This window comes from Saccostrea echinata, unplaced genomic scaffold (assembly GCF_033153115.1).
Source record: "Saccostrea echinata isolate AGI-Se365-2 ecotype Australia unplaced genomic scaffold, CSIRO_AGI_Sech_v1 ptg000060l, whole genome shotgun sequence".
Lineage (NCBI taxonomy): Eukaryota > Metazoa > Mollusca > Bivalvia > Ostreida > Ostreidae > Saccostrea > Saccostrea echinata.
Window position 1 is genome coordinate 1,071,529 of NW_026889809.1, and position 137,256 is coordinate 1,208,784.

Consider the following 137,256-nt stretch of genomic DNA (forward strand, 5'->3'; position numbering starts at 1 on the left):
TGTTGTCTTCAGTAAGGGATCGTGATGTTTCTATGAACCTATAAGGTCTGATAATTGTTGTCTTTAGTAAGGGATCGTTATGTTTCTATCTAAGGTCTGATAATTGTTGTCATCAGTAAGGGATCGTTATGTTTCTATGAACCTAAGGTCTGATTATTGTTGTCATCAGTAATGGATCGTTATGTTTCTAAGAACCTAAGGTCTGATAATTGTTGTCTTCAGTAAGGGATCGTGATGTTTCTATGAACCTATAAGGTCTAATAATTGTTGTCTTCAGTAAGGGATCGCTATGTTTCTATCTAAGGTCTGATAATTGTTGTCATCAGTAAGGGATCGTTATGTTTTTATGAACCTAAAGTCTGATAATTGTTGTCATCAGTAAGGGATCGTTATGTTTTTATGAACCTAAAGTCTGATAATTCTTGTCTTCAGTAAGGGATCGTTAAGTTTCTATGAACCTAAGGTCTGATAATTGTTGTCTTCAGTAAGGGATCGTTGTGTTTCTATGAACCTAAAGTCTGATAATTCTTGTCTTCAGTAAGGGATCGGTTCCACTGTACGTAAGGTCGTTATGTAAAAATTTTGGCTCATGTTTTGGGTATTTTTTTGTTATTTACTAGATTTTCATTTAGTTTGAAACAAGGATATCAACAATCAAGTTTGAAGTCAACATTTCGCAAGTTGTATGGTCGATACAATGACCATATCAACATTTGGCAAGTTGTATGGTCGATATAATGACCTTATCAGCAAATACAATCTATCATTAAAGCGAATACTGACCACCTTTTTTCATACTTTAAGCCATTATTTACACACTGAATATTGTCTACGGATTTGGATCTTAGTTGCATGATTTAGTTTTAGGTATGGACAATACAACCTGAAGGTTTTGTAAAAGCTCGGGTTAATTGTCTTTGAACCATTTTTAATTTACAAGATTCGATTCAAGTTTATAAATGTCCATGTAGTCTTTGCAAAATCGACTTTAACTTGGAATTATTCTCTTCATACTAATTCTGCACACAATTTCTCTCGGGATCGTAATGCTGATCGTCAAGGTTTTCACTCACTTTGAAATACTCAGTAATCAGTTCTTTCCAATTTGGTTGCAGTTTGGATTTTGATTTCTGTGATCGGCTTAGGCCGGCAAATATAACCTTCTGCGCACACATTACGCAACGGACTACTTTGTTATCTCTTTGCAAAGAAGTTGGAGGGGTATAGTAACGCACTTGTGTGTGGGGGGGGGGGGTGAGTGAAAGAATGAATGAAATTGTAACGGAAGTTACGCACGTATTATTTATATCGGGGTCGAAGTACTATTTTGCGAGTGGATGCTATTCGTTGCGGTGCCCTTTTTTCTATGCACTGACAGCTTCATGTATATCAAAACAAGTTAAGTACTAAGTGCTGATGCAAACATTTTTTTGCAGTTACTTGGCGAATAAACCTTGATTTCTCTATGTGCACAAGAATTTCATTCACTTTCGAAACGGAAGTACACCCTCCCTTTAGAGTAAAGTTGTATGTTTCAAATAGGTCTAACTCGTGCATAAGAATATTCGTTTATTAAATCAATGACTGTTTTGTACAATATTCGCAGTAATGTAGGTCACAAGTTTGACATCTGAATTTCACATTTCCCGATCACTTTCTTTGTAAGGAATACTTGTCATCTTTGTATTTGAAGATCCTGTTGAGCTTCTCTTTATCCCTGATTTTTTTAACGTAAGGTCTGAACTTAAAATGTTTGTTTATTTTATGGAACAATTGTAACGGATTTTAATTCATTTATTATTGTGCATTATCTTTGATTTTAAATATTAACATAAATATATATCAATAAAAAAAAATATTAGAGATTTATGGTGCAATAACCTTGTTTGAATTAATTTTTAATAAAAACAGATATTCGTGAACGAAAGAAGATGACGTATTAGTTTTATTAGTCAAAATAGACAAATACAGTATACAGATCCGACAGATTACGATCAGATAATTGGAATAGTACACAATTTATTACATTGTGGAAAATGAGTCATTATCGGGCTCATAACTCTAAGGTTATAAGAGCAGTTACTGAATATCTCTCACAATATATTTGTTTTAAAATGTTTCAAGATCTTAATGAAGATCAGTTCAGATGTACGCTTGTTGTCGATTCTACATCTTTGAGGAGAAAAGGACATTAATAAACGTCACAGAAGAGTTATTTTGAGTGGCCACTATAAATGTTCTTAGCAATGTTTCATAACTGTTCTAAAATTGACTGATTTATTTTCGGATTAAACCAACTTGGAATCAATATCATAAATAAATCATAGTGCGTAAGCGGAAGTATTTTTCGTCATTCAAAAGACGAAAACCCATTGTATTTTAGTATCTTCTATTGTTTTAGAAAATATCTACGCGAGATATTGATTGTTAATGCAGATATCAATTAGCGTCAGCACAATTAATTGTTCTATGAATTAACGATACTTTGATTTCTGCTCAAAAAAATCTATGACTGAGTAAAATATGATGATTTTGTGGTCATTTGAAAGTAATGCCGACATTTTGTTATTTCACTTACATTGTTACGAAATATTATAATAAATCAACGCTATGTAGTTGCGTAGATTCTCAAGCCTGACTTGTTCAGAAGGCTGAAGAATTTATACATGTATATATAATAAACAAAATCCTAAATTCTGAAGGAAAATCCAATGTATTTAAAATATTGGCTCTGCTTAATTTGAATTTTATCACGGACTGACTTCTTATTTTCTGCTTTTCACGAAATGGTTCAGAAAGATTCCAGGAATATCCTATTCTTTTTAATTTTTTTAAATTAAATTATCTATTTAGTGCATCTTACGTTCTATTCCACCTGTGTAGGTATTTTAAATTTAATTCTTCCTAATATAGGCTGACCCACGCACAGAACACCCAGAAATAGACAAATATAAAATATATAGGTTTTTTTACTGACGTCATCAAGTTAATAATGTATATACCTACTACAAACCAGTAACTACACAGGTATATGCCTGTTTGTATAATTAACTCTGACGAATTACAAATCGATTTTTACAAAAAAAAAATATCATTGTCACCGATGAACGTCGCTGTATTTGATATCTGTCTACCGGCTGATGTAGGGGGATCTTTTGTTAGGGATGCTGATATGGTAAGATCAAATTTCGCGTGAGTTGTTTAGGAGTAGTACTATCAATGAAAACAATTCACAGGTGATGCAAAGCACACGTAGACTGTACAATTAAAAGGTAATTGATTTTTACCAAAAGTATACTAAATTGATTTTTGAGTGATATTGTTGAGACTGGTATTATGTGTTAGTTACCGCAATGTTTGGAGCGCTCATGACTAGGTCTTATATCGGATTTCAGTGCGTTCGATTGTTATTGATAAATATCGTATACTTGTTTGCTAATCAGAAGGCTCGTTCAGCCCTATGCTTTAATTATGATATGTCACTACAGCAAAAGGTAACAACAGCGACAGGTGCTTTGTGATTTATATCAGGGATACCTATCATCCGGGGATTTTACCAAGGTGAGTAAGGTTTTGACGAGAAATGATCAGATTTACTTGGGATTCCAGGTTAGTATTTCTGGTGACTCCCCATTCATCGGATTTATGCATTTAACAGAAAATAATCAGATTAAATAGATATAATAAACAAAGGAGGTAGCAAATAGAATATTCAGACAGGCTTTATGATTAAGATACCAGTGTACTATATATTGTTTTTATTTTTACTTTTTTCATTATTAGCAAACTTTTTACAAGAAGCTGTGATCGTCTGGTATACATTGGTGGTCTATAATATCTACCGCTGATTTAATTTTTCTGTAGCATCCAGTCTCGGAAGTAAAGCCGATCCGCTTACATAAGTTAGGATAAGTTCCCCCAGTTTGTGGTGTCTCAATTATCGCCTTCGGATATAAAATCCCAAAAATTACACTTTTATGATGATTGTCTGTAAGTGGTCTGCTTTGGTCTTTCTAGCGAGAATGTACGCCAGAACCATTAAAAAAAATCTCCAAAATCGTACTCATCGAAAATCCCTAACTCTGTCAAAGTATTATTAAGATACTACACCTGAACTTCAGTATCTCGACGCGAATATCTCGAATACCTTGGATATGTCGAAATGATTTGAAAGTCCCAAACACTTTTTCTTTAAGTATTTTATTCTCAATATCTCGAAATCTTGGATATCTCGAAGTTTTTTCTCTGTCCTATAGAGTTCAAGATAAGAAGGTTTGACTGTATGTTCTTACGCTGAAATAGAAATTTATAAATAAGAAAACCTTAAACCAGTTCATTCATTTAAACATACTTCACTGTACATTTATTCAATCTTTAATTAACCAATTGTGATAGACATATATAAGAAAGACAAAATGAAAGAAGAAAATTTCTCTTGAATGTGAAAAATTATAAATACGTGTAAGAGGAAAAAATCGGTAGAAAAAAGAAAACTACTTTATCAAAGTAATGTAAAATATTGGTAGTATTTTTATCAAATTCCGTCTTTCTTAAGAATTATTTTTGAAGTTGTATGAAATATCACTATACAAATGATAATCCTTACTTCGATACGCTATGCAGGTTTCAACGCTAAATAAGAAAAATTGTATACAGTAAAAAAAAAAAGATCCCTGTCTTTGAAGAATGCTCGAACTTGGTTTGACTTTGTATAAACTATAACCGTAAACACAAATTCCATTGCAGTTTTGTGAATTTAAAGTATTAGGCCCCCACAAAACAAGTATAGCTTTTTAGCTTATCTGAGCTAAAGCTCAAGTGAACTTTTCTGATCACATGTCCGGCGTCCGTCTGTAGACTTTTTCATATTTTCGACTTCTTATCAAGAACAACGGGCCAATTTCAACCAAATTTACCACAAAGTATCTTTGGGTAAAGAGATTCAAGATTATTCAAATGAAGGGTCACTTCCTCTTTCAAGGGGAGATAATCAAAGAAAACTGAAATTTTACCGGCATCTTTTAAATATCTTCTTCTCAAAAACCACTGCGCCAGAAAAAGATTTAAGTTTTTCCAAATTATGACCCCCGGGGTAGGGTGATGCGACAATAGGCGACAAAGTATATAACATCTTTAAAAATCTTTAGAGTATATAGGAAGAAATCTGTTGTAGAATGACAAGACCACACTACATCATTTTAATAAGGAAAACATTTTAATTTTATCCATAAATTGTGTGCAATGAATTTTTATGCATATATGTAAAATTATGAGCCATGGGATTAGGGTTGGGCCGAAATAAGAGATGGAAATTTTACATCATGTATATGTACAGGAAAAAAGAGTTTTGTAGAGCAGCAGAGCCATGATGATTGTATTGATACTGAAGTATCCCAATGTTGTGTGGATTCAACTACATGTATATGATTAAATCATTACGGCTAAATTTTGGTCCACAGTATAGAGTTCAATTTTTATGAAATTAAAGAGTGAAATTTAAAAAAAAAAATCAGTTGGTGAAGAACAGGAAAGCTTAAGTGACTCGGCTGTGAGTTGTGGACTATGAGCCTCTTATTTAAAAAAACCTTTGCTGTCTTTGGGAACAACCTTAAACAGTGAACTGACATACATGTTTCGGGCCGTATTATTTTTGAGTAATTCTTTTTTCTATTTTTATTTCCCCCGGCATATTTACATTGTATACATGCAGTCTAAGTTTGTGTGCCAGGCTTGGGGAACCCTGGATTTTCCAAACGAATTTCACAAGATTTTCTAATCAAATCCTCTAATTCTTGAATAGTTCTTGGCTTTGTATTTCTGTAACAACTTTTTACACTTATAAGCCCTACCATATAAAAGACATATAAAACAGAGTAAAACACTGATTGTAATGTTTACAAAAAGAACATTTTATTAACAATAGAAATTTTAAAAAAAACATTTTAATGGTTGCTATAACAAATTAAAGTGTCAGTTTCATTTATCGTGCTTTTCTTCCTTTTTTAATTTTTTTTAAGATTTAAAATCTTTTAAAACTGTTAGTCGTAGAAACTAAGATCACCAGCTTTTGATCTCGCCTGCATTGAACAACATTTCAACCAAATAAATAAATGAAAAATTTCACATTATGCATTTTCTACCTATCAAAAGAAAGAGAAGAAGTACACAGTACAAGACTGTAAAATACTTCAATTTGTAAACCGTCATCCAAGGAAGGCGGTAATATTACCATGCCAGTTAAGTCAAGTTTTTCATTGTATATAAGAAATGTTGTCTTCAATAGACATGTTTAATACTTAACTGGGCCTATATCGATTTGAAAGAGAGTCTAAAATGGGGTGGGGAGCATTTGGATAATTTTTTTTTAATTATCACGTGCCTTCTTGTTGGTTATCCCTTTATAAACACCAAATAATGAACAGCAAATAATAAACAATTGTCCCTTTATTTTTACATGACCTGTAGTCTGGGTAATATTATACAATGATTGCTGGTTTGAAGTCAGTACGATAATTTAGCCACCTGAGGAGTACAATATTCACCGAGTCCGAAAGGCGAGGTGAATATTGTACTTCAAGTTCAAGTTCTAGTACAAACTCGTTAAGCAATCCGTGCCATCTTACTTGTTCAAATTCCAGTGCTGAAGTCTTACATGTACCAACACGTAATGAGAGAAGTGGGATAAAATAAACATAAATAAATATACATAAATTAATTTGGATTTTTTAAAAATCTATTCTAAGTGCGATAAAGAGAAAAAAAAATAAATGTCAGACTCGTAGGATTGATTTTGCCTGAATTTTATGTTAAACTGAGTGGAAGTTGGGTGCAAGTGAAATAACTTTCCAGAACTATTTGTATCAATTTGGAATTTCCCGATCTTTTTTTAGTCCAATGTAGAAAAAAATTAATCCTTATGTTCACTTGGAAGGTCACGTACAGGTGAACATAACGTGATATTTTTCTACAATGTTGGATTTCAGCCAATTAGAGAGATAGGAATTATTCAATCATATAATAAAGAGTATTTTTAAAAATCGTATAACGAAACATATCCAGTATGTTTGTAGAGGGGGGGATACGACAAGGATTCCTGGTCTCCTAGGGGTTTCATTTTCCTTTTTAAGAATTATACAAATATAGGAAAATGAGAATGGGCTACCAAGAAACAGCCCCCACACACAAACACATGCATACTATTACTTGTTATCATTAATTCTTGAAAAGAGAATACCTTCAGATTTCGAAATTTGAGTATAATAAAACTAATCAGAATGCACTGTTTTATTATATATATTGCTGAGTTTGCTTTATAGAACCCCTTTAGGTAATAGATTTTATGTATTTGGTGTACAGACCTCGGAGGAAGGTATCGTTTGGTCTCTCAGAACTCCCTAATCCCATGGAATCAATAAGCCCAGATTCTCTATCTTACAAGTTTATTCAATTTATCCCTCGTCCACTGCTTTGAATGGGATTCCTGGTTAATGCTCCGCGATTCCGTGTTTCATTTATAATTCATGATAATGTAAACTAATTATTTTGGAAACTCAAACTTCTACGTGGACCTGAAGCAGCATGTGGAGATCTGTAGACATGTAATAGTCCAGACTAGCTAGAGACATGGAAGACTAATAGGTCCTGGCTGTCTATTAACCTGTCTCCAAATGTTTTCAGATACACTGGTATTGAATGTAAAGGGACCACAGAATAACAACAAGCACTTTATTTGTGAAATTATCAATGCTAAAAGAAATATGTTTCAGATTTTAGAATATTGATTAAGTAGCCCCGGTCAATTTATCGTAATAAATGATAACTCATTCAGCCAATATTTGTTAAGCAATGAAATATATCATTAGTTCATATTCTTCATTGCTGCCGTATATACCATTCCAATATTATCCAACTGTAGCGAGAGAAAAAAAATCAGACAGTAGTTAAGAAATCAAATTGGAGAATAAAATCAAAGTTTGATATTTTCAGAAATTAAACAGAATGGAAAAAATAACAAATTCAATGTAAGTTCCTAGAAAGCATCTTTAAACATACAGTGTATTATTCTTATCTTAAGTATATGGATCTCTTTACTGTTAGAGGTAGATATGCTAAATGCTAGAAGTAGCTATGTTAACTTCTAGAGGTAGCTATGCTAACTGCTAGAGATAGCTGTACTAACTACTAGAGGTAGCTATGTTAACTTCTAGAGGTAGCTATGCTAATTGCTAGAGATATCTGCGCGTACTGTTAGAGATAGCTGTACTAACTGCTAGAGTAGCTATGCTAACTGCTACTTGTACTAACTGCTAGAGATAGTTGTACTAACCGCTAGAGGTAGTTATGTTAACTTCTAGAGGTAGCTATGCTAACTGCTAGAGATAGCTGAACTAACTGCTAGAGTAGCTATGTTAACTGCTAGAAGTACACATGTAGCTATGGAGAAATATGACGTAGTAGTATGCTGTAGTAATTCTTCAAATCACCTTGAGGATTACGTCATCGTTTACCCAGCCTTCCGAATAAATGACCCTATACTTAAACCAAATGCTAGTTCTTGAATCTTTAGCATGGAATTTCCTCAATATTAAACTTAAAAAGTTTTCCACAAAATTATCCTGAAAGTAATAGTTTCTGGAGTTAGAAAGTCTTGTACACGCAATTTGTTTGTTTGTTTTTGTTTTTGTTTTGGTAGAAATTGAATTATGTTAACTGTACAGTTGGTTTTTTTTTCACAAATCTTATGTCTGTTTACTCACGGAAAACATTTCCTATTGGAAATTTTCAGGCAATGGGATTTGAAATAATTTTTAATTCTTAAGTTGGGGCTACGGCCAATCGTTCTTACCAACCTTTTTCTTTTTTTAGTGATTGTACACTTCTCAGCTTCAGTTCTGCATGTGTGCATTTAAAGCCCAGGAAATAGATTCCAAATTAAAACTGTCTACTTAAAACACAGGATAAAGTTTACATACCAGAAATGTTTGGATGTAAGGTTTGCAACAGCATGTGGATTAATGACTCAAGACATGTTCTGGCTAGTCTTTACATTTTTTTTATTTTTAAATATTTTGGGGGATATTGTTTTTGGGAGATAATGGCTTCCAGATTATGAGATAATCAAAATACTGAAACGGTGTTCTGAAAGACGGGGTCAAATTAATAAAGTTCATGATTTTAAAAACTTCGTAACCGTTGAGGATTTTTATACAGTTTTGAATCTTACTTTTAAAAAAGTAGAAATTCAAAATTAAAATGAAATTTAAAACATTGTAACAAATAATTAAATTCATTCTTTATTAGAACCTTATAGCGATGACCGAATTTAACGAGGTTAGAATTAATCTGACATTTCCGGAAGTAAACAAGCGGTTGCGCAGTCTGATATTACGCATCGTGTAGTTTGTTTACATGAATTGAGTTTTAAAACAATGAAATTTTCAAAATGCTTCTCCAATTATCTTTAATTTGTGTAAAAGAAATCTTATTTTAAAATTACTTTCTTTTGTTTGGTTTAGCGTGAATGTCTTATGACCAAAAAAAAAAAAAATGACTGCACTTTTTCCTTTAACGTAGATTTAATTGAGGTGCTGAACGCACGGCTTCCGCTTTTGATTTTGACTAACAGTAACTGAAACTAACAGATGGGGTCACGTGACCAGCCTAAAAATGACATGATCGACTGTTTCCCCTGAAATAGGAATATATTTTATCTATTTTAAATTGAGACTGTTTTTTCTCATTTGTTGAATATTATCTTTGGTTGTCTTTTCCATTCTGACATATAAGATAAAAACAGCTTCTAACTACGATTAATTTAGACATGCTGTGGAATCATTATCGTTTTTGTGGGGACCCTTACCCACGAATAAGCACTACTAAATCTGTCAACGCATCAGGTGATAGAATATTCCTATGAACGAGTTACCCAGAAAATTAAATACCCACGAACCACTCGGCACACCTCGGCCGATTCGTACCTCATCTAACTGTTTGATGAAGGTGACGGAATCAGCCGAGGTTTGCCGAATGACCCACGAACCAGGAAAATTTTGGTTTCTAACGAACATTGACTCCCACGAATTAGAATGATTTCATAGTAACCGTCGTCCATCATACAAATATTCTCTGTAGCTGTTTTTACTGTTGCAAATTATCAAATGAAGTTCCCTTTTCTGATAAATTACTCATTGAAATACTAATTGCCGTCGATTTTTTTCAGTGAAAACATTCCCTGGAGGATTTCTGAGCATTTGTATGACATTCTAGCTCAGGAAACGGTTTACAACGATTAATTGTTTAACATTCCATCTGGGAATTTTTACTCATGTAATGATCCACAAATTGTGACATTACTATTTACCATTGCTGTGATATTTTAACTCGGAGGCGTCTATTTATCCTTTGCCCGATAAATCAGTGACTCCATCGCAGACTGTCGTCTTTTCCAGACTTTCAGTAAACTAGATGGAGTGAAACTTTTTTATTTATTTTGGTACAACATTTCTGTCTAATTCGCCATTATATATGCGTATAGCTCGTCTTAATCCTTTTTATTCGCACTGTAGACGCATGGATTGTAAATCAGTATTGGCCATTTGAACCATGGATACTGTACATATCCCGGTTCCATTGGACACAGTGAGATGGCATATGATATACTGACTTTTAAGAATCTTGTGGCTTTTAGTTATTTGAATATATTATGGCTCATTGCATGGTAATAGAGTATGTTGCACGTCTTTGTCATTTGGGTCTTTATATAACTAATAAGCCAATTGCTTAAGTATATTAAGGTCTTTAATGACCATTGGTTTAGAACTTATTTTGACAAATCCTGAAATTTGTTTGTGTTTTGTGCCTGCGGATTAAGGTAAATTATTTCCCATTGACCCCTAAGATAAAGGTATGTTGTTTTGAATGTCAGTGGGTGTACTTGGTTCAGTTGTATGGACAAATACTGAAAATTTTGTGTATGAAAAGGTGAAACTAACGAACAGTGATCGATCTAAAAAAAAATCTTCAAACAAAACAAATCTATGAACAGGGCATAACACAGACTTCCGGAAATTCCAGAGGTGGGATCAGGTGCCTAGTAGGAGTAAGCATCCCCTGTCAAATGATCAGCATTTTTCTTTGAAGCACCATATTCTTACCACTGCGTTCGTTCATTTGTCGAATTACGTTCAGTTTTCCATTTTCTAATGTAAACAAAAACGATCAAAGAATAAGTATCAGACTAGGAGAGAGATATTCTCGACCCTTCATTAAAATGTTCAGTTATTGAAGGAACTATCAGAAGAGACTGTTGAACAAAAAAATATTAGGAATCGCAGCTTTCGAGGGTTTTTCTTATTGTTTAGGCTTACTACTGTAAACGTACTCATTATAGATGTAATCATATGTTAGCGCCTTTCGAGTTGCTTTTTATCCGATAATTTATGGTAATACATGAGTCAATCTAATGCATATTTGAAAGACATAATTGCAAATTTTAAAATCAGTTGAAGAGGAAAATTGTGCTCAATTATAAATGTTATATTTTATGCACTTCCACATTTTAAACTTCAGAATACTGTCATGCACATCGAAGATTTAATATTGTTCTTAGGTTTTTTTCAATATCCCAAAATAAATAATTGTGGACTTAGGCGATTGGGGTCTTCAGGATTCTATATACTGGTACTGTGTTTGAAAGCGTCAGCGGTCTTCGTCCCGGTTTAATGCCTGGGTTACAATAGAAATTATATCACATCCTTCGTAACGATTTTCTCCCGATGTTTGGAAAGGCAGTGTTATCTAATTCGATAAGAATCTGTTTCACCTTTACTGTGTTTCTAACAGGAGCCATTTTGTCATTAGTCATTTAACAGACAAACATCGAAAATTTTCACGACGGCGTTTCATAACAGTGGTATTAATAATTCACAAGTCTTGATTGTTCATGTGGAAGGTGGCGAATTGTAACAACATAAAAACTGCCTCTTGTTTGAATTCTCGGTGTAAATCTATTGATTATCGAGTGACGAGCTATAATCAGGATAATTTAATATGTTAAAAGAAACGGCTAAACAAGTCTAAAACATATTTATTGTGTTACGGAATCTCAGTCGGCTTAACGCATAACGGTCCGCGCTACGTAACCTAGTCAACTCGATAAATGGTAACTCAGATTCCAAAAAATAATAATAACTAAATATCTTTCAAACTTTTTATTCATGAACTGATAAACACTTTGTGTACTTTTTTTCACTTAGGCATGTTATAAATGGGGTGAAAGAAAGGAATACTATTTGAACACTTTACAAAATTTGAGTAAGCATATTGAGTAAATCTCAGAAATTAAAGCCTGATTTTTATTATATCTTTTTTTCTTGTAGGTTTCGACACTGGATTAAGAGCATCTTTCGACTTTGTTAATCTCAAGGCCTATCCCAGCTCAAGTAATGTCTTCTACAAGAAAAATTCGAAATGGTGTAAAAAAGCGCCCTCATGACGCCGACGCTTAACGCGCAATGTTTGTGCCTCGTGCGCATGTGCACCTCAGTAATCCCGATTCCAAGAGATTATGGTTTTCCCGAAGACCATCCAGACGAAACGTAATACAACGAAAATTGAAATGGTACGAATGTGTGCGCATGCCCTGTTTGATGCCTACTCTGGTAGGAACAGCAATAGGAGTTTTGATTTTAATCAGTGGGGCTCTTATGAGTTTTATCGGATATAATCCCAGTGCGTTTCTAGGGATACCCGAGGAAGACAGATCCAGGCGCTTCAGGAGTAACGTGACCGAAACTACCGCAGTTTCTGTTGAGGGGTTAAAGGTTTTAGCGTACGTGGGGCCAGTGTTTATGGGTGTAGGGTTCTTTGTCATGATCATCGCCGTTGTATTGTACTGTGAAATTAAAGAAAAGTACGTGTGTAACATTCTACCTCAGCACAATGTCAATGTCAAACAAGTCCAAAAGGATGTTTTGTACGACATGATCATCGACGAATTCAGAAAAAATTACTTCAGAGGAATTCAAGTTCCCATCCAGAAACGGACAAAAAGACAGAAGTCGGTGGAGGAAAGATACCCGACTTTGTTTAAAGCTCTTAGCATCAGTACGCCTGCACTTATCATCACACCTGAAATCCAACGGAAGTGGAAGAACAGCTGTGAAGCTTCACCGAACCCGAGTCGATCGCGAAGGAGGAAATATATCTATGACACATGGTTAAAGACTTCGTCACTCCCGAATATTCGCGCACGCACCGGACAACGACAAGCGCTGCGCAACGAAAGACGTGTTCACAGACGGGCGGTTTTTCAGGATCGTCTTTCCAAGAGTTGTGATCACCATGACATGCAAAGTAAATCTGTGGATACGGAGAAAGATGATCGGGGATCGTGTTTTGATAACCCTGCTTATAGGACTTCTCCCCCGCAGGAGAAATTACCCCCACAAATTCAGGTAAGTCCTCCTTCGACTCCTGATGCTCTGGGAGCTGATCTCGCCAACATCTCGGTACACGTTGATTATCACGAGATTCCTAACGGGAAAATTGTTCATTCTGTGTCGTGTGATACAACAGACGACAGTTGTCGAACGTTCTCAAATGATCACATTTCATCCTCGAAAAGTTTTACAAGCGACCTCTCGCGGTCAGATACGCGAGGGTTTACCATGAAGAGGAAATTGTATCCTCAAAGTTGCATTGATCTCTGTGATGAGGACAGCAGTGATAAGCACGTGCTGGTGACACTTGACAATGTGTCCGCTCAGAAAAACCTCCAATGCCAAACTCAGATCAAAACGGGAAGGAAGGGCGTGTTTATCCGCAACAATAAGCCCGGACCGTATAAAACTCTGATAGGGGTCTTTAGGAGCGAGTCATGTTTAGACCGCATTAAAAAATTCACGAAGCCAAACAGCGACAAAGACAACGATTCATTAGATTCCTTCACGCTGACCGAGGATGTCCTTAGAAACTTTGAAATGGCCGAGCTCTCCTAGCTAGAATTTCCTCGGACCTTTTATACGAGTGCGGGACGGTTCGCCCCGAAAGACCATTCGCGCTGAGACGTTTCGCCTCAAGACGGTTCGCGCCGAAGATCAATTAATCAATTATGTGGTAATTATCACTTGTTAACAGCAATTATTAACCTCTTAATAACTTTTGTACTGTGTTATATTAATCCAATCCATTGGTTCAATCAATAAAGCAATTTATATGGGATATACTAAAGACCTGACACTCTGAAGACCTGATTGAGATAATTTTGCCTGTATGGGGAAATATTAATAGATGATGCATACAAAAATACACTTGTAGAGAATAAAAACTGAGAATTTATATCTATATCATACTATATCCCCCCCCCCCCCCCCCCCCATAACCACACTAAAATTAAAAAAAAAATTGTCAGACCTGATTTTTTTTTTTATGAATTCCTGTTACTTAAAAAAAAGAAAAGATATTTCTAAATGACCTGATATTTTTTTTTATGATGTGAGAAAACAGCAACTCGTGATTATTTTAATGACATGATGATTTTTAAAAAAAAAAAAATAATCTACTTTGATGTAACAGGCATTGGAGTCGGTGTGCATCCTAGCTATTGAGCAACGGTAAAATGAACTTGACAACCGTCTCATAATTTAATTCTCCTCTTTATCTTGACATGATGAAGAATCTCCAAATTATAGTTATAACACCTTAATTACAAAACTGAATCAGACAATTATGATTGCTGAATAAATATAATTATATCTGCACATGAATAATTATACATTTAATTATGGTATAAGCCTATTTTCAACAATTTTTAAAACATAAAAGTATTTTAGTAACCTTAGAACATTTTTTTTAACATATTCAATATTAACCTTATATATAAATATTTATCTTAAAACATCGTAATATATTGTTGTAGACAATGTAGATTAAATTCTGCGCGAAACGTCTCGGCGCGAAACGTCTTTTGGGGCGAATGGTCCCGGTGCGAAACGTCACTAGGGGCGAAACGTCCCGTTACCTTTTATACCGAGTAACACATACCAATTCCAGCTCTTACATAGAACCCTTTTATTGGTATAGTGTTATCATTACGGATGCTTCATCGCACAAGAGAAAATTGAATCTCAGTTCATAAAATATGAATTGTTACTCGCTTTACATTGTATGCAATAAAGCAGAAATCAACGATTACCAGCGCAGTTTCCATGATAACCAATTCAATAAATAACGAGTACAGTCGTGCTCTAGTATTATATTCAGAGAGTTGGTAAAATATATATCTTCACACATTATAATAAAGGAATGGTGTCGATGAAGTTTCCCATAATGTCTATATATTACTGTGTTCTGCGTAACTAGTTTCAACAACAAAAAATCCTACACCCAGTTGCAAAACCAAGGAATTCAAAGAAAATTAACGTGTCATATTTATGTATGGACTTTTTGATTATTGATTGTCATTGAAATATTTTTATTGATTAATTATTGATCGTTTCGTATATTTTTGTTTCTCATTTTGAAATGTTCCCCAAGGCCAGAGTTATTGTATTATTCGATTGTTGTGTGTAAAGATAAGATTTTTATATTTGTCCAGTGGTAAAGTATTCAACCTGAAACTAAAACTTTCACCATATTTTAATATAGATATAAGCAATACCAGCTAGAAATAAGAAAAATGCTATGACCTAGTATGGTCCAAAACATGCTTAATGTATTAGCTCACCTGAGCCTTCAGCTCAGGTGAGCTTTTCTGATGGAAATTTGTCCGTTGTCTGTTTACACAATTTCAACTGTTTCTCCAGAACCATTAGGCGAATTTTAACCAGAACTGGCCTTACCTCCTTCTAAAAGGTAATATCAAGAAAAGGCAAATATAGGGTAAGGGTCATTTAAAAGGTGATATTAAGAAAAGGCAAATAGGGTAAGGGTCATTTAAAAATCTTTTCAAGAACCTTCCTTACATAGTGTAGATTCATTTTTGTTCCAAAACATGGCCCCCAGTTATAAGTTTGGGTCACAATAGGGTAAGCTTTACATGGAAATATAAAGGAACTTAAAAAGTTTGTTTTTAGAGTAGCGAATTAATATACAAACATCTCTATTTTTGATGATTCATTTTTTACCTTCAGATTATGGCCCCTGAGATTAAGGTGAGGCTAAGACGTGGAATAAATTTTACCTAACGCATGTATACGGAAACAAATAAAATCTCCAGAATAAAAGACCATGTTAGTTAAACTAGTAATTTTGAAGCTCCTCCATGTTTGGATGTACATGAGTGTTAGAAAATGATCAATCGGAGATAGGGTGGGACCACAATGTGGGGTCAAAAATTTTTCATGTGATAACTATTAAGAAAGAGAATTTTTTTTATAATCTTCAGAAGGACAGCAGGGCCAATGTGACACAGGTGAGCATTTTGGCCGATTGGCCTATTATCTTAAACTCTTTTCCCCTTTAGCAACAACATACGGTCTTATATAAGAAATAGTCTAATTGACTACGATGTATTTACATGTGTCACAGAAGAAAATGCACTAGATGAGAAATACTGTATGCGTACATGTGTGATGCACAAGTTCCCTGTGAAGTAATCAACTATTGCTTAATGAGATTGCATAAGAATTCAATCCCGTCCATTCTATTCTGTTAATCAAATAGCTATATAATTATTCTTGTACATTCGATCCACATATAAAGTTCCAATTCTGAAATGTAGTCATCAAATTAGAATTACCCATTCTTTGCCAGATCTAGACGGAAGCTTTCATATTACTTAATATTTTTAAAAGTGAAATGTTTTCTGCAGCGTACAAGGCAAAGAGTAGTTTTCTATTCACAAAATATAATATTTTTATGAAGCAATTAATTTTCATTAAAAAAGACTTACTGACACATTATCTTATTTTCATACTAATTGTATGTTATTTAATTGTATAAGTGTATTATTTTTCATGTATATGTGCATTGTTCCTCCTAATGTGTGGTTTACAATAATTATAACATGTTTCTGTATTTTATCATACATTTGTAACGAATTTAAAAAAATACCAAATCTGTATAAGATAAGTAAGAAGTATGTCACAATTTCTTTTTTAAACTTTAGCTCGTGTAATATAATGAGGTAAAATTGAATTCATTATATGCTCATTAATCAACAGATTGACAAAAATGAATCGAATGTCATTTTAATTTCAAACTTTCTGCTGTTTATTGTAAAAGACTGGATGATTGTCTTCTCTTTTTATAAAACTTCTTTTGAATTATTACATCCCAGCATCACTTAAGGATAAATAACACAAACAAACTTTTCTTTAGAAATCGGTAATATTTCTCATAAATTTTCATCCAGATAAGTAGCTTGAATAATGTTTACCACATAAACTGGGAGAAATTGTAAGATTTGGTCACAATGTTGAAAATGTGTGCAGAATTTTATACAGAATTACATAGAAAACATCTCTAAGCACCAAACTTACGATTTCTTTACATTTAGGGGTTTATTATTTATGTCATATGTATTCAAAATCAGTCAAAAAATATATATCAATTCATGCATCATTGTTTGTGTTATGTATCCTCAAGGAACCGTTGTATATATAACAAGAATATGTAATTATGTCTGGTAGAAGGTTTTTCAGTAATATATTGCCATCCTCTTTGATCTTACTCTTTCTGTTTTTATCTGTCCAGTTTTATTAAATACATGTATTTGGTTTATAATCTGGCTGTTGTCAATGATTTCTTTTCGATGTTATTTGATGGGATTTTTTTTCTTGATCTTAACTCGCTTTAGATATTGTAATATGCATTTTGTACTTTAAAATGTTAATTGGCATCAGTTGTAAACTTCCAGTCACCGAATTTTGGTAGATGTTCTATTGTATTGCTTTATAGCTCAGTGAACTCCTGTTGTGTCACGTGACGTAAGTTATAAGTTTGAAGCACGATTCCATACAATCACGATTTTATACAACTTTTTTTCATATGTTCCTATTGTTATGTTTCTTTCTTTAAAGAAATAAAAAAATGTCAAGTTTTCTGTCTATCGTATTCACTTTTCTAAAATTAACACAAAAGACTCTGAACCCAATCAAAACTAATTTCCACAGCATGGTTCTACTTTGGGAAATCGACCTTTTTTGTAATCCTTTTCCTATATGTGTACACAATCGATATAGAATGTGCACTTTGGCGGCGCTTTTTAATCTACTTGTTTGCCTTTACTCAAAACCCTAATGAGGATAAACAAATCTTCTCTGTAGTTGTAATTCTGTTAACTAATTTTACTAATTGCCGATAAATCAATTAACGTTTTCAGACGTTCGTTCTGGCCTTTGTCTGAATAAGAATTCGAATTCAACAGAAAAAAAAAAATTGAACCTGCCCCATACAACTAAAATAACTTTTTGTTTATATATCATTTGAATAGATGCTTACTTTATCCTGACAAACATTATTAAATATATTCGATATTGGTGAACATAGTTTTCATTTCTGTCCTTTCATGCCAACTTGTTTATATAATTAACTTAAAAGGGATATTTGTGTTAACAGTACAAAGGCTATACTAGTAGTTGTATTGTTTAATATCGAGCAGTGCTAAAATCATTTTTAAAATATTTCATCAATTTGTGTCACGTAAGAGAATGTCCACAAAGTAAAAAAAAAAAAAAGAAAGAAAGGGAAAAAAAGGTAGTTTGTGCATGGTGTCAAGAATATATAGGGAAATTTATACAAAGACCTAAAATGGCCAACGACATGAACAATAGAAATTGACAATTTTTTGGGACACCAGGACAAAGAAAAGATTAGAAAGTCATAAAAACAAAGGAAATGGAAGAAAAAAAAAACTAGCACTACAACTAAAAAACTTAACCCTGTAGATATTTACAGTTTTACTTAATTTGGAAGAAAAAGCAGTATGATCTGATATAATATCGGACCTCTATGAAATACGCCGTGTCTGTCCGGTTAATCTGGTCAGAGTCGAACGTATCCGCGAAAAAGGGGCAGTGCATTTGGAAAAAGTATTGTTCTCCCGCCTACCTCCAAGTCAATTTTTAAAAGTTAACAAATTTGAATGATTTTTCATAATTATAGAGATATTTATATGAAGTTTCAGAAAACACTAGTTCTTTGGGAAAAGAGATAGAGATAACTCTATAATTTTGGTAAAACTTGCGTTTTTCACTATAGAAATCAACGGAAAACGGAAAATATTTTTAAAACATCCCCCCCCCCCCCCGTGAAACAAAAATTCCTTTTTACAGGTAATATAGACTGTCAATTTACCAATTTATACCAAAGCTTTTTGTGTTTCACGGGGGGAACATATGTCTACAGACAAAAAACTACAAAAATGCTTATTTTTTTCACCAATTTCAAAGGAGTTTACAACTAAAACATTGTATTTTATTAATGATATATGCTTAATTTTATATGCGTAAAACATAAGAAAAGATTTAAGGAACATTTATTCATATCCAAGAATATTTTAAAATTTGTTGATGCTTTAAAGCCCGATTTCAATGGAAAATATCGTCTACCCCCCTTATTTTAAATTGCTAGAATTAGGGGTAATTAACTATTTAACACTGGTATTATAATTATCAGTCAATTACCATTGAACTAGTCTTTACATTCAACAAAGATTTTACGGCCAAATTGCCATAAGTATTGAATTAAATGAGTTTAAAATGTAGGCGGGAATCGAGAGTTAGCGTTCGTAGTTCTTTAACATTTTTTTTTGTTCATATCGTTGGTCATTTTTAATGCTTTGTCTATCATAGAAATAAAGCCCTTTCATTAGGTCGATGCACACGACTTCACAGAAAATCATTTCGACCGAGCACTTCGTATACTCAGTCGTTATGCTTTTCTGTGAAGGTAATATATGAATGGATTGACGGGATGAAAGGGTGTTCTACCAAGGCTCTTTCTTTATTCCTCACTAAAATATTAACAAAAAGTGAAGGAGAAACTTCAAGAGTACTGTACAACGGTATATGGTATGGTATAAATCAGATGTGATTACTTAAAAACTCCTGGGAGGTTTTGGAAAATTTGAAATCTCAAAATTTTACCAAAATCAATAACATCAAAACGTACGACTTTTCAACACTTTATACAACCATTTCCAAAGATAAATTAAAGTCCAGGCTTTTTGAAATCATAGTAAGCTGCCTTTTCAATAAAAATGGAACTCGTAAACTTACTTACCTTGTCAATGGTCATTTGCAAAACTATTTTGTTAAAAAAATATTCTGATTGTACACACAACTACTCTGAAGTTGATATTAAAAGGATGCTTGAATTTCTGATAGACAATACCTATGTAGTTTTTTTGAGACCAGGTCTTCCAACAATCAGGCGGAATCTCCATGGGTACTTTTTGCACCCCATTATTACCAGAACTATTTTTGTATTCATATGAAGCAGAATTTATTCAAAAACTTATACATGAGAAGAAAAAAAATACTTGCTGAGGCCTTCAACTCGACATTTAGATATATCGACGACGTATTATCAATTAACAATAGTTACTTCCTTTCATATGTCGACTCAATATAATGTATATCCCAGTGAGCTTGTAATAAACATAATAAAACACACCCTTTTCCTTATCACACCCTGTATCAGTCCTCAACAAAAATAAGCCCTCGGGCCTTCGGTCCTAAGGCTGATATCGGTGGCTGATACAGGATGTGATATGGAAAAGGGTATATATATATTATTCTCTATATAATATCGGACTATCTAGGGTAGACCAACAAATTTTTATAGGACGTTTTTTTAAACTACTATGTGTGACCATTAAAAAGTATCTGCCAATTTTCTGCCAATGTAGCTCAAATGAAATATGGAGATAACGAACAGTAATCAAGCTCAAAAGTCTATTGAAGCAATACAAATTGGGAGCAGAGTAATACATAAAATATTGTCTCTTGAAACATCAGAGGTGGGATCAGGTGCCATGGAGGAGTTAGCATCCCCTGTCGATCGGTCACACCCACCGTGTGCTCCTTGTCATGATCGGGCAAACGGAAAAATCTGTAGATAATTCAGTGTGTAAATAATGACCTAACAATTAGTATGTCAAACTCTGACCTTTTTTCATACAGAACTGGCATATTATATACCCAATACATATCTCCCTTTCGGCACAATCCTAATAAAAAATTAATGAATACAGAAAATATAAGCCGAATCCTGAGAGGTATATATATACCATACGGAACACCTCGGACCTTTCACAGAAAAGCGCTATTATCTCTTTAATTTATACAAATCAAAGCTATAATTACATGTTTTATTATATGCATGATAAAAAAATCATATAAAAAGGACTTTAGGACTTACTTCAAATGTAGCTATTTTTTCAGCAAACTACTATTATTGGCTTCTGCCTCACCACATCTCCGACCGAATAACCCGCATTTTAAAGCATATTAATGCTTCGTTTCCGAGGTGTTTTTCTGTGCAATGCCCGAGGTGTTCCAGATGGTGAAGTCGAACTACTTTCGATCACATGGGTGCATTCATTTCCGAGGTGTTTCTGTGAAAGGCCCGAGGTGTTATTTTTTTTCTGTGAAAGTCTCGAGTTGTTAGGGATGACATAATTATATACTAGTCACAAAAACGACATTCTCTAAAGAAAAATTAAACTTTCTTTATGGGCAAGGTTCTCCAAAAGCAACAAGGATACTTTTTATTTTTTATTTTTGGTGCATTTATCTCAAGTAAAACCCATCGTTGTATACAAGCAGTGGTAAGAAAATTACTCCGTGGCGTAGTCACAAAAAGTGTGAAGTGGGGGGGGGGGGCTCACATGGTCTCCGAGACCGGCAAGATAAGGTTATTCGATGTTATTTACTATTCATGTATTTACTACATTACTCTTTCATCCTGAAAAAAAAGGAGGGGGCTGTGGTTAGGGCTTTAACAAGTAAATAGAAGACCATTGCATACAGATTTCTGACATTTGTGTGATGGAATCTCATTTAGACAAAAAATGGAGGGGAACAAAAAGATACTCCTGTCCTTTTTCAAACGGGTGGGGTGGGGGGGGGGTAAGGGGTTATGCTTCCTTTTCTCTGAGCTTATGATACTGGTCAATGCGGTTTTACTTTTGAGAATACCCTACTGGCAGTACCTTTATGAAGTAATGGATTTTTAAGTTCTTTTGTACCCTTGTACAAATCCTTTTCATATGACATTAGCAGGCTGATGTATAAAGAGAAGTAACTCTCCGTTTTATTAAGAAATTATTCCTCTTTGGTCGATAATGAATAAGTTATCGAAACTAACCCATGAACTGCCAAGAAGGGGTTGGATAAATTAACAGAGAATAATTCTCATTTAATTCATTTCAATTAAAAGATAGGGGAACAGCAGTACAGGGACTAACCAAACACAGCAGAAAGGTCATCTTGCTGGTTATGGTGGAGAAGAGCTGGAAGCCACCTACAGACGGTCAGTTATTTGACCAATCACTGCTGACTTTTAGGACGTTTTAATTAGCTAGGAGTCGTAACGATCGACGGCGGGTGAAGCTGGCCGATGACGTGTACGGATCCAGCAATTACAGCATCCTGACTATATAAGGTATCGCTCAAAGAATCACAAAACAAAAAAATGCCTTAATGTTACAATCCCAAATCTTTCGCTATCTTCTCAGAGAAGTCACGTCATTCAGAGATTTTACTACGTGTGCCTAAGAAAATGACGGCCCTGGTCAGGATACAATCAGAATTATATGTTAAATTTATAATATTGAATTTAAAAGAAATTTTTAAAGAAATAAAATAATTTTTAAAAGATTAAAAAGATCCGATTAGGAAAACTATAATTAAAAATAAATCTTGTGATTTATATTTGAAAAACTTGTTATTCATATTCCAGAATTGTTATTCATATTCCAGAACTTTTTAATTTATATGCAAAAACTTGTGATTCATATTCGATATAGACTTGCGTTTGCATGCAAATAGCATGCAAGACTTCGCATATAAACCAAAAGATTATCCCAAAGAAATCACAAGATTATCGAATATGAATAACAAGTTTTTGCAATTAAATAAAATTTGAATATGAATCACTTTTCTAATATGAATATCAACTTTTCGCACGTATATCACAAGATTGTAGCATATTAATCTCAAGATTATTAAATATGAATCAGAAGTTTTTGTATATAAATAACGAGTTTTTTAAATATGAAAAATCAACTTTTCGCGTGTATATCATATCTTATTATCGCTAAGAAATCAAACTATCGAATATGAATCACAAGTGTTTAAACATAAAATTTTACAGCACACTTTCGAAAATTAATATCAATTTTTGAATAACAGGTTTTCGAATATGAATATCAACTTTTCGAATATTAATTTCACGAATTAAATTTACGAATATGAATAACACTGATGCCCCGTATGGCTGCTCAAGGCCAAGGTAAAAAGTTTATCAAATGCCCAAACAAAGGTCTTGTCATAAGGATTACACAAGCGAAATATAATAGCCCTAATACCAACCATTTAAAATTCATGGGAAAGGTTAATTTTTTGCGGAAAAAGTTTAACAGACAAACAGACAGACGAACGGACAGACCAAAAACTATATGCCCCCGAATCTTCGATTACGGTGCATAAAAAGTGTTCCTGCACACTGAACAAAGTTTCTTACTGAAATTGTTTTCCTTAATTAAATTGTGACTTCTAGAAATATTTTTAAAAGTTTATACACTGAATAGATATATACACCAAGTTATTTCCTTGTCCATTTGCTGTGATAAACAAATATATATTCTGTGATTTGTGGACTTTGCACATTATCATTAATACTGAAAAGCATCACCAGGTTCCGGGATACCTGCTATGGAATTTGTAACAGCTGATTTAAAAAGTAGACCACTATGTAGATATCACCGTTCTTTAGCTGGCAGACCAAAGCGATTCCATACTTTGCCACCTAATTGAGAAAGGCATCAAGATTGGAATATTGACCAATCCAAGTGTTTACATAGCAACAGAAGGACTCATTCATCACAAAGTCGGGCAAAGGCTATCTTTGGCTATCTCAAGTAAAACAAACAAATGAAAACCCCTAAAACTACACACAGTCCACCCCAGGACACAAAAACAACAGAAATCAAAGAGAACTCACTATTTAACAAATTCTACAATTTCTAACTACATATCCAATCTCTGAAATCTTAATGTGGCATTTTATGTTTCTTATCAGTAAAAATAAGCTGTGGTTGTGAATTAGACAAACAACGACCATTTAAATATGTCAAACCAGTCCTTTCAAGTATACATTTATTAGTTTGTGAGTTTTAAATAAGAAAATTAAACGACTAAACACATATATCGGCAATAAGAATGGGTTAGGAACACCCGAGTACTGGGATCTACTCAATGATTTTATATAGTCCTGTACAATAGTACACTTATAACCTTAATATAAAATTGTTCTTACTTATACAATATGAATTTATTGCACTAGTTGTGTTAAGGGGGTGACAATTGAAGCCTCCACTAGACTAAACACTACTCCTTCTACACCTGGCAAACTCTCAAAATCTGTTATTTTATGGGATCATTGAGAATTCCTCTAAAGCTAAAAACTTCTAGTCGTTAGATCGAAGGCAAAGAAATCATTCCATATCAAGAAGAAATTGAATGACAATCATATCTGATACTCGCCAACAATGAAAGACTTGGGTGATATTTTTATTTAATTTAAATTCTATAAGCACAGTCGAAAGCCAGAAAAATTGGCATGTAATTGCGTATACTTGTCACTGCGGACAAATACGTGTCGCTTTCTTTGCAGCTGAATGCTGTCCAGTTATTCACATAAATATAGTTCCGTCCCTTTTCTTCATGACTTGAGGAAATTGCTGGGTAAATATTGGATTAGTTTTGTGTATTTGTCCGTTATTGAAGTCTGACTATCCTTTGTGTGTTCATTATGATGGAAACAAACATAAATGCAGTACTAGTAGTTGATTTCTATTCCTTAATCCATAGTCTGAACTATAAATACTTAAGTTTGGTTTCTTTAAATGAAAAAGAAAAAGAAAAAACATGGCAACGCCATCAATGAAAGCTCCGGGTTACACGATACATAAAACGTATGTATATGATAAATGCAGCTAACGAACAATTGTTTTCAAGGCTTAAGTCTGTTTTGGTCGATAGGTGGCGTCTTGGATGTCCGTCCGTCACCGGAACTACCGTCACCGTCATGAACTGCCACGTGCGGGACGTTCTTTCCGTAATGCATTGTCCGACTCATTCGGCCGTGACTCTCAGTCGAGGATTTTTCCCGAGTCGGTTTATTGCTTTGCGTATCACCGGTATTACCCTGCTGTTTTTTGGACGACGCGCCACTGCTTCCAATCGACTCACTACTTGACCCCAGTGACCCATCTAGTGACGTAGAAGACTGTTTTCCCTTGTCCTGGGGAACCTGTATGTTCGACTGTTTGCGCTGTTTTTGTTGTTGCTGTGATTGTTTTCGTGATTTTTCCGCCGTTTCCTTTTTCCCACTCCCACATCGCTTCCCCTTCTTCCCGCGCTCTCCATCCTCGACGTCTTCGTGAGGAACCGGGGATATATTTCCGTCAAGCGATGGGAGTTCCCCGGGAACATACTTAGCAGCATCCCTATACGATGGGGTACACTGGTATTCGTAATGTACAAACAATTTTTTAAACTCTACCCGCCAACTGAAGCCAGGGCCCTCACTTGACACCGAATTAGGGCGCCTAACATAACACGACTTAGGTCTATCTGTTTGTCTGTGTCCTGTCTGACAACCGTTTGGTGGAATCGCACCGGGCACAGTCAAATTGTACAAATACTCTGGATTATTTCTGAAGTCTGATAAACTAGCACAACGAATAATTTGATTAAAATCTTTCTCATTGGGTAACTTTTCTCGTCTAGCTCCTGCGAATTCACGCACAAATATGGGTTTCTGCGCCAGATATATACTAGATGTTGAACTACTACTGGACAGGGAGCCCCGCCGAGTAACAAAGGCAGTCTTTGGGCGCATTACGGAACGCTCCGAAGCACTGTGTGTATTTAGTGTGTCTTTGGAAAATCTGAGGTCCAATGTGGGAGGCGGCAATAGCAATTCCACATCTTCCTCCGCGATCCTCTCCGCCGCAGAGATAATCGCCGCACAGCGCCCATGGGAAAACTTGTGCGCCTCCTCCAACGCTGAGAGTCCGTCACGGTTTTTTCTGTCCATCTGTATTTTGTACTTTTTATGAGCATGCACTACAAGCCGGACTAACGGCACACTTCCTGCTCTCAAGGCGTAATGAAGAACGGTATTGCCCCATTTATCCCCCTCTGTTAAATCAAAGTCCAGGGCATTTAGAAGAATTCGGGCCAGTTCTACACGACCGTAGATGCAGGCTAAATGCATGGCATTCATTCCATATCTGTCCACACAGTCAAGGAGGGCCCCCTTCTCTATCAGGAGGCGTGCGATTCCCGTTCCCCATTCCTCGGGCTCCATCACAGAACACAGCATTAAGGGGGTCCGCTGGTTCCCATTAGGGGAGTCTATGTCTATTCCCAGATCGATGAAGAACCGAACCTGCTGAAAATATCCCCTCTCAATCACGTCCGTTAGTTGTACAATAGGGGCAGATTTACCCCTTCCTCGGAATTTCATGGTAAAATTCTTCTTTCCTAACGTTCTCAACAGACACTTATGTTTACTGTCCAGTAATTCTTTTCCGTGTTGGACTAACTCCTAAATGAGAACGATTCATGTATCTCTGGCTAAATAGTTCTCAAACTTTTGAGCAATCAACACTAAAGGACTGGCGACCATGAATAGAAAACGTAGTGGGTTTATGTCAATATCTTATTTAAAAACTTTCAACAATTTTAAAATCAACACAGCCAAGCGAAGAATTACCTTTAAAATGAGAAAGGTAAAATTCTAGATCTGAAATCCAAAGATGGTCTCGCACCATTCTATCTACGTCAGTGAATGACAGTTGATTGCACAGAGAATAAAAACGATTATATAGATTGCGTCCAAAAGTTATTTTCTTTTTGAGAGTCTATTTTGTTTACCCCCGGAGCTAAATCTTCCATTCAATCAATCCTGCGTGCCCAAACAAGCCGATTTGGAAAGTGTCAAGTATTGCATTATCTTTCTCGTCTTACGGGATCTTTTTCTGGTGATCAATACATTGATATAGAAGTCTTTGAACTTAAGTGACGGACCCAGAAGCTCCACGCCTGATAACTGGATAAGGGGCACCTGCTTCTAACACAGGTTTCCGTGGATACATTCACTTCTTTCTCTGATTGGTACTTGGAAATTTGTAAGATACGAGAGTATGAGAATCGGCAAAATATGAACTTTTGGTCACATAAAAAAAACCTTCTAGGTAAAATGAATTGAAATTCCTTGTGTAAATATTGTCAGGAATTATTGGGGAACCCGAAAACTTTTAAAACACCTACGTTTCGTATATATCAGTATAGCTAACTCATCGGAAATTTTCAATAATTTGTCAGTCACCACGGGAGATCAGAATTCGGTTTGATTGTGTTAAAGTTTTTGGCGATTAAAATCACTTTTAAAGTTCCGTTTTCATTGTGCAGCAGAGTGAATATTGCGTGTTAAAACACAATTTTAAAATCTCGACAAAAAAAAAAGTCAATAATTCCACTGATAATTATTTGTTTGTCTTTAATTACTGACGCCGCAGTTCATTAATAGTTCTTTGTACAAAAGAATTACTTATAACAGAAATTCCAGAGCATGAACAAATAAAAAACGTAAAACGTCAGAGCAAAAATTATAAAAAGCCTTCGAAAATGTCAAGATACGGGCCTTCGATTTTATGAATTCAATAAGTCTAAAATCTCTTGTACTTTTTCAGTAAAGCGTTAAGGTATATACCTCTTTTGATTTTGTTAAATGACCTGTTATTTCTTCTTTTTTTAAATAAACCTTTTTTCATTACCATTTCCTTATTTCAGATTCTGTATTAAAACAAACCAATAAAAAAGTTATTTGCAAATTCGATTAAAACCAGGACAAAAACATTTTTTAAGTAAAACAGAATGAGAAAGTGTTCCATGTATAATCCTAGCAACTCGGTATCGAATGATAAATTGGGCGCTTATTGAGCCGAATGAAGAGGGGAGACGGACGTAACTAAGGCCCTGCGCGCGCGCGGTCATCCAAGTGTCGTCTGCGCAGTGCTTTGGCTAAATACCGGTATTTACCTAATAAAGGGGGATCAATTCGCGGATTCATGTCAATTTTATTAACTGTTGAGCTACACAAAGCCAGGGGTGTACGGTTTTACGGATATTAAAACACGCACTTTGGAAAACATTAATGAAGATATACCACATTTAGGACGCCCGTGTTTAACCCTAAAAGGTTTCATATTAATTCTTTGTTATTCTTCATAATCAAACCTTTTAGAAAATCATCGCTAATTTGACAAGAACAAATTATTCAATCACATTGGTGTATGGTATTCCAGGATACTCGTTGCAGGCCAAGTGATTCTTGAAACTTTTAAAAGACTGCGCCAAAATTTTACAAATTCTTTTCTCTCCAATGAAAGCAAATGCACCCCTTCTTTAATTTGAAGAAACTTGAATCCACTTCATCCTTTATGGCTAGTTTGGTTGGAAACGGTTTCCGGAGAAGTATAAAATGTGAAAAGTTTACAACAATGACAACTGTACAACAACAGAGAATGAACAAATTTTAATTGGAAAAGCTCTCCTGAGCCTTTGTCTTTGCGAGATATAAATGAAAATAAAGTTTCATATCAAATGATCAGTCATTTATTATGAACTTTAAAAAAAATGACACAGACAAATTAAATAACATGATCAATGTTACCATAAATAAAAACGACCATGTAATGATACACATTTTCATGACTCAAAGAAATAAAATTGTAGTTGGTCATCAAAATATTATAAGTTAAAGAAATTGACATTTCAAACAATCTGTTTGCCAATAGATTTCAAGAAATGTTTGATTTTCTGTTATTCTCTGCAATAAAACAGCACAGTGATCTTAATATACACTAGACAATGCAGCCTTCTGTCTATAAATGTCACATGACCAGGAGTTGACTTCGTTTGCCGTATGTGTCCTTGCTAAGTATTGGCTGATTCACAGGCATCTATCCAATCACTGTAGACGTCAATAGGCTCTGATAAATCTGGGACTGCTCAGGAAAATCAATGATCAAGAAATTCTACTCAGATCGGTACTAAAAAATGATCTTCTCTGAGTTCCAGTCCACACCGATGACCAGAGGAATTATAGTAAAAATTGAAATATAATTTAGTACCATCATTCTTAAAGGACTTAAATGCATACTTATCTTTTCATAGAAAAATAAAGGTCACAGTGCACTATCCCATAAAGTTAAGTAAATGCTGGCTAAAAAAAAATTCAATAATTTTAGGTCTTTAAACTGGACAAACTGAACATACATCTGTTAGATATCAGGTAATATCATATCCTAGATATCATGCAGAAAATTTCAGATGCTAGATATCTGGAATTATGAATTTCAGAAGCTAGATATAATATCATTGGGTAGTTGTCAGGTAGTATCAGGTGTTGATATCAGAAAATTTATAGGATACAGTTAATGCTGGTTTGATAGTCCTCCAGACATACAGTGCAAGTAATAAACCCTGTGTTCCTCTCTCTGTCCCTGAAAAACCAGAAAATTCAAAATATAAACTACATGTCTATAATCTAACACAATTAATCTTTTAGAAAGTTCTGATAGCAAAATGTGAAAACTTTTCTTCCTGCTACAAATGAACTTTTTAGGTAACAAACATAAATACTTGTGCTCAAGACCCAGATAATAAGCATAAATATTATACTTTCATATGTAAATTAGTTGAATCTGATTTGTTGAGAAACATTTGTTAAAGAACATTATTACCCGCTGAATAATGAAGCCATGCCCTCCAACATAGCAACAGTCGCTTGATGACAGGTGATTTTCAAAAAAAATTTTATTGCGCAGAATTTCTGCGCTCAAGACACAGATACTTGTGGACAGGAACCCCCCCCCCCCCGCCCCAGCCGATATTTAACCCCGGGCTTGTTGGACATTTTTTCACAAATTATATTTATTGCACTTATTCATCATGTGTTCCATAGGAAAAAATCATGAAAACCCCAAAATAATCGTTCCACACAAAAAATGTCTCTCTTACAATGTATATAGTTAGGCATTTTTTGTGAGGAACGATTATTTTGGGGTTTTCACGATTTTCCCAATGGTACACATGATGAATAAGTGTAATAAATATAATTTGTGAAAAAATGTCCAACAAGCCCCGGGGTTGAATATCGGGGGGGGGGGGGTCTTTTCCACAAGTACCTGTGATTCTAATATATGCTCTGCAAGCTGAAATTTACAATAAAATAATTTCCAAACAATCAACTGTACAACATGCTTAAAAATTATACAAAGTCTCTTAACACTTACATTTTGATTTCACATTCACTTGTGTATGACTTCTCATGGTTACAGAATGGACAGTCATACATTGTATAAAGTGTTTTAACACTCACATTTTTGACTTCACGTGACTTCTCATTATTACAGAACGGACAGTTACACATTGTATAAAGTGTTTTAACACTCACATTTTGACTTCACATGACTTCTCGTGGTTACAGAACGGACAGTTAAACATTGTGTCTAGGGGCTGCAGTATCTTCCTCTTTGGGGGAGGTTTATTTGCCTTTTTTCTTCTTCCCATGTCAGATACTGTAAATCACAAAATCAAAACTACTGAGGTAATGCAAGTAAAAAAGACAACAAAAAAATCTGCACCTGCATGTATAGTAAAAATAGAATTTAATTTCATATAAAGAAGATAATGAATTAAGAATAATCAAGTGAATTAAGAATGGAGAGCTACCAGAATTTGAGAAGATATTGTAACAACCAAAGTAAAATATTTTTTATGCTAATACATGCAGAGAAAGAAAGAAAATGCCTGCAATATATTTGGTTATAGCCGTATAAAAATGCAGTTAATGCAGACAACCAGTACAAATTTAAAAGACAGTGGGATATAGTAGTAAATCACGGTAATAAGGAAAATCAAAAGCCTGAAAGGCTTCAATGACGTCGAAGAAGAAAAACAATTTCAAAAGATCATTTTGAATTTGAAGGTAGCAATAAGTCAAGTGAGTGACTCAGGAGACATAATAAAAAAATAGTTTAAACAAAATATCACAATTACAGTCTGGGGCCTTATGTCATGGTCCGAATGGAGCAGGGTTCGAATTGACCAGACACCGTCGAACATGTTCATGCTAAATTCTTTTCAGTCAGTTGAAGAACTATGAAGGATTTCGTGAATTTATATAATATTTTTTTCTAATTGCCAATGTCAAAGCATTGTATTAGTGATTGCATCTAAACTACAACCAAGCCTCTAGTCTGTTAAAATTACGATCGAGTTACGATCGGGCGTGGTATACGGTATACTGGGAAATGGAGGAAATGGAGAAATACAGCAATACTGGTCAATATCATCGGTTTTTAGGATAGAGTTGGTTAGCAGATTGTATAAGTAAAGCTAAAATTTAGAAATTCAATCTTTTTAGTCTTAAAGTATTCGTGTTTATGTAATTTTGTGATTATTTTACCTCCTGTTGTGTTGTTTTACGGTTATCGTTCCGAAATGTTATTCATGTCATTCAACGCACCCTTTCTATAGAAATTCATCCGCAACAACCATCACGTTTTTCTTGTGTGAGAATAAAATATAATATTGTTGTTTTGCAATAGAATTAATTGCGGATATAATTGATGCAATTTTATTTTCAAGCTATTATTCATTTTGAGCGTTTTCAAATAAATTGGTTTATACCTATTGCTATTTTCTATTGCGGATGCATCGACTGACACATTCGGTCGCGTACATATCCGGTCGCGATTTCAACTGGGCGCTTGCTAGATGACGTTCGAGCTCCAAGAGCTCGACGTCATAAAAAATTATGGCTAGAAAGACAATGAATCTGAGACAGCTGACCACTCATAGACTTGCAGGTCAAAGTCCTTCCATGGGCTAAAATAACTGAGGGCAAAAGCAACTTAAGAAGGGAAGAATTTAGTGGTTTTGGTTCAATAGAATGTGGATAACTGACTTTATAGCGGAAGTTCAGTGGTTAGAGCACCTGACTACAGGGTTTTGGCTAAATGGAATGTGGATAACTGCCTTTATAGCTGTAGTTCAGTGGTTAGAGCACCTGACTAAAGGGCCCTCACTAGGATTTAAACTGCCAACTTGGTCCCAAGACTCAAGGTTTTATGAGAAGGTTGATTCCCAGGACTCAAGGTTTTGTGAGAGGGTTGAGTCCCAGCGAAATTTGAAAAACTAGAAAAATCATGTTTAATTCCAATTAAATGACTGCAGTATCCTTCAATCCAGACAAAAATGAAAATCTTATATTCTAACCAACATGTTTATTTTGTGATTCAAACCATAAATAATTGCCATAAAAATTAATGTCAGTTGACATGTTCCTCAATAATATATAACTTTCCCAAAGAATTTGTCATTGAAGTATTGCTACTTTAACAAGTTTCCTCACAAAAAATAAAGGTACCATACAAGCCATTTGTTCAAGATACCAGAGGATGCTATATTTCTCTAGCATTGCCAGTACATGCACCACAATTTCTTGGTGTCTTTTTCTATTTAGATATTTTGAAAATAGTTTATAAATCACAGGACAATGATAGTTGTACATTATGAAGAGATACAAAACAGAAACATGTATTCCAGCAACCTGTCAGACCTTAACTTGGTGTTTATAAAACTAAAATAAAAAAGTGGCATAATAAAGTACTCTAAAATTGACCAAAGATGTGTCTTGTATACAATCACAGGTATCTAGTGCAATGAGGCGCAATTAATCATAATCCAGTTGTCTTTTTTTTTGTCTACAACACGTGTCCCACCTTATTACAACCACTCGGAGCTCCTAGGGTAGCTCATGCTTCGCACACATTGCTAATAAACTAGTAAAATGTCGGTTTGATACTGCCTACCCATTTTACCAACATAGAAATCAACAATCTAAAATATTGAGCATTTCAGAGCATTACATATGAACCTATAACAAACATAATTTGAAAATTTCAGTTCAATTGATAAAGTATTAAGGAAGAAAATTGAAAAATCTTGAATAACTCTGATTTTCAATTTGCCCGACCCGGGTTTGCCTACTCATTTTACCAGGTAAAATGGGTAAGCAAACAAGGGCAGGGGCAAAATTATTTGGGACACAGTGTTGTTAAAAACGAGTGTTGGTCAGGTCCAGTTCAAAAGTATTTCTACCCACATAGCTATTAATAGCTACCTTGGTATTAAACCTACTTGAAGTAGCTACTTCTACCTACCTTTACCTGTCTTTGAAAATAATAATAAATAATAATTACGGTGCATCTTTAAAACAGGTCAAACTTGTTGTTTATCATCTTGTGCACTTGCCAGTGATGGGGTAATCGTAATCGAGTAATCGTAATCGATTGTAATGATTACTTTTTTCAAGTAATCGACAGTAATCTGTAATCGAAGAGATTTTCAATTACTTGTAATCGTACTTTAATCGATTACAGCTAAAATTGTCAATGTAATTATAATTACTTTTTCGATTACTTTCGATTATTTTATACATAAATGGATGTTATTTTGGAGAATTATTTCCAGTCAGACACACATAAATATCAAATATAAACCACCTAGTGTAATGTTTGGATTTCCTAATTTTTATTATCATAAGTTTAATAATGTTCTCAATAAAATTTGCATTATAGACCTACTGGTCTAGTATTAAATAATTCAGAAGTGTACTTCAATCAATTATTAATAAAATATACAGATTTTTCGTGTCCATTTTACATTTGACACACTTCCTCTTGCTGCATGTCTTTTTTCATATTTCAGATGTTGAAAAACTTTGTCTTGTATAATAGAAAATTATAAATAGCTATAACAGATTTAAGTGCTGTATTAGATATAATTAATTTGGTAAATAAACTACATTGTCCTCAAAAAAAAATGAAGATGGAAATACTTATTCATATCTAAAAATGTTTGAACAACTTCAAACTTGTGTTTTAGTAACTTTAAAATTTGCAAAATCATTCTCAAGTTTTCATTCAAAATTGTAAGGTTGCTTTTTTGTCAGTGAGAGGTTATAAATCTATATTTTTAAGAGAGGGAGTTAGTGTCACTGCGTTTGCTTGTCTTGGCTAATTAATTGACTTCAAGACATCCCTGACATGCAGATAATGAGGTGTAAACTGTGAACTACCTAGTGTTTAACTTTTATAATTCATTGAGTTCCATTGAATACAAACAATATTTTATAATTGATAGTTCCATTGAAGACAAACAATATTATTAAAACAATTAATAGCTCTCAAAACACTTATTTCAATACAGAATGAAATTGTGCTAGTAGTTTAATTACTTAAAGACACATTTAATTTACATGTTTATTACTAAGAGTTCTAATTTACTTTTTTTTTTTTTTGTGAAAAAGACACGTAGAGGAATGTTTAATGTATACTGTTAGCATATGGACAGCCCAAATACTTCTAATGAAGTAATTCACAATAAAATATTGAATAATTTTTGCAACAAGTCGATAAATATGGAGGTTCAGATCCAAGGTTGAAAGGAATACTTAATTCCTTGGCACATTTTATTGTAGGAATCATGTCTCCACTTTCCATGGTAGAGAATCCCTCATTTGGGCATTTAGTGAGAATGTTAGCCATAATAATAAAACCTTAAAAGAATCTGCACTAAAACTGCAGGAACACATTCACAAACTTCAGTGGATAACATCAACATTTACCATTTAAATATTGCTTTGATATTTGAAAGGATAAAAACTTGGAAGTAATTGATTATTAATCGATACATCTTCCATAGTAATCGATTACAGGACAAAAATGAGTGTTACAGTAATCGATTATACAAAATTCCTCTAAGTAATCGATTACATTTTTCAGTAATCGTGCCCATCCCTGGCACTTGCAAGAAAAAAAATTCAGAGTGTTAATTTGAAAACTTTTTAGAGGGTGGAGATTGGAGAAGAAATGCATTAAAAATCATCCAAAACATTTTATCTAAGAATGCTTGAAGATTAGATTTAAAATTGATACAGATTTGTAAATCTTTTTAGACTTAGTTTTGATCCTTAGCTACAAGGAAATGAAACTGGATGTAGTTTTTTTTATGCAAAATTGACAAGTTAGAAAGGAATCATTTTTTGCCAAAATTTTTGTTGTATTCATCGTGACTGTATTGCATGTATTAAATTTGGTGCTCACCATTTTGCGCAGTTCAAGCATTTGGCCACAAAATGTAAGTAAAGCAAATAGTAGGTAAAAATAGCTACCTGGAGTAGGTTTAAATACCTAGGTAGCTATAAGTAGCTACGTAGGTAGAAATAGTCTTTCCACTGGACCTGTTGGTAAAATTTACCAACACTCTTTTTAAAAACACTGTGTCCAAAATAATTTTGCTGCAACCACTGTAACAAGTCAATAAATGAAATAATAATGCTGCATAGTCAAAAACTTATGTAACCTGTGTCACTGGTATTTGTAACAAAATATACTAGGTAAATTTCAGCACTAATTTTGGGGAAAAAATATTGTGACAAATGCCGTGATGCCAAACACGTGGCTTCCATTGTAAACAAACGTGTCTGTAAATAGTGCTTTACCAAATCATAAAACATACAATAAAAACGTATTTTCTATATAGAATACTAACCGCCTGCGTTTAAAACCTCGTTACTTACGTTTCGCATGCGATGCAGATCAGATGGTGAAAACAAACAACCGGAAGCCAATATTAATCGCGATTTGGTAACTCGTTTCTTAATTATTTCTGATCATGTCAGAAATAATAATATCAAGATTTCAGTATTAGTGGTGTTATAATTTGAACAACTGGCATATTTTATTTATTCCCATAACAAAAATTTTAAATTTTAAAAATTGCTACACAGCATTTTTGCAGATTTTATCAATCACACACGTTCAAAATTCAAACATCGACATTTCCTAGATTGAGTTAACCCGTGCCTGCCTTGACTTCCATCGCGTCCCTGACACCAAGCAGAAGGGACAAAAGAAAATTGATGTAGTAGTATTTTTTATTGCTTTCAAAGAATTTATTTACATTTATTGGATTTAATAAGTTAGTGAAACACAGAGGCGATGCCACGCAGGGCGCTTCGGTGTGTTGTGGACCTTAAACTGAGAGCGGTAAGTATCCTTGTCATGTCCTGTCTTGTTTTTTCAAACCCGCACAAGACCTTATTGTACTACAAGTTTTGCCGACTTTTTTTGACTATTTTAAAAACTTTGAAAACTCACAAAGAGTAAAATCATTTAAGCAGTTTGACAATTTTAGTATAAAATTAAGATACTATTGAAAATCGGATGCAAAAATAGGCCTATACTAATCAATACAGTATCCAGACTTGTACATTATCATGTAGGCATATAACAATAAATATGTATTATAGCGTCTAAATTTTTGGGATGGATGATTGGATGTAAACAATAATTAGACTATTATGCAGTAAATAAATAAAGACCCCAGGATGTTCAGTGCAAACCCTGGATATAGCAATCAGAAATAGTGAAGAGATGTAGAATTATAGTGTTATTGTTCCATGTTGCCATGGAGATTTATTTTCTTAGATGGATGGGCAGTTAGAAAAAGTTTGAAACTAGTACTAAGTATGCATGATCTTCTACCCACTCTCATAACCACTGCAGATTAAAGTAATACTGTGTGTACGTGATATTCTCTAATTTGGACTGTCAAAGAACAAACTTTGAATAATGCATTTTGTTGCACCAGTTAAATTAGAATTCTGTTTTCCCATTGCCCACTCTCTCCTGTTTTTGTGGAGAAACCTCTGATCCTTACCATATATATACTTTACAGAGTTTTCAATTTCTGTTTATGTCTGATTATAAGTTTGTCTATATGTAATTTCAAGAACCTGTATTGGATTTAGATATTTATCACAGGAACACATATTTTGTATTTGTTTATTGACATATCTCTGTTTAAGAGGTAATTTTTTTTACCCCATAGGTGACTGCTCCAGGGGTGTGGCTGCCCAGCAGGGAGGATGTTTATGTCAGCATCAGTCTGTTTGGTCAGTACAAGAATACATGTCTCCTGGAGTCTGTGTTCCCATTAATCATCAGAGAAGACTTCACATTTGAGAAGGTATTACAGCAATAGGATCATGTCATAGATAAATGACAACATTGTAAAATATGTACTAGCTAAATAGGGACTACAATGTATGTAAGGACTAATCAAATAATATTTATCTCATTTACTTGTATTTCACTGCTGAATGGTTATTCAACTTTTAGATTTATAACCAGTAGCCCTAATTCACTCATTAAGATTTGTTTCTTGTAGACCTACTACACTGCCTTAGACCCATCAGAAGTTGTGGACTATTTAGAGGGTAATTATTGAAATGTTATTGCATTCCTATTTTCAATGTTTCAATTTATCACACTTGTCCTAGTAAGCATTTAAAATGATTAGAGATGCAAGAAGAACGGCAATAATTAGTCCTGTATTTGTTCTGCCCAGTAGGAGTGGTATACATTTGATCATGTGTTTTCTTTGGCATAGGACGGTGTGTTTGTTATTTTCAGACTGAAAATCAGAGAATGGTTACTCATTAGGATGAAAAGAGTATTGTTAAAAAAATATTTATTATTTAATTTATGGAAATTTTTCAAACTTTATAGATGAGTTGATTGTGTTTGAGCTTTTACAACTGTCTGAGTTTGGAGGAGCAAACAGACTCGCCTCCTACTCATCAAGTGCTCGTGACTTCCTATATCCCGCCCCATCTCTTTCTCCATGTTATGCCTCAGGAGCCCGAGAAATTCTCTTCCACAGGTCTATTGACTTCCCGGTAAGTGTCTGATTATTGATAAATATCTTACTATCTATTGACTTCCTGGCAAGTGTCTAATGATCATTCAGTAAATATCTATTGACTTCCTGGCAAGTGTCTAATGATCATTCAGTAAATATCTATTGACTTCCTGGCAAGTGTCTAATGACCATTCAGTAAATATCTATTGACTACACTGTACGTGTCTGATGATTTAGTAAATATCTGTTGATTTTCAAGTTGACAGTCCTGGTAAAAAATGTTTTGAAAGGTAAATCATTTTGATTAGTTGATGTTCTCCCAAAATGCTTTGTATAATTCTAATCTAGAATTGTGTTCAAAATGTCAATGTAATATTCAAGGGCATAAGTCCAAAGCTAGAATTTGTCTCCATCACAAACATCAAGGAATCGTTGTCTCCAGAATTAGATGCTTTAGAGGATTCTTTGAGAGAGGAGAGAGTAAGTAGTCTGCAGTGAGTTAACTGACACACAATGTGCATTAAGTTAATATTGTTATTAAGTACATGTACTTTTTTCCTAAACATTTAGAGATCAAGGAGACGTTCCCGATCCCGTAGTCGATCCCGCCCCACGAGTCGCCCTTCATCCCGAGCCTCCATGAGGTGAGATCAATCACTCACAGACCACCCTGGCCTGGAGTGCATCAGAGTTCTGTGTCAGCATAGCACGTTTGTCCACATAATAACATTATAAACAGAGGTCACATACTAATTTTTATTTTATTTTTAATGAGATATTAAAGACTTCTGCATTAAACAAATATTCTTTGAATTTGATTGCCATAATTGTGGGAATTGAAAATAAATGTTGATTTAAAAGCATTCTGTTTTCCATACTCTGTTTTCCATGTACTTAGAGTGGGTTTGTATCTGGATTATAGTAACTATGTGTATAATGTGTATAACTCTCTTCTACTCTTATTTCACAAATACTTATTCTACACTGCTCTCTCTCCCTCTCTCTTTTGGTGATGGAATTTAACTTTTGATTACAAATTGATAAACATATTATATCTATTCTTTCATTTAAAAACAGTCTTATCTCCTGATGTAAGCAATAATACAATGTTAATGTAGACTGTTCTAACAGATGAGATATTGATAGCTTTTGTGTCCACTCCTGCCTATCTCTCACATCACTCTGTCTTTTCTGTAGGACTTTTGTAGACGTGGATCCCGCAGAGGACCTCAAATCCTACCACAAGCCAACCATTTCTTCTATTTGTCATTCTAGGTCACCGTCCCCGGCTGCGCGCTGGAAAAGTGACGACGTGTATGTACCCAAGCTCAACAGCACTGAGGGGCGACCTCCATTTGTTGTTCGTCATGTAAGCGTTACTTATGATGCAAACTGAAATCTCGTCCTCTGTGCAACAGTTACTATTTTAAGTAAGATTTTAATATTATAAATTAACTTTGTTTTTGTGTGTTACTGACTTTTGTTAATGTTTCTTCAGTTAGAAAAATCCCTCATTGGGAGAATCCCAGGCAGCGGTGATGGCCTCAAGGCCAAGACAAAGAAGAAGGTCAAACGTGGGAGGTCAAGGTCGCGTAGTCGATCTGTTAGTGCTATGTCCGACTCTGGTAGGTACCAAATTCATCTTCTAAGACATGTATTGCATTGGTGAATTCTCATGAAGTATATTAAGTACTTCTGAAATTTTTCTGATATGTTTTGCAAGAAAATTCTATTTGCTTCTTGTGTGACAATTCCATACAATTTTCCTAGCGCTGCATGCCTCCGTAAGTTCTCTACCAGAAAACAGATGCTGTGTCTGTAGTACGTACAAAAAACACATGGGGAGGAGATACTGGGGTCACACCCTTAATTATCACCCTACAGGGCTGACCCCAAAGACTTACAATGTCAGAAGACACAGCCCCAAGGTGCCTCTGAACCCCAGAAAACACAGCCCTAGGGTGCCTCTGAGCCCCAGGAAACACAGCCCCAGGGGTTCTGAAAGCCCTCTAGGGTCCAGTCCTGGGAAACCCCTCAGTCCACACAGACATAGTCCCAGGAAGTGCCTCTTTCAGGTAGAATGTTCCCGTTGTTCTTGTCTGGTTTGTTGTTCTGCATGGATGGCACCTCATGAAGGGCGCTGTTTCTTGGGAGGCGTTTTTTTTTCACTTTTTCTTTTGACTCAAGCAGAAGTTTTGTCCCTGTTCAAAAATTGTAGTGAACAGTGAATTTGAATGTTATTATTCTAGTTTATTTGTTTATTTCATCATTTGTTGTGTTTGTTCATTTTTAAATACATGTTTCCATTTCAAGTTTGGGGAAATATCTACAACAGATACCAGTGACTGTACACAATTAAGAATGAGCCCCATGTCATTTTGTCAAAACATATTTTTAAAAAAGGCAAAATGATTTAGCTCCATTTTCAATATATGTTGGAACTCTTCTGCTTATCCAGTGTACTCTGCTAAATAAGTCCTGACTTTATATAAATTCTAGTATATTTCCTCAAACATTGAAGCATGCTGAGAGTTTTGATGTTTTGCATGAATGTTTTACAGGAGGTTACTATAGCGATTACACCAGCTATCCAAGTGTAACTCACAAATACCGCTTAAAAAAGGTAATACAAGTACATGTATTCAAATTTTCTAATATTTGTCAGGCTCATTGTAATTAAAAAGTATTCTTTAAATATTAGTGCTATATATAATTCTATTACTATAGTTTTCTTACATTTTTGGAAAGAACAAACATTATTCAAGGTTTTGAGATCTTGAGGCTTTGTGTGAATATCTAACTAAGGTTTTATGAGGCTTTTTGTGAATATCTAACTAAGGTTTTACAATAATACTTTAGACTTCCTCACTGGACGGTGATGACCCCCTCCCCCGAGCCTCACCCCGGCAGTTCCTCAGTGACGACGAAGGTCTGTATTTATTTTCTTCTCTGTTTATTTATACATGTATACACTTAATATCGTATCTCATTTTGTTGTAGCATTTTTTCCTTCACTGTTTGTCTTATGAACTTATAAAGTATACAGCACTGCAAGAGATTGATGGCTCTGTGCAGTGGCTCTGTACTATTTAGATATTGTGGTCAGATCATGAGATTTTAAAATCGCATATTTTCATAAAGTCAATTTTTTTTTTGGCTTCAGGAAAAACTATGGGTTCATGGGGATTTGATTTTGTGAAGAATTGTTGAGTAGTTATGTATATGACATTTTACATTTTGTGGTGGACATGAATTCATGGGTCTCTTCATTTCTCAAAAACAATGAAAATTACCCCCCCCCCCCCCCCCCCCCCCGAAAATTAGTGATTTCACAGTATTTTAAAATCCATGTATTGTTTAAGATACTAGTAAATATTTAGTAATCATTTTGATGTAATTGGTACAAATTTTACATTTATATCTCTGTCCTGTTGTAGATGCTGAGGTGGCAGCCCTGACTGGATCCGTTGATGACCTTCGCCTGAGTCGTAGATCAAGGTCCCCAAGCCCTTTGCTGTACCGTCCTTCCTTGAGGGAGAGGTATGGCTTACGTCCCTTGACACCAACTGAAAAATTGGATCTTGACCTAAGAGTGGAACAAGCTCTGCGGCGTAGTCGCTCCAGAGAGAGACTGGCAAGGTTGGAGTTAGAACGATCGCGAAGCAGATCTAGGGAGAGATTAGCCAGACTGGAGATTGAACTGGCAGAGAAGAGAAGAGAAAGACTGGCACGAGAGGAGCTTGAGGAGGTGGGGGTTTAATATACATCAAGTTACTCACTTGGTCAAACCCTAATAAATGAAATACCTTGTAAAAATCTAAATATCAACTGTCTTTGATTTTTCTTTTCAACATTTAAATGCAGAAATTTTGCCTCCCTTAAATTGCATTTTAAGGTTTACAAGTATGAATGGGGATAATGCTGCTATATAAAAGTCAGATCTGTAATAATGCAGTGATTAATATGTGCTGGTATATTTTTAATCAAAGGATATATTTTTTTTTTCAGTCTCTCCGACGAGCCCGAGCCAGGTACTTGTATTATAAAGACTTGGAAGATCTTGACTTGGACACTAGGCTTGCCCTGTCTAGGAACTTGTACCTATAGAGGTCAAAGGTTACTATCACACATTAACCTCCCATAAAGTAGATAGGAATCTCCAAGTCTTTCTGTCTGTCTGTCCATGAACTTGTACCTATAGAGGTCAAAGGTTACTATCACACATTAACCTCCCACAAAGTAGATAGGGATCTCCAAGTCTGTCTGTCTGTCTGTCCATAAACTTGTACCTATAGAGGTCAAAGGTTACTATCTCACATTAACCTCCCACAAAGTAGATAGGGATCTCCAAGTCTGTCTGTCTGTCTGTCCATGAACTTGTACCTATAGAGGTCAAAGGTTACTATCACACATTAACCTCCCACAAAGTAGATAGGGATCTCCAAGTCTGTCTGTCTGTCTGTCCATGAACTTGTACCTATAGAGGTCAAAGGTTACTATCACACATTAACCTCCCACAAAGTAGATTGGAATCTCCAAGTCTGTCAGTCAGTCTGTCTGTCCATGAACTTGTACCTATAGAGGTCAAAGGTTACTATCACACATTAACCTCCCATAAAGTAGATAGGAATCACCAAGTCTTTCTGTCTGTCCAACTCTGTGTTGGGTCAAAATAGGAGAAAAGAGCTCAGATTTGATTCAGAGGTTGCTTTAATGAGATTTTGTATTAGAAGCTTGAAAGAAGGTCATTTTGAGATTGTCATATGGGATGGGTCATTGGGATTAAAAGTTAAAGCCACACTGTGAGATTCATAGATGTGTATTGACATAAAATTTATGACAAGAGTCATGACCCTGAACTAAGTCATGTTAATTGGTTAAGTATACAGTCATTAAATTCTTGTAAAATACTTTGGGAATTATTTGGATGTGCCATATTAGTCCCTTATGACAGCTTTAGATTTAACTTGGTTTGTGGTTTAAATGATTTCATTGACCATATATCACATGGCTATTTTAAAAGCATATGAAACAAATCATTAAATTGCATAAACTAAAGTTTCCAAACTAACAACTGAAACAACACAGACAGACTCTAAATAATCTTCCAACTTTCTCTTCCAGCCCAACTCGAGTGCATTTGGACGATGGAACCTATTGGTCTGAAAGAGCAGCAAAATTTCAAGGAAAATCTCATCGCCAGGTGTTTAACGACAGTCTGAGTAAACTGTACTCCAAAATGTACCGCGGGGCTCTGAGGGCGGGGCCGGTCTGATAGTTACCTCATCACTAGATGTTAACTGTGATATTAGATAGTGTCTGTGTATTTATATCTAGGATAAAAGCTATGTGACTACAACCAGTTTCTGTTACCAGAATATTCATGAGAATGTTACTGTTAATTTGTATCTACTAATTGTTGTGTAAAATTTTAATTTCTTGTACCTTTGATTTTTGGACCCGGGTTCCATAACTTTTATCCCTGCTTGGTTTGTTTGACAATACTCCGTAGGGGCCAGTGATTTACAGGGTGTGTTATTTGCTTGGGGGAGGCAAAATTGATACTAAACCAAAATTATTACTTTTCTATTCCATTCAATACAATAGGATGGCTTATAAGCTGATTATAAAGTGAGAGTTTTTAAGTGTCTGATGAAAAAAATTATTCTGATACTACAGGGTTTTAGTTTTTTATTAAATTTATTTATCCATACTGCTTATTTTCAACTAACTTAAAAGAATTCCGTAGTCAATTTCTTTTTTTTTATATACAGCACAAGTCTACACATTATATTAATTAATATTTGATCAATATGCTTTTATTGTATCACCCTAATTATTTTACATTTATTTGTCAGTTAGAAATTAATTCAAAGCAGCATTTAATGAGAATAAATATTTTGTTTATTACATTTTGTTTTTTGTTCATTGAATATAAAGCAGTACTGGTCTAAACTTTATTGAAGTGTCTTGTTGTGGGCCTTTATGTGATTGAAATATAATTCTATTTATTTTGTCTTGTAGCAGTTGTACAACTGTTGTATATCAACTAAACATCACAGATCTGCCGTTATATTTCTTACAACAAATAAAGCGGGTATAGATCTACATGTATCATAGGAACAATTGACGATTTGACTTCGCCAGTCCGGACACAGTTGTAGTTCGCAATACACAGGCCCATAGAACAAGGGGCGTGGGGGGGGGGGGGGGGCATGAAATAGGATTTTGGAGTTTAGAGAGTTTACGTTTTTTTTTTTTTGTTTGTTTGTTTTTGGTTTTGTTTTTTGTTTTTTTTGTTTTATTATTTAAACCATTGAGCTACAGGCCAGCTACAATCATATCTCATTAATCCGAAAGTTAATAATCCAGACGCTTTATCTTCCGGACGAAATTAGGAAACGGAACTATGTCTACCAATAATTAAAAAAAAGTATGTTTCATTAATGAAATATGGAGATAACGAACAGTATTCAAGATCAAAGTCCATTAAAACAATACAAATTGGGAGCAGAGCAAACACGGACCTCCAAAACCAGGGGTGGGATCAGATGCCATGGAGGAGTGAGCATCCCCTGCCGACCGGTCACACCCGCCGTGTGCTCCTTGTCATGATCGGGAAATAACGGAAAAATCCGTCGACAGTTCAGTGTGTAAATAATGGCCTAACAATCAGTATGAAAACGTCAGTCAGCATTTGACTTAATAAATTGTATGTGCTGACAAGGTCATTGTATCGACCGAAAAACTTGCGAGACTGTTGAAATCTTTGTTTCGTCAACTTGTTTGTCAATAACTTACCTTTATTCAGACGATTCAAAAACCTGGACGAATTGCGTGACAACATAACACAATCGGATCAACCAGAATCGACTGTACTTAATGTGAATCTCAAACCTGCAGAAGCCCCCATTGATTGCAGTCGATTAAATAAAAAACACTTTATATGTATGTTTTAAAAAGTGATTTTTCAGAGAAATATATGTACAGCACTTTGACATGATACTCAACTTTGGTAATTTTCTACTTATCTTGCAGCTTCAGACAGAAATAGAAATTATATATTGGTATATTTGTGTTATTTTGAGCCCCTTTAGAATTATCTGAGCAGCAGGCTCTTTCTTTATTTGCAGTAGTATCACAAGCTTTATACTGTTACATGCATCTTGCACTGCACTTCCCCTTTAAATTCTAAAATAGAATTCATAGCTTCAGACTCGATCCAAGAAGTATACACGTATTATCTTTATTTACACGTGGTTTCTGCTTTTAAAATAAAAAAAGTAGATTTCTAACGCCCTCCCGTGGTTCTTAGCCTTGATACAACACATAAGTAATGGATATATATGCCGAATACTGTTCTAAATGTAAAATTTTCAGACTGTTTGAGGACCGTTAGGGCCGAAAACAGTCTAATAATTTTACACATAGAATTGTATGAGGCATATATCTTACTTAAGAGAGCTGGGTTGTAGTGGCCATTTTTAGACTATATTGATCTCCTTTAAAAGAAGAGCTCCATATAAAGATATACAAAAATGATCAAATTTTAAAACTAAAATGTATGAATTTTTTCTTTGCCAAATGATAGTTGACAGCTTAAGATATCATATCTAAAAAAAAAAAGTTATATCTGATGGTTAATTTGTTGACCCCCAGCCTCCTTAAAACATTGCTATTTAAATGTCCAGAAGTTACCTGGAGGAGTCCGATAATTACACAATAGGAGTTCAGGCATCAATAGTTTTCTACCTGAAACCATCTAATAATTAGACAAAAGAAAAGAGAAAAAATTTTTTCTTAAGACAGTAAAATCAGTGAGTGAACTCTTTTGTTTCATTCATTCAGTGGCAGTCGTTTGGCTCAACAGGAACTATGGACAGTGGTCAGGTGATGAAGGATTTTTTTTATGACTCTTTATTGATACGGATACAGTGTTGGATCATATCTTCAAAATGCATTTAAAGTAAAAATGCGGATTTTTATCTAAAGTTTTGATTGGATGATATAATGAAAATCTTGGGTTTTAAAAGTGCGGTCATTGACGAACAAACCTCGTTAAATGAAGAGATTCGCAGACTGGTTCTTTATCAGAAATGAATTTAAATTGGCTTATTCACAGTGCTGTATCGAAAATGCTTTACAAAAATCCGAATGGAAAGTGTTACTTTTGAGGAAGGTTAAAACTCCAGTTTCTTCTTGGATTTGCTATTTTTAACAACTTAATTTCCCCGCGTTCGCTTTCCCTGATTTTTTTCTCCCTAACCTTTTTTTGGTTTCTGGACAAATTAAACCTTGATTTCACTCTAGTTGTTGTTTTTTAGTTTGAACATATTTTATTGTTTATTGGCATGACGTCATAGCAATGTTTTAACCATTAATAAGTCAACTTTACTAAGTGTTCAAAACTTTGTATCGCCTCTTTCTACTTGAAAAACTGTAGTTTCGATAATTTCTTATACCATTATTATACATGTACCCCCCACCCCCGCCTGAAAAGCTGTAGGTAAATAGTGATGGATTGGATGTGTCCTTCCCTCCGTACATCTTCCGTACGTTCGTAACACTTGGGGGTTACCCATCTCTTATCTGCAACCCCTCTTCCACCACTTGATTACATTTAATGAGACTGTCACAGAATCCTTATTAAATGGGTAGTTCCAATGTGCACTTCCTGTTTTTTTTGGATTGGGTAGAAAAATCGGGTTTAACACAGCAAAACATATAGACACTGCCGCCCTTTCCATAACATGGGGTGTATCCATCTCTTATCCGCAGCACCTCCTATACCACTGAATAAAATCGAATGAGACTCTCAGAATCTTCATTACTTTACATAGTACAATTATGCACCTCCTATTTTATATTCTGATCGGACAGCTATTTGAAGTTTCCCATAAAAAAGGATGGAATTTGCAATTATACTCACATGGGAGAGGGGGGGGGGTATCATTTTGTGAGCTCAGTGCTGGTAGTACCTCTAGTTCATTTAAAGCAAAGAGACCCTTCTTATGTACTACTTTAGCTCCTAAACATTTTCATAATACATTGAAACGCTGAATTCAAAATTAAGTTCATTTTCTAAAATATACATTACGTATATATGGCATGCATACGGTATCTTTTAAGTTTTTTGATAAGATCGAAAGAATGTGGACGCATTTAATTTGGATTCGGCAGGAATCTAGGCGCACCCATACCGGGTATGTTAATGCGCAACCTCATTGCATCTTCCCAAGTCAAGGGTTTCTGATCCACTCCGCTCCACATAACGTGGAGTGGAACAGAAACCCTTGACGTGGGAAGATGCCTCATTATCGTTTAAAAATCCAAATTAGTGTGTTGCAATGAAAGAACATTTGAATATATTACCTGTCCATGACCTTCGGTAGTTTATTTACTGATTTATCAAAATTAATTTAAGATAAAGTTCAAATCTGCAATTTTTTTTCTACCATTAAGATTTTAATACATTTGTATTTAGCTATACCAGATTATTTATTTAGCTGTTTACTAATTACGTATAGTGATACTATACTTCGTAAATGTTAAGACATATAAGCTTAAATATTGCTAATTTCAATGTTACGTATCACTTTCTTTTGTGCGTAATTTTCTTAAAATCTGTCCAACTATTTTCAGCTGACCACATTGTCTGCCTGAAACGACATTTACACTAAAAGAATGATTCGTACACTCGATTCCTGCAAATTACACGCCAAATATGCCCATCTTCTTATTTGAGAAATCAACATTGATTTAAATACAGATTCGCTTACATTACAAACTGTAAATTTAGATCTCAAAAATTGGATACATTGACAAACAACGAGATACAATGAAGCTTTGGCACGTGTACGCTGAAAAAAGTAAACTTACTTTTAAGATTTTACATTTTATTTAGCTTATAGCTGCAGATCTGTAGCTCGCTGGTCTGAAAAAATGGGGTTGGATGGTCCCATTTTTTTCCGACCAGCGAGCTACAGATCTGCAGCTATTTAACTTATAAATACTAGTATTAATCAATTGATTTAGCATCTTTGCAAGCCAAGGAATTCGGTCGGAAATTCCTTGGCTCTCGAAAATGATGATTCAGGAAAAAGACTAGGATCACACTCAATGTATATAAGAATAGATATGTTCCTCCATGCACTTCTATTTCATATACTGAATCACTTTCACTATTCCTGAAGTTTGTAAGCCTACCCACAGTCTCCCTTCATTATCCACACTCAGTCCGAAAGGTTTCTCCAGCCCACACTCGTCCACACATCTCAGGAACTGTCCATTCTGGTCTAGAATGTGAAGGCAGGCATTGTTAAAATCGGTCACAATGATCCGACCGATGCGATCTGTCGCAATCTGACAGGGAAGAAACTGGGCTTCCCTCCTGGCTTGTGTTCCTTCGTATCGAAATCGAACACTCCCTGTCGTGCTCACCACTACCACGTTCCTAGCGTTGCTATCAGAGACGCAGATGTCGCCATTGTTATTCTCTTCCACAAAGATTCCATCCTCACCAGCTGTAAGTATGGGGTTTCCTTGATCATCTTTATCGATTTCTTGGGTCACTTTCTGTCCCTGATACCGGACTACTTTGTAATGATTTTGATCAGTTGTATTCATCTCCTGAACTGGTACAGAACAGCCCCAGAGAATGCCAGTGCCGTGGGGTGGTGATCAGTGTCTCTCTTCTACCGTCTCTTACAATGTTCACAGTTCTTTTGTCGTGGTCACTGTAAATCAATTCCCCCTGCTTGGTCAATGATATATCAGGGGGAAATGCTTTACACTTTGTGAAAAAAGCGTCCTGCATAGACCCGTGTATGTTGATACGTCTTATGGTTTTGTCGCCTCCGCGGACCCAAGCTTCTTCTGTTCCAATACAGACCAATGAACCTAAAGGCGTTACACCAGTCGGAATGTCGACGACGCCTCTAAATTTATCTAAATAATTCCTTTCAGATGAAAAAAAACGTCCTCGGTGAGACTGGGTGTTTCTACCAGCGAAGCCTTGTATTCACCTTACTCTACGCGGAGTCCTCTTTCTTGTTTCGTGCTTTGCTTTAAAAATGGAATCGACACATCAATGTCCGTATGAACATCACTATATTCGCCCAGCTTTGATTTGTAGTCTGTGACTGCATGCACTTTCTTAGACTGTAGAATTTCTTGGTTTTCCTTAATTATTTGTTCTAATTTCAGCACAGAACTTTGGAGCATAGACCGTTGTTTTTCTAAGCTTGTTATGCTTATGTTCTTCATAGATCTTAAGGTAGCCCGCACCGTGTCGAAGAAAAAAAGAAATAATTGACTTCATTTCTTCCGATTCTCTTTTTATTTCTTCTTTCTTCTCTAGAGCTTCTGTCGTATCTATGACAGTATGGCCACAGTGGGGGCCCGTGAGGCACCGGAAGCAGACAGGGACATCACACTGTTGACAATGTCCCTCACATCTCTGGTTGGAATGTAATAAACATGAAGGGAGGATATTTTGTTCTTTTCTGTTATGGTAAGAGACAATACTGTGTGTTTGAGACTTCAGACTTTCTATATGGTACCTAATACATCCTCCACATAAAACCACGTGGTACCTGTTATAGAATTGCTGGGCTGGGTTGTCACAAATTTCACAGGTGATCACTTCTTGAGTCAGGGTAGAAGGCGTATCCATCTTTCTGTAAAATAAAAAAAATATGAGCGTAAAATTTCTCAATCTTTAATGTACATTTTTTTCCTCTGATGGATTGAACATTACATGAAATTTGTTCAGAATTACTTATTATCATATTACATTAAAAAATGCAAAAATATCCTTTACAACTTTTATATTCCATCCAATCCCCCTCTATTAATGTAACTCTATAGACAACAACAAATGCCATTCGGCTTTCGAAGTTAGACTTTTTGGAGGCACAAACCTATATATATAGTTTGATAGGGAATCGAGTTATGTCATTGCTTTAAATGGCTCTGCTTTGCACTAAATGTGACAGATAGCAAATTTATATTTCTGGACAATAAAATGCAAAATAAATAAAATAAAAATAAAAAGCCGGAAAAATATGTAAAATTCTAAATATTATAGGAAATCGAATTGTTGTGTCATTATGATACAAGCTTTGGCCTCGAGATTTTTAAAATGCATCCTTGTTTGTAGCTGCAGAACTGTAGCTCTCCGCTTAAAGTATGGTATCTGTTAATTAACCAAATATTTTACTCCTATTCCTGATACTTTATTTACCTTTAGGGCGCATTATTTTAGCAAGAACCCCACCGTATTATGGACGTCGGAGTGCGAATTTTTAAAGCATTCTAAGGCCATATATGGCTGTTTGTAACCGTGGAAAGGTATATAAAATATCAGAAATACAAGTAAAATATGGTTATAGTTAAATAATATAATTTTTCAAGCAAGGAAACGCATATAATACAGAAATAATACCCCAAGTATGGCCGTAGGAACCGGGGGGGGGGCACGGGGGGCATGCCCCAAATAATTTTGCCGATATATGGAATACTATAGAAAACATAGCTACTATAATTATGCTTGTGCCCCCTCGACAAAAACGTATGATGACCTTTTTTTGCTTGTCAAGGAATTTCTGGTAGTTGATAGTGCCCCACCAACTAAAAATGTATGGCTGTGCCTCCTGCCCCCGCCCCCCTCCAACTGAAATTGCTTATATATATATTCTTATCGTGATCTTTTTTTTCTGCAAGGGCTTCATTATCCCCCTGTCATTGTGTAACTTTTGTATTTAAAACCCCCTTTTGATCTTTTGACACATTTTGCAGTCGCGGGCACACCACTGATAATGGCCCGAGGCACGTGGTATCGTGGGAGGGGTGGGGAGGAGTGTCTGCCCCCTTTTCCCGATATTGTCGTCTTCTGTTGTTATTTTAGCACGGAATAGGTTTTTTTGAGTGAAGGCTTTTCCATAATTCCATTAAAAAAAAACTTCTTTTCCTTGTCAAGTTTTATAAGGTACAGTTTTCATGGCTTCTCATCCCCCCCCCCCCTCCCCCCTCCCACAATCTGAAATATGATGCCTCGTATCTAGACCTTTCCCTTTTCATAATTAGGCCATTCCAAGTTTTTTCTCAGTTTAGTGTCCGCCCTTCTATCAAAAACCTTACCTATTCGCAAAAAACACATAATTAGCCAAAAAATAAAACACAGGCTTAGTAATCATGAAAATGACGTCATTCAGAGGATTTGATTTCATGAAAATATTTTTCTCATGGAAAGATCTATTGTTAAACAAAATCAAGGCATTAAATGCTTATAAAATACTATGGATAGATCATTGGAAAAATCTACAGAATTAAAAGGTTTCGACCGGAATAATCAATTTCAGGACTCCTGATTTTGTTTGTTTTTTACTGATACGGGGTGACAAAAACCAAGGCCCACAAGGACGCTAAACATAGAAAAAACTTGGAATAGCCTTATTTTCATGAGATGAATTTTTCCTTCATACTTCGTCTTTTGTATCGACCATTTCAAACAAGGCAGATTTATTGAGATTGTATCAATGGTATATAAATTCATAATGTATATGTATGTACATGACTCGGTGGTGGATCTAATGATTAGAACATTATGGATTCAAGTCAAGTATTACATTGTATAATTGAAAGGAATTTCATCAAGACCGCGCAAGAGAGAAATCGACTTACAAATCAAAATTAATACTAAAGTATTCCTCAGGCAATAAGGTCCACCCACATCTTATAGGAATTTCTCTTGTTTTTGCGCTGATGATTTAATATTCACTTGCTTCCTAAACATCAAAAGCCTTTTATCTCATTTTACAAAAATACATTCTTTCCAAAGATTGAATCTGGATTTGCTAGGGATGTGTGATTTTATCGGTATACCGGTATATCGTGATTTTAAATTGCGTGATAGGTATCGTGATTTGAAGACTAAAATACCGGTATTTAGGTACATATTTATAAATCCCAGAAATTATTCATTTATTTGTTCAATCTTTCAAATTACAATTACATGAAGTGTAAAAAAATGTTGAAAACGGTAAAAGAACGGCATCATAGCATCCAAAATTGCTTCATTTATGTAAATAAAACAATGAAAAATGTGAAGTTATGTTTTTCCAGCAGATTTTTAAGGAAAATTTATGAATATTCATTTAAAATTATTATAAAAATTGCTTGTAAAAATATCAATATCATGATATTATCGTGATATTTTGGGAAAATCTTGATATATCACGGTACGAAATTTTTGGCGATACCCATCCCTAGGATTTGCATAAAAATACAAAATATTACTGTACATCAATATTTTTCAACTTATTATCTTTTTTTTATTATAATTTTTTGTTATACAATTCCTCTGATTTTAGTTAATTTTGGGGTATTGTTCTGTTCAGTAATTTTCAGAAAAAATTCTTTGTAGTACTTCTATATAGCATTTTCAAAATGTTCCTAATCACGTGCTGACTATCCTGCAGAATGCCAGCATTATAGTTCAGTGTGGATAAGAATCCCGCAGTTTTCTGGACTGGAGAGAGGAGAGAGGGGAGTATGTACTGTCTAATAATTATGTTTTCTATATGCTCAAAAGGGCACCTGATCTAGAAATATATAAATAAACGACTCCTGTGTCCTAGAAAGTCTGGTTAAAAAGATGTTGCTGCCAACCCTCATGTACCCTTCCCTTCTGTAAATTTGATATTAACTTTGAATAAGTAATATTAAGTGAATATAAAATATTTAAACTATGTATTAAAGTTTAAATACCCGACAAGTTCCACGAGCGAGCTATTTCGCGTAGGTATTGACAGTCTCTGCGTCCTTGACGACAAATCATTGTGAAATTTCACCAGACCCAAATTTTTTGATCATTGCATTCATTTTGCGGAGAAAAAGAAAGGAAAGATGCCTCGCTTACGATGCGTTGTGGACTTAAAACTGAGATCTGTAAGTATTTTCTGCATGTGTGTGCGAATTTTAAATCTATGAACTCCATAATGACAAACAATACACGTCTTAAATCGATAAAATGCAATACACACTGTGGATTTTTATTGTTTTAAATGGATAGAGATTTATCGACAGATCATTGATTAAGCCATATTGTCTCAGGTACTAAAACTGCTAAAGCCAGAAAGCAGATGTGTTACAACAAGATAGGGCAATTTAAACTCTGTTACAAAAAAAGTTCATGTACACCTAATTTAAAGCTGTCATTTGATATTGATCCACATATCGCCACTCGACTTTACCTGTTTACCTATGTTAGGTGAAGGCTCCAGGTGTGTATTTTCTGAGTCGGGAAGACGTTTGCCTGAGTGTTAGTCTCTTTGGACAAAACAAGAGTACCAGACTCCTGACATCAACATTTCCCTTGTATATACAACAGGACCTCGTGTTTGATAAGGTATTCACTGAAAAGGGGAAAGGGGGAGTCATACACAACAGGATATCAAGTTAAGTGAGGAAGGGGGAGGGTTGGCATTCAGCTCAGCATGTTTGATAACGATATAAGACATGGATAATCATGGGGGAGGGAGTGAGGAGTAAATATCATTGTTTGTACATCAAAATATAAGTTAGATTTAATTTAGCTTTGAAGAAGGGAATGAGCATGTGGACAAATTCCCCTAAATTGATAGCAGTAAACTTTAATTCATTAAAAAAATCTCTCAGATAAATTGGATTGCTTAAAACCAATGATCTTAAGTACTAACTTAGAGTGCTGACTGACTTAATTGTGTTACAGACTTACTACACCTCTGGTTTGTCTTCAGAAGTCCTTGATCGCCTCAGAGGTTAGTGAAGATTTTACCTGTGTATAGATTTACATGTATTTTACCTGTGCATAGATTTACATGTATTTTAATGTTTTCAAAATCTCCTACCAGCATATATAATTAATACATTGTAATTAGGTTCACCCTATAGCATTCCTGAATTTTTTTTTACAGATGAGTTGATTGTTTTTGAGCTGGTACAATTATCTCGATATGGAGGCTCGGTCAGACTTGCCTCTTACTCGGCCAGTGCTAGGGAAGTCCTTTTTCCAATCACTTCCGGATCACTGTATCACTCCTCCCCAATCCGAGAAATACCGCTACGCAGACTTATCGACTTTCCCGTACGTATTTGCCTTAAAATCAAAGAAATCTCAGAAAAAAATCTCATCTTAAATTCTGTAGAATCCATTTTGAATTTTCATCTGGAAAAGTGCTACAATATGAAGTTTCATCAAAATTAGGATTGGAATGTTTATATATAAATGAGTGAGCAAGCAAACATTGCAATAAACACAAAATTTTTATAAAAACTTGAGCAAGATGTGCTGATTTTAACTAATCTGAATTTGCAACAATGTTCCACTATAAAGGAATAACTGTGATAATAATCTGCTCCTCTATTTGTTTAAAGGGTGAAAATCCAATCTGGTTAGAGTTTTCTACAGTGACAGACATTACGGAGACTATTTTACCCGAGGTCGACCGAATTCTCTACAGACCCACAGTGACAGAAACTGTATTATACAAGCCTATTCTGACAGACACACTACTCTACAAACCAACAGATAGGTATGGGTTACGTCCCCTGACAGCGTATGAGAGGTTGGATCTAGAGAGAACAGAGCGTGCATTACAACGCAGCAGATCTTTGGAAAAAATAGAACTAGAACATCTCAGGGCCCTCAGCAAATCTCGAGAACTTGCCCGACTTGAACAAGATCTAGAGGTCAAGAGACGGGAAAGACTCGCTAGAGAACAACTCGACGCAGTGAGTATATCTTAACTTCAGAATGATTTCATAACCTTTTTATAGGAAAATCTCAGCTCTAAGGAAGCTCAGGTATAACTTCAATCTATGCAACCTGTATAGGTCAGTCATAATAACTCAAATCATGGAGATCAGTATAACTCAAAATTCATAGAGATCAGTATAACTCAAAATTCATAGAAATCAGTATAACCCAAAAATCATAGAGATCAGTATAAATCACATTAAAAGGAAGTCAGTAAATAACTACAGTATATACAATGTATTTAACTAATGTCTACTGAGAAAGCTTTGCATCTCTGCTTGGAATTTTACCTTGTACCCTTTAAAGAACAATTCAGTCCCTTTTTTTAATCAAGAGTAAACTCGCAGGCTCATACTCAGTATGAATATACACCAGGTACCTAGGTAACATTGGAGCAAATATAATTCACAAAGGTAAGATTTACTCAAATGAAATACTTCTACAATATACAATTACTTATACAATATACAATACTTATACAATATACAATACTTATACGTATACAATACTTATACAATATTTTAACTTTTCAGTCTCTGCGTTTATCTCGAGCCCGGTATCTGGAGGACCTGGAACTCGACAAAATCAGACTGGCACGTAGAAATCTTTACCTTTGATTAACTCAGGTAAGCTTTTATAACTCTCTCTAATAGAATATATATAAATATATATAATATGCCAGTACCTAGTACATTTACCTGGCTGAAAACATGGTTATTCCAGCCAGAATATTGGATGGAGACAGATTCAGTAACATATACTAGTATTTAATTAAAATCCCTTCCACGAGATATCTCCTATTTTTATAATAGTACTCCTGTTATAAATTTTTTTGTATTATGTATTTTATATAATTATGTATGTATTGTTTATTTCCTGAATCTTCTTAAATAAGAGATGTTTAAATGTTGCTTAAAGTGCACATTAATTGTCACCAAATAATTGCCTCCCAAAATTTAGAGGATACATGTAGTATACTTTTTCAAAGCAACATAATTTCCATTGAAAATGTCAGATTTAGTCCGCACTGTGCATTATATGGTCAACTAATATTCGATTATGCAGTAAAACATGCTTTTAGCAAAGTGCCAGAGACAAACAATATTAATTCAATCTCATTGTATCATGTAAGCTCATTACATAAAGGCTTTAAAAAATCAATTTGCTGTAAGCATGTTTTACTCTAGATGGTGACAATTTTTTTTGTATCCAACCCAAGAATTTATTTCAGGCCTTAAATAAAATGATGAATGTTGACTACACAGACGATGTCAATAGATTTAGACGAGGACTGAGGATCTAGTGATGTGAAGTAGGCCTCCATCTTTGTTAGTCTGTCTGTCTGTGTATCATCACTGGTCTAGGACCTGAAGGATATTTTAGGATAGTCACTTCTTGTCCAGTGGATAAAATTTGTAGTCTGTAGTCAGTCTTGTTCAACCAAAGTCAATTGCTGACTTTACTTTTATTAATGCTAGTGATCTTTTGATATTATACCTGGTAATACACATGTATTAATATTTAAGATTTCATTAATTTTTTTGAATTGATAGATTATTGTTATTCCATATTGTCTGTTTTTATTATATTATCATTAACACAGCTTGAACTTGAGGACATTTTTGGCTGGAATGTTGTTGCATAATATTGATAAATGGAGTCCAATATCAATGTGATCTTTAATTGTAAGCAGAAAAGATGTTTAACTGACCAAGCATTGATCAGGACATGATTGACCAATCATTGATCAGAACATGATTCAGACCAATCATTGATCAGAACATGGTCACATGGTACATATCCTATACACTTGAACCTTATGATGAAGCCATTACACAGTTTCATTGTGCAAATTGACTGATTAAAGAACAACGAGATTAAAACTAAAAATCAAAATACAGATAGTGTTTATTTTTAGATGTTGTAGTTTTATCTTCTTTTTATAAATATATATACTGTATGAAAGGTCATTCATTATGATGAAAATGTGACATTTAATAACCTAAGTTAAATCAGGATCTGAGCTTTCACTCCAAAGATTTCTAATTATGATTAGAAATAGATGTCTAATTATGTGGGCATTGAGTTAACACTTCTACCTTCAATTATCATTCAAAGGTTCTTTATCAGCAATGATTATTTTTTCGTTAGACTGTTAATATTTCAAATATTTTTTTGTAATGATTCATACATATGTACTAATAAAAAAATACACTGTTAATGATATAACTCATTTCTAGCTTGCACTTTTGTTCAGCAGCTGTAAATTTGGTGCTAACCACAACAGCTGTACAATAGAGTACATTTTATGTAATTCAGGGTATAATATTGAGTTACTCTACAAGAAGTCTTCAAACTTACTTCTATAAATTACCTTGTTATTGTAATGTATTTATTGCATCCTAATTGTTATCAATTGTTTACAGTGTTCTTTTTGCTATTTTTAATATTATACATCTATATATATTTATCTTTTAGAATCTTTTCATTAATTAGCAGCAGTAGAAATAAATTTTTATGAATTTCAATCTATTGTCTTGTTTAATTTCCATTATAACAAGCACAGTCTAAGAGTATATTGCATTAGCAATACTAGTCCCCTGCCAGCATGCATAGTCTGGTTCCCCTCGAAAGTATTTAGTTATAAAATATATTTGCTCAATGGTTAGGATTTCTATTCAATAATAGAGAGCTTAAATGGCAAACAAGTTAAACATGTACTATATGAAATCATAGACCTAAAGATTTTTCCTATGTATGCCTATGTAAAACTTTAATTCTCCATTGTGGCCCCACCCTACCCCAGGGGATCATATTTTGCACAAACGTGAAACTACACTACCTTAGGACGCTTCCATATAAATATGACCAATCATGGCTTTGCTGTTTTTGAGAAGAAGATTTTTAAAGATTTTCTTGTGTATTAATTAATATTCCTATGTAAACCTTTGTTCGTTCATTGTAACCCCACCCTACCCCGGAGGGTCATGATTTGAACAAATTTGAATCTACAGTCCAGAGGATGCTTCCATATAAATTCGACCAATCATGGCTTTGCTGTTCTTGAGAACAATTTAAAGATTTTTCCTATGTATTCCTATGTAAAACTTTGTTCTCTCATTGTGGCCCTACCCTACCACCGGGGGTCATAATTTGCACAAACTTGAAACTATTCTACCTGAGGATGCTTCCATATAGATATGACCAATCATTGCTTTAATTTGCTGTTCTTGAGAAGATTTTTAAAGATTTTTCCTATGAATTCCTATGTAAAACTTTGATTGTCCATTGTGGCCCCTCCCTACCTTCGGGGGTCATGATTTGAATAAACTTGCATCTACACTATGTAAAGAAGGTTTAACATAAGTTTTAATTTATTTTGGCCCAGTGGTTCTTGAGAAGAAGATTTTTAAATGATACCACCAATTTTTACTTATTCTAAATTATCTCCCTTTGAAAGAGGGCGTGAGACTTCATTTGAACAAATTTGAATTCTTTTCACCCAAGGATACTTTGGGGCAAGGTTGGTTGAAATTGGCTCAGTGGTTCTGGAGAAGAAGTCGAAAATGTGAAAAGTTTACAGACGGACAGATCTAGACGGACTGCATGCAGACAAAATGTGAATAACAGACTTTATATATCTAGTTCTAAATACAGACATATCATGTGTTCTGTATCAATAAAGAAGTCAACTGAACATGGACCCTGTGCCAGTGGAACAATTGTATCAATAGAATATGACTCTGCCTACTGTTTCGTTAGTGACTTTTGGCCTCCGCCTGCCTCCTCATGGAAAGACAGATGTCACTCATGGCCCCAGCCTCATGTTGTTGATGATATAGTAAAATATGGATGTCACTTTGTAGCAATTGGACATAAGCTAGGAAGTCATGAAGACCATGAATGGAGAATTTCTTTCTCTCTGACAGAACAAAAACTTGTGTATGCAATGAATCGCTGTCAATTCTTAACCTATGGCTTACTTACATTGTTCTTAAAAGAAATAATTAACAATGGAGTATGTGATGATGATAAATTACTGTGTTCCTATCACATGAAGACAGCAGATTTCTGGGTGATTCAACAAAATACAATCCCTTATTGGTGTCCACAAATTCTCCTTGGGAGTTTCTGGGTCTGTTTTAAACTCATCCTCAAATGGGTGTATGAAGGGGTCTGTCCTAACTTTTTCATTCCAGGTAACAACATGTTTCTGAATAAAATTCATGGTGAAGCACAACATCAATTATTTATTAGACTATATGGGTTGTATGAGAAGGGTTTAGCATTTCTGCTACACAGTCCCTCCATTAAGTCTTGTATTATAAATGTCCTACATAACCCCAGACTCTCCATCTGTACAGATGAACATTCTCTGATTTCTGAGATTGAGTTTGATAGAAACCTATATGGTGAAATACACCGATATTACACAGTATTCAAACTGGACATACAAGGCTGTATGAGATATCTACATAAAACAGAACGGATGATAGGTTCATCCCTCCTGACACAGTATCAAGTCCAAATGCTACAGAAACTTACAGCTTCTGTCCTTCAGCTAACTGTTTTTATATTTCACATGGAAACTTACATACATAAAAACAAACTGAGGTATAGAGCTGACAAAATCACCTGTCACATGCTGAAATTAGCAGCCAAGTTTGCTTGTATAACTGACATGCTGTACATAGCGATGTATTATTACAAGACACTTAGGTACATGGAAGCTTTATCTATTATAGAGATGATCAAGGTCAAGTTAGCATCGCAATATGTGATGCATAGATCAAATGTAGATACAGAGATGTATACCGAGGCTTTAGGGGGACAGTCCTGGTCTAAAAAGATGAGACAGGCTGTAGCATGGGATATCGGACTTGACATTGAAATCCATTACATCAGTGAATTGATACCAGAACAACAGTCTGCTCTACAGAACTACTGCCCTTCATTATATGTCCCACCCTTAATACTCTTATACATGTTAGAGATCTTGTGCTACAGACATGTAGACACAATGAGAGCACAAACAGCTCCAGATGATCTACAGACCCTAGTTTACTATGATCAGGGACAGCTTATACCTTTAGATCTCAGAGACATATCGTGGCAGATTCTGGGGATCTGTCAACAGGTGACAGGAAACCTCCAGGCTGCTCTATACTCATACAAACAATCTCTCAGGCAAGAACCGTTCCACAAAATACGCACAGCTATAGAAATGAGAATACACGAAGTGTGTCTACAAAATCAATAAATTAGTAATATAAATGATAACTATTTGTAGTACTGTTCACCTGATAGAGTTTATAACCTTTATCATGTACATTGTATTTTTTGAAGAAGATGTTAATCAATGCAAAATGAAAAAAATGAACTTTTTAAGCTTTCAAAAAAAAAAAAAAAAAAAAAAAAACCAAAAAAAAAAAACAAAAAAAAAAACAAAACAAAAAAAAAAAAAAAAAAAAAAAAAAAACAAAAACAAACAAACAAAACAAAACAAAGAAACAAAAACAAAATAAAACAAACAATCAAACCAAAAAGAACAACAACAGAAATTATGAAATATGAAGATAAGGAACAGTATTCAATCTCGAAAGTCCAATGAAACGATACAAATTTGAAGCAGAGCAAACACGGACCTCAAAATTTAGAGGTGGGATCAGGTGCCATGGAGGAGTGAGCATCCCCTGCCGACCGGTCACACCTGCCATGTGCTCTTTGTCATGATCGGGTTATAACGGAGAAATCCGTAGACAGTTCAGTGTATAAATAATGGCCTAACAATAAGTATGAAAAACGTCAGTCAGCATTTGACTCGATGATAGGTTGCATGTGCTGACAAGGTCATCTGAGTATATGTATGATAGTTATACATGTATTGTATTTTGTTGTGGGTTTTTTATTATTAGGGTGTAGTTGTAAAATTAAATCATACAAATAAACAATATATTTTTTCAATGTGTACCAGGAACAATGTAACATGAATTAAGAAATAAAGTTCACGTTTTCATGAATGTTGCAGAATAACCTCCGAGATCGAGAAACTTTGTTTGAAATTTAAAATCCGAGGCATTAATCAATAGAACCCTGTCCAGCACCAAACCACTTTAGCAAGTAGAATATCAAAAATCTTTTAATAACAACTTGCCTTCTAGATGCAAAGAAGCAGAGAAGATATTCAATTAAATATTGCATTTTACTATAGATGCAACAAAGCCAACAAAGGAGTTTCCTCCCCTGATCAGATGGCAGGAAGTTCCCTCATTATCTCCATATCCTCATGTTCCGAAACAGCCAGCGGTTAAAAATGAGAAGAAGGTCTGTTCAGTGACCACATTTGTAAGTCTGACCTCGTTAACTTTTCATGAGGGCTTCTTTGACGAGGATTTGGGAAGTAGCTCGAGACGAATCTTGTAGAACTTTCCCTGGCTTTCGCTGGCTCCATTTCTTCCTCCTCATTCGCTTCAGCAATGCAAGGCGTCTTCCTTGCTTCCCTGACAATCAACATGGCGGAATAAATCAAACATTAACTATATAAATATTGCTTTAACTGTTGTATTTTTGTGTACATTTTATGCAGAAGCAAGAAAAGCAACATAGCTACTTCCTTTATTTGAAAAGAATCTACAGACCAATTCTATAAAATTGTGTCTCCTTACACTAGTATCACACAGCAATAATAAATCATAGGGTAAACCATAGCTTTAGTGCATGGTCTCTTAGAAATGACTTAACAACGTGGCATGCTTTATAGTGTGTTTATTTACATTATTGACGCCACTTGATAGAGCAGGTTCTGAAAAATTTCTTCTCGTATTTTTATTAACAGTCTGGAATTTTTACCAGTCTCTTCTTCAGTATAATCAGCTTATTCAAATAATTAACATCTACAATATATCTTCCAATAATTACAACAAGTTTAAAAAATAGTTACTGTGTGTTTACTTATTGATTAAGAACATTTACATCATGCATTAAAAAAGTGACTCCATACTACTATCAGATTAGAATAGATGTATCATTATAATGGTATACACACAGTTACACATAAAATGAAGATTTCTGGACTAGATATAATGTAAAACAAGGCTTTACTGATTTTACATACTGTATAAAAGTTTCTTCCAAGTACCTTTGTACCTGATAAGAACTTTTATCCTATTAAAAGAATTATCATAAAACAAAATTTATTACAATAACAGGTTTCAGATTAAATGGAATCACTAAGTGAAAATATTACTATACAAATTAGTTATGGTTCCCCTATTATCTTTCATTGTGAATAATCTCCTTAACATTCATTACTAAGCAGAAATAATACTACAAACAACTGCCTCTGACATACCAGCTTCTAAATAATAAAAGTTTTTTGATATAAATAAATGTGAAATTTATTAGTATAATGGTTAACATGTGGTTAATACATGTATATTGTTTTTACTCAAAATACGTTAAAAACATTGAAATAAAATCACCTTAAACATTCCTATTTCTAAACTTTATTAAATATATGTGACATACAAGGTTATTAAAATAAAAATGACCAATAATTTTACACAGGAAATAAAAGTAGATTGATGTCAACAATACTAAAAGTAGATTGGTGGTCACAGTTAATAAAATATTGTATAAAAATATAAATCAGAAAATGATTTTAAAAAACTCCAGTCTCATTCATTTTGATTATCACAGGAAGATGTTGATATACAAAAACTGTTACTCATAAAATGAAAAATAAAAATTTAATTGTGAATATAACCATGGCAAGTTGATGTTTCTGAAGGATTGAACTCTGGTGTAATGGACATGACAGAAATATCATTTGGCACTAGTGTTTGCTAAGTATTGTGACATAGAACAAAGGATTGCATAGTGAAGTGCATACATAGAACCAGAGGATTACATGCTACTATAGAAACAGATCATATCCTTCTTCATTGTCTCAACTTTTATCCTCAGTGGCTTTATTCTGGTCCTCACTTTCAGGTTTGTTTGTGTCCTCACTATCAGTTTTGTGTGTGTCCTCACTTTCAGTTTTGTTTGTGTCCTCACTTTCTGTTTTATTTTCTACATTGCTGTCCTCAGTAACATCACTTTGGTCATTTTTGGCTTTGCTTGTGTCCTCATTTCTTTTATCATTGTCTATATCATTGTCCTCAGTGATTTTATTCTGATTTCCACTTTCTGTTTTGTATATGTCCTCACTTTCATTTTTATTCATGTCTACATCATTGTTCTCTGGTATATTATTTTTATTTCTACTTTCTGTTTTGTCCTTAATTCCAGATTTATTGTTGGTATTCTGGTCCTCAAGCTTGTTTGTGTCCTCAGTCACTCCCTCACCCAGTATACTCTCTATAACCTCCTTAATCTCTTCTTCCTTGTTTGTATCAGTCACTTCATCCTCTTTTATTCCCTCACCCTCTATACTCCTCATGTCCTCCTTAATCACCTCTTCCTTGTTTGTATCAGTCACTTCATCCTCTTTCTTTCCCTCACCGTCTATACTCCTCATGGCCTCCTTAATCGCCTCTTCCTTGCCTGTATCAGTCACTTCATCCTCTTTTATTCCCTGACCCTCTATACTCCTCATGTCCTCCTTAATCCCCTCTTCCTTGCTTGTATCAGTCACTTCATCCTCATTTATTCCCTCTATACTCCTCATGTCCTTAATTCCAGATTTATCATCCTCAGTCTTGTTTGTGTCCTCAGTTACTCCCTCACCCTGTATATTCTTTTTACCCTGCTTAATCTCCTCTTCCTTGGTTGTATCAGTCACTTCATCCTCTTTTATTCCCTCACCCTCTATACTCCTCATGTCCTCCTTAATCCGCTCTTCCCTCCCCTGTTCCCCTCCTTCCCTCTCTGAGTCCTCCCAGGCAACAGTATTCAGGTTTTGTTTCTGTAAGTTATCGTTTTCCTTCTCCATCCTGTCCATGTAAAGCTCAACCTCCACAATACCATAGTCCTCTTCATCCTGTAACCAGCTGTAAATGGAATTCAATATCAGTGGTACACAAAATGACTTGTTATCAATAAACATATTGACACTCCATTACTATACAAGGAATATTTTTGTACAGGACTGTATCTCTTTTTCTCCTGTACCCACTGGAAACTGGACTGTTTACCTGTTACATGTGAAGATATATTTGTGTTTGGCATCAACTCCCTCTTTTACAGAAACTTTCTCCAGAAACCATGCAGCCTCTGCACCCTTCCCATCATGCCCTATTATAATGTTTTCCAGGCGCCCTAGATCTACAGCTTCAACAATGAATGTGTCCACCTAAAAAGATATTACAAAGTTGTTAAATGTATGTAATTCTCCAGAACTCTTTTAATGTCTCTGAAATAGAAAAAAATCGAACTTTTCCAGTCCTGAATTTCTTTTTTTGTTCATTGTTGTTGATCAGGTAGCGCCTGCCTGTGTCACCCAAAGTCCCGAATAGTGTGATGTGAACTGTGGTGTCTGTCCCAGAATTCTCCTCAGTTCCTGTTTCCACCGCAACCACGTAATGACGCACTGAATAAGATAAAGCAGAATCATTGAGCGGCAGATTAAAGTGTACGTCAAGTACGTACATGTAGTGTTTTGAGTTGGCTTCTTTGTCTTGTGTTTCCTTTTATACAATGTAAAAATGAAAATTCTACTTAATTTAAATATGGATTATCTTTTTTTAAACTGATGTTTGTGGTGAAAATAAATGTTAACAAAATACATTTGAGAAAAGGGATGGAGGGGCAGGGGAGTGAGGGGAAACAAGGAACATAACACAATTGTGATTTATTTAAACAGCACGAGTGAAAAAAAAAAACAGAAAAAGAGATATATAGAAGAAATTCAATGTTTTGTAGTTAGATCCGGAAGTTATTTCAGTCGTGTAACAGTGCTCACTTGTGTAAATATAAAATATTTTTTTTTAAAAAAATCCTGTTTCACTTGTGAAATAACTTCCTTATCCAACTACGAAACATTGAATTTTCTGTTTATTACATTTTCCCGGTTTATGTTTCGCCAACATTATCAAATGTATGGCTTATTTACGATTTTTTTTCTGATACATGTTAAATGTTTCTTTAGGTGCATATTACGTCCGAACTAGTAAATTAATTGTTCAGAGAACAATTAGAGGCCTTTCCACCTTTTTAAGTGTTTCCGTGTCATCTGAGCTGAAAAAAAAAGAAGAAAAATGCAAAAAATGAAAAAAAAAAAATATGCTCCTCCAGCTGGGCTCGAACTCAAAACCCTTGGATTGAAAGGTAGGTGCGCTAACCATTCGGCTACGCATTCGATAACATACATAAGTTAATTGTTTAAGACTATAGAAGAAATGCAAGCGTATTTTTAGAATCGGTAGGGGAAGAAAGAAGTTCCGTAAAAGGAAATAGTTCCTGAACTTGCAAGCAGTATATAAAATAACAAGGGACGGGCTGCATGAGAAAATGTTAACACTGTTCCCTAATGAAAATGTATTAATGGACTGTAGCCCGGTTCATCGATATTGTGAGCATGATGAATTTTTTGTAAATAGCTTTGTTGTAAGCTTAAAAGATCGGGTTCGGATTTTAACATTTCTGACTGAATATCCTGAAATAAATATGAAACATTTAAATAAGCATTTCTTTGGGTTAAATTAAATATGTGTAGCACAAATTAAACTCCCAGCATGCATCTTTAGAAGGGAAACACGACAATGAAAGCGAGAATTGTTTTTTTATATACCGAAAATCGCTATTTCTGGAAACTGATTAATTCTAAATAAAAATCAAATAAATTCCAAATGTAAAAGAAAGAGAGAATGCTTGATATTAAAATATCGTATCATATCAGGAGAATTGAATGCTACTAACGACATCTGAGGAAATAGCCGATAAAAGGTTTAGATCATTTCTTCGTTCACCTGCACTTAAATTTCAAACACAACAGAACTTGTAGTTTTTGCCGTGAAACTTCATGACTTTTATAAACTTATAAGACTCACCGTAAAACTCTCCAGAAAGTTTCTCTGAGGTCAATACTACATTTTAAACCGAATTTGGTGTCGATCCGAGGTCTGGTTTGAATTCTAGAGTAATATTCTACGTTGTGGTTGATGTGATTTTTTTTTTTAAGAAGGGGGGGGGTGAATTATTTATTTTATGCCTCTTTTAAACTAAGAATTGTAACTACTTCCACATCCTTAAGCCTTATTGTAACCTTTGGGTCAAGGTCAAAGGTCAAGGTCATTACAAAAAAAAAAAAAACAACAAAAAAACCAAGAAATCTTTACTTTCTAAGTTTTTACCTGATACTGGAGCTGAATGCATGTCCTTACTTTTTTATTTGTCCCAAAGTCAAGGTCAAAGGTCAAGGTCAAAGTTCAAGGTCATTTGGTGAGTTGCTATATTTTACACATATATAAGGAATTTCTTATGTTTTTAAATGACCTTGATCTTTGACCTTGACCTATATTTCAAGGTCAAAGGTCAAATATTGCGATGCAGTTGGTCAAATGTCTCTAAGATACACCGTTTTAAAAAAAAGTTCATTAAATGTAAGTAGCATAAACTTTCAGGGGCAGTAACTCATACAAGGGACCAAAGAATGCTTTCGCAATGATAGAATGAAGAGAGTACTAAATGAGTCGAAGACACTGATGAAGGTTTGGAATCTCTACGGTTTACGGTTTCGGAGGAGTAGCGATAACAAAGTTTTGTTGCAAAAGGGGTGACAACTTTTGAAGGGGTCAAGCTCGGGGGACAAGAATGAAATCTTTGAAATAGTTTTAGAAGGACATATTAAAGATGCAAAGATATTCAGTATATGTTGAAAGACAAAAGAGATATTAAAAAAGCTAATTTTCTCATAGTTTGAATGACCTTGACCTTTGACCTCTATATAAATTTCAAGGTCAAAGGTTGAGATATCCAATGCCATTGGTCCCATGTCTCTACGATTAATCGTTTAAAAAAAAATTATTCGTAACCATCAAAAACTTTCAGGGGCAATAACTAATTAAAGGGGTTCATGCAACCTTTCGCTCTGAAAAGATTGAAGAGTCTACTAAATTAGTCGAAGACATTAGTGAAGGTTTCGTATCTCTAAAGTTTAAGGTTTCGAAGGAGTAGCGATAACAAGCTTTTATTGCGAAAGGGGTTATAACTTCTTGAGGGGTCAAAGTTCATATACGCAGGGTCAACTGCAAAAATCTTTTTCGAAGTACATTCTTATGGACTTTAAATCTTTTCGATAACTTATGAAACAAAAAAAAATTCGGCGGAAAAATAATAATAATAATAATAATAATAAACAGAACAATTTCAATAGGTCTTTCCACAGAAAGGTGGAAAGACCTAATAATTGCCTCCCAAAAATTAGAGGATATTACACTTTTTCAAAGCAATATAATTCCATTTAAAGGAAGTCCACGCTGTGCAGTAAACTGTTCAAGCAATATTGATTATGCAGTAAAACATGCTTCTTGTGTCTCACAGAGCATATTGAATACAATCATTTAAGATAACTGTTACTTTATTTGAAATTAGAAAAAGTTCAACTTTAGTGGATTTATTCAAAATAATTTCGGAATACTGGTTTTGAAAATTGCTTTCTTAAAGTTAGTTCACATATAACATTTATTCACACGCGTCATTCTGAAAGGGTTCGCCACCACATGCTAATCTGCCCACTTCGACAACAAAGCAAGCGGACAATTGACTACCCTCTCCATAGGATTCAATTCTCTAATGAGGGGCTCCAGACCCGATGGTCTCACCCTCCCGTTTGATACAAACGTACTACGTCCCTCTCTTCAAAACATTTACCATTCAACACCTGCATGGCCATCCATAATGTTGGTTCTCGTCACACATGACTTTAAACTGTCAAAAAAATGTGCCAAACACACCCCTGGCACCGAAAATATTATATATTTAAATAACAACAAAATCAAATTTAATTGAAAAATTAAAAAAAGAACATAGAAAAAAAAAACTAAAACAAAATAAACATACATGCAAATTTACAAACTGAACAAGAGAGACAGGGAAAATAGATATACAAGTCTAACATCCCTTCTTTATTCCAATGGCTACCTGCTTAACAGTCATTATGACTGAAATATTCACCAACACTAGAACGTCTAGGACCAGTAAGAACATGACATCTGGCTGAAGTTGCTACCGCTCCCTAATCTGAACACTCTGGCCTAACTGGTCACTTATGTACCCCTTTCAAAACTAGCTAACATTCCTTTACATACCTCTTCAATAACACAATATAATCATGATTAAATTTTTTAAAAGTTTTTTTCTCCGTTCTTTATTTTCAAAAATACAACAGGAACTGGGATAACACATCCTAGGATATTTCCCGGCTAATCCTCACCTGTGGTACCAGGGGCTCATTGGATTGGATATATTATATTAAAGATGTGTCATATACATATAAGCATAAACATGCATCACTAATATTTTTAAAATCTGAATAACAACATTTTCATTATATATAGAGAAAAAAAAATATACAACAATTTGTTAGAATTAATAATTGATTTCTAAAGAATTAAGTCCCGTTGCCAGTGGGGAACATCCTTCTTCTTACAAAGTCCATAATAAGTACCCCAACATGGCAGCACTACTGAAGGACAGACCCCTTCAGATAGTCAGACTATATTATTATTATTATTATTATTATTACAAAGCTATAGAAATATCATAAAACAATTTATATGTAAAGTTAACATCCAATCTTTTATAGATCTCATATTGATACATCAGGTTTGTCTTTACATAGTATATAATATCATTTATATTTTCTTCTTTGTTTTCATATATCAGTTTCATTTTTATCTTATATATAAAAAAAGCTATGTAAGATAATAAATAATTGAGTGAAATAGTAGTTTTGTTTTCTTCATAGAAAAATCCCAATACAATATTTTTCCATTTCATATTCAAATTCAGACAATTTTCTAGACATGATTTAATAAAAAAAAAAGCACCACTAGAATTAAAATTAAACAGTAGAATCAACTTTATTACAGTAGCAAAGTTCCAGGGACAAATAATCATGATTCACTCATATTATACAGTGCAGGGGATTAATTTTATTACAGCATCGATGCTGATTTAAATGTTCCTTTGCTTGCTGATTTAATGCTAGTTATCCTTATCTTGCTGCTTCCTTTGCCTTTTTTTTTATTTAGGTCAATGCTATCGGAAGTAGCATTATGCTACCGGAAGTAGATAATGGAATTTCAGCATTGCAGTTTAAAGCAATAAATGTGCCTTATATAATCATTCGATCTTAATATTTCAGTATATATTCATAATTTGATTAATTTAACCAGTTTTCTTTTCTGATTTCAATTTTTACTGAATATAACCTCATTGATTTTCTGATGCTAGTAGGTCATTTCTGATTTTAAGTAAGACAATACTAGTTATGCTAGTTCTATTCTTTGCTTGCTGATGGTGATCCTGGCAATGCTGTATTTTAAATACTAATTCTGATGCTAACTGGATGCTGAGGTTCAATTTGCTTATGCTGGTTTTTGTATCAAAATTAGTTCCCTACACTGTATCTGATTAGCTCTTTACACATTCAAAACAATACAGACAAAAAATCACTTAGGTTTAAGAATGTTTTACTGTAGATGGTAACCATTTTTTTGAATTCGATCTAGATTCCCATTTATTTCAGGCCTTAAATAAAACGATGGATGTCGAACACACAGAAGATTATCGATTAGGACTGAGGACAAGATAAATTTATAGTGTTTTAAAGTAGGCCTTCGTCTTTGTAAGTCTGTTTGTGCATCTTCAGCGGTTGAGAACTTGAAGAAATTTAGAAATGGCCTCTTCTTGTCCATTGGAAAAACTTTGTCGTCTGTAGTCAGTCTTGTTCCTCCTAAGTCAATCGTTGACTTTATTTTTAATGATAGCTAGTAATCTGTTGATATTATAACTGGTAATACTATTGTTTAAAATTTCATTAATTGTTGATTTAAATATAATAGATTATTGTTATTCCATAATGTCCGTTTTTAAACATTATCATTAATACATCTTAAACTTGAAGACATTTCTTGTGTGGAATGTAGAATAATTGATAAATGATATTTAAAGTCTGTGTAAAGTAATCTTTAAGTGTAGAAAGAAAAAGATAAGTTTAAAGATCAATTATTGACCATAACATAATTGACCAATCAGTCATCAAAATATGATTAACCAATCAGTGATCAGCTCATGGTCACAAGGTATGTAACACATAACCTATAAACTTATAGCTCATGAAGCTCATAAGAAAGGTTCATTGTGCAATGACTGATTAAAGAACAATGAAATTAAAACTAAAAATCAAAAGACGGAAAGTGTATAATTTTTAATGGTGTAGTTTTAACTATTTTCTTTAATATATAAACTGTATGAAAGGTCATTTTGTTAAGCATTATGAAAATGTGACATGTAATAAAGTAGGATATAACTCAAGATCTGAATTTTAACTCTAGAGATTTCCAGTTAAAAGTTTGATTTCTGTGGGCATTGAGTTAACGCTGCTACATTCAATTATCTTGGGGTTTTTTGGCAATGATTGCAACTTTCTTTAGACTTATGAATCATATATTTTTCCTCTATGATTTGTACAAATGTATTGGTAAACAAGAAGCCTATAGGCCTATGGGCATCATCGCTGAAGACTTTGGCTAGAAAAAAGAAATCATTTCAGTTTTGATAAAGTTCAGATCATTCACCCACCCACTCCTGCAGGGATAGGGGTAGCATGATTTGGTTTCAAAGTGGATATAGTTTGTGACAAGGTATTAGATTGATTGATTGTATGTTGTTTTACGTCCCATTCGAGAATTTTCCCCTAATATAGAGATAAATAGGTCACCCTATAACGGCGAAGGGCTTCAAATTTTGATCTTTACTCGGCGCTCAGGGCCATTGAGCAGTGAGGGATCTTTATCGTGCCAACGCCTGTCGCGACACTGGACCTCGATTTTTAAGGTCTCATCCTAAGGACCCGCAACTTTCACTTCAAAGTGCCGAGCGCATGGCAAAGGAACAGTTGGTACCCTTTTTTTATCGACTTAGGTCAGGACAAGGTCTTAGAAAGTGACCAGTGACCAATACGAGTTTAAAAGTGGATATAGTTTGTGACAAGGTGTTAGAAAGTGACCAGTGACCAAGTTTGTACGGAATGCTGATGAAATATACATGCTTAATAAAGATAATGATTTCTCTTTGTTCATGCAGGCCCGTAGGAAATAATAAAATAAAAAAAATCACTGTAAAGCCCCCCCCTCCCAAATAAAAAACAACAGGGGTTATCACGGTTATAAGACGTTATTTTTGAAAGACACAAGCATAAAGTTGCTATGTTTTCTACAGTAAATTATATCGATAAAAAAAAATATAAGGGGAATGTGGAGGCGGGGGGGGGGGGGAGGGAGAGATACATGCCCAGGGTCCTATGGCTATGTTGTTTATTTTACTACAACAGTAGACAAATGTTCGTTTATCAACATTCAGTGTCAATCTTGCGATGCATGGGCAAAATAATTATATACTCGATAAAAATTTATTGGGAAACCGCTCGGGTCTCGCAATCAATACACAAGTTTCAATACATGATGTAATGGCTATAGAGAAAAAAAGATATAAAAGTATTTAATAATGAAAAAAAATTACATGTAATTATTTTAACAAATTAAAACAATGGACCCTCCATACACCTTTAGGACTTTGAAAAAATCATAGCCTAAAGGAGTACGTATTAAAATTACTTTGTTATGTATGCCTTTTTAGTGTACACAGGAAATCTTGAAAGACATCGTAGTAGTGATAAAGAAAAATTGCGTTCGCTTTCCCAATGGTGTATATTCCATATAGGCAAAAAGGCTGTAGCCTACACATCATTTTCTTGATGTAAAAAAAATATTTATTTATACATGTATTTGGTTGAAAAATGGGGTAAAGTTGATCATAAATCTTGTTTTTTTTTTTTTACCAGTTAATAGAATATTTTTTCATCAAATGCAATAAAAGTATTTTTAGCAATCCACACTTTTATGCCTATCCAATTTTTACAGTATACAAAACTTTTGATTTTTATAGCTGGTTAAATCTAAAATTGAAATGTAATGATAGATGTCTCCAAGATCGCAGAAAGTGGTCCTCCGACCCCCCCCCCCCTTTCTGTTGAGAGGGGGCGACTCCCTCCTTGTCTATCCGCAATTCGGCAATGATGTGCTTTAGGTGAAATCTTTGACTTCACATTAGCGTACACATTAGCCGAAGGGAATATACACCACTGTTTCCCAATAGGAGAAATACATAAAAATTAAGTTCTCAGTTAAGGACTGGAATTTATTTTATTTCATATCAAATAGTTGATCAGTCTAACTACACAAGTTCACCCTTAGTTATAATGAAATGTATCCATAATTAAATTACTGTGCAGTGTAAAGACGATCCTTAGTATTTCATATCAATAATAATTTTTTCCCTCATCAATGTGCATACTAAATAATTTATCGACATACTTATTTCGCATTTCAACGATAAGACCATATAATATTCTATATATGTATCTATTGTTTTGTTTAATGAGGGAAATAAGATTATATATATATTTTTCAAAACGTTACCCAAAATTCATTTCTATTTTGTTTTGATACATATAACATTTTTTCTTGTATTATTATTTAAGCAAATGGCCATTTCTTATCAATATATTCAGTGATTTCTTAATAGTAAAAACTTCATAAAGGGGAGTAATCAAATATTGAATCCGCCTTTTGATTGGTTATTTTGGATCTTGAATCTGGAAACTCGAATTTCGAATCTCGAATCTCGTATTTCGAAACTCGAATCTCGAATGAGCCTTCTGGGCTTTCGTAGTTTATAGTATATAACGCATTACATAAAACAATATTCCTATAGTTAGCTTCCTCCATTAATAATTAAATAAGTTGAGAAAATTAAATTATGCATAAAATACTATTTTATTTAAATAGAGATTTTACAACAAACTTTTAAAAGTAAAATATGAATTAAATAAATGATGATGATTACTTTTAAATAGGCATTTATTCCCTTTTAATTCTTGCCAGTAACAAAGCCATACAACATATATCAGAGTCAGTGTTTGTGGGACTGTGTCGTAAAGTGGGGACCTCACCACTGGTGGCCATGAGGAGAGATGTGGCGGACATCAGTGGGATGATGAGAAATCAAGTAATTACAAGTGATGGATACAATTTGATAGTGAGTGGAAGTCAAAAAGAAGGATTCAGACTGGAAGGATCAGATTTAGACTATATGTTCTGGCCAATTCTACTACGATTATTGCCGAGATCAAAGACATGCCGCGGACATTATTCTCCAATAAATCACGAACGTCATCAAAAAATTATCAGATCAGGAACACATGTCAAATCTGTACAGTTGAAATAAATATTTCACTGTATAATCTAATACTTATTTAGACCACATCGATGTGTCGTCTTACGCAGTCTAAACGTGTGTATTGCCTGAAACAGCTGATAAATATCCGTTTTTATAGCCAAGTGGGGCTGTTCTACGGACCTCCACACAACATTTACACTCCCGTGATTTTACTGATAAATCAATGAAATAGACAACTGGTTTTGTTATTTTTCATTCATAAAAATTAATCAGTATATGTTACAAGCAAATTTATAAATAATTAAAGGATATTTTTAATCCAACAAAAGCTGAAATCGTCTGCATTTTATGCAATCAATTGACCCTCTGGTGTTAAATGGAACAGCGAAATTGCGACATGATGACCTAATTCGTTTCTCTATAGAGAAAACGATCAACTGTATTTTAGAGCCGTTAGTAGAATAGAAATAAAGTCCTTGTTGTCGTGAATGATGCAGGATAACCTCCTCGGTCTCGAAATGTTGTCTGAAATATAAAAGCCTCGGCTAACGCCTCGGCTTTTATATTTCAGACAACATTTCTCGACCTCGGAGGTTATCCTGCAACATTCACGATAACGCGGACTTTATTTCTTAAATAATCACCGTGTGATCTGGGAATTATCTCAGTCTCAGTATTACAACACACACAGACAAACACTGATCCTCTGTGACTGTTCTGATAGTCCACCAGGATTTACTTTGTTATTTTTACTGTCACCAAGCATGAACATAAGAATACGGACAGCTTTTGTTAGAATGAATAACAGACATTATATATCTACATCTAAATACATACTAATCGTGTGTTTTGAATCAGTAAGTAACTCCATTCCACATGGACCCTGCGCCAGTGGAACATTTCAAACAATAAAATATGATAACGCACACTGTTTTGTTTGCTACTTTTGGCCTCCCTCTGCCTCTATATAGCTACATTGATAGACAGATGTCACTCATGGCCCCAGCCTCATGTTGTTAACGATTTAGTCAAAAATGGGTGGTCACTTTGTAGCCATAGGTCGTAAGCTAGAAAGTCATGAAGACCACGAATGGAGAATTCTTTCTCTCTTGCAGAACAAAAAGTCGTGTATGCAATGAACCACTGTCAATTCTTAACTTACGGCTTGCTTAAATTGTTCTTAAAAGAAATAATTAACAATGGAGTAGGTGATGATGATAAGTTATTGTGTTCCTATCACATGAAGGCAGCAGTTTTCTGGGTGATTCAACAAAAAACAATACTTCACTGGTGTCCACAAAACCTCTTGGGGGGTTTCTGGGTCTGTTTTAAACTCATCCTCAAATGGGTGTATGAGAGGGTCTGTCCTAACTTTTTCATTCCAGATAATAACATGTTTCTGAGCAAAATACATGGAGAAGCACAACATCAATTATTTATGAGACGGTATGGGTTGTATGAAAAGGGCTTAGCGTTCCTGCTACACAGTCCCTCCATTAGGTCTTATATTACAAATGTCCTCCATAACCCAGACTCTCCATCTGTACAGATGAAGATGCTTTGATTTCTGAGACTGAGTTTGATATAAACCTATATGGTGAAATATACTGCTATAATTCATTACGCTTATTGAACATACAAAGAGGTATGAGATATCTACATGTAATAGAACTTATGATAGGTTTACCCCTCCTGACACAGTATCAAGAACTTATGCTACAGAGACTTACAGCTTCTGTCCTTCAGCAAACAGCTTTTTTTATTATACATGGAAACTTATACAAACGAAAACAAACTTAGGTATAGAGCTGACAAAATCTCCCGTCACATGCTGAAATTAGCAGCTAAGTTTGGTTTTATTACTGACCCGCTGTACATAGCTATGTATTCTAATAAAACACTTAGATACATGGAAGCTTTGTCTATTTCAGACATGACCAAGGTCAAGTTAGCACAGCCATATATGATGTATAGGACAGGTGTAGATACAGAGATGTATATTGAGGCTGTAGGGGGACAGTCCTGGTCTACAAAGATGAGACAGGCTGTAGCATGGACAGTCAAACCTAACAATAGAATCCATTACATCAGTGAATTCATGCCAGAACAACAGTCTGTTGTACAGAACAATATCCCTGGATTACATGTCCCACATTTTATACTGTTATACATGCTAGAGACCTTGTGCTACAGACATGTAGACACAATGAGAGCACAAACAGCTCTAGATGATCTAAATACCCTAGTTCACTATGATCAGGGACAGCTTATACATTTTCGATACAGAGACATATCCTGGCAGATTCTGGGGATCTGTCAACAGGTGACAGGGAACCTCCAGGCTGCTCTATGCTCATTACAACAATCTCCCAGACAAGAACCTGCTTGAAATAAAAGATACCACAGAGTCTGACACATCTGTTTCATACTTGGATATTTTACTAGAAAAAGACTTTAATGGTAATATATATATATATATATATATATATATATATATATATATATATATATATATATATATATATATATATATATATATACTAAGTAGGTTGTCATTTCTTATCTGTCAGAGATCCATATGTGATAAGACGACAGGAAACTTCAGGCACATAACGTTAAGAAAATCGTTGAAAGAATTTATTGCAATTTAGTGGTTGAAAACCGGGGGAGGGGTGGGGGATGAAATTTACATTGCACAGGAAAGTAAAAATAAATGGACAGGGTCTAAGCGGACCAGAAACACTCCTTTATCCCGACACTCCTGATCGGTTCCAACTTCGTCAAATGTTTTGAGACCGAGGAAGAGAACTGTCGTACATTTTAGGCACATTTTCCTTTTATTTATCTTCCTTTATTTAAACACGATTACGGTTTAAACTTTCTTTTCATTAATCTGTGTCAGTTAGTAAGTTTTCATTGTTTTCTTGTACTTTTCAAGCTTACATTATAAAGGAGTTTTGCAATATTAAAAGTTCGATTAGACAAGCTGATTTAGATACAAGGTTCACAAACCACATATTCGGTACGTTCCTGAAAATCGGAGCTGTCAAATCATGAGCTGAACTAAATCTATTGTTTCAAAGCTAAATGACAGCAAAGGACATTTTTGCACAAAATAAAAAACGTCTTTATTCACCATTATTTCGATGTGTCTCACACGATTTAAAAAATAAAGTTGCGTTTGGGGTATTAAATTGTTTCAACATTTATAAACAAAACTACCGATTTGCCGCTGACATGTCTGAATACGAATTATTAGCTCTCAGTTTGGTTCCTATAATTATAAATGAAAGTAACTCAGTTAATTATGGTATTCACTTCAGTACAGTGCAGCTTTATCTGAAAGTTATCACACTGAGCCATAATATCTACTTAAGTATTTTTAATACTGTCACTGTAGATATTACAAATTAGCTCACATACCTGATCGTGAAAAGATGGGACTGTAGGTACGTACACGTTAGAGAGATTTCTGATACAAAATCAAATCTTTCATGGCATTTGCTTTGGAAGTTTATATTACGTTATACATGTTTCACATACGTATAGAACGCATTTTACTTTAAAAAAAAATACTGAAGAAGTCTCTATAAAGTTCGACTGATGTAATGCTGCATTAAAACAAAATGACTTCTTGTACGTGTACATTTCTGTTTCTACATAGAAATATACAAATTAAGAGATTTGCAAAAGTGTTTTATAAAGCAGTGGAAACTATGTCCCACAATTGAATTTTACAACATAGTTATGTCAATAAGGATTTGATTCATGAAATAAAAAAACAGTTATTTTAAATTTAAAAAAAATGAACGCAAGTCATTAGAAATGCCAAGTTGGTGGATTTATTTATAAAACCATGATAGAAGGTCATTATCATGTTGTAAATTCTGAATTTACTAGGAGGGGGTAAATGCAAAATTTACAACATGATAACTTATCATTTTGTAAATTTTGTAAAATTTTGCATTTACCTCCTCCTAGTAAATTCAAAATTTACAACATGATATCAGTCTGAAAAAAGGATGGGCGCATGTGTGACTTGGGATGAGTGAGGTCATTCCGTTTTACGAACTATCCTGTGAAACAGATTCTGAACTACGTACTACATTTAACGCATAATTGTGCAAATCATGTCCTAAGGGCGGATTTATGAATGTCATTCGACTTGATAGAAAGGGAGGGCTTTTCATTGCTTTTTTAATGCTTTTTTCATGTACACTGTGACACAATTTCAAAGGAATTAAAGCATTCTGATGTTCTTTTTTTTTCTAAAAAAAAAAGATGTTTAAAAAGTTTTATGTAAACTAATGTGTAAAAACAAAATCGAAAGAACGCACTGAAAACTGTCTTAGCTTAATTCATTTATTTTAAAAAATCATTCTTAACTGAAAAAAAATCAAGGTTATATAGTTGTCTTCAATAAATATCATCATAAAATTTTGTGCGCAGTACATACACGTATGTCTTGTGTTTTCTATGTAAACCATACACATAAATAATTGTCGTTCGTGTGGCACAGTGGTTAGAGAGTTTGCGCTAGAGTCGCGGAGTAAGGAGTTTATCCTTATGTCGCGAGATGGCGAGAGGGACGTGGAGACCGGTCCTTCGGATGAGACCGTATAAACCGAGGTCCCATGTCGCAGATTTGCAGCCTCCACTGGCAAGTGGTGTCATCTCAATATGAGTGAAAAATTCTCGAAGGGACTTTCAACAAACACATAAATAATTAAAAGATAGATGCCTTTCCATATGGAAGCAATGACAATGTCGATAGTATTGGGAATCTTTCAAGTCCACGATGTAGCAATGTGAATGTGATGGGACTTTTTAACAATACTCAGAGACGTAAATGTAGTCATGGACATCGGGCATACAATAAACCTATTATACACGATGTTTCTTTTGATTCACTACTACCTTACAGCTAGGTCTCCATCACATTCGCACCAAACTTTACACTGTCCCTTTGAAAATTCTATTGAAAGTTTTCTATATGGTCTATTTGAAAAGGTCAAGGAAAGTCCATATTTGGATTCTTCGACACCAGAATACAGATCGGTATTGTGATTATGGATATTGCAAATCATAGGCTTTTTAAACTGCCACGTTTTACTGAAGGTAATACTGCTCAAACAACCCGTTTGTTCCTTAAACTTCAATTTGCAAACAAAAGAATCGATGCAGTTAATATTAGTAATATTCTTAATCACAAAAGGGTCCAGTCTTGTATTCCATCATATTTCAAGTTGAAGTCCACACCTTGCATTTCTTAGAATTATACATCGACTATTGCTTCCAAACTTTTTAATTACAAAAAAAACTCTACAATGCCTAGCTATCAAACATCTGATACATAATCTCCCTACGTGTTCATGTTCTTCTTCATCCTACAACTAAAGTCCTGCTGGACACGTCATTACTGGTGATGTAAACAAGTTAATAACTAGATGCGTTTCTTGTTGCTAGGGCAACAAGTGGTCTTCCGACCGAACTTTTTTCCAGAACGCTATGCTATTTCACTTCATTTAATACTTTATTGCAAGTATTTTTCGTTTGCGTTTATGTAACACAGTCTTTCAACATAGATCATAATTATTAAAGGATTTCTGTAGAATCCCTGTTAACAAAGCTTTAAAAAATAAGCAAAACCTATCATACATGTCTTCACGGAGAAAAATATTACTTACAACTGAAAAAAAGAGAAACAATCTCCCGCTCCAGCAGGATTCGAACCCGCAACATACGAGAAAATTTGGATCGGTCATATCTTTGCAATAAATACATCAATCAAAATGATGAAAACATATATAGAATTCTTAGAAGACTCTCTATTAACCCTGTAAATTTCAAAGAAAAATATTGAAAAACGAAAAAGTTGCAAATTTATCATTTTTTAAATTCACTTCCGTTCGCGACCGGAAGTACGAACGACGAAAAATAAAGGTCGATCACCATATTTCCATTTGATGTTCTATCACGTCAGTGAGTTTCAATTTCATATCTTTAGCCGCTCTCGGGAAAATTAACAGACAAAATTCCATTTAAAAAATACAATTTTCCCCAAAAATCGCGAACGGAAGTGAATTTCAAAAAAGTGAGGAACATCCCTGGAGATATATTCATGATGCATCTTCCCTGAAAAAATATTTTAAATTGAACCACGCATAGCTGAGATATGGGCTGTGCTATGAAAAAAAAGAATAATAATAATAATAGAAAACAGACGGAAAACAATAGGTTAGCGCTAGATGGTACAATGTACAGGTAGGCGAACACGAGTTATCTTTCATGACCACGAGTTATCTTTCATAAGTGTGCTGATTACGTAGGGTGAATATGTGCGGATTTATTCACTCGTACATGGAATATTCAACATGTGATAAAATATACGGAAAGAAATAAAATATTCTTAAATAATATTTATTTCACTGTTAATTTACAATGATTAATTCTATATTAAGTCGTACGCGTAAAAGTCGAAATGCCAGTCTATATTAACAATGTATAAATGAAATTAATTATCAAATATTGATAAATTGTTGACAATCGTGGATTTATTTCAATTCATATAAAAGTCGTTGAACTATATAATCATATTTATTTTTCTTTCAATATTAATTTGTTGTTCGAGTGATGCAATTTTATGTTTATGTGGATTGCGCATAGAGAATGCGGGGGGGGGGGGGGGAGGGGGGGTATTATCGAGTGGAAACAGGCACGTATCGTTGCAAAAAAAAAAAAACAAACAAACAAACAAAACAAAACAAAACAAAAACATATGTCTACAGGCTATCTTAAGATCCCCTCCCCAATTTTTTCACCCAATCCAACCCTGATATAGCATTACCTAAGGATTGAGAAGAGAGCCACCGTGTAAGCAGTATCTTTTAAGTCGCGTTAAACACGTGGAATACAATATATTCTTAATCAGGTGGATCACATGTCATTCAATAATTTAAAGATTAATCATTTTTTTTCGACTCAAGTTGTAAGTTAGATTTTTCCTTGTAATTTCATGAAATATCCTATATATATGCGTATATTCCTTTCTATTCATGTGTAGAATAATGTAAAGGCGAAGACTTCAACAGGCGAGAAGTGTCAATATAAGAAGGTTCACTTCTCCTGAGGGGGAGGGGGGTTACCCTCGAAAAAAAAATACGGAAAAAGACCAGAATGGTGCAATTGTATGTCATGAAAAATGAAAGAAAGGATTTATTTTGGTTTGCTATTTATATTACATTTTTACTCATGTGTGACCGTGTAGATTTGAACGGTACTTAGGAATTCGTCTGGAACTGCATCCGTTGTTTGCAGAACGAACGGGGTGAGGGAATGTTGGCGTAGGGGGTACGAGGTATAGGTAGAGGCGCTGTGTTGCCGTAAGCTAAAAACGAAGTATAGGTATGCCGTATTCCCGAAGGTCCACCAATATGCAATTCCAGAGATAAAACAAATGATGAAGGATTCCGTATTTATTAGATGAGTCTCAACGATGGCAGCAGTTTACATGAATCAACAAACAGAAATATTAAAATAGATCGAGTCGGATTTGGCCGAAGTGGCCCCGGACTCAAGAGTCCTGACGAGTCGGACGTGGCCGAGACTGGCCTACGTATATTCCAGATTGAAATTATACATGACTATTTACAAGAATGTACATAAAGAGTAAATAAATGGCAGGTGTTGACATTAAGTAAAATGAGTGAAAGATTCACAGGTATAGAGTTATTAAATATATTTAATGACTCTTTGATGTCTGGACAAAAGTGTCACTTGTAAATTAAATTAAACAATTAGATTCGTTGAACATATCGTGAGAAATAAAATATGACAAATAAATAAGAAATTGATAGGTAAAGTCCAAAATAAAGTTTTTTTTTCTGGAACAGTGAATTTTACACTGTGATAATTTCCCACCGCTCCGGGAAAAACACGTCCTCGTGTTTGGAAAGAAATTTCACTTTAATTATTTTTTGGATTCTGTTCTTTGATGTTCTTGTAGACGTATACACACCGGTAAACACTAGTTAATGAAACTATCCTGGTGGTTAACAAAGGAATGCCGAAAGCGTTGTTCATGGATGTTGAACTGGTGTTGTCCATCGTTGATGCATTGGTCGAACAGTTCACGTTGAGCAGAGTGGTTCAATAGAGGGAACTCGCTTGATGTAGAGGTTCGGGATCCGACCACTGCAAAATATATGCAGCGGCTCCGGGCGTTGTTTTACCCTTAGGATTCATTCACCAATTATAACCAAATACATTTTGGTTATAAAGTTATGAAAGTAATTCCTGGACTACATCCGTTGCGCTAGCGTAAACGGGGAAGAAGGAATGTTGGCGGGTAATACAGTAACGGCGCTGTGGGGCCGTAATACAATGCAAACGAGAAAGGTGCCGTATTCCTTATGGTCTTTCAATATAAAGTCCAAGAATTGGTAAATCAGGTTTCCGAATTTATTATAGACGATGGTAAATAACAATCAACGTAAATTTCAACAATAGCTTTCGAGTCTTAACCGAGTTGGATGTGGCCGATAGAGCACCGGGCCTCCAAACTGAAGAACGTATAATGGACATAGCTTTTTGTTAGATAGAGATTAAACAATAATTGAATTATGACACTGGCTGAATTAATTGATGGACAGGTGTGTTTCTTTGATAGAATGGACATAAAAGACATAGCTAAATAACTATATAAACAAAGTTATTGATATAAGATTAACAGGTCCTAAGGCATTTACAACTAACAAGTAAATATTCTTTTGACAGTCACTTAAAGTCAATTGGAATGTCAAAGAGCATGAGACACACTTAACTAAATAATAGACATACAATGAAAATAGATGGAGAATAAAACAGATAAACGTCCAAATTTAGTATAATATATGAAAAAGTTATTTATTTCAAAAATGTTAATTTTGCTCGGTGATACATGTATTCTAGTCTAAGTAATTGTTTGGTGTAGAAATTTTCTGTGAAGTTGAAAGACATCCATGATCCTCATTTGACCAGTCGATATAGTAATATATACATATTTTTAGCAATTAATTTATGAAAATAGAATTCTCATGACCACTTAACAGTATTAAGAAATTTTAATCCTGTTTACTTCACCCCTTCACAGTGCTTATGTAACATGTAAACGTCCTTTTTGAATACTTTGTTTTACAGCTTTCCTTTCAAAGAGAAATATATCCCGTAAAGAATTTTATTAAACAAAGTCTCAACATGAAGTTTGAAATTGAAAACTTTTTGTGCAACAATTTTCGTTTTATGTATCTGAATATGATTCAAGGTTCTTTGAAGTCTTAGAAAGGGTCATATAGAAGGTTGACATTTGTAAAAGTAAAAAATAAATACATGATTATCCCAACCTACCTGAAGCATTTAACGTCCCTTCGAGATTATTTTCACTCCTATTAAGACATGCACCACCATTTTTCGGTCTAGGGGTGCAAATTTAGACCTAACCTACCTGTAGTTTGTACCAGCTTAGAGTCCAGGACAAAACTCGGTAATACTCCATCTTCTATGGAGAGTCACAAGATAAATTTAACATGAAGATACGTCCCTAATCCCAGAGCTTTCTCCCACCTACCTGTACTTTGTACCACATAAGATCCCTGCCAAATAAACTCCCTAAATGTACCTGTCATTGATAGATACAGGATTTATTTGGCGTTAAAAATATACCCTCATCAAAGAGGGTTTCCACAACCTACCTGTAGTTTGTACCAGCAAAAAGTCTAGGTCAAAACTCGGTAATACTCAACCTTTATGGAAAGTCAAAAGTTAAAACTTACATCAAGATATGTCCGTGATCTCAGTGCTTTCTCCCACCTACCTGTACTTTGTACCAGATAATATCCCCGTTAAATATGTGCCACAGTCCTATCTGCCATTGATACATGCAGAATATATTTGGTATTAATAATATTACCCTGATTTCGAAGGGTTCCCTAACCTACCTGTAGCTTGTTCCAGCTAAAAGTCTAGGTCAAAACTCGGTAATACTCTACCTTCTATGGAAAGTAACTTGATAAATTTTACATGAAGATATGTGCCTGATCTCAGAGCTTTCTCCCACCTACCTGTACTTTGTACCAGATAATATCCCTGTTAAATATAGGCCACAATCCTACCTTCCATTGATAGATGCAGAATATGTTTGGTATTGACAATATTACCCTAATTTCGAAGGGTTTCCCCAACCTACTGTAGCTTGTACCAGCTAATAGTTCAGGTCAAAACTCGGTAATACTCTACCTTCTATGGAAAGTCAAAAGTTAAAACTTACATCAATATACGTCCCCGATCTCAGAGCTTTCTCCCACCTACCTGTACTTTGTACCAGATAATACCCCTGTTAAATATTCGCCACAATCCTACCTGCCATTGATAGATGCAGAATACATATGTTATTGATAATATTACCCTGATCTCGATTGATTTCCTCAACCTACCTGTAGCTTGTACCAGCAAAAAGTCTAGGTCAAAACTCGGTAATACTCTACCTTCTATGGAAAGTCAAAAGTTAAAACTTACATCAATATACGTCCCCGATCTCAGAGCTTTCTCCCACCTACCTGTACTTTGTACCAGATAATACCCCTGTTAAATATTCGCCACAATCCTACCTGCCATTGATAGATGCAGAATACATATGTTATTGATAATATTACCCTGATCTCGATTGATTTCCTCAACCTACCTGTAGCTTGTAGCAGCAAAAAGTTTAACAATGAACTCTTCATGTCAAAATACAAATAAGCTCATAAGTAAGGGGTGTTTCTAAAAGGGGTGTAAGATTGGTCATCCTCTTTTGTTTGTCTTTGACATGTATGCAGACAATGCAGTCATGTTGCAGCTTCTCCTTTTATTTACTTTCAGTACATTAATTCCACTGTCAGATTTGCTCAAAACTCCACTTGGGTAAAATTTAATGTTCAATGGAAGTTCTATTGTTTTTGTTGATGATCAGTTGTCAGGCATTTCTCTGTCTATTTTACTGATAATACATCATCTTTTGAACTACTAGTAGTTAATAAGGGGATGTCTAGTTTATGCTCAATGAGCTAAATTGCTGCATGTATAATCAATATTGTAATTTTTATTTTATAGACTACACTCCACCTTGGTGACGTTCTTGATAAGCATTTCAAATGCTTCAAACCCATACCTGGGCTTTTTTAAAAATGTACTTCTATCCTGTTCCCATGATCTTTCATTTAAATTGTAAATGTTATCAAACACCCATAAATATAAGAATATTTCTTCCCAATTTGCCAATTTCTTGCAAGAATATGTAAAGCAGGCTACATTTACATCTCAAGGATTATTAAATACTGAAATGGATAACTTACTCCTTGAGTATCCTCTGTACGTTAACCTACTTGTATTTTGTGCTACATTGAATTGCACCTTCTGGGAATTATAAAGGCCAAAAATGATAAATTGTTTTAGTGATAAAAGAAATACTAAACAAAGACGGACAATCAGGATTTTTATGCCCCCTGATCGAAAGATCCCGGGGGTATATTGTTTTTGTTCTGTCTGTCTGTCTGTTTGTCTGTTTGTCTGTCTGTCTGTTGTCAACTTTAACCTAGCCCATAACTATTGCGCTGTCAATGGTAAGGCTTTAATATTTGACGTGAGTGTTCATTATGACAAGACCTTTCCGTTGGTACAGATATTTTTGATCATGTGACCTCAACTGTGACCCTTGACCTACATTTGAAACCCTTAAAACATCTTATAAGTGTATACCACTTCAGTCTACGTCCCACTCCCTCCAGAATTGTGTTACCATCGGGGGCATAGTGTTTCACAAAAACACGTCCTGTATTCCAATGCAATAATTAAAATAATTTTATTAATTGTTACAAATAAGTCTGAATTATAAACCGTTTCACTTACTCCAAAGGTTTAAATATGTCTGTACATATTGCTTGTTGTAGTTTATGCAGTATACTTTATAATAAAATAAGCAATCATCATATGGTAAAATTTATGTTGAATGATAAATAAATTTTTGGTAGAATGGGGCTGCAATACCTGACTCATGTGTTGATGAAAGAGGCAATTGTCTTGGGAGTAGCACTGTTAACTTGCCCCGCATATAGAGCTGCTCTTAAATGTAAAGTAACAGAGACAACTGTCAGGACAGAGATTGAAAAGAAAATTTAAAAACAAGATGTGTTTGTGAAACACTGATGCCCCCGTATGGCAGCTTATGGCGAGGGTTGAATTCTCTCAAATTCATGTCAAACTCCAAAGGTCAAGGTCAAAAGTGTTGGTACCCAAAAGAAGGTCTTGTTACAAGGAATACACCTGTGAAATATGAAAGCCCTAGTTCTAACTTATCAAAAGTTATGACCAAGGTTAAAGTTTTTAAAAAGTGGGTCAAACTCTTAGGTCAAGGTCAAAAGGTAAAAAATATTTATACCAGCTGAAAGGTATTGTCACAATGAATACACATGTGAAGTATGAAAGCTCTACCTCCACCTGTTCAAAAGTTATGGCAAAGGTTAAAGTGTGCAAGTAGGTCAAGCTCCAAGGTCAAAATCAAGAGGTCAAATTTGGTGGTACCCAAAGAAAGGTCTTGTCACAAATAATACACCTGTGAAATATGAAAGCCATAGCCGTACCCACTCAATAGTTATGGTCTAGGTTAAAGTTAACAACAGACAGACAGAGAGACAAACAGATAAACAGACAAACAGGCAGGCAGACAGGACAAAAACAATATACCCCCGGGATTTTTCGATCCGGGGGCATAAGAAGTAGAATCAATTGGACATGTTTTATGTAATATTTATATTGTAATACTAGTACTCCCCACAATCGAAGTTTAGTGAGATTTAGGAATAACCTTGCTTGCCTGTTCTTGAAATTTTGTCCAAGATATTGCTCATACCTTATACAGCGATTGTTTATAACCCGAGTGTCTTAACCTTAACACAAGGTTATTCTGGTAATATCAAGGTCATTCACAGAAAAGCTATATGTTTAAAATTTTTGGCTGGTCTGGAACTTCTTTGTCCAGGAATATTGGAGTTTCTTACTTCATACACAGATTTCTTATGACCTGAAGTTGTGTCATGATCTTCACCTAAGGTCATTTGATCGAGTTCAAAGTCAATTATAGAAAAAATTTTTACTACTGTCTTTAACATATCTGGTAATGGAAAACATTAAGGCTATACTTATTTCTTATATTGCATGAAATATATAGAAATAACGAACAGTATTCAAGCTGCATGAAATATATAGAAATAACGAACAGTATTCAAGCTCAAAAGTCCATTAAAACAACACAATTCAGGAGCAGAGCAAACACGGACCTCTTAAACATCAGAGGTGGGATCGGATCAGGTTCATTGAAGGAGTGAGCATCCCCTGCCGATCTGATCTAAGAGTATGTATTAATCATGACTGAGTTATATTCCAGCAAGTTAAGGGTCACTGGCAAAATAGTTTTTTTTTTATCTTATTCTGTCTATAACTCTCAAACGGGGGCTTATGAAATTGATACATAACACAAATACCTAACCAAAGGTCCTTTTTGCAAGTTCAGAGTCAATTGCAGAAATGTTTAATCCATAACAGATTTATAAAACATTGTAAGTTCATTCTTCACAAAAATAATACTTATGTTTTGTGGAATGACCCAAGATCATTTCGTCAAGGTCACTGCTAAAAGTGGTATGAATGGTTTTGGAGGTTGAAACTTCAAACAAAGAATATATGAAAGCTAAAAGTATATTATGACCTTGCCTAGATATTCAGTGTCAGTGACAGAAAAAAGGAAAATTCATTTAAGATCCATGATTATGCCCTCGTAATGGAAGATTCATGGGTATATAATTTTTGTCTTGTCTGTCCTTCTGTCTGTCTGTTTGACCATTTGGTCGCAAAAACTTTAACCTTGTCCTTAACATTTGATTGGTCAAAGCTATGGTTCTCATATTTCACACGTGTATTCCTTGTGAAAGGCCTTTCTTCGGGTACCTTATATTTGACCTCTTGACCTTGAGTTTGACTCAATTTTGCAAGAATTTACCAGTCTTTAAGCGTAATCATAACTTTTGAACTGTAGATGTTAGGATTTTCATACTTCACATGTATTTATTATAAGATCTTTCCAAGGATATAAAAATATTAATGACCTTTTAACCTTGAACTTTGAGTTTGATCCACATTTAAAAACATTGGCCGTAATTTTATAAGGGTTAGTGTTTTGGGCTTTCATATTTCACAAGTATATTCAGTGAGAACAAGTCCTTTCTTTGGGTAACAACATTTTTCATCCCTTGAAGTTTGACTTGCATTTGAGAAACTTTAACCTCTCCAAAAGCTGTCATACGGAGCATCAGTGTTTCACGAACAAAAATTGTTCTCTATTGGAAAAACATTGTTGTCTATATTTCACTCAAAGATAACTTATGACCTGAGCATCTGTCATTTTTAGCTCTACTAGTCAAAGACGAGAAGAGATTATTCAAAAGCAAGATGTCTGTCATTCGTCCCTCTGTCTATAAACATTTTTTCAAAGTCCAACTCCTCCTACAGTTTTGGTCTGATTTCAATATATCTTAATCACAGACCTTTGGATCGCTTAAAATCCGATTTAAAAAAATAGGGGTGTATAAAAAATATAAAGGTATGGAATTCCTTACACTGTGTACCCTACTTCTCTAATGAAACACTTTTTAATCAAAAGCTCTAAAATTTTCCTTTCTATTTAAATTTACTGATATATAAACAATCTTTATTACTACCAAAGTTCGATATTCTATGTACATGTACCTCCTGAGATATTCTATAATCAGTTTCAAAATTGACCTACTTTTTTTTTACTCGACATTAGCTTGAATTGGGCCCCTGGTCATTCACATGTATACATACGGTGTTTGAAGTGCAACGAAGAGCTGCATAGTACTTGCACAATCTTTCAACATTTTAAAGTTGATTTTTCTTATTCCATATCAAAAGGTTAAGTCCGTAATAATTCCTTTCGCGAAAAAAAATTAGAAAACGACTGCATCAACAACTGCACCGCCATGTTGTTTATGAATATAAAAAGAGCTAAGATTGAACGAATTTTCCCAGAATGTATAATATAATTTTTAATTTTTTTAAAAAATTAGACCGCTAAAATGTTCTTGGTGATTAAGCAAGATCATACGATCAAATGAAAGAAAATTTTGTAGAGCTCGTATGCAAATATTCATTGAGTATGAAATATATGGAAATAATGAACAGTATTCAAACTCAAAAGTCCAATAAACAATACAAAATAGGAGCAGAGCAAACACGGACATCCGAAACATCAGAGGTGGGATCAGGTGCCAAGGAGGAGTGAGCATCCCCTGCCGACCGGTCTCACCCGCCGTGTGCTCCTTGTCATGATCGGGAAATAACGGAAAATCCATAGTCAATTCAGTGTGTAAATGATGAACTAACAATCAGTATGAAAAACATCAGTCAGCATTTGACTCAATGATAAATTGTATTTGCTGACAAGGTCAATGTATCGACCATAGAACTTACGAAATGATGACTTTAAACGAGACTGTTGAAATTTTTGTTTCATCAACATGTTTGTCAATAATTTACCTCGTTTTAGAAATTGTACATACGTAGAGCATGCTCTTGCGTATCGAATCAACTGAGAGATATAAACTTCTTATACAGGTGATGTAGGATATTGCTGCATAAGTAAGGGAAGTTGACGATTGAAAAGTTGAAGTCATAACGTTTATCATAAGGCTTGGTTGTTAGATAACCATTAACTAAAATATCCAAATATGAAACAGATGTGTCAGACTCCGTGGTATCTTTTATCTCAAGCTCACCGGGATATAGAATAAATTCCGGGGAAATTTTTTCCGTCGTTCCCGTTAACAGTTCGTGTAACTTTTCAAAGGCCCCAGCTGATGTCGAGTAAAAAACTAAGGTGAATTTTTAAATTGGTTTCAGAATATATCGGAAGTATACGGGATTTCAGAATGAACTTTAGTTGTCATGAAGATTGCTTATATATGAATAGATATGGATAGAAAGTAAAATTGTAAAGCATTTGATTTAAAAGTATTTTATTGGCGAAAGTGCGTCATCTATGTAAATAGTTCTAATACTTCCATACCTTTATTTTTGGAACACCTCCATTTTTTATGAGCGATCTAAAGACCTGTGATCTTAGTACACAAGTAGACTACATTAAAACTACATTAAACTGTAATCGTAAATAGGCATACACCATTTTCGATGTTACATGTACTTTAATTTATTTATCTGGTGACTCTCCAAAAAGGTAGGGCATTACTGAGTATTGACCTAGACTATCAGCTGGTACAAGCTACAGGTAGGTTTGGGAAATTCTTCGAGAACAGGATGATCTTTTCAATACCAAATATATTCTGCATTATATGATGGCAAGGTAGGATTGTGGCGTATATTTAATAGGGATATTATCTGGGACAAAGTGCAGATAGGTGGGAGAAAGCACTGAGATCAGGGACATATCTTGATGTAAGTTTTAACTTTTGACTTTCCATAAAAGGTAGAGTATTAGCGAGTATTGACCGAAACTATTAGCTGGAACAAGCTACAGGTAGGTTGGGCAATCCCTTTGAGATCAGGGTAATATCAATAACAAATATATTCTGCATGTATCAATGGCAGATAGGATTGTGGCACATATTTAACAGGGATATTATCTGGTACAAAGTACAGGTAGGTGGGAGAAAGTTCTGAGATCAGGGACATGCCTTGATGTAAGTTTTAACTTTTGACTTTCCATAAAAGGTTTAGTATTTCCGAGTTTTGACCTAGACTTTTTGCTGGTACAAGCTACAGGTAGGTTGAGGAAATCAATCGAGATCAGGGTAATATTATCAATAACATATGTATTCTGCATCTATCAATGGCAGGTGGGATTGTGGCGAATATTTAACATTGATATTATCTGAGTACAAAGTACAGGTAGGTGGGAGAAAGCTCTTAGATCAGGGACATATCTTGATGTAAGTTTTAACTTTTGACTTTCCATAGAAGGTAGAGTATTACCGAGTTTTGACCTGAACTATTAGCTGGTACAAGCTACAGGTAGGTTGGGGAAATCCTTCGAAATTAGCGTAATATTGTCAATACCAAACATATTCTGCATCTATCAATGGAAGGTAGGATTGTGGCCTATATTTAACAGGGATATTATCTGGTACAAAGTACAGGTAGGTGGGAGAAAGCTCTGAGATCAGGCACATATCTTCATGTAAAATTTATCAAGTTACTTTCCATAAAAGGTAGGGTATTACCGAGTATTGACCTAAACTATTAGCTGGTACAAGCTACAGGTAGCTTTTGGAAACCCTTCGAAATCAGGGTAATATTGTCAATACCAAATATACTCTGCAAGTATCAATGGCAGATAGGATTGTGGCGTATATTTAACAGGGATATTATCTGGTACAAAGTACAGGTAGGTGGGAGAAAGCACTGAGATCGGGGACGTATATTGATGTAAGTTTTAACTTTTGACTTTCCATAAAGGTAGAGTATTACCGAGTTTTGACCTAGACTTTTTGCTGGTACAAGCTACAGGTAGGTTGAGGAAATCAATCGAGATCAGGGTAATATTATCAATAACATATGTATTCTGCATCTATCAATGGCAGGTAGGATTGTGGCGAATATTTAACAGGGGTATTATCTGGTACAAAGTACAGGTAGGTGGGAGAAAGCTCTGAGATCGGGGACGTATATTGATGTAAGTTTTAACTTTTGACTTTCCATAGAAGGTAGAGTATTACCGAGTTTTGACCTGAACTATTAGCTGGTACAAGCTACAGTAGGTTGGGGAAACCCTTCGAAATTAGGGTAATATTGTCAATACCAAACATATTCTGCATCTATCAATGGAAGGTAGGATTGTGGCCTATATTTAACAGGGATATTATCTGGTACAAAGTACAGGTAGGTGGGAGAAAGCTCTGAGATCAGGCACATATCTTCATGTAAAATTTATCAAGTTACTTTCCATAGAAGGTACGGTATTACCGAGTTTTGACCTAGACTTTTAGCTGGAACAAGCTACAGGTAGGTTAGGGAACCCTTCGAAATCAGGGTAATATTATTAATACCAAATATATTCTGCATGTATCAATGGCAGATAGGACTGTGGCACATATTTAACGGGGATATTATCTGGTACAAAGTACAGGTAGGTGGGAGAAAGCACTGAGATCACGGACATATCTTGATGTAAGTTTTAACTTTTGACTTTCCATAAAGGTTGAGTATTACCGAGTTTTGACCTAGACTTTTTGCTGGTACAAACTACAGGTAGGTTGAGGAAATCAATCGAGATCAGGGTAATATTATCAATAACATATTTATTCTGCATCTATCAATGACAGGTGAGATTATGGCGAATATTTAACATTGATATTATTTGGTACAAAGTACAGGTAAGAGGAAGAAAGCACTGAGATAAGAGACATATCTTCATGTAAAATTTATCTTGTGATTCTCCATAGAAGATGGAGTATTACCGAGTTATGTCCTGGACTCTAAGCTGGTACAAACTACAGGTAGGTTGGGGAAACCCTCTTTGATGAGGGTATATTTTCAATGCCAAATAAATCCTGTATCTATAAATGACAGGTTCATTTAGGGAGTATATTTGGCAGAGATCTTATCTGGTACAAAGTACAGGTAGGTGGGAGAAAGCTCTGGGATCAGAGACATATTTTCATGTTAAATTTATCTTGTGACTCTCCATAGAAGATGGAGTATTACCGATTTATGTCCTGGACTCTAAGCTGGTACAAACTACAGGTAGGTTGGGGAAACCGTCTTGGATGAGAGTATGTTTTCAATGCCAAATAAATCCTGTGTGTATCAATGGAAGGTACATTTAGGGAGTATATTTGGCAGGGATCTATCTGGTACAAAGTACAGGTAGGTGGGAGAAAGCTCTGGGATCAGAGACATATCTTCATGTTAAATTTATCTTGTGACTCTCCATAGAAGATGGAGTATTACCGAGTTATGTCCTGGACTCTAAGCTGGTACAAACTACAGGTAGGTTGGGTAAACCCTCTTGGATGAGGGTATGTTTTCAATGCCAAATAAATACTTATCTATCAATGGCAGATACATTTAGGGAGTGTATTTGGCAGGAATCTTATCTGGTACAAAGTACAGGTAGGTGGGAGAAAGCTCTGGGATCAGGGACATATCTTCATGTTAAATTTATCTTGTGACTCTCCATAGAAGATGGAGTATTGCCGAGTTTTGTCCTGGACTCTAAGCTAGTACAAACTACAGGTAGGTTGGGGAAACCCTCTTTGATGAGGGTATATTTTCAATGCCAAATAAATCCTGTATGTATCAATGGCAGGTACATTTAGGGAGTATATTTGGCAGGGATCTTATCTGGTACAAAGTACAGGTAGGTGGGAGAAAGCTCTGGGATCAGGGACATATCTTCATGTTAAATTTATCTTGTGACTCTCCATAGAAGATGGAGTATTCCCGAGTTATGTCCTGGACTCTAAGCTGGTACAAACTACAGGTAGGTTGGGGAAACCCTCTTTGATGAGAGTATGTTTTCAATGCCAAATAAATCCTGTATCTATCAATGACAGGTACATTTAGGGAGTATATTTGGCAGAGATCTTATGTGGTACAAAGTACAGGTAGGTGGGAGAAAGCTCTGGGATCAGAGACATATCTTCATGTTAAATTTATCTTGTGACTCTCCATAGAAGATGGAATATTGTCGAGTTTTGTCCTAAACAATTAGCTGGTACAAACTACAGGTAGGTTGTGGAAACCCTCTTTGATGAGGGTATATTTTTAACGCCAAATAAATCCTGTATCTATCAATGACAGGTACATTTAGGGAGTTTATTTGGCAGGGATCTTATGTGGTACAAAGTACAGGTAGGTGGGAGAAAGCTCTGGGATTAGGGACGTATCTTCATGTTAAATTTATCTTGTGACTCTCCATAGAAGATGGAGTATTACCGAGTTTTGTCCTGGACTCTAAGCTGGTACAAACTACAGGTAGGTTAGGTCTAAATTTGCACCCCTAGACCGAAAAATGGTGGTGCATGTCTTAATAGGAGTGAAAATAATCTCGAAGGGACGTTAAATGCTTCAGGTAGGTTGGGATAATCATGTATTTATTTTTTACTTTTACAAATGTCAACCTTCTATATGACCCTTTCTAAGACTTCAAAGAACCTTGAATCATATTCAGATACATAAAACGAAAATTGTTGCACAAAAAGTTTTCAATTTCAAACTTCATGTTGAGACTTTGTTTAATAAAATTCTTTACGGGATATATTTCTCTTTGAAAGGAAAGCTGTAAAACAAAGTATTCAAAAAGGACGTTTACATGTTACATAAGCACTGTGAAGGGGTGAAGTAAACAGGATTAAAATTTCTTAATACTGTTAAGTGGTCATGAGAATTCTATTTTCATAAATTAATTGCTAAAAATATGTATATATTACTATATCGACTGGTCAAATGAGGATCATGGATGTCTTTCAACTTCACAGAAAATTTCTACACCAAACAATTACTTAGACTAGAATACATGTATCACCGAGCAAAATTAACATTTTTGAAATAAATAACTTTTTCATATATTATACTAAATTTGGACGTTTATCTGTTTTATTCTCCATCTATTTTCATTGTATGTCTATTATTTAGTTAAGTGTGTCTCATGCTCTTTGACATTCCAATTGACTTTAAGTGACTGTCAAAAGAATATTTACTTGTTAGTTGTAAATGCCTTAGGACCTGTTAATCTTATATCAATAACTTTGTTTATATAGTTATTTAGCTATGTCTTTTATGTCCATTCTATCAAAGAAACACACCTGTCCATCAATTAATTCAGCCAGTGTCATAATTCAATTATTGTTTAATCTCTATCTAACAAAAAGCTATGTCCATTATACGTTCTTCAGTTTGGAGGCCCGGTGCTCTATCGGCCACATCCAACTCGGTTAAGACTCGAAAGCTATTGTTGAAATTTACGTTGATTGTTATTTACCATCGTCTATAATAAATTCGGAAACCTGATTTACCAATTCTTGGACTTTATATTGGAAGACCATAAGGAATACGGCACCTTTCTCGTTTGCATTGTATTACGGCCCCACAGCGCCGTTACTGTATTACCCGCCAACATTCCTTCTTCCCCGTTTACGCTAGCGCAACGGATGTAGTCCAGGAATTACTTTCATAACTTTATAACCAAAATGTATTTGGTTATAATTGGTGAATGAATCCTAAGGGTAAAACAACGCCCGGAGCCGCTGCATATATTTTGCAGTGGTCGGATCCCGAACCTCTACATCAAGCGAGTTCCCTCTATTGAACCACTCTGCTCAACGTGAACTGTTCGACCAATGCATCAACGATGGACAACACCAGTTCAACATCCATGAACAACGCTTTCGGCATTCCTTTGTTAACCACCAGGATAGTTTCATTAACTAGTGTTTACCGGTGTGTATACGTCTACAAGAACATCAAAGAACAGAATCCAAAAAATAATTAAAGTGAAATTTCTTTCCAAACACGAGGACGTGTTTTTCCCGGAGCGGTGGGAAATTATCACAGTGTAAAATTCACTGTTCCAGAAAAAAAAACTTTATTTTGGACTTTACCTATCAATTTCTTATTTATTTGTCATATTTTATTTCTCACGATATGTTCAACGAATCTAATTGTTTAATTTAATTTACAAGTGACACTTTTGTCCAGACATCAAAGAGTCATTAAATATATTTAATAACTCTATACCTGTGAATCTTTCACTCATTTTACTTAATGTCAACACCTGCCATTTATTTACTCTTTATGTACATTCTTGTAAATAGTCATGTATAATTTCAATCTGGAATATACGTAGGCCAGTCTCGGCCACGTCCGACTCGTCAGGACTCTTGAGTCCGGGGCCACTTCGGCCAAATCCGACTCGATCTATTTTAATATTTCTGTTTGTTGATTCATGTAAACTGCTGCCATCGTTGAGACTCATCTAATAAATACGGAATCCTTCATCATTTGTTTTATCTCTGGAATTGCATATTGGTGGACCTTCGGGAATACGGCATACCTATACTTCGTTTTTAGCTTACGGCAACACAGCGCCTCTACCTATACCTCGTACCCCCTACGCCAACATTCCCTCACCCCGTTCGTTCTGCAAACAACGGATGCAGTTCCAGACGAATTCCTAAGTACCGTTCAAATCTACACGGTCACACATGAGTAAAAATGTAATATAAATAGCAAACCAAAATAAATCCTTTCTTTCATTTTTCATGACATACAATTGCACCATTCTGGTCTTTTTCCGTATTTTTTTTTCGAGGGTAACCCCCCTCCCCCTCAGGAGAAGTGAACCTTCTTATATTGACACTTCTCGCCTGTTGAAGTCTTCGCCTTTACATTATTCTACACATGAATAGAAAGGAATATACGCATATATATAGGATATTTCATGAAATTACAAGGAAAAATCTAACTTACAACTTGAGTCGAAAAAAAATGATTAATCTTTAAATTATTGAATGACATGTGATCCACCTGATTAAGAATATATTGTATTCCACGTGTTTAACGCGACTTAAAAGATACTGCTTACACGGTGGCTCTCTTCTCAATCCTTAGGTAATGCTATATCAGGGTTGGATTGGGTGAAAAAATTGGGGAGGGGATCTTAAGATAGCCTGTAGACATATGTTTTTGTTTTGTTTTGTTTTGTTTGTTTGTTTGTTTTTTTTTTTGCAACGATACGTGCCTGTTTCCACTCGATAATACCCCCCCTCCCCCCCCCCCCCCCGCATTCTCTATGCGCAATCCACATAAACATAAAATTGCATCACTCAAACAACAAATTAATATTGAAAGAAAAATAAATATGATTATATAGTTCAACGACTTTTATATGAATTGAAATAAATCCACGATTGTCAACAATTTATCAATATTTGATAATTAATTTCATTTATACATTGTTAATATAGACTGGCATTTCGACTTTTACGCGTACGACTTAATATAGAATTAATCATTGTAAATTAACAGTGAAATAAATATTATTTAAGAATATTTTATTTCTTTCCGTATATTTTATCACATGTTGAATATTCCATGTACGAGTGAATAAATCCGCACATATTCACCCTACGTAATCAGCACACTTATGAAAGATAACTCGTGGTCATGAAAGATAACTCGTGTTCGCCTACCTGTACATTGTACCATCTAGCGCTAACCAAAACAATAAGGTCTTCCGAAGGAAGTCGGTAGACCTTAATAATAGAAAACAGAAGAAAAACAATAAGGTCTTCTGAAGGAAGTCGGAAGACCTTAATAATAAGAAACAATAGAATCACTATAAGGTCTTCCGTGAAGACGGAAGACCTTAATAATAAGAAACAGAGTAAAACCAATAAATATGTTCCCAAACTTCGTTTGGGGAACATAGTAATAAGAAACAGAGTAAAAACAATATGTTCCCCAACTTCGTTTGGGGAACATAATAAACAGTAGTCTTTCCACAGAAAGGTGGAATTAGAGGCTTTTCCACCTTTTTAAGCGTTTCCATATGATTTGGGCTGGAAAAAAGGAGAAAAAAGCACGAGAATAAATAAAACAGCAAAAATGTCATTTCTCTACTAGGATTTTAAGATCGGGCTCGGAGTTGTTTTTATTCCCAAGACAAGACTTAGGTTAGAGTCGACTAATGGTACCCGCTATTTCATTGACCGCAAGTAGTGCCTGTTTAAAAATTTCTGACAAATTCTTGGGTATGTATATGGGTTGGAATGGGATGGTTTTAGGGGCTAGATGGAAAGGCAAGGGTCTGAAAGAAGTTATAAAATTGATATTAATGGGAAATTGTGCATTTATTAAGGTGCGTAGTAAGAAGGGTGTAAAGATTGAGCGTAGGAGAAAACGTTTAGGAATGTATATGCATGATAGGTGCATTATAAGAATTGTTTGAAGATATCTTATTTGAGTTGTTTTATGTTTTAAATGGATGAAGATATTTAGTTTATTTGTATTTCTAGATGGGAAACACGGGGAAGAAACGTATATGCTTTTTAATATACCGAAAATCGCTATTTCTGGGGATTGTGTAATTCTAAAAAAAAATCAAATAAATTTCAAATGTAAAACAAAAGAAGAATGCTTGGTATTAAAATATTATTTCATATCAGTAAAATTGAATGCTGTTAACGACATCTGAAGAAATAGGCTATAAAAGGTGTATATCATATCTTTGTTCATCTGCACTTAAATTTCAAACACGACATACTTTGTAATTTTCGCCGTAAAAATCAAAATTTTAATATGCTTTGGAGACTCACCGTAAAACTTTCAGGAAACTGTCTTTGAGGTCGTTTCTGCACTTTGCTTAAATTTTATGTCGATCCGAGATGTTGTTTGAGTTTTACAGAAAGAATTTTTTTTTCTTTAGAAGGGGGGGGGGAGTGATATTTTATTCTTTACCAATTTAAAGTGGGAGTTATATCTTGCATCTACCTCTAAGAACTTGAGATTGATTGTTTGTTACCTTTAGGTCAAAGGTCAAAGTCAAGGTCATTAAAAAAACTCTTTGCCTTCTATCATGCTAACCGAAATAAACACTGAAAGCTGAATCTAGATACATGTACTTCATATTTCTTTTTTACCTTGGTTTTGCTTCATGTATTCCCGGTAACTGTAGCTGTATTCTTATTTGAAATGGAATAAAATGCTATATTTATCAAATATCACAAAATTCGAAAGAAAAAAATACCAGACATCATTTTGAAGATAAAATGTTATATCTAAGCTGAAAAAAGGTAATATAAAAAAAATTACGGACATTCTGGAGATGAAACTGGGGTCGCCCGCGTTAAAATCCAACAAGCTTACCATTGCGCTAGCTTGGACCAACGCTTCGAAGTGAAATATGACGAATATCTAGAGTATGAGTTGATCAATCTCAAAACAAATTATATATTTATTCTTCTTATAAGACTCTTTATTAACCACGTAAATTTCTTAGAAAAATATTGAAAAACAAAAAAGTTAAAAAATGGGACTTTTTGAATTCACTTCCGTTCGCGACCGGAAGTAGACAAAATGAATTAAGAGCATCAGATGGATGTTGAAATCTCGCATTAAGCGACTGAGGAGCTGTATGAAAACTATTTATCCGTCTGTCTTTTATAATTCAGAAGTGAAAAAGGAATTAGATAGAATACGCGATCAGTATGTACTGGTCCCAGCTGACAAAGCTGGTAACAACATAGTCTTTGTTTGTAAGGCTCATTATTTGAATTGTATTTTAGAAGAACTTGGATTTAATTCTGCAGGTGGAAATCCAACTTACACCCATAGCTCCCTTTCTAAGAAGGAAATTCTTCAAAATCATATGTCCGTTTTAGATATTTTTAATATTCCCAACAATCAAAATGAATTTGAATCACCATACATTTACTGGATTCCCAGACTTCATAAAAATCCTTACAAAGATACATAGCCGGTTCCAGTAAATGTTCTACCAAGCCTCTTTCTTTTCTCCTCACTAAAATATTTACTGTAATGAAGGAGAAACTTTAGGAGTACTGTATAACAGTATATTCCAGAAGTTGTGTAAATCAGATGTGGATACTTAAAAACTCCAAAGAACTTTTAGAAAATTTGAAATCACAAAATTTTACTAAAATCATTAACATCAAAACGTATGACTTTTCAACACTTTATGCAACCATTCCCCACGATAAATTGAAGTCCAGGCTTTTTGACATCATAGACAGCTGCTTTTTCAATAAACATTGAACTCGTAAATATACTTACCTTGTCATTGGTCATTTGCAAAATTATTTTGTTAAAAAGCATTCTGATTGTACACACAAGTACTCTGAAGTAGATATTAAAAAGATGTTTGAGTTTCTGATTGATAATATCTATGTAGTTTTTGGAGATCAGGTCTTCCAACAATCTGTTGGAATTCCCATGGGTACCAATTGCGCCCCCTTATTAGCAGACCTATTTTTGTATTCATATGAAGCAGAATTTATTCAAAAACTTCTACATGTGAAGAAGAAAACACTTGCTGTGGCCTTCAACTCGACATTTCGTTATATCGACGACGTATTATCAATTAACAATAGTTACTTTCATTCATATGTCTACTAGATATATCCCAGTGAGCTTGAAATAAAAGATACCACAGAGTCTGACACATCTGTTACATATTTAGATATTTTACTAGAAAAAGACGTTAATAGTAACCTAACAACAAAGCTTTATGATAAACGTGATGACTTCAACTTTTCAATCGTCAACTTCCCTTACTTATGTAGCAATATACCCTTATCACCTGCATATGGGGTTTATTTCTCTCAGTTGATTCGATACGCATCTATGTATGAACAATTTCTAAAACGGGGCAAACTATTGACAAACAAGTTGATGAAAGAAGGATATCAACAGTCTCGTTTGAAGTCATCATTTCGCAAGTTTTACGGTCGATACAATGACCTTGTCAGCACATACAACCTATCATTAAGTCAAATGCTGACTGACGTTTTTCATACTAATTGTTAAGCCATTATTATACACTGAACTGTCTACGGATTTTTCCGTTTTTACCCTTCATCATGACAAGGAGCACGCGGCGGGTGTGACCGGTCGGCAGGGGATGCTCACTCCTCCATGGCACCTGATCCCACCTCTAAATTTTGAGGTCCGTGTTTGCTGTGCTCCAATTTGTATCGTTTCATTGGACTTTCGAGATTGAATACTGTTCGTTATCTTCATATTTCATTTGGGTAGGGTCAATTTTGGTGACTAAAGAACTTTCTTCTTTCTAATAATACTCCATTTTCCATAAAAAAAAAAAAGAGTTTTCTCCCTTACACTGTGAAGCTATATTTTTTAAAAGTGTGATTAGATCACAATAGGACTAAACATTGATTTCAAAGACTGTAATTCCAAAGGATGTGAAGGTAATTTATATATCTGAGAGAATATCACTTTTATTTAACAAATAAATCACAGTATTTCACTGTTGAAAATGTAATTAACATGTAAACTGCTCTCTTAAAATTCTACAACCTGAGGGTACAGGTGCTCATTTAGGTTAAATACATGTAAACTGCTCTCTTACATTACACAACCTGAGGATACAGATGTGCAGGTACGTTAAATACATGTATACTGCTCTCTTACATTCCACAACCTGTGGGTACAGGTGCTCAGATAAGTTTGTTTGTTTGTTTGTTTGTTGTTTAACGTCCCTCTCGAGAATTTTTCACTCATATGGAGACGCCACCACTTGCCGGGGGAGGGCTGCAAATTTATACCTAAACTCGGCACTCAGCAGTGAGGGATCTTTTTCATGCCAACACCTACTGCGACACGGGACCTCGGTTTATACGGTCTAATCCGAAAAACCGTCTCCACGTCCCGCAGTGAATTCGAATCCGAGGATAAACTCCTTACTCCGCGACTCTAGAGCAGACACTCTAACCACTGCGCCACGCGGGCGACTCTCAGGTAAGTTAAATATATGTATACTGCCCTCTTACATTCCACAACCTGTGAGTACAGGTGCTCATTTTTGTTTTGTACAGATTTGTGTGGCTTACATGTACATGCATGACCATTTTTCTGTTGTCAATGGAGATAAACGAGTTTGGGTCAGGGACAATATTGAACATTCTGACCATGGCCTTCCTCTGAACTATGTTAAACACGGTTATATTTGTTATACACTACATAATGAAATACATACAAGTTATATGAAACATGCATTTTGTCGATTTTGTCATCAATGCAATTAGGTTTATTTATATTATCACAAAATTAAATTAATCAGATGCTAAAATTAGTAAATGATGTACAATTTTACGCATGCTACTAAATTGGAAGTTATCATGTTAAAATAGGTTACACATTAATGCATGATTTGAAATCATACAAGCATGCATCAATTCTGAGATTAAACCAATAATTAAATGTATATGTCCTTAGAGTAAAACTTCCCTTTTCTTAAAAACTCTCCTAGAAATAATATGATCGACTGTAACGAGAAAAAATTCTAACCTAACCACATGGTGTACAATCCTTTCTAAAAATTAAAGAAATATCACAACTCCCATATTTCTTTTTTTAAAGTCTAATTAAGCTACTTTTACACACTTTATTTTGTATCACTTAAAAATTCCTGAAGCAGAACTTTGGATGAAATAACTTTTGGTGTAGAGTTATCTCCCTTTACAGTTAATTAAAACAAGAAACTTACATCCACTACTTCGTTTGATTAATAAGAATCTACAGATCAATGCTATAAAATTGTGTCCACTAACACCAGTACTGTATAGGGGATTAATTTCACGGGTTGTAATTTTCACGGTTTTCTCTCCTCTGACACGATCGCGGTTTGTTGAATTCGCGGAATCGGTATATAATAAAAATAACCTCCCTTGTCGATATCCGTTAAATCCATAGCATAGCTAGAGCAACATTAATCAGCGTTACGTATTCACTTCACGAACAACAGGGTAGGTTTATATAAAATAGTTAGATTTAATAATTACTTGACGATTAATTAAATTAAGTGGAGTTATTAAAATTCCTTGATTATAAATGTCGAATGACTTTCCTATATGCTATTACGATGAGTGCATGTACATCCCAAGTTCTTCTTTCCAAAGGGATAATACATCGCGGCAAAAAACCACTGGACGGTAATAAATGTGTCAATGTATGTCGACGAAATAATATCCTTCCACATCTTTAGCAAGCTCGATAGTTATTTGAATGATTTTTTAAAACCGAAATGTCAATAAAGACTATTAACTATTACGCATAACAATGCAGGTAACAAATACATGGCGTAACATTAGTTACGCACGGGTAATCAAAACCCATGACCCACGTGTTTGGATTGACGAAACATGTAGCGTTGGCTATTAAAACAGCTTTTTAACAAATACATGTTATTACCTGCTGATTTGAATTAAAGTAAAACGTGATAATTAAAATAATTGAATGACAAGTACTACTCGTAATTACTGAAATGACCATGTACTGCACGTAAATACCTATCGTAGTTTATTCCCAAATTTCCAAATAAAACATTAAGGTTATTGAAAACTTATTCACTGTTTCTTGAATTCACAGATTTATTAACACCGTGAATATAGCGAATATTAACACCGCGAGTTATTTCCCCCTATACAGTATCACAAATCATTATAAATCGCAGGGCAAGCCAAAGCTTTTGCATGATCTTTAAGAAATGAAGTAACTAGGTGGCATGAATGATAATGTGTTTATTTACATTATTGACACCACTTGGTAGAGCAGATCCTGACAAAATACTTGTCTTATTTTTATAAATGGTCTGGAATTTTTACCAATCTCTGCTTCAGTATAATCAGCTTGTTCAAACAATTAACATCTACAATATAATATCTTCGAATAATTACAACAAGTTTAAAAAATAGTCACTGTGTGTTCATTTATTAATTAAGAACGTTTACATCATGCATTAAAAAGTGACTCCATACTACTATCATATTAGCATAGATGTATCATTATAATGGTATACACATAGTTACATAAGACGATGAAGATTTCTGGACTAGATATAATGCAAAACAAGGCTTTACTGATTAATTATGTTGTATAAAATCTGTGTCAAAGTGGATTTTCAGAATGGATTAAATTTAGAATGTATGTACGTGCAACTTATACCACTATAATGCTTCACAGAATGTTTTAAATAAATTCTTAAGTACAGCAAAAGTGAGTAATTAACAGGTCGCTGGAGTAGCACAAAAACGGGGGCTTTATTCTCAAATTTTACCAAAACACTTAGGCTTAAAATCAGGCTAAGCAGTTTCTTCCAAGTACCTTTGTACCTGATGAGAACTTTTATCATATTAATTGAATTATCATAAAATAAAGATTATTACAATAACAGGTTTCAAATTAAGTGGAATCACTAAGTGATAAAATTAGTATACAAATTATTTATGATTCACCCTATATTTTTCATTGTGGCTAATCTCCTTAACATTCAGGGATAATACTACAAACAACTGCCCCTGACATACCAGCTTCTAGATAATCAAAGTTTATTAAGATAAATAAATGTGAAACTTATTATCATAATGGTTAACATGTGGATATTGTATTCTTTTTACATAAAATACATCAAAAACATTGGAATAAAACAACCTTAAACATTCCAATTTCTAGTGACTTTTATAGATACATGTATATGTAGCGTACAATACTATTCACATAAAAATGACAAATAATTTTACACAGGAAAGTAAAAATAGATTGATAACAACAATACTAAACGTAGATTGGTGGTCAAAGTTAAAAAAAAAATACTATATGAAAATATAAATCAGAATATTGAACCTCCTATCACAGTCATTTTGATTATCACAGGAAGCTTTTGATATACAAAACTGTTACTCATGAAATGAAAAAATAAAGTTTAATTGTGAATAACTATGGCAAGGTGTTCTTTTGGAAGGATTGAACTCTGGTGTAACGGACATGACAGAAATATCATTTGGCACTAGTGTTTGCTAAGTATTGTGACACAGAACAAAGGATTGCATAGTGAAGTGCATACATAGAACCAGAGGATTACATGCTACTATAGAAACAGATCATATCCTTCTTTACTGTCTCAACTTTTGTCCTCAGTGGCTTTATTCTGGTCCTCACTTTCAGTTTTATTTGTGTCCTCACTTTCAGTTTTGTTTGTGACCTCACTTTCTGTTTTATTGTCTACATTGCTGTCCACATTAATATCACTCTTGTCCTTATTTTTGGCTTTGCTTGTGTCTTCATTTCTTTTATCATTGTCTACATTATAGTTCGCAGTGATTTTGTATTCATTTCCACATTCTGTTTTGTATATGTCCTCACTTTCATTCTTATTCATGTCTACATCATTGTCCTCTGGGACACTAACACTATTCTCATTTCCACTTTCTGTTTTGTCCTTAATTCCAGATTTATTGTCCTCTTTGATGACATTCTGGTCCTCAATCTTGTTTGTGTCCTCAGTCACTCGCTCACCATGTATCCTCTCTATACCCTCCTTCATCTCCTCTTCCTTGTTTGTTTCATCAGTCACTTCATCCTCTTTTATTCCTTCACCCTCTATACTCCCCATGTCCTCCTTAATCTCCTCTTCCCTCTCCTGTCCCCTCCTTCCCTCTCTGAGTCCTCCCCATCAGCAGTATTTAGTTTCTGGTTCTGTAAGTTAGAGTTTTCCTTCTCCATCCTGTCCATGTAAAGCTCAATTTTCATAATTCCATTGAAAATGAGACACGCTGTGCATTAATCTGGTCAAGCCATATTTTGATTATGCAGTAAAACATGCTTGTTGCTGTAATGAGTTCACAAGTCTTTGTCACAGAGTGTATTGAATACCACAATTTCAAGATAACTGTTCCTTTTTTTTTGGAAATTAGAAAGAGTTCAACTTCAGTGGATTAACTCTAAATAATTCTGGATGATTGGTTTTGAAAATTGTTTTCTTAAAGTTAGTTCACATATATAATTTATTCACATGGTTCCCGCCATCTCGTGCTGATCCGCCCCCTTCGACAACCAAGCAAGCAGACAATTAACTACCCTCTCTACAGTATCAAATTTCCAAAGAGGGGCCTCTGACCCTCTCGTTTGATACAAACGTACTACGTCTCTCCCATTTACCATTCAACATCCGCATGGCTATCTGTAATGTTGGTTCTCGTCACACAGGACTTTAAAATGTCCCCATCAAGAAAATGTGCCAAACACACCTCAGACACAGAAAATATAACACGTTTAATTAACAACAATATCGAATTTTCACATACTTACAAATTTACAAATTGAACAAAACAAACACATTTTCTGACTAGTGAGATTGGGGAATATACTCGTATATGCCAGTCTAGCAACCCTTCTTTATTTCAATGGCTACCCGTTTAACAGTCATTATGACTCAAATATTCACCAGCACTAGGACCTGTAAGAACACGGCTGAAATTGCTAAACTGACCACTCTGGCTTAACCGGTCACTTTTGTCCCTCTTTCAAAAAATAGCCATCATTCTTATACACAACTCTACGATAACACAATGTATTCATGATAAAATCCAAAACACTACTGGAATCAAAATGAATCAACAGAATCAACTTTATTACAGTAACAAAGTGCAAGGGACAACCAATACTGATTCAATCTTATTATAAGTGCAGAGGACTAATTTTGTTGCAGCAACGATGTTGATTTGAATGCTTCCTTTGCTTGCTGATTTAATGCTTCCGTTGCATGTTGATTTAATGCTAATTAACTTAATCCTGATGCTTCCTTTTCTGTTTTATAATAAGGTAAATGCTACCGGAAGTAGCATCATGCTACCGGAAGTAGATAATGGAATTTCAAAGAAGAAGGTACAGTTTTGACTTTATTATGCCCTTAAAATTCAATATCTTCAAAAGGTTTTGAAACTAGCTTAAATATTAGTAGAGTATATGAATGTGATAAATCAGGAAAGAATATGGTATGAGGAAATATGACGTCATTAATTTGATGCATTTCTCTGTTTTAAACAGAAAAAGCCTCAAAATGACCCATTTCAAGGGTTATTTTCCTTAAGAAAATAATGTCCACAGCCATCGCCCACTATAATTTTCAGATATGTTGTGTAAAATTCTTTACAAAATCACATATCTCAAAATCTTTGTGGGCGATGCCTGTGGACAATATCATCTGAAAGAAATTTCCGTGGAAAATTGGTGTCTTCTGCAACTTTTTAAGAAAATACGGGAAAATGCACATGTTTATGACGTCACAATTAGCATTTAGAAGGTCATTTGAGAAAAATGATTTGCAAGATCTTTCTGCATGGAATTTCAATGATTCAGAAAGCATGAGTTTTATTTTTTATTTATTTTTTTTTTTACATCACTTTCATTTTTAAGAAAAACACAGGGCAAGATTTGTATTGAAACCATACCTTGTTCTTTGCTCTTGAAAGCAATAAATGTGTCTTATATAATTATTTGATCATAATATTTCAGTATATATATATATATATATATATATATATATATATATATATATATATATATATATATATATATATATATATATATATATATATATATATATATATATATATATATATATAATTTGATTAATTTAACCAGTTTTCTTTCTCTGTTTTCAATTTTTAACTGAATAAAACCTCATTGATTTTCTGATGCTAGTAGGTCAATGCTGATTTTAAGTAGGTCAATGCTAGTTCTATCCTTTGCTTGCTGATGCTGATCCTGACAATGTTGTTTTTTAAATGCTGATCCTGATGCAAACTGGATGCTGAGGACTATTTTGCTTATGCTGGTTTATGTAATAAAATTGGTTCCTGCACTGTATCTGATTAGGTCATTAAACCTATAGAGACAGAAAATCACTAAGCTTAAAACATGTTTTACTGTAGAAGGTGACCATTTGTTGTATCGGACCTAGATTTCTATTTATTTCAGGCCTTAAATAAAATGATGCAATAAAATGATGCAATTCGACTAGAAGATTATAGATTAAGAAGAGGACTGAGAACAAGCCTAGATCTTTGTTAGTCTGTCTGTCCCTAATCAGTGGTCGAGGACTCGAAGAAATTTAAAAGTGGTCACTTTTTGTCCAGTGGAAAAAAACCTTGTAGTCTGTAGTTGGTCTTGTTCAACTAAAGTCAATGGTTGATTTATTTTTAACGATAGCTAGTAATTTTTTGATATTATTCCTGGTAAAACTTATGTTTTCATTCATTGTTGAATTGATAGATTATTGTCATTCCATAATATCTATTTTTATAACATTATTATTAATTAAGCTTCAAGTTGAAGACATTTTTGGATGGAATGTAGCACAATTGATAGATGATATTTTAAAAATAGAGTCTGTGTAATGTGATCTTTAAATGAACACAGAAAAAATAACTTTAAAAGATCAATCATTGATTAGAACATAATTGACCAATCAGTAATGAAAATGTGATTGACCAATCAGTGATCAAAATTTGGTGAACCAATCAGTGATCAGATCATGGTCACAAGGTACATATCTTATAATCTTAAAGCTCATGGCGATGCGATAAGAAAGGTTCATTGTTCAATGACTGATTAAAAAACAAAGAGATTAGAACTAAAAATCAATAGTATGTATATTTTAATGTTGTAGTTTTATCTCTTTTCCTAAATACAGGAACTGTATGAAAGGTTATTTTGTGAAGCATTTTGCTAATTTTGTGGGCATGGCGTTAACATTCCTTCATTCAATTATCTTTGGGTGCTCTGTAAACAATGATTGCGATTTTTTTAAGCTTGTGTAATGTATCATATATTTTCTTCTTTATGATTTGTACAGATGTATTGGTAAACAAGAGGCCTATGGGCCAGATCGCTCACTTGAGGACATTGGCAAGAAAAAAAGAAAACAGTTCAGTGTTGATAAGTGGTCCCTCTACATCCACCCATCCCTTGCAGGGGCAAGGGAGGGTGCTTGATTTGAATGAACAAACTTGAATCTTCACTAACTGAAGATGCTACCATATATTTCTATGACTAAACTCGGCTTTAAATTTTTTTTACAAAAGTTTTCCTATGTAAAAGTTTCATCTACTATTGTGGTCTTATTGACTGAGGATGCCTCAATATTAATAATTAATCATGGCTTTGTTGTTGTTGAGGAAAATAATTTTAAAGATATTTCCTATGTATAACTATGTATAACTTTGATCCCCTGTTGTGACCCCTCCCTATACCCGGTGTCAGGATTTATCCAAAATTGAGTCTACAGTATGTAATGAAGCTTTCACATATTTTTTTAATATGAAGATTTTTAAAAGATGCCATTAAATATAAATTAATTATAATGAAATATATGGAGACAACGAACAGTATTCAAGCTCAAAAGTCAATTAAACAATACAAAATAAGAGCAGAGCAAACACGGACCTCTAAAACATCAGAGGTGGGATCAGGTGCCATGGAGGAGTGAGCAGCCCCTGCCGACCGATCACACCCGCCGTGTGCTCCTTGTCATGATCGGGAAATAACAGAAAAAAACGTCGACAATTCAGTATGTAAATAATAGCCTAACAATTAGTATGAAAAACGTCAGTCAGCATTTGACACAATGATAAATTGTATCTGCTGACAAGGTCATTATATCGACCATAGAACTAACGAAATGATTACTTTAAACGAGACTGTTGATATTCTTGTTTCATCAACTTGTTTGTCAATAATTTACCTCGTTTTAGAAATTGTAGATACATAGAGCATGCTCCTGCGTATCGAATCAACTGAGAGATATAAACCCCGTATGCAGGTGATAAAGGTATAAATGATGTTCCCATGAAAGAGGGCACGACCTTTTATGTGAACAAATTGAGTCTTTGGCTCAGAAGTGCATTTTGTTCAGCAGTTGTAAATTTGGTGTTAAAATCTACCATAGCTGTAGAACACTGTGTAATACTGAGCTAATCTAGGAGACGTCTAGAAGCTTGCTTTTATTAAGTACCTTCTTATTTTAAAATATTTATTGCATCTCAATTTGAAAATAATTTTTATGCATTTTTAAAACTGTTTTTTCTACTTTAAATATTTTATACACCTATAACTGTTTACATTTTAAAATATTATTATTTAGCGACAGTAAAAATAATTTTTGTAAGTTTCCTTTTTCTATTTTATTTTACTGTATAACAAGCATTCTCAGAGTAATGCATTAGCAATACTAGTCTCATTCCAGCATGCATGTTCTGGTTCCCCTTAAAAGTATTTATTTACGAAATATATTTGCTCCATGGGTAGGATTTCTATTTAATAATTGGTATCTCAAATGACACAAAAAGGTTAAACATATACTATCAAGTGGAATGAAATAATATGTAGAGTTAATGAGATAACTTTTCTGTAATTATTATGGTGCCTAAAACTATCTTTTTACTGAGCATGATCAATCCTAATTTCCTTTATTTGAATATTAAATTGGAGGGATTCATGGTCATAGCTAAGAATGTGTCTTTTTTACTCTAGTTAAAGGATATTTAACTAATAGATGTCAGTTGGAATTGTATTTATGTTAGTCTGGGATGATTTCATTACTTTTGAACTAAATTCAGTAAGTATAATATAGAATAAATAAGTCATTTTCAATTTTTATGATCTTTCTGTATTGCAATGTTCACAATGAATATGATGAAATAGTCTTTGTATATTTGAATGACTTTAGTCACTAAAGTTAATCCCTATACATTCGCAGCTATGTTAAGGCTGTCCGAAGGATTAATATGCATTAAAATATACATTTCATTTTAAGCTAGATTTTAATTTCAATTAGTAATCTATGTATGAAATTACAGTAAACTCGTGCTGAGGGTGTAATCAGGTATTATAATAATGCATTTTTGTGATGTCACATGGCGTTGTTGATCACGTGACGGACACTTATAAATTCCTAAATGTTGCACAAAAATCGCATCGGCACAAGTGCAAGACAACATTATTGAAAAAAAATTGTCACACAAGTCAATTCATCGTGATCTTTGGTACATATAAAGTGCTGGGGGCAGGTCTGAATTTTACTTCTTGAGAAAATATTCCACGAGAAATTGAACTTACCCACATACAAGGGGGCATTTTCCACTCTTTATCGCAATTTATACAAAATAGGATAAATTACATACAATCCCCAGCAAAATTCAGTTTGAGGACATACTTCTCTAGTAGATTCACAGCGAATAATTTCAATTTATCCTTATTAATCACTTGTGCCAGTCAAATATATGAAATATATGGAGATAACGAACAGTATTCATGCTCAAAAGTCCACTATACAATACAAAATAGGAGCAGAGCAAACACGGACCTCCAAACATCAGAGGTGGGATCAGGTGCCATGGAGGAGTGAGCATCCCCTGCTGACCGATTTATAAATTATAACTCTGACCACGGACGTGTAAGGGGAGCGTTTCACAGTCAATTTTTTTCTATTGTTTGAATATATGTATATCGGACAAGTTAAAGGAATAACGATACCAAATTGCAAATGTTCAACATCATAACCGCACACTTAAGCTTAAAGAAGAATCCAGACATTTGAATCAAACAGTAAAGCTAAAACAATCTTAACATGTCATGTGAAAGAAATGTAAATGTTATGACACTTTCCCCGTCATCTCAGCTCAAGTATGCGGTGACTTGACGTCATATGCTATTATGACGTCATATCTAGGTAGTTCAGAGAAGTTACTACAGTTGGAACAGTTTGATATTTTACGGACAGCCTTATCCTAGCCGCGTTTTATGTGTCAACACTGTGCTACAGAAAGTTTTAATTAAATTAAATTCTTTCTATTGTACAAACGTAGATAAAATTACAACTGAATTGTACATTATCATTGAATTCTTAATTAAAAACATGAATTATAAATGATAAAGTAAATCTTTAACAGAAATGAATGGACACATTTTAACTTTAAGAGGGCTGGGTGGTCGTGGCCATTTTTAGACTATATTGATCTCCTTTAGAAGAAGAGCTCCATATAAAGATATACAAAAATGATCAAATTTTAAAACTAAAATGTAAGAATTTTTTCTTTCCCAAATGATAGTTGACAGCTTAAGATATCATATCTAAAAAAAAAATAAGTTATGTTTATGGTTAATTTGTTGACCCCCCCAGCCTCCTTCAAGTTCTAATACTAGTAGTATAATAATAATGTAAAGCATTGTGAAGTTTGGTTTCAGTCACCATTTTGGCATCCAAAGTTACATTAAGAGGTTCTCTACATGTCCTGACCTAGATTTAGACAAATGCACAGATCCCGTGACACCATATATGGTATGTCACACGGCTTTTTAGACACGGGTTTCCAAATATCTGTCTCTCCATATACGGAAAATTACACGGGTTTCGGACACTGGTTTACATAATCCGTGAATCCATATAAGGAAACTCGCACAGCTTTCTGACTTGGTTTTTGAAAAAACCGTGTGATCTAACTGAAATAGTTCGGCCAATATCCTGTGCCGTGTCCGTGCCTCGACCACTTTTAGACACGGCTTCCCATACATATTGTACATAGGAGCAGGAATTCTATAAGCAAGGGTTTCTGAAAACGGAATCAGTGCCTGAGCTGTGCCTAGGCCGACCGGACTATTTTGTACTAGGGTATATAAACTAATTGTAACTTATGAAGATGGGATTACAGTTTCATTCTGCAATGACCGATTAAAGAACAACGAGATTAAAACTAAAAAAATTAAAAGATAGTGTTTATTTTTAAACGTTGTAATTTTATCGTCTTTTTAAAAACATACAATGTATGAAAGCCTTCAACGGTCATTTGTGTTAAGCATTATGATGAAAATGTGACATTTGATTAACTTTTCTAACTCAAAATGTGAGCTTTAACTCCATAGATAGCTAATTATATGTTTAAATTATGTGGGCATTGAATTAACATAGCTACATTCAATTATCATGGAGTTCTTTGTTAGCAATGATTATATTTTCTTTAGACTGTAATATCAATTTTTTTCTTAATGATCAATACATATGTCCTAATAAATAAATACACTGTATTATATCTATTTATTTCTAGCTTGTAATTTTCTTCAGAAGTTTAATTTGGTGCTAACCACCACAGCTGTACAACAAAGTACATCTAATGTAGAAATGTAGAGTACATCTTATGTAATTCAGGGTACAATGTTGAGTTATTCTACGAGAAGTCTTCACATTTCCTTTTATAAATTACCTTGTTATTTTAATATACTTATTGCATCCTAATTGTTATCAATTGTTTACAGTGTTCTTTTTGCTACTTTTAATATTATACATCTATATAAATTTATCTTTTTGAATCTTTTCATTAGTTAGCAGCAGTACAAATATATTTTTATAAATTTCTATTGTCTTATTTAATTTCCTGTATAACAAGCACAGTCCAAGAGTATATTGCATTAGCAATACTAGTCCCCTGTCAGCATGCAAAGTCTGGTTCCCCTCGAAAGTATTTATTTATAAAATATATTTGCTCAATGGTTAGGGTTTCTATTAAATAATAGATAGCTTAAATGACAAAAAGATTAACATGAACTATATGAAATCATTGACCTGAAGATTTTTCCTATGTATGCTAATGGCCCATCCTACCCCAGGGGATCATAATTTGCACAAACTTAAAACTACACTACCTTAGGATGCTTCCATATATATATGATCAAACATGGCTTTGCTGTTCTTGAGAAGAATTTTTTAAAGATTTTCTTATGTATTATTCAATATTCCTATGTAAACCTTTGTTCTTTCATTGTAGCCCCACCCTATATAGGAGGGTCATGATTTGAACAAATTTGAATCTACAGTCCTGAGGATGCTTCCATATAAATTCGACCAATCATGGCTTTGCTGTTCTTGAGAACAATTTAAAGATTTTTCCTATGTATTCCTATGTAAAACTTTGTTCTTTCATTGTAGCCATACCCTACCACCGGGGGTTGAAACTATTCTACCTGAGGATGCTTCCATATAGATATGACCAAACATGGCTTTAATTTGCTGTTCTTGAGAAGATTTTTACAGATTTTTCCTATGAATTCCTCTGTAAAACTTTGGTTGTCCATCATGGCCCACCCTGCCTTCTGGGGTCATGATTTGAATAAACTTTAATCTACACTACATAAATAAGGTTTAACGTAAGTTGTAATTTTTTATGGCCCAGTGGTTTTTGTGAAGAAGATTTTAAATGATACCACCAATTTTTACTTATTCTAAATTATCTCCCTATGAGAGCGGGCGTGAGACTTCATTTGAACAAATTTGAATTCTTTTCACCCAAGGATGCTTTGTGGCAAGGTTGGTTGAAATTGGCTCAGTGGTTCTTGAGAAGAAGTCGAAAATGTGAAAAGTTTACAGAAGGACAGATCTAGTTGGACTGCATGCAGACAAAATGTGATTAGAAAAGCTTACTTGAGCTTTCAGCTCAGGTGAGCTTAAAAAGTAGAGGTAATGGAATTAACTTTTCTGTGCTTATTATGGTACCTGAATGTTTTTTTCATGATTGCACAATTCAGTTAATTTCAAGTTAACCAATTAATGGCACATTTTTACCCAGTACCCTCCTTAAAACACCCCTGAGATTTCAGGATTCTTCCCTGTTTATGGCAGCTAGATCATAAAGATAATGCTATATACCAAAACAGTGGTAGTGGATTTCCCTATACTAATTATAGCATCGAAAACTTTCATAAGTACTTCCTTAAAAGTTTTAAGATTTCCTTGAAAAACTAAACATGGACTCTATTAGAACCTCACAAATGTAAGTTTTAATGACAGCAATATACTACTCTTAAACTGCCCTGTACACTATCTGAATCAGTACATTTTGTTGACATCTGTTTTAATAGTTTATAAGGCATGGCACAAAACAATTAATATTCTTACATTAAAGTTTAGTTTCCTCCATTAATAATCAATAAAAAATATTAAGAACAGTTAAATAACACATATAAAACATTTCTTAATAGAGAATTACACCCAAAGTTTTAAAGTAAAAATATGAATTAACTTAATGATGATGATGATCGTTACTTTAATAGGCATATCATACAAGATATATATAAAATTCTCCTTTAATCCTTGCCAGTAAGACAGCCCTACAACACATATCAGAGTCAGTGTTTGTGGGACTGTGTCATAAAGTGGGGACCTCACAACTGGTGGCCATGAGGAGAGAGGTGGTGGATATCAGTTATATGGTGGTAAATCAAGTGTTGACAAGTGATCGAGCCACTGGGATGATAAGTGGAAGTTTCAAAGAAGGATTCAGACTGAAAGAATCAGATATAGACTTTATGGCCTGGCAAAATAACCACCGTGTGATCTGGGAATTATCTCAGTCTCAGTATTACAACACACACAGACAAACACTGATCCTCTGTGACTGTTCTGATAGTCCACCAGGATTTACTTTGTTATATTTACTGTCACCAAGCAGGAACAGAAGTGTCCAGAGAGCTTGTGTTAGAATGAACAACAGACATTATATATCTAGTTCTATACACAGACAGATCATATGTTCTATATCATCACTTGTCACCACTCAACATGGACCCTGTGCCAGTGGAACACTTGGAACAGTAGAATATGATCATGCCATCTGTTTTGCTTGTGACTTTTGGCCTCCGTCTGCCTCCTCATGGATAGACAGATGTCACTCATGGCCCCAGCCTCATGTTGTTAATGATATAGTAAAAAATGGATGTCACTTTGTGGCAATTGGACATAAGCTAGGAAGTCATGAAGACCATGAATAGAGAATTTCTTTCTCTCTGGCAGAACACAAACTTGTGTACGCAATGAACCACTGTCAATTCTTAACTTATGGCTTACTTAAATTATTCTTAAGAGAAATAATGAACACTGGAGTAGGTGATGATGATAAATTACTGTGTTCCTATCACATGAAGACAGCGGTTTTCTGGGTGATTCAACAAAATACATTACCTCATTGGTGTCCACAAAATCTCCTGGGGGGTTTCTGGGTCTGTTTTAAACTCATCCTCAAATGGGCGTATGAGGGGGTCTGTCCTAACTTTTTCATTCCAGGTAACAACATGTTTCTGAGTAAAATTCATGGCAAAAATCAACATCAATTATTTGTGAGATTGTATAGTTTGTATGAGAAGGGTATAACATTCCTGCTACACAGTCCCTCCATTAGGGCTTATATTATAAATGTCCTTTATAATCCCAGACTCTCCATCTGTACAGATGAACATACTCTGATTTCTGAGACTGAGTTTGATGTAGAACTTCATAGGGAAATAGGCAGACATGATACATTTAACAAATTGAACATACAAAGTTGTACAAGATATCTATGTACAATAGAACAGATGATAGGTTTACCCCTCCTGACACAGTATCAAGTCATACAGCTACAGAAACTTACAGCTGATGTCCTTCAGAAAACAGCTTTTATATTACACATGGAAACTTACACACAGGAAAACAAACTGAGGTATAGAGCTGACAAAATGTCCTGTCACATGCTGAAATTAGCAGCCAAATTTGGTTGTATTACTGACATGATGTATATAGCCATGTATTATTACAAGACACTTAGATACATGGAAGCTTTATCTATTATAGAGATGATCAAGGTCAAGTTAGCACAGCCATATGTGATGTATATAAACTATAATGTAGATACAGAGATGTATACTGAGGCTGTAGGGGAACAGTCCTGGTCTACAAAGATGAGACAGGCTGTATCAGGGGATATCATACTTTACACTAGAATCCATTACATCAATGAATTGATACCAGAACAACAGTCTGCTCTACAAAATGACTTGCCTGTATTATATGTCCCACCTTTTACACTGTTATACATGCTAGAGATCTTGTGCTACAGACATGTAGACACAATGAGAGTACAAACAGCTCTAGATGATCTACATACCCTAGTTCACTATAATCAGGGACAGCTTATTCATTTAGTATACAGAGACATATCATGGGGGGTCCTAGGAATCTGTCAACAGGTGACAGGGAACCTCCATGCTGCTCTATACTCATACCAACAATCTCTCAGACAAGAACCATACAACAAAATACGAACAGCTACAGAAATGAGAATACAGGGAATCTCTCTACGAAATCAATAAATCACTAACATAAATGTTAGGTGTTTGGGATAGTTCACCTGATATAGTTTATAATTTATGTATTTCTTGTGGAAGATGTAAATCAATGCAAAATGAAACAGAGTTGCTATCAAATAAAAATAACAAACAAACAATTGTTTGGGTACATGTATTGTAATTATATTGCATTTTGTTGTGATTTTTTTATTTGGAGGAGAAAGTTGTAAAATTAAATAATAGAAATACACCCCCTTTTATAATATGAGTTATTTTATGTACATAGTAAAGTAACTAAAACGTGAATTCTTGTTAGTTGGTAGGAAGAGTCATATATGAAGATGAAGGAATGAGGAAAAGCATTTTTGTTGTAATCAAATTACTAGAGTGTGTATGTAAAACTATAGTCACATTCTTAGAAAAATAGAATTTTTTCACAACTGACTCAGCATTCAAAAACAAATTCTTCAAACATATATGAGTATTGACAATTGAAAATGTCACAATTTTGGCCAGTAGCTCTTGCTATGGAAACATACCCTGAATCCATCCTCGTTGTAAGACTAGTAAATCTGTCTCCCTGGTGGTGCCTCTAATCTGATGGCTCCAGAAGCACCATTATCTCCGTACGCCACCAGGGCCACGTCTGCGTTCATCAGCTCCTGAATGGTGGACACATGAATGTTTCAGTCGTCCTCTATCAAAAGCATGACAAATCAAAGTACTGAAATTACTCGGAAGAGTTTAGCAATATGTTTGCAATATTGAACTCATCAGATGTTTATTTAGAATTTAAATTTCCTGTTGTATTGGAAAAAGTTATATGTTTGTGATAGAGTGATATTTTAATTTATTTTATTAAGTGAACATTATATTATTATATAGTTCAGTGACTTAATATTCACGTGTATGTTAAGATGGCGATAGCCTATGCAGATCCTCAGTTGTTCATTTTTCTTTCGTACTAGGACGACGTTTGATGAGAATGGTGAGTGAGATCTCCTAATAATTCCGGCTGCTAATTGTTGCTCTATGTGCTCTCTCACTTCATCTATCATAGATGGTGGAATGCGACGGAAACGTTGCTTAAAAGGCGTTTCATCATCAAGCTCAATTCTGTGTTCCACAAAAGGGCAGTATCCAATGTCAGTGTCTCCTTTTGAGAATAAGGAATCATAGTCATTGAACAATTCTTCAATTTTCTCTAGCTGCTCCTGAGAAAGTTCATCTCGAGGCAGGTGAATTTGCTGCAATACATCTGATGTTTCTGATGAATTGTTCCTTGGGAAATTTTGGACACTGACTTTTTGCACTTCACACAGTAACGCATGAGGGTAGACTGTCACTTTCTTTGTAGTAACATTGTTGATGTGCACTGGTACTGGGACATTCCTTGCAGTATCGTAGGTGATGACACTGGGCTCTATATCCAGAACAGCTGGAATATGAGAGTTAACTGTAGGTGACAGCATCCTACACACAGGATGGTAAGGTAACTCATCATGCAGGTATCCTTGGATGACCACACTGCTGTTGGGTTGTACAGTCACAGGTCTCTCCTCAACCGACTTCACCAGTTCTAGCACGTATGAACGATTGGATTACTCACGCTCACGCAGGGTCATACATCGAAAGGCGAGGTACCAGCGACTAATGGAGGAGTGTTTAGGGGATCTTCATCATCACATCTGTTTTATTTTCCTTGATGATGCTATTGTGTTTTCAGGAGATAATTTTGATGAACATCTAGACAGATTGAGGATGGTATTCCAAAGACTGAAGGATTGTGGGATCAAATTATCACCAAAGAAATGTTCTTTGTTTAAGAGAAGAGTAACATACTGTGGTTTCATTAATATTCGTGGGCATCAATTTTCGCGGATTTAGTAAAAATCACTGTTTCGAGGATATGTAAATTCGTGGATAATGATCGTACAACAAAAAAAAATTGTCACCTTTTCATTTTTGTTTAATCTCCGTATGCTTCAGCTGGAATCGTCACGCCATTTACAATGTTAAGAGAACGTTAATATTTTAAAACAATTACTAACAGCTGAAAACTCTTTAATTTTTTCTTTATATTTTAGACATTTGTATGTTTAATAGTCGGAACCCTCAAGCGTTTACAACGCAGTATATACATGGTATAAAAATAAAAGGTGTGGAATTCCAAATTGTAAGACTATGATCTCGATTGGCAAACTAAATCTCGGATATTGAAACAGATTATTAAAACAATTAATTAAAATAGACTTTAATTTAACGTATGGTTAAAAGGTGTGCAAGTATTTTAAAATATGAAGACAATTTTAATTCTATCCTTTCGGCGCACATACGGACGATAAGTGTGGCAAAAAAGTCACAAAAATTATTAAGTACTTAAATTTACGAAATGGTGTTAGAGACTTATTTTCACATGCACAGCGTGTTGTTTCTGGACTTGACGGTGACATCTAGACCCCCTTTTTGTAGATCTCTGAACAAACATATCCACGCTCGCTGGATACGACTCGACGCTTAAACATGCAAAATGGACGACAAACAAAGTCTTGAACGGCGTGGAAATTGTAGGATTTCCGCAATATATAAAGTTACCCGTTTTCTCAAGTTTAACAAAAATTGTTTCAAAGTCATATTAGCATTAAGTTAAGTTTATTATTTGTATGATTTAAGCCAGTTATGAACATAGAGTAATTAATTATTTCTACCGGAATTTTTATTTTACGATAATTTGTGTTTTCGTTGTGCATGTGATAATTGTTGTTGGACAGTTAGATTGTTTGAGAATAACGAATTTACACATTTACAGCTGATTATTTACCATCCACTGATTGGTATATGCACCGCGTTGACAGGTCTAGGTTTTTTTTTGTTTATCTCTGTGCAGAATATTTAACATATTGACTAAAAATTGCCAGATAATAGTATTTCTTCTTTCTTTAAATATTCTTCAAAATAATAAAATATAATTTATAAAGCAAACCTGTTGTGGAAAGGGGGAAGGTATTTGCATATTTACGAAAGTCGTACATGTAATTATAGGCTTTTTAAGGGTTTATCATAAATCAAAATGGAGGCACCAAACTTCGATGAACATTTTATTTTGTGGATCGACTCAACAACGAAATCCACGAAAATTGGTGTTCCACGAACAATGATGAAACCACAGTATGTGGGCCATATTGTATCTACTAGGGGAATAGAACCTGATGATGATAAAGTTCAGAAGATTAAGGAGTGGCCTACACCCACAAAACCAGAGGAGGTCAGAAAAATTTTAGGTTTTGTTGGGTATTATCGAAAATTTATCAAGGACTTTTCAAAAATAGCTAGACCTCTCACAAATTTTATACCATCAACCACCAAGTCAAAAACAACAATGAAGAAGAAAACTAGGATTCCTGAACGGCATTGGGAGCAGGAAGAAGCTTTCCAGATGCTGAAACAGTGTTCGTCATCCCCACCCATCCTTTCTTATCCTAATTTCGACTTACCATTTGAAATTCATACAGATGCCAGTTCAGTTGGTTTAGGAGCCATTCTCTATCAAAAACAAGAAGGAATCAACCATGTAATTGTTACGACTTACGGCTGTCTATGTTTAGCGGCATAACATTGTGGGGCTCCTTAATCTGAGTGTTGAACGAAAGACAACAGGATATAAATTGTTTTTATTATTTTATTAGATTTTATTCAAATAAATGTACAGAAAACTCTTCTTTGGCTCTGCAGCCTGCACCTGAAATAAAAACAAACCAACCACCCTTTCCACTAAATGTTAATTCTTAAATCACCCTTAAACAAACCCTTTAGTAAACATGAACAGACCTAATACCTTTAGGTCTTAGTTTAAAGATTGAATCAGTGATTTCTTCACTACTGAGTATAAATAGAAAATACCAGAGGTTATAGCAAAAACTATTTGTATAGGGACAAAAAGTTATGCTAATTTCTCAGTAAAATTCAATACAATGCACCATGCAGTTGTTAATAATAATGTCAGGAGTTATAATATCAATTTCAGGTCACTTCTTGTGCCTGAGTAGATGGTAACCAACAACGGTGAGTTATGATCACTACATGTGTCTGAAAGAAACTTGTAAAATGCATAAACAAATAAAGCAATCAAAAGTTGCTAACAAATATTCAGTGTTAGATTAGGTTAATAATAATTACCCATCTAAATTCTTCTGGACCATGCTCTGTGAGCGTCATTGTTACAGTGGCAGAACCTTACTGTAGGTGAGACTGCAGACGTCTGTCTGTCAGAGCCCCCGGAGCTCGTATTTATACCAGTTAGACCCTCTATGACGTCCCATGTATGACGATTTGGCGCCATAACTTCAAATCACTGGAAGACTTCGGGTGCAGTTAGTTTACTGTACTCATCCGAGGTGTTCCGAACGTACTTTACAGCTTTTACCGCTTAATATGAAAACTGAAGTGTAATTGTAAGGTTTTACCCAAATTATCAGTCACTGGACTTATTATTCATCCAAATTACTATAGGTAAACATATTCAGCTTTATAATAATGTAGTTATTGAACCATTAATGGTGTATTTACATTGTGTGTTGAATTTCCCTAGTCACGTGGAGGAAATTCGGAATGAGATGTACACTATACGACATTTTCTTATTAAGATCCTGGCTTTAATTAATAATAACAATTACTAAATGAAAATAAAACATAAGTATATATTCTTCATCCAATCATTCATCCACTCATTATTTTAATGACTCATTCCACAAGAAATAACTTGTCATTTGTTTGCTTGTACATAACCATAGTGGAGAATGCCGAATTCGTAACATAATTGCCTATGCTAATAGAGAATTAAGTAAATCAGAACGCAACTATCCGGCACATAAATTGGAATTTTTGGCGCTGAAATAGGCAGTTACAGAAAAATTTCAGGACTATCTATTTGGCAAGAAATTTACAGTTATAACAGACAACAATCCTTTAACATATGTACTTTCAACAGCAAAATTGGACGCGACTGGGCATCGATGGGTGGCAGTATTGGCAGCATTTGACTTTGATATTCTCTACAGACCAGGACGTAACAACTCAGACGCTGATGCGCTCTCAAGATTACCTGCTGTAGAACCTAAGGATTACCTGCCAATCTCACAAGACTGTATAAGGACCATAGCAAGCATCCATGTTCAGCCTCAAGAACCTTACATAGAAAGCTTAAGTTTCAACCATGAAACTCTTCAGCCCTTGATGTCAGTACAGTGCCAGCATATTCATCATATTGATATTGAGAAAGCACAACAATAGGATCCTATCATAAGAGACTGGATATACTTTGTGGAGCAGAAGAGATTTCCTAGGAAACATGAGTTACCACCAACACAAGAATCAACAATCTTCAGAAAGAACTTTGACAAATTCAAGATCATCGACAATAAGCTGTACCGAGAAACATCAATTGATTCAGAGATACAACAACTTGTTATACCACCTGACTTAGTCAACGAAGTTTTGAAGTATTCCCATAACAACATTGGTCATCCAGGGAGAGATAAAACAACATCATTTATTAGAGAGAGATTTTTCTGGCCCGGTATGACGTATCATATCGAGGAATGGATTAAAGGTTGTAAAAATCGCCAACCACTGACAGAGCTCCTTTAGTCAACATACAAACTTCAGAACCTTTGGAATTAGTCTGTTTGGATTATCTGACATTAGAAACTTCAAAAGGCGGATATCAACACATTTTAGTATCACTGACCACTTTACGAAATATGCCGTTGCCGTACCTACAAGAAATCAAACTGCGAAAACAACTGCCGAAGCTTTTTATAACAACTTTGTTCTTCATTATGGCCTTCCAAAACGACTACACTCAGACCAAGGAGCAAATTTCAAATATAATATTATTAAGGAACTCTGTAATCTCACAGGAATAGAAAGATCTAGAACAACACCTTATTATCCTATGGGAAATGGCCTTACAGAAAGATTCAACTGGACATTACTTCAGATGTTAGGAACGTTATCAACAGAGCAAAAACAGAACTGGAAGAAGTATGTTGGACCAATGGTGCATGCATACAACTCGCTAAGACAAGACACCACTGGTCATACTCCTTACTTCCTGATGTTTGGACGACAACCCCGGTTACCTGTAGACATAGCATTTGGATTAAACAACACCACTACCAAGAAACAACCAATGACTAGCTATATCACAGATCTACAGAAGAGGCTTGAGAAAGCACATGAGTTGGCAGCAAAAGCTACAAAGAAAGCCCAAGAAAAGCAGAAGAAGTTCTACGACCAAAGAGTTAGAGGAAGTACCATCAAAGTCGGAGATACTGTTCTAGTGAAGATCCTGGCTCTTGATGGAAAGCACAAACTCTCTAATAGATGGGAAGATGATCCTTATGTTGTTGTTGCGCAGCCAAATCCTGAAATCCCGGTCTTTACTGTAAAGAAGGAAAATGGTTTAGGGAGGCAACGCACTCTTCATAGGAATTTACTACTCCCAGTGGCGACTTTTAACCCTGATGATCAGGAGAATAGCCAAAAACAAACACCTGTTCCAGCTCCAAGGAGGAAGAGAAAAGTTCCTGATAACGACGGCGAACCCAGCGTTGACTTAAAACAGGATCATGATTCCGATGATCAATCAGACATAGTTGTAATTTCCTCCAAGAAAGTTAAACCAGTGCCTAGGCCAATGACTACAAATATCCCTCTTGATCGGACTGGCGACGATCAGAATGACAGGAGTGGACAGGATATGGAAGCCGAGAGGGACGCCTCTCATTCCGCAATGAAGGAAACAGATTCCATGCCTGAAGTAAAAATACAGATGATACAGACTCATCTATAGATGAAGTTAGTGCTGGAGCTGCCAAAGTAGGTTCATCTGCTATGGAACTTACAGAACAGGAAGAAAATCAGGGAACCATTGATAGCGTAGAAAACTCGGTCAGCATAGCACCTTTACCTCCCCCTCGCAGATCCAAGAGAACTACAAAACCACCCCAATGGATGCGAGATGGAGAGTATGCTGTAAATATGGTATGCAGGGCAATGTTGAATGCAATTTTAGACAAGGATTCCAAGTAAGTACATGTATTTGATTTAGATGTTTTTATTTATTGTATATATGCTCCAAGTATAATGACGAGGACGTCATTTCGTATGAAGGGGGCATATGTGATAGAGTGATATTTTAATTTATTTTATTAAGTGAACATTATATTATATAGTTCAGTGACTTAATATTCACGTGTATATATTTTATTTTTAGCATCGCGCAGCATTCCGTTTTCGCGGAGTTTTGCGCGCACCGTTGATAAAATTAATAAAATATTACAACTTCATTTGGTTTTAATCTTTACTTATGTTCTAGAAGTTCTTACTTATCCTGAGGGTATATAATGTTATTGGTCAGTTTTAATAACCAAGCTTGCGATTGATTAGGGACGTTTTCCCGCCGATCTCTTTGTTTGATCACTTAGACATCTAGAGACCATTGAGAAAGATATACATATTGTGGTCATTATTATTATTACTATACCTAATATTGAGACGAGACCTCGGGACAGAGACTGTAAGTTGACTTCTATTTCTTTTATCTATACTAATTCTTATTATATACTTTCCGATAATTCATCGTCTTTGATATTTAATGTAAATTTATGAAGATATACTGAGTTCAACTTTATCATTATTAACTGAAGCTTAAAGAATAAATTCTTTGAGTATGTAAATAAAATATCAATTATGCAAAAGTGTATATAGAATATAATTATTGTTTAATAGGAGTCTATATATCAAGACCCGTTATTTTTATCGGGTGGCCCATTGTTTGAGCCTTGATCCACAATCAGGTATACCTACAGTTATTTTCTATTTATTGTGTATATATTATTGTAAATAAATTTGTGAACTATTCATTTTATTGTAATAGTTCTATTGATAATAGTTCTATTTATATTCTCGTTTTCAATACGTTGATGTAAGGGAAACAACTCTAACTTTTCCATGTATTTATTTCAATGCTCAGTATAATGTGTTATACTTTTATGATCTAAAGTAATTCATGCCTAAATTCATGAATATCATCATAAATGTAATATGTTTGTTTTCTAAATACTTACAATTTGTTATTGATATTTTCAGGGCTTTGGTTTGTTGGTTTATAATACATTCAACATTCACAATAAACTATATATGAGAACCTTAGCCGCAGGAGTTTGTCTTCACTAAGAAAACCCTGTTACATGTTGACAATGCAACCACTTGAGCGAGCAAAACTTTTTGATACATATTCACTTAAAAAAACTTGTATCCTTAAAATATGCCATTGGAATTCCTCGACACTTTTTCTACTATTTTGGTCAAGTACTGCATTATGTGCAGTTCTAATTCTAGCACCTATTGCGTCACGGAACCTCGGTTTATAGGGTCTCAAAGGACCTGTCTTCACACAGTGCGATTCGGATTCGGATAGGTGTTGGAGATCTGGAGTCGATCCATGTTTTTTTATTGAAACTTTCACACAAATTACAAATATATATACAAGCTTATAAAATTATGTAGATATATGTACAAAACAAAATCCGAATAGAAACTAATTTTAGTTGAAACTTATTCAAAATCAGTGTAAAAGTTTATTAAGAGAGAGGGAAGAGAGAGAGAGGCAAGCTCTAACTTTACATTTTGTCTTGAACATACTCAGTTTCATTTATGCTCGCTATTGAGAAAGAAAAAGAAAGAGAGAGAGAGAGAGTTAGAAAAACTAGAACAGTCAGTTTTGAGGGATTCACTTGTAACATATTAAAGTGATTGCCAAAGAAAAAAAGGAAAATCAATAAATTAAAATATAACAACCCATTTCTGCCAGAAAGTGTTATAGTCAGTAAGTTTTTTATCATCGTTTACAGTGTATTTCAAAGCTGTAGAATAGGATTTAAATAGATTAAGAAAACCTTCTATAGATAGACAAGTATTCTGACAAGGAACTTTATAAATATAATGCTTCATTAATATCAACATAGTGTTAAAATATTCTGAAATTTCATTATCATCGTTCTCACCAAAAATAAATGATTTAGCATTTAAATTCATTTCAAGGTCTTTTGCTTGACAAAGAATAATATTTTTTTTAAAAAAAAATTGCTGAACAAACATACAGTCCCAGATTAAATGATAAATTGTTTCTTCTCCCTCTTCACAAAAAGTACAAGACTTGGTGCCAACTTTGCCTATTTTATACATGAGACTATTGATAGTTAGAATAAGATGATTTACTCTGTATTGAAACCATTGCAATTTACTATCATGTGTCACGAGGAATAGAAGATTGTGAATAGTTCCCCATTGCACATCAGTTATTTCAAAATATCTAGCCCACTTATTTTTACCCGAAGGTTTAATAACTGGTTTATTCAGAATATCATACATAGGTTTTGATCCTTTCCTCGTAGGAACAAATACTTTGATATTATAAGGGATCATTGGTCTTTGGATTAGTCCATTTCTACAAAAATTGTATCTCCTTAAATCTGCTAATATTATCTGTCTTATACCATTGTAAGTTACATATTTTGTATAAATATCAAATTTATTTTGGAGATTATCTAGTGACAGAAAATTGTTATATTCATCTAGGAGATCTAACACATGAATAATACCATTTTCATACCAAGATTTATAAAAAAAAATGTTTTCCAATTTTAAAATTTTTGTTGAACCATATAGGTTGGTTAACATATTCATACCAATCTGTAATTTCTGAATTATCTTGGATTTCCTGTAAAGCATGAAAAGTATCTTTCCAAAACTGATTATGTAAACACTCATTAAAGTTTGATAAACATACTGATCCTGTATTTTTTAATTTATCAGTATCAATTATATTTTCAAGCAATATATTCCATTTGGAGCTATTGTCATTAATAATTCTCCTTATCCATGTTGGCTTCAAGGCTTTTATGTAAAAGCCTATATCAATCATTTTTAAACCATCATATGTATAATGCTGAGTAACAACTTTTCTTTTAATTTTGTCGACATCTGATTTCTAGAGAAAAATAAAAAGGAAATTGCTCAAGTTTTCCAGAAGATTGATTTATGGAATTGGTAAGGATATAAATAAATGTTTAAGCTGTGAAATAAGAAGAGACTTTATTAAAGTAATTTTCCCAATCGGACGGCACGGAACCTCGGTTTATACGGTCTCATCCAAAGGACCTGTCTTCACGTCACACAGTGCGATTCGGACCTGCGACGTAAGGATTTGCATAATTGTAATAATGTAAAAGAAAAAGAAAACTATAAGCGAATGCTGCTCATAACTGCAAACTAGCTCTTAAAGGAACGCCGGGGTGAAGAGTAAATTCGGATTGTGCACACTACTCCAAAGAAGCGTTTTTCAATAACAGTATGGATCTGGTGTTGGAGATCTGGAGTCGATCCATTTTTTGACCCAATACTTAATAGAGCTGCGGAGTGAAAAAATAAGCATAGAAAATGAGGATATTAATGTAACCCGTCGGTAGAGCATGGTAGAGATCAGCAACAATCTTGGGATTTTATAAATTATATATTATGGAGAAAAACCTACAACATCCATACAACATACTTAACATTCATACATTACTAACTTCAAATACCCGTCAATATCACAATATAAATTAAATTAAATATATATCTTGAAATTATGAATTATTAATATAAATAAATAAATAGATAAAACCTTACCAGCCTACATCACCCTACATCTTCATAATTAAATTATGTGCGTTTACCTTGACGGTGTGCATAGATATGGGCGGGCAGATAATTTAAAACAGGTTTTGTTAGTGTGTAGTGAACACAGCTCACTCACTCTCTCTCTCTCTCTCTCTCTCTCTCTCTCTCATACACCCCTTTCTCTCTATAACATCGAATCACGTGACAGACAAACACAATGAACAGCAGACAAACACTATACTACCTGAAACACAAATAGGTGGATCCAAGATCCAACACCTGGCTACATTAATGGATGTCAGAGTTAACACTGCAGCTTTTCATGTCTACAGCTATTCCTTGTGTTGTCTCAGGGTCACTAATTTACTTTCTTTATATACAGTAATATGATAATTTTAAAACGTGCTAATTTCAGCGATTTTTTTATTTTATTTTAATGAGGGTATTCAGACACACCAAGAAAAACACATAATCAGTCAATCTACAAAAACATGACCAATTAAGAATTTTTTTTTATGTCGTTTGCAAGTTTACCGTTGTAATATCTTAACTATAAACTTAAAGGTCGATTTCAACTCTAAGACTTAACATACACACATGGTTTTGTAAATATTCACCGATATATGTGCAGTTCAAGTTTTGATATGAACATAACGTAATGTTGAAAAACGTATTCCACTTCAAATCTTTATGTCGCTTCATTTATTTACAAATTTCAAGATGAAATTTTCAGCCGTAAAATCGTTCCGAATAGATTGCAATGAATGTTAAAAAATGTCTTTTATCCTAAATAAAAAGAAATCAAACCACTTCTCGCAAAGAAATGCATAAATCTCCTTTCATGCGAATTCATAAGCATGTCGCTTAAAATCGATTAACTTCCGTAACGATTTTGTTTTAAATTTCACGCATTGAATGCAGTTTTCAAAAAGAACTGAAAATAATCTGAAAGTGACCACGGAACCTTACATAATCGATTCTATTTGCGGGTCAGCTTTTTTAGACGAATACATCTTCGACATAACAAAATGAATTAGACAAAAACAGCTGTCTCTCTTAAAAATTTAGCTTGCGTAACGGTAATTCAGGAAACTTTAAGCATTAAAGTATAAATTTTTTATTATTTTGGGAGCGAAATGCTTCATACTTTTGTTTAACATCCTAAAACAAACTTTGATTTTAACTATTGAAGAGAATTTTAACTTTTATTGTTGGGAATTAAATTCCGTGACGATTAACTTCTGAACGATATTTTCCCCGAAAATTTAATTTAAATTTGGATTCATGCGAGACTTCATGAATCATACTTTAGCGCTCTTTACTAAGCATCAGAAATTCAGCTTTATTTAAAAAATAATAAGGTTTGATCAAGCATTAACTTCCGTAGCATTACCTTAAAATCAATGGTATCTTGAAATTGTTGTAAAAAGTTAACCTAGAAAAACACATTATACACATAAAACACCATCCTGAAACCTAGCACCTATAGGCGTACTTTAATTCTGCACTCAATAATTAAAAACAAAACTCAAGACAGACTAAGAATTAGTTAAATTATAATAAATAGTTTCTGTCTTGAATAATAACTTGAAATTTTTTCGAATACATTGTTAGTTATAATTCTGATAATAAAGTTTAAGTTCTCTGTAATTTTAGCACTGAGATGAAATACGTGATTCATTGACAGAAATTATGCATCAAAGATGTTGAAATGAAGATTGATACATAGCAATATGTTTATATAATGATTAAAAAAGTTATCTCCACATATATCATTCAAATCAAAGAAACAACATAGCACTGTTACAGGCATGTTATAAAGCAGACAAATAATAAAACAGACAAAATAACAGGCGCACAATATGAAGATGTCTCGTCAAAAAATATACATTCAATCTAGTACAGATGGAAACACTAAAGGTGAGATAATGATTCACAAGATCAAGGTCACAAAGGGATGTGTAATAACAACTGAGATACAAGGGATCAGGATGTTAAACAAGAGAGGGAACGGAAGCAAGCAGACTGTTGTGGTGTGTGTGACTTATTACCTTTAGATGTTACAAAAAAAAAAAAAAAAAAAAAAAAAAAAAAAAAAAAAATCTAACTTGTTACAACTTATTTCTGATTTAAACATGACATCACATAATTCCACATCCACAAAACTCAAAAAAATTATTTCCATGACAAGTTTCAGTCTATATCTAATGACAAATTTAAATTTTACTGTCACAGGAAACTAAGGGAGATAAGCCTGGTCAGGAAAAACCCTCTACAAATCCGTGCACTTTAACATTCAGGATGATTTCTGAGAACCTGTTTCCTCTACACTTAGTAAAAATATTTCTTGACTAAAAAGATTATCAAAAAAGGAAGAAAAAAAAAGAAACCCATGGGCTAGATCGCTCACCTGAGCACTGTGCTAGGAAAAAAGCAAAAATTAGTTTAGAATTGAAAAGCATAAGTTGTCCCGACCTACCCCTAAAAGGGAGAGAGCGGGGGGTGGGTGGGTTATGATTTGAACAAAATTGAATCTTCACTAACTAAGGATGCTTACATATTTTTTTTTACTTACTGTGACTTTTTTCCTACAAGTTTGAACTTTCTTTGTGGCCCCACCCAACCCCTGGGGTTCATGATTTGAACAAACTTGAATCAACACCACCTGAGGATGCTTCTATATAAATATGACCAATCATAGCTTTGCGGTTTTTGAGAAGAAGATTTTTGAAGATTTTTCTATATAATCCTTTGTTAAAATTTGATCGTCCACGTCTGGTGGCCCCACCCTACACCCAGGGGTCATGATTTAAAACAAAAATTGAATCTTACCCATTCGAGGATGCTTCCATATAAATATGCTCATCTGTTAAACTTTGATCATCCATTTTGGCTCCTCCCTACCCCCCGGGGGTCATGATTTGAACAACCTTAAATCTACACCACCTAAGGATGCTTTCACATAAATATGACCAATCATTGCTTTGCTTTTCTTGAGAAGAAGAGTTTCATCCTTCCTGGCCTATTGGTTCTTGAGAAGAAGATACTTCAATGATGCCATTAATTTTTCGCTATTTTGTAATTATCTCCCCTTGGAGGAGAGCGTGGCTCTTCATTTGAACAAACTGGAATCATCTTGACCCATGGATGCTCTGTGCCAAGTTTGGTTGAAACTGGCCCAGTAGTTCTGGAGAAGAAGATGAAATTGTGAAAAGGTTACGACAATGACAACAACGCCAAGGACAACGAAGACGGACAAATTTCAATCAGAAACGCCCACTTGAGCCTTCGGCTCAGGTCAGCTAAAAACAATCTGACAATCTGCATTCAAAACATTTCAGTCTTATCCTTGGAAAACCTAATTTATAGAACACTTGCAAATGTTAAATGTTTCTTTTTTCTTTTCCTCTGGAAAAAAACCCAGCTGTTTATAATGTAAAAATAATATTAATCAAAAATTGTAATGATACATCAAGGTGGACACATGATGTTAAGTCAATGCATATTAAGAGTGCCGGAATTAGTCTTAACTGCATCAATAAGAATATTGAAGAGACAATGTGGTTGTCTATATATTTGGGAAAATGAAATCATTAATGAGCATCTGTCAATATCGATGAGTCACTTGCTTATTTCATAACATTGGTTAGGTCATTTCAGTAGCAAAGCAAGGTGGGTTACTGAAACTTAATACCAAACTTTTACCCAACTCGATATTGATCATCCTCGGTCAAAACACTGCAAGGTCATGAAATCAACATTAATGTGAGAGGAAGGGAGGGGGTATTTAAATGTGAATAATTAATCTTGGAGAACTGAAGAGTCTTCAACAATATTAAGGGGGTAAGACGTTGTTGATAATTTCTGTCTAACGTGATTTAGTACTGACCTGTGTGGCCTGGTTTTTTCCTCCTCCACTTCAGCAATGCAAGACGTCTTCTTCGCTCAAGATGGAGGATCAATAAAACATTAATTTAATATGGTTTAAACTGTTATGTATGTGTCTATTCATTTTTATGCAGAAGCAAGGGAAATAAAAGACTTCGTTCATTTTTGCTGATGAATATAACTCCTACATCAAAAATTTCCAATAATTCTCCATTTCTCCATATAAAAAATGGACTTTCTCCCTCACACTGTGGAATAATAATTTCTATAATAACAATGTGACAAAACATTAAAGACTGTTATTCTAAAGTGTGCATAAGTAATTAAGTTAACGGGGCCGACTGGAGTTTTATTGTGTAAAACCTACAAAACAAAAACTCTGTAAATATATATATATCATAATAAACTTGATAAACTTGATTTAAATGTACATGCCAAATTTATGAAAAATATATCGTCTGGATCTGAATATCTTCTAGGAACCTTCTCAAAATACAGGAGCATTTATTATGGGGTTATTTTGAAAGTGCTAGTTTTTCGCACTTCAAAGGACATTTCACAATGAAATATGTGGAGATAACGAACAGTATTTGAGCTCAAAAGTCCATTAAACATTACAAAATAGGAGCAGAGCAAACACGGACGTCTAAACATCAGAGGTGGGATCAGGTCCCATGGAGGAGTAAGTATCCCCTGCCGATTGGTCACATCCACCGTGTGATCCTTGTCATGATCGGGAAATAACGGAAAAATCTGTCGATAATAATGGCCTAACAATTAGTATGAAAAAAGTCGGTCAGCAATTGACTTAATGATAGATTGTATTTGCTGACAAGGTCATTGTATCGACCATGGAACTTAGGAAATGTTGACTTTAAAATACTAGGGTAAACTTTTTGCTCAAACTATAATATATGATAAGTAATAATATATTGTACTTTATAGGTTAGAAAAAGGAAATTCTATTGTCTGGTGTCTAGAAAGGGTATCTCAAAAAATAAAAAAAAAAATCACGAAATGTTCCTGTTTTTTTTTTATTGAACACAACTAATACGATAGATGCTAATCATTGCTTACTTACATTCCACAATATGTGGGTACAGGTGCCCAGGTAAGTTAAATACAAGTATGCTGCTCTCTCACATTCCACAACCTGTGGGTACTGGTGCCCAGGTAGGATAAATACATGTTTAAAATATGTAGAGATAACGACCAGTATTCTAGCTCAAAAGTCCATTAAACATTACAAAATAGGAGCAGAGCAATCACGGACCTTAAAGACATGAGGTGGGATCAGGTGCCATGGAGGAGTGAGCATCCCCTGCCGACCGGTCACACCCGCCGTGTGGCATTCCACATTCCTACTGCTCTCTTACATTCCACAACCTGTGGGTACAGGTGCTCAGGTAAGTTTAATACATGTACTATACTCTCTTACATTCCACAAACTGTGGGTACAGGTGCTCAGGTAAGTTAAATAAATGTATACTGTCCTCTTACATTGAACAACCTGTGAATACAGGTGCTAAGGTAAATTAAATACATGTATACTGCTCTCGTACATTCCACAACCTGTGGGTAGAGGTGTTCAGGTAGGTTAAAACATGTATACTGCTCTCTTACATTTCACAGCCTGAGGTTATTTGTCGACATTTTTGACCCCTGTGTCACCTATCGGCCAGATACAACCTTCTCTGTGAAGCTGACTACAAGCTTATACATCCCCCTGCTCTGCGTTTCTCCACAAGAAAATGTGAAACCTCATCTCGAATTCCCTTTAAATACGAATCATCCGTTAAATACAACTGCGAACATGATTTTTAAAAGAAATAATACAGGTTTTGTTGTTTTCCACAAAGCAGATAATTTTGCCAGTACAAAATGATTAGATAGTCTGAAATGCTTAAATGACTTTAACATTTGAATACTGTGCTTTCATTTATTTTAATTGTTTTTAGGCAAAAAATACAAAAATGTTGATATAATAATTGATGAGATCCACCTCATCCTATTCTTTAAGCAGTTTGTTGATCGGCTTATTTTGTGGTCTGGCTCAATCTAAAAATTGAAGACGAAAGCATAGTATGGAAATGAAAAGACAATATTAAGTTTTTATGTTATTTAACAATGTCAATGTCTTTTACGTCTCTTAAACTCCTCTTTTTCAAAATTATCTATTTCTGAAACCAGTCAAATTAAAGTGACTATTGACTTACTTGACTGTCAATCTTCCCATCCTTCAGGCGAATATTCTGACCCCATTCTCTGTGACCTTGTGAACTCTGAACTGTGCCATTTTACTGGAGGGTGTACCTAGCGTAGTCATTGACAGATCGGAGTTGATGTTGATGGCCTGTTAAAGGGAGATGGAGAAAATTATCACTCTTCTGTGTCGAAACATACCTTAAAACAAAATCACTTAATTACTTCATCTCATTTTTAAATTTCAATTGAGAAACATTTCTTTAATTTATATTTATTGATAATATGTTATTCAAACATGATCATCAATAATTATTATAGAATTTACACGAGCAGACCTCAAATTAATTAAACAGTCACGAGTATTGTCAAACAACTAAAATATGACATTGCAATAGACATGGAACAAAGACATAGAATATGGAACCTGCGGGTTCTTTTCTTTGTCTAATATTCCCTGATATCTTTTGAGTGCCCATCTTCACCAAATGTCAGAAACTGTAGTGAGTTTTTCACAGGCTCAAATATAATGGACCGGTCCTCCTGGACCCTCATTCTGAATTCACGGTACGGACCACAGCCCTTCTACAATATTACATCAAACAAATGACTGTACTGTAGACTAGTCAGTAAAAATAAATGAATATCTTATTTACCTAAAGATTCTTATTGATCATATAATTTAGATGTAAATTTTCTAAAGTAAATGATCAAAGCTCATTGGATGAGTATGGATAAAAACAAATGGCAATTAAACATATACTCAATGCGATGCTCCATTGAACTTTTTCAAAAATTGTCTGACTTTAAACTTCATTGAATAAGTTTCAGTGAAATAAAAATCAAGCCTTAGGTTTCTCTGTACTTGTTTGTTTATTAAATTTATTCTAGGAGGAGCACTTTTTTCGAGTTACAACTACATGTATGACCATTTTTCTGTTGACAATGGAGACAGGAACACTGTTAACATTCTGACCATGACCTTAATTCCTCTAAGCCATGTTGAACACAGCTTTAATTAATTTACACTAAATAATGAATACAAATATTTAATACAAAACATGTATTCTGTGGGTGTATTCATCAATGCAATTAGGTTTTATAATAATATCACAAAATTAGCTTAATCAGACATTTAAATAAGTGAATGATGTACAGTATTACACAGAGTTCTCTACAGGAAAACACTGACAGAAAGATTATCATACAGGATGACTCTTACAGACACACTACTCTACAAACCCACAGACAGGTATGGGTTACGTCCCCTGACAGTCACAGAGTTACGTCCCCTGACAGCCTATGAGAGGTTGGATCTTGAGAGAACAGAGAGCGCATTACAACGCAGCAGATCTTTGGGAAAAAAATAGAACTAGAACATCTCAGGGCCTTCAGCAAATCTCGAGAACTCGCTCGACTTGAACAAGATCTAGAGGTCAAGAGACGGGAAAGACTCGCTAGAGAACAACTCGACGTGGTGAGTATAATCTTAACTTCAGAAAATGAATCGCTAGAGAACAACTCGACGCGTTGAATATTTCTAAACATCAGAATGATTTTATAACCTTTTCAAAGTCAGTGAAATCTCAACTCAAAGAAGCTCAGGTATAACTTCAATCTATGCAACCTCTATAGGTCAGTCATAATAACTGAAATTATGGAGACCAATATAACTCAAAATCATAGAGATCAGTATAACTCAAAATACATAGAGACCAGTATAACTCAGAAATCAGAAAGATCAATATTACTCAAAATTCATAGAGATCAGTATAAATCACATTGAAAGGAAACCTTTGAATAAGTAAATATAGTATATACAAATGTCCACAGAGAAAGCTTAGCATCTCTGCTTGAAGTTTCACTTCGGACCCATTAAAGAACGATCCAGTATCAAGAGTAAACTCACAGGCTCAGATTCAGTATAAATACACACTAGTAACCTAACATTTAAGCAAAATTCATGAAATACTTGTACAATATTGTTAACTTTTCAGTCTCTGCGTTTATCTCGAGTCCGGTATCTGGAGGACCTAGAACTCGACAAAATCAGACTGGCACGTAGAAATCTTTACCTTTGATTAACTCGGGTAAGCTTTTATAACTCTATTTGATAAAATATATATAAATATATTATATATAACATGCCGGTACCTGGTACATTTACCTGGCTGAAAACATTGTTATACTAGCCAGAATATTTGATGGAGACAGATTTAGTAACATACTGGTATTTAATTAAAATCCCTTTCACAAGGAATCTTCCCACGTATTTTTATTTTAAAAGTATCTGCTATTTGTGTATAGTTTTGTTTATTCCTTGAATATTCTTATATTATAAGAGATGTTTAAATGTTGCTTAAAGTGCATATTGTCACCAAATAATTGCCTCTCAAAATTTAGAGGATACATGTAGTATACTTTTTCAAAGCAACATAATTTTCCATTTAAAATGTCAGAAGTCCTCACTGTGTATTATACTTGTCAACTAATATTAATTATTATGCAGTAATACATGCTTGCAGCAAAGTTCCAGAGACAAATTAACATTATCAATTCAGTCTCATTGTATCAGGTAAACTCATTACATATAAACTTTAAAAAAATCCATTTGCTGTAAGCCAGGTTTTACTGTAGATGGTGACCATTATTTTGGTATCCAACCTAAGAATTTATTTCAGGCCTTAAATAAAATGATGGATGTTGACTACACAGACAATGTCAATAGATTTAGATGAGGACTGAGGATCTAGTGATATGAAGTAGGCCTCCATCTTTGTTAGTTTGTCTGTCTGTGCATGATCACTGGTCTAGGACTTGAAGGAGATTTTAGTAATTAAAACATTTATAAATATTGATAAGCTGGTGGTCTGGCAAAGGACCTGATGATGACACGATTTCTAAATATAGAAATGTAACAAAATTGACCAAATTCTGTCTTATTATTATTAAACAAAATGGTCCATCTTATAGTAAAACTACACAGGGTTCATTAAGAGTACTAGAGGAAGGATCACTTGGGTAGTGGTGAGTCTTCAGAATACAAATAAACATCGTATCTAGGCTATTGCGTAAAACGATGGTCAGAGCGCGGGGATCAAAATACACAAATCACGGCACATTGAATGTATAAGCCAAGACGTTGATCCAAGATTTACTGACGAAAGAAAACAGTGAAAACATTCAAATAACAACTCACATTAAATGCATAAATACAATGGCAAAAACTTTACTTTTATGTGTACTTTAGTCAATCGATAATTACTGCTGTATACTGTAAACCAACTTTTATTCGCGTGCGAGAAATATTCGCGAGTTTCGCGACCTACTTTAACTCGCGAATATAAATCGGCGCGAAGCATTTATTTTGCTTTCTATTTGTATAGAATAATTCCTCAGTCGCCAAAATTAATCGTCACGGATTGATTTCAAACTGACGAATCGTGAATAAAAGATGACGCGAATAATAGTTGGTTTACAGTATATGAAAAATAAAACTGAACTTATTCAAAAAAAATAAATTTCGAAGAAAAGAAATTTAACCTTAAAGCACAATTTAGGCAGAAACATAAATGTCTCTGATTTAAGTAACTCAGTGCTGCGGGCATTGGAATAAAGATAATAAAGAATCATTATGAGAATTTTCTTGGATATGTGTGCACTATTCTTTTTTTAATTTAAATTAACCCCTGTAGGAAAGTTTTTGGAAAAGATACAATTTTCTTTACCTTGCTCAGATTTTAAGAATTAATAAACAAAGCAACTGTTATCATTTTCTTTATACAATTCTAATTTGCGTTTTTTGTCAATGAAAAAAAGTAAAAAAAAAAAATCACTCCTCGTATACTTGAAATAAAGCAAAAATTATAAAATGTGTCTCAGCCCATGAACAGCCCATAAAATCGATTTTGGTAGATTGAGGTTCTTTTCAGGGTGCAAATACTTAATTTTAAATGGTATCGTTTCAATTCTATTCCCTTCTATGCATGATTTTTTCCCAAGAGCCTATACATGTACATGTACTTATATTATACATAATATAGTGTTAGAACATGAATCTGCATGGGCAGCAGAAGGGCATGATGCAGGAGTGTCTCAATTTTTCCCTTGATATTAACAGTGGCTCGATGGCCAAGTCATTTCAGAGGATACGATTAAGGAAATAAAGCTAGGAAAGTATTTGGAATTAAATGAGGTTCAGATTAATTTAAGTTGGTGCTTTAAAACTTCTTTGCTGCCGTTGTAGGCGGCTAAGAACTAAAGTCAAAAGGAACGCTAAGTTTTTATCCATCTTCTTTCGGAATAATTGTTAAAGCTATCGATGGTGTATCTGAGCTAAAAAATAAAAATACGAGATTGAGTGTAGCTAAACATGATATATGTTATTTACGTTGAAATTAAATTTTTCACCGATTTTGAACTTGAATAACTTCA

At 34.5% G+C, this 137,256-nt stretch overlaps 7 protein-coding genes, 1 long non-coding RNA gene and 1 pseudogene across 12 annotated transcripts; 6 read left to right on the forward strand and 3 right to left on the reverse strand.

The window, feature by feature from the left end:
* Positions 1-12,437: 12,437 nt before the first annotated feature.
* Positions 12,438-14,023, forward strand: LOC133174999 (uncharacterized). Its single transcript, XM_061310093.1, has one exon. The coding sequence runs from the start codon at positions 12,513-12,515 to the stop codon at positions 13,995-13,997; it is 1,485 nt and encodes a 494-aa protein (XP_061166077.1). The 5' UTR covers positions 12,438-12,512; the 3' UTR covers positions 13,998-14,023.
* A 10,654-nt stretch (positions 14,024-24,677) lies between these two features.
* On the reverse strand, positions 24,678-27,279 carry LOC133174860 (uncharacterized). The gene has a single exon (XM_061309966.1). The coding sequence runs from the start codon at positions 26,698-26,700 to the stop codon at positions 25,180-25,182; it is 1,521 nt and encodes a 506-aa protein (XP_061165950.1). The 5' UTR covers positions 26,701-27,279; the 3' UTR covers positions 24,678-25,179.
* A 1,558-nt stretch (positions 27,280-28,837) lies between these two features.
* Positions 28,838-35,903, reverse strand: LOC133175086 (transcription elongation factor 1 homolog). Its single transcript, XM_061310213.1, has 4 exons — positions 35,890-35,903; positions 30,697-30,820; positions 29,673-29,743; positions 28,838-29,239 (listed from the first exon to the last, which is right to left on the reverse strand). The coding sequence occupies exons 2-4, from the start codon at positions 30,810-30,812 to the stop codon at positions 29,175-29,177; spliced, it is 252 nt and encodes an 83-aa protein (XP_061166197.1). The 5' UTR covers positions 30,813-30,820; positions 35,890-35,903; the 3' UTR covers positions 28,838-29,174.
* Positions 35,904-36,159: 256 nt separating this feature from the next.
* LOC133174995 (spermatogenesis-associated protein 6-like) lies at positions 36,160-43,887 on the forward strand. 5 transcript variants are annotated; one of them, XM_061310088.1, is made up of 13 exons: positions 36,160-36,358; positions 37,203-37,340; positions 37,542-37,590; positions 37,883-38,052; positions 38,397-38,495; positions 38,586-38,659; positions 39,213-39,384; positions 39,514-39,640; positions 39,786-40,090; positions 40,875-40,944; positions 41,453-41,763; positions 42,024-42,046; positions 43,140-43,887. In XM_061310088.1, the coding sequence occupies exons 1-13, from the start codon at positions 36,311-36,313 to the stop codon at positions 43,288-43,290; spliced, it is 1,737 nt and encodes a 578-aa protein (XP_061166072.1). In that variant the 5' UTR covers positions 36,160-36,310; the 3' UTR covers positions 43,291-43,887. The 5 variants fall into 5 exon arrangements, 4 of the variants coding, with proteins under 4 accessions (XP_061166072.1, XP_061166074.1, XP_061166075.1 ...); XM_061310090.1 differs by having other exon boundaries at positions 39,291-39,384; positions 43,140-43,886; XM_061310091.1 differs by lacking the exon at positions 39,786-40,090 and adding an exon at positions 40,577-40,638 and having other exon boundaries at positions 43,140-43,883.
* Positions 43,888-49,197: 5,310 nt separating this feature from the next.
* LOC133174890 (E3 ubiquitin-protein ligase TRIM45-like) lies at positions 49,198-49,689 on the reverse strand. The gene has a single exon (XM_061309994.1). The coding sequence runs from the start codon at positions 49,687-49,689 to the stop codon at positions 49,198-49,200; it is 492 nt and encodes a 163-aa protein (XP_061165978.1).
* Positions 49,690-52,848: 3,159 nt separating this feature from the next.
* On the forward strand, positions 52,849-57,312 carry LOC133174880 (spermatogenesis-associated protein 6-like). The gene is made up of 7 exons (XM_061309987.1): positions 52,849-52,964; positions 53,287-53,424; positions 53,767-53,815; positions 53,972-54,141; positions 54,432-54,788; positions 55,347-55,439; positions 56,045-57,312. Exons 1-6 carry the CDS (start codon positions 52,923-52,925, stop codon positions 55,428-55,430), a joined length of 840 nt encoding a protein of 279 aa, XP_061165971.1. The 5' UTR covers positions 52,849-52,922; the 3' UTR covers positions 55,431-55,439; positions 56,045-57,312.
* LOC133174891 (uncharacterized) lies at positions 55,489-60,073 on the forward strand. Its single transcript, XM_061309995.1, has 2 exons — positions 55,489-55,563; positions 58,397-60,073. The coding sequence occupies exons 1-2, from the start codon at positions 55,489-55,491 to the stop codon at positions 60,071-60,073; spliced, it is 1,752 nt and encodes a 583-aa protein (XP_061165979.1).
* Positions 60,074-113,659: 53,586 nt separating this feature from the next.
* On the forward strand, positions 113,660-116,031 carry LOC133175075 (uncharacterized; annotated as a pseudogene).
* An 18,090-nt stretch (positions 116,032-134,121) lies between these two features.
* LOC133175093 (uncharacterized) lies at positions 134,122-135,590 on the forward strand. Its single transcript, XR_009719227.1, has 3 exons — positions 134,122-134,299; positions 134,820-134,912; positions 135,504-135,590. It is a non-coding gene; the product is annotated as an uncharacterized LOC133175093 (long non-coding RNA).
* Positions 135,591-137,256: the final 1,666 nt, after the last annotated feature.

Bases quoted from the DNA above. Each gene is read 5' to 3' on its own strand.
- LOC133174999 (XM_061310093.1), top strand. From the start codon at position 12,513: ATGTTTGTGCCTCGTGCGCATGTGCACCTCAGTAATCCCGATTCCAAG.
- LOC133174860 (XM_061309966.1), bottom strand. From the start codon at position 26,700: ATGAAATTCCGAGGAAGGGGTAAATCTGCCCCTATTGTACAACTAACG.
- LOC133175086 (XM_061310213.1), bottom strand. From the start codon at position 30,812: ATGGGAAGAAGAAAAAAGGCAAATAAACCTCCCCCAAAGAGGAAGATA. The intron at 29,744-30,696 runs GTGAGTGTTAAA...CTGGTTTTTCAG, and splicing joins AAGTCATGTGAAGTCAAAAT to GGACAGAGAGAGGAACACAG. The intron at 29,240-29,672 runs GTATCCTATAAA...GAGCAGTCCCAG, and splicing joins CTATCAAACCAGCATTAACT to ATTTATCAGAGCCTATTGAC.
- LOC133174995 (XM_061310088.1), top strand. From the start codon at position 36,311: ATGCCACGCAGGGCGCTTCGGTGTGTTGTGGACCTTAAACTGAGAGCG. The intron at 37,591-37,882 runs GTAATTATTGAA...CAAACTTTATAG, and splicing joins AGTTGTGGACTATTTAGAGG to ATGAGTTGATTGTGTTTGAG. The intron at 39,641-39,785 runs GTAGGTACCAAA...CAATTTTCCTAG, and splicing joins TAGTGCTATGTCCGACTCTG to CGCTGCATGCCTCCGTAAGT.
- LOC133174890 (XM_061309994.1), bottom strand. From the start codon at position 49,689: ATGGATACGCCTTCTACCCTGACTCAAGAAGTGATCACCTGTGAAATT.
- LOC133174880 (XM_061309987.1), top strand. From the start codon at position 52,923: ATGCCTCGCTTACGATGCGTTGTGGACTTAAAACTGAGATCT. The intron at 53,816-53,971 runs GTTAGTGAAGAT...TTTTTTTTACAG, and splicing joins AGTCCTTGATCGCCTCAGAG to ATGAGTTGATTGTTTTTGAG. The intron at 54,142-54,431 runs GTACGTATTTGC...ATTTGTTTAAAG, and splicing joins GCAGACTTATCGACTTTCCC to GGTGAAAATCCAATCTGGTT.
- LOC133174891 (XM_061309995.1), top strand. From the start codon at position 55,489: ATGCCAGTACCTAGTACATTTACCTGGCTGAAAACATGGTTATTCCAG. The intron at 55,564-58,396 runs GTAACATATACT...AAAAGTTTACAG, and splicing joins ATTGGATGGAGACAGATTCA to ACGGACAGATCTAGACGGAC.